Source organism: Corvus hawaiiensis, chromosome 2 (genome assembly GCF_020740725.1).
Source record: "Corvus hawaiiensis isolate bCorHaw1 chromosome 2, bCorHaw1.pri.cur, whole genome shotgun sequence".
In the NCBI taxonomy this organism is placed as follows: Eukaryota; Metazoa; Chordata; class Aves; order Passeriformes; family Corvidae; genus Corvus; species Corvus hawaiiensis.
The window spans coordinates 18078081-18221170 of NC_063214.1; the positions used below are offsets into that span (position 1 = coordinate 18078081).

Genomic DNA, 143090 nt, shown 5'->3' on the forward strand with positions numbered 1-143090 from the left:
TTCAGCAAAGGCTGAAACTAACTACCAAGCCAAGGCTAACCACCAGAGTTTCAATTTAATAGTAGTGGAATCTTGAAGCTCACTAGTGAGCAAAAGAAGTCTTAGTCTTTCAGTTTGTCACAAAACTACATCCAATAAAGGTGCCTGGTGTTGGCCACTGGGGAGAATAACAAGAACTAAGTAAGTTGGTGTGAGCAAGTTGGTGGAAAGAGAATGGAGGCAGGCTCATTCAGAGCAGTGGGAAAAGTACCTTCTTACTTCACCTGTCACATCTTATTTTAGATTTATAAAACCAAACAGAGATTTGACTTGATTTCTAATTACCTCTTTGAAAGAAAGGAAAATTCAGACACTCACATGTTATGCTGAAACATTTCACGTGCTACTTTTGCTTCAACATGCAGTGTTTCAAAGGGCACGTCTTGATGGATCAGCTTTTTGGCATCCCTTGTAAGAGAACAGAAGTTGTCCTAAAAAAAAGGACATAAAAACTGTAACCACCTTTTCACAACTGTAGTGAACAGATAAAGAACAGCAAATACTAAACATTAGTCAAAACAACAAAGATCATCTACTATAAACCCTAAATACAGCAATTTTACTGTAGGACTGTCTTGCTATTGTCATAAGAGTGCCACAGATCATCACTGTTTTAATGGACAGATTCCATGTCCAGTCAAGTCAATAGGCAATTTTCCATCGAAAACAATATATATTAATTAAACTGACCAGGTTTTCCCTACATGGTACTACACACACAGCCTTGCTACTGTTAAATACTCATCTATAGATCTTGTCTCCCACAGTGGTGTCCTCACTTACAAATAAGCTCTACTGTGATAGATGAAAGTGTAAAAAGGGTACTGAATATTTAATAAATAAGAATTGGTCCCCTTGGACCAGAATCTGAAGTTCTGCATAACTCAGATTTACTAGTAAATAAGCAATTGTTATGAGGTGAAATTACATTTATTATGTCATGTAGAAAATATTTCTAAATAAATTACTTCAGCTACAAGATCACATTGAAGAAAAATTCTGGTTCTTGGGCACAAGAACAAGAATGGGCACCAGATGGGTAAAACATTTGTGATCACAAACAGTTCTGAGATTCAGAGAATTCATATTATTAGATTAACTGCAGAGCATGAAATATAAGCAAGCTATTAAGGAGAGATGCAGCTGAATGTGCTTACAGGTTTTATTCAACAACAAACTGATTCTGCTGTAAACCACCAAAAAATATGCGCCTTATACACACTTTCATTTTCAGAGGCTCTACTCTCACAAAGATTGTGGCTGCATCTATATTACCAAACAAGAGCAGTTGAGGAGGAACAGATCTGTACAGTAACAAAGATGGCACTGAGGTCCCAACAGCCTCATCAACTGTTTCTGAAATTGTACTCCAGATTAGAATTTTCTGTAGCCCCACAAACCTAAAGCCTGCAAGCATGTGGAAGAAGCTCAAGGTTTAGTTTCATCTGAAAGGAACTCTGAGGGCACCCTGCCATAGAACCAGTGTGTGGTAAATTGAGATCAGCTCCCAAAGAGTACTCCTGATGTGTAGTAACTAAAAGGGAAAAAAGCTCTGTCCCTTCTCCTCTATTAAAAAAGAACAACTGGACAAGGACACAAGCTATACAAGTTTTTGGGCTTACGACTGAAAAGTGCTTACCTTTGCTGGTTTCCAGTCATTCAGTTTATTGTCCAAAACTACATCATAACAGAAAGCTCCAGAGATCACTGTAATTCCAATCCAAAGAAAAAATACTCATGTTTGTAACAAAGTATGTATTTCACAGTCACATTATATTCTTACACCAAAATGAATGAGAAGAAAAACAGAATTATCTTTAGAAATTCATCATAAAACAAAAGTTTTCAACTCTGATTATACTATAAAATGGCAGATTGAACTTGGGTTGTTTTAATTTCCTTTCACTTCACTGAATGAAAAAATAGTTTGAAAGGAGTTTGAATGCAATGTCAGTATAATAGAATCCCAGAAAAGAGAGGAAAAGATACACTGCTTCACAAAACTGCATCTAACACTGCTGGAAAAAACCAAAACCACTCACTTTAAAAATATTTCACAGTTTTTCCATTGTATGCTTCATGCAATAAATGCGAACTATTAAATATAAAGAGGAATTTATTCCATAGAGAAATAAGACAATATTAGAGCTGAAGTAAAATGTTTATCCATGACACAAGCATGGCACCAACTTCTGGTAAAAGCAACACAAATTTCTCTGATAGTTTTTAGAACACTCTTTTGTGTATATTCAGCTATGGCTATTTAGAAATCAAATCTATGAGAACCCAGTAAGCTCACACTATTTCTATACATACAGTATAATGATATAGCTGAGTACATCCAAGATTATTCCGAATTCTGGTAGAACTGAAATATTTACCTGTATTTATCAATCATAACAAATGCTGAAATTGCTAAAAAGAGAAGCAGATACAGCACTCCATGTGACCAGCAACCAAGCTTCTCATATATTAAAGGCATAAATATGCAGGCTTTGTTATTGAAACGACCTCCTCTCTTGTGCATTTTCTCACTTTTCTAAATCTTAAATCAGATCACAGATGAGCACAAGTCGTTACTAAGCTTGTTTGTACCTCAATAATCTTCCAATTTGGTGTAGACATTGTAATTTTTAGTAACTCAAGTGCTGGACAAGTCTATGCAGTTATTAGAACAAATTCCACAGAAACATGTCACATCACATCTAGAAACCTTGCTCATGACACTTCACAATACAGAAGTTTAGTTACTAATTTCAGCTATGAAATCCTAAGTGGTCTGAAACCCAGTGGCCACATGGACCAGTTTTCTGAACATTGATAACAAAATTGGTTTTAGCATGGTTATTATAAATTAAAGGCAACTATAATAATGTGTAATACACGTATCAATGCTAAGTACTATCAATCATTGGAAAAGGAGCCTCTGATTTTTTTCTAAGTTTGGTTACTAAACACTCACTTAAGAAGCAGCAAAAGACAATCAATACAAAACACTTTTATCACCTGGCACTTCTGGAGCTTTAACTAGGTTGACTGAGTATTCATCCTTGAACGCTCGCTTTAGCACACATGCCATGATCATGGCACAGGAACGCCAATACGCCTGCGAACAAAATTTCAGAACATGGATTTATTGCCTAGAAGCTGATTATTCCAAAAAAAACCCCCCAGAACTCAACTGGATGATGCAGAAACCTAGCTGCCAATCCAAGCATTCCACCTCTGGAAGTGTTCAAGGACAGGCTGGACAGGGCTATGAGCAACCTGGTCTAGTGGAAGGTGTCCCTGCCCATGGCAGGGGGTGGAACTGGATGAGCTTTTAATGTCCCTTCCAACCCAAGCTTTTCCATGATGCTATGATTACTGTCTTTAGTATTTAAACTTCTATCCAGAGATGATTCTCCAAACAGAATCAAATTTAAAAAATCAAAACTGCACTTAGAATGCAAGCCAGATGTAACCCTGGAGATATTTACATCTTAAATCATAGAATAATACAACAATTGAAAGGAATGCCAACAATTCACCTAGCCCACATGCTGGTCCAGCTAATGATAGCCATGATGCACCATTAAAAAGACATTAAAAATGTCTGAACTTTAATGACAACAAAGAAAGCAAGAAAGGCATGGAACTGAAAGGTGCACATAGATTCAAGTGGTCATAATCAGGGCCACCTGCAATGAGGCAAGGTACAGAGAACCAGGGTCACCTACAATGGAATAAGATAATAACTTACCTTGTTTACTTCCTCTGGATCTTCATCTTTGAAGGTAAGGAACTGAATTTCACATGATTTGGTCAAGGGTCTGTACATGTCCCAGATTTCGCCATCCACAACAGCCAGAACAGATTTCTTGCAGTGCCATTCACTTAAATCTAAAGAAAGTAAAAAAAACCCTGAAGTATTAGACAGTTATTAACCACATTTCTCAGGATCTGCAGTTCATACTGCTGCATACGTAACAACAAACTGCAAGTTTCATATTTATAAATGAATTGGAAAGATGAACTGTGAAAAAAGCCTCCAAAAATTAACTGTTTCTACTTCAATTGGCAGCACAACATTCACCATGAGGGGCTAGTTCAGGAGTCCATCCACTTACGCATGGCACAGTTGTATGGCGTAGAGAGAGCCTTGTTCATGACAAACACACTACCAGGGTGCGACTTCCCAGTGTATTTCACTTTGATTTTCTCAATCCGTGGGTGAAGAGACAATTGTCTCTCTTTCTCTTTGGTGAAGAGCTCGTTACGCATCCGAACCACCTCCTCACGTGTCAGCTGAGAGAAAGCTGGTGTGGAGATGTACCCTGGTGATAGGAGAGATACCAAGTAAGCAATATTCCTAGAGTAAGCAATCCTGGGGTGCGTCCAGCAGAGCATCCCTCTTATGAGGAAAGGCTGAGGGAGCTGGGCCTGTTCAGCCTTGAGAGATGACTGAGAGGGGAATTCATCCATATCTCTCAGTGTCTGAAGGGAGGGGTCAGAGCATGGACCAGGCTCTGCTCGGTGGTGCCCATGGGGCATGGGGCAATGGGCAGAAACAGATGGGCAGGAAGTTCTACGTGAACACGAGGAAGAACTTCTTTACTGTGCAGTGACCGAGCACTGGAACAGATTGCCCAGAGAGGGTGTGGAGTCTCTCTCACTGGAGATGTTTCAGAACCATCTGGATACAATCCTGTCCCATGTGCTCTGGGAAGATCCTACTTGAGCAGAGAGGTTGGACCAGATGACCCACTGTGGTCCCTTCCAACCTCAACCATTCTGTGATGCGTTCTGAGTTTTCAAAACCTCTCTATAAGGTGTTGGTTTCTACAACACTGCTGATCACCCACCTGTCTGTCTCAAGATATACAAGGTAGCACTTATGCAGCTCCAGCAAGTGACCATGCTGGGCCCCTCCATTGCCTGCACGAAGTGACAACAGGATACTCTGAGGCAACAAAAGAGGTCAAAAAGATTATGAGGGGTCTCGGGCATCTCTCTTATGAGGAGAGACCGCGGGAGCTGGGCCTGTTTAGTTTGCAGAAGACTGCGAGGGGATCTCATTAATGTATATAAATATCTCAAAGGCGGGTGCCAAGGGGTTGGTGCCAGACTCCTTTCAGTGGTGAACAGCAACAGAAGGAGAAACAATGACCATAAACTAAAACACAAGAAGTTTCACTTCAACATGACGAAGAACTTCTTTCCGTGGAGAGGGGCACTGCACTGGAATAAGCTGCCCTGGGAGAGTGTGGAGTCTCTCTCCCGGGAGACATTCCAAATCCACCAGGACCTGAACACCGTTCCTGTGTCACCTGCTGGTAGTGACCCTGCCCCGGCAGGGGGTTGGACTGGATGATCTCCAGAAGTCCCTTCCAACCCCAGCTACTCTGTGGTTCTATGCAAAGGTTAATGTCGCTCCCTGACTGCAGAGGCCCTTCCCTCAGACAGGCCAACTCCCCTGCGGCCTAATAACGGCACCTCAGCCCCTGAAGGCACCGCCGCAGTACGAGCCGGAGCTCGGCCCGGTCCCACACTCATGGCTCCCGCCGGCTCCCTCCCGCACTCACGGCTCCCGCCGGCTCCCTCCCGCACTCACGGCTTCCGGCCCGCAGCTCGCGAGCGGCCCACGGCCCCGCCATGTTCACACCGCCAGGGTGCCACCTCCCCAGCTCCGCCGGAAACGCCGGCAAGGGCCGCGCGGTTCCGCCGCCGCTCTGCGCGCCGCCGCCGGGCGGCAGGAGCCGCCCGGGCCTCGGCTGTCACCGCTCCCTTCAGCAGCCCCGGCACAACTCAGAGCCACAGAATGTATTCTGCGTTGGAAGAGACCCACAACGATCATCGGGAGATCTCATCCTGGTGGGTGAGAGGCTGGACATGCCCCGGCCGTGTGTACTAGGAGCCCAGAAAACCCCCGTGTGCTGGGCTGCATCCAAAGCCCCGTGGGCAGCAGGGCAGGGAGGGGATTCTGCCCCTCTGCCCCGCTCTGCTGAGACCCCACCTGCAGTGCTGCATCCAGCTCTGGGGTCCCAGCACAGGAAGGACATGGGAGCATAGGTTTAGATTAGATATAAGGAAGAAATTCTTCCCTGTGAGGGTGGTGAGGCCCTGGTACACGTTGCCCAGAGAAGCTGTGGCTGCCTCATCCCTGGAAGTGTTCAAGGCCAGATCGGATGGGGCTTGGAGCAACCTGGTCTAGTGGCAGGTGTCTCTATCCGTGGCAAGGGGTTGGAACGAGATGATCTCTAAGGTCCCTTCCAACCCAAACCATTCTGTGAATCTGTGACTGTGATTGTAGTCCAGCTCCTGACCCTGCACAGGACAACCCCAAGAATCCCACCACTGTGCGCCTGAGAAAGAGGTTGTGGAATCTGTTGCAGCGGGGATTACTGCAACAAGCATATTTCAAACCAGGAGTCCCGTGGAAACGAAGTATATATGGACAGATTCGTGGTAGATGTTTCAGAGATGTTTATTTCTCCAGCCACATGGCCGGGGCTCAGCTCAGGAACTCCCCAGTCACGGGACCCGAGGGTCCTTGGCGTTATCAGCACCAGGGAACCCAAACCAACCAATGGAGAATGAGACTGACCAGGGGCAGGGAAACCCCGTGTCTCCCCCCCCAGGGCCCATCTCCCAGGGCTCCATGGCAGGGGGGGAAGGGACCCCAACATCTCACCCATTTTATTTTAATAAAAGGAGAATGAAAACAACTGGATAAACATAACAAGAACAGTTTCAAGACAAAACAAGCCACCCTCCTGAGTTTTTAAATGTCCAAACAGATTCTGTGGAACATCTTAGGGCTGACACAAGGGAGACAGAACTCTCTGGGCATGTTTTGTGGGGAAACTGAGGCAGGAGAGGGTTTAATTTCTTCCCTCCCCCTTTTCATCCCCCCCTCGGCATCGGAGAGGAATTGTAGGGAAATGGAATTGTATAGGGAAGCCATGGGGTGAAAAACGGATTAGGAATAAACTGGGGATAGGGTAAACTTAGGAAGGGGTTCATATTGGGTATAGGGTAAAAGGGGGAAGTAGGCTGTGGGTAGGGAAATTGCTGGGATGGATATTGTTTATAATTTTGTGCATAACGGCTGCCTTTGACTGGAATACCCCCAGGCCCAGTAACATTTGCTGCTTGTAAACCCTTCTTTCCTTGCACTATATCAAATTGTACAACTTCTCCATCTCCTACACTTTGCAGGTAATTTTTAGGGTTATTCCTTTTAATGGCAGTTCTATGGATGAATAGATCTTCTCCTGTATCATCTCGTGTTATAAACCCATAGTTGTTTTTTACATTGTACCATTTCACAGTTCCTGTGACTTTCGTTGCTATAACTCTTCCTATCACATGCTTGCGTGTTCGTCGTGGGTGCCTGTCCCGCGTGGCTGCTGCCTCGCTGACTCCGACGTCTTGGCCGGGCCCCCGCGTTGCAACTGCTCCGCGCTCTCCAAGCGGCGCTGCTCCGGCGCGTGTCCGGGCTCTGCACAGCCCCACGTTGCCATCGCCGCTCGCTCCGTGGCCTGTGAGTGGTTCCGCTCTGCAAACTCCACGCTGCTTTGAGTGCGGCCCCGTTTCGGCTCGGCGCTGCGCGGCTTCTCGTGTCGCTGTGGAAACCGCCGCTTCTCCCTCTACAGAGCTCTCCGAGCCAGTCTCTCAGAGCGGCCTGCCATGCCGATCTCCGGTTCCTGGCTGCTCGTGGCCCACGGCACCCGCGGCGCCTGCGGCATCGCTCTCTCACTCGCGGTCGCGTGGCCGGGGACCCCGAGACAGGGATGGGGTCTGCGATAAGACACGGGCTCCCGAGGGGGCCGGGCGTATCCAGCGCAGGCACCTCCGCCGGCATGTGCCACAGGGATGGCGGCCGCACGGCCTCAGCCGTGGGACTATGGCCATCCTTTGCTTTAGGGGTAATAGGACCATATAAATGATCCTGAATAGCTTCACTGACTACCATGGATCCACGCAAGGGTTCAATCACTAATACATGTTCTGTTTGATCTTTCATTTCCCACAAGATCTTGTCCCAAAAACACCCCTGACAAGATCCAGGAGGTTCAATATCAAAAAGTAACTCTCGAGAAATATAGGAGAAATTTTGAAAAGCCAGTTAAAAAAAAGTTCTAGATCTCCCGGTTCCATAACTTTTTTGTTTTGTTGTTCAAGGATTCCTTTAACTTCTAGGTACATTTCTTTCTGTGGCTCAGAGAGCCCCATTTCCCACGATTCTTCCATAGTCCAGAGAGAATATCCAAACCAAGGTGAGAAGAGAGAGGTCTAGAGTGGTTATTTTACTCACGAATCTTCCTCAGGGATCGGTATCTTGCTTGCATTCCTCCACCAGTTTGTTGCAGCGGGGATTACTGCAACAAGCATATTTCAAACCAGGAGTCCCGTGGAAACGAAGTATATATGGACAGATTCGTGGTAGATGTTTCAGAGATGTTTATTTCTCCAGCCGCATGGCCGGGGCTCAGCTCAGGAACTCCCCAGTCACGGGACCCGAGGGTCCTTGGCCACACCAGGGAACACAAACCAACCAATGGGGAATGAGACTGACCAGGGGCAGGGAAACCCTGTGTCTCCCCCCCAGGGCCCATCTCCCAGGGATCCATGGCAGGGAGGAAGGGACCCCAACAGGAATCACACCATGTTTGCCCAGAGAAGTTGTGGAATCTCCCTCACTGGACATATTCCAGAACCATCTGGACACAATCATGTGCCATGTGCTCTGGGATGACCCTGCTTGAGCAGGGAGGTTGGACCAGGTAGTCCCTTCCAACCTGACCCACTCTGTGATTCTGAGAGCTTTGCCCAAACACTGTGTGAGGTATGGCAGTCTTGGTGCTGTGACCAGTGCCCTGGGGAGTAGTTCTGTGCATTACTCTGGACAGGAACATCATCCCAAAATGTTGTACCTCCACCAGTTGCCACCTGTTCCCCTTCACAAACACTTCCCACTTCCACTGGGTTTGCATGGCTAGGCTTTGGGAAGCGGGGCGGGGGGGCTATTGGGGAGCACCCCTGTATTTTTCTGTGAGAAGCTGCCAGAAGCTTTCTCGGTGTCCAACAGAGCCAATGCCAGCCGGATTTAAGGCAGACCCACTGCTGGCCAAGGCCAAGCCATCAGCGATAGTGGTAGTGCTCAGGGATAACAGATTTAAGAGGGAAAAAAGTTACTCTTCAGCAGCAATTGTAGGCAGATAAGGAAGGAGTGAGAATGTGTGAGAGAAACAGCCCTGCAGACACCAAGATCAGTGCAGCTGGAGAGGGAGAAGGTGCTCCAGGTGCCAGAGCAGAGGTTCCCCTGCCCACACTGCGAAAGTGTAAGTCCTCCTTATGAGAAGCAAGCAGCAGCAGAGACAACGTGTGACAAACTGACTGCAGCCCTCATTCCTCATCCTCCTGTGCCACTGAGGGGGGAGGAGGTAGAGAAATCAGGAGTGAAGTTGAACCCAGGAAGAAGGGAGAGATGGGGGAAGACTTGGTTTTATTTCTCACTACCCTACTCTTATTTGTCAATAAATTAAATGAACTTTCCTCAGTTTAGTCTGGTTTGCCTGTGATGGTAATTTGTGAATGATCTCTCAACCTGTGAGCCTTCCACTATATTTTCTCTTCCCTGTCCAGTTGAGGAGAGGAGTGATAGAAGTGGTTTTGGGGAGCACTTGGTGTCCAGCCAAGGCCAACCCCTCACACTTCCCAACTGTCCTTCCTCCCCAAAAGATTGAACCCAAGCAGAAACTAGCTGCTGCCCATGTAGGAAAACCATGGTTCACATTAAAACTTAATAAATTTGTGAAATAAATCATTTTGATGCTTTACAATTTAGCTGATGATGGTCTTCATTGCAATCCTCACTTGGCAATGGTGTAACAGTGGCCATCATGAGGCCAATGTCAGACAGTTACACTGAATTAGTGCCATTAAGAACTAAAGCATGTAACTAAACTCAGCATCAAAAAAATAAAAGGCATGGAATTTTCACTGTGGAAACACATCAGTGGAGCAGTGGGACAGCTGGGTCCCCTTGGTTTGGTACCTGGCACTGACTTCCCTGTTCACCTGGGCTCTCATCCAGAAAACTAGGGGTGTGAGTATGGTAGCTCTTGGTGCCTTTCATTACATTATTTGATAAGTTAAGAATTTCAGCAGGTCAATCATCCTGCTTCCTCATTTTTAAAATGAGTTAAATACAAGTTACTTAGAATGATGCTGCTAGTATTTGTGTAATTACAGTTCAACTACACCATTTCTCCTATTAACTCAAGGAATCATATGCAGTCACTGATCACATGACATAATTAGTTTGGTTTAAATGCTTGAAAAACATAAGCAAAACAACGTTACTAGTGTAGGGTATAAAACAACACTTTCATTCTATAAGTAAATAAATGCAGAATGTTCAGAGAATGAGAGACAGAAACAAACCCTGTTCTGTCACTCTGAGGGAGTATTGAATGACAGGAGTAAAATCCTATTTAATACACTTTATTATACCTATCTGTTTTAAACTGGCACTTCCTAGTCTCTAAACCTTCTTTTGTACAAGTATTTGCAACTTTTTATTCAGCTGAATCTTCAGAAAAAATGATGGTAGGATATCTGCTCCCTCCTTTTACTTGTTTGGTGTGACTCTGGAAGCACAATGTAGATTAAAAAAAAATCTGGGATTTGTAACACACTGAAGACTACTGGAGGAGCAAGGTCATCTGCCCTTTGGTTATCCTCTGCCAACAGAATGACAGTGCAAAGCTGTACCCCTCAAAGAAAATCAAAATACATCCAAAGGTGCTGGAAATTCCACACAGGGTTCATTAAGAGCTGTTGCAATTATTAAAGGATCAGGGGCATGGATCATTGATAGAATTATGGGATCAATAGAAGGACTGTACAAGCAATAGGCCTAGAAGCAAAAGGCCTGTGTGTGAGAAAAAACTCTCCATGGGAAAGTCCCTGTGTGTGAAGAAAACAAGCAGGGCTGGGAATAAAGAGGGAGTTTTGAAACGATGCAGCTGTCCTGGTAAGATGTACTGACCAGGAAGCTTGCCAATGTAAGTCCAATTATGTAGAAGTAGAAATGTGCTTTGATAAGCTTTAAGCCACTTAGGAGTTAACAAGCTGGTATACTATATAAGTGCTTTTGGATTGCTAATAAACGGAGTTTTGCGCTTATCAACCACATTGGTTTTGGACTGCATCTCTCCCCCCTGCTGGGATCCCCGGGCTCTCGTCCTTTTACAATTCCAACAGAGAGCAGCTTTGTAGAGAAGGACTTGGGGGTGATGGTTGATGAAAAACTGAACATGAGCTGGCAGTGAGTGCTCATAGCCCAGAAAGCCAACTGTGTCCTGGGCTGCATCCAAAGGAGTGTGGGCAGCCCAGCTGTTGATCCCTCAATGCCCAAAGAAAAATGCCTTCCAACTGACAAGTACTCTGGGAAGGGTTTTACTGAAGTCCAGTGGCTTTTGACATGTCACAACACTGAGCACAGAGAAGAGATGGGCAGCAGAACTGTCCAAGAATAATTACAACCTACCGGTCTTCATAAAGCCCTTTTAATTTTCAGGAAAAGCATGTCTATTATTTTATAATGGTCAGAAAATACGAGGTTGCCCTCTGAAGCAACAGGAACCCTGTAATTGCTCTTACGCCATGGTATGTGACCCAACAGGAGTGTGTAAGCATCAAACAGTGACCATTTATCACCCTCCTGGTCCCAAAGCCAGCTCTGAGCTCACTTACAGATTGCTTCAAAAGTAAAACTGGCTTAAAAATTCCTGTGCCTCCCTTTGATATTCTTGGCTGTTTCTCACTGCTCATCCTCTAGGTAAACAACTATAGCAGCATTGTACAAGGAACTGAACACAAGGTCGCTGAAGTGATACAAATTACAGGATCAGTGTCGCAGTGACCGCTACTGACCACAGCCCAAGCTAGCTCCAGCGGTGTGTGGCAGGAGTGGTGAGCAGCCGAAGGCGCGCGGCTTTAAAGCTGCTCCTCTGGGGTTCAGCTCTGCCCAGGGGAACTGAAGCTCCAGGTGCTGTGGCCGTCAGCAGCCCCGACTAGGGAGAAGATACGAAGTTGCGGGGAGGCTTGTCTGTGGACACAGTTTCAAGTTTATTGGCCAAAAGGAGTCCAAGGAGCACAAGCACCGACCAGATCTGTGCAACAACTTATAAAGGGAGGTGTTACAAGGGGGATGGCCCAACAGGGGACCAATAGGGGTCTTTGGGGGAGGGATATGAACAGGGATAGACATTCACGTGGATCAATAGTCTTAAGGGGTGGAGGGAAAGGGATCACATGCCCCAATGGGACGTCGAGGTTTCGGGGATTTCCAGAGGGGAGGTATCAGAAAGGGGCAGGATCTCAGGGGATTGACAAGGACCGTATAAGGATAAACAGGGAGGGCTTAGGTGATGGACACCGAACTTTCGGAAATAACAGGAGGAGTCTGGGTGATTGATGGGGAACAAGGGGAGGAGAACAACTATGTAGGGAGCACTGTAGGACCGGCTAGGATTTGGGGTATACCAACTGGGAATAGAGGTCAGGGGAGAGATAGGGATAAACCATGTGGGGTACAGAGAGCATACAAAAACATAATAAAACCTTACACCACTACAGATCAGTACTGCTGAAAGATGTTTTATTCACGATTCATATTATTTCTTATATTAATTTCCATGCACAAGCGAAGTGAGAACAGTAATCCATGGCCAGAAGCAACAATAAGACAATGTGCAGTGTAACAGCATCTTAAGAGGTATATTCTTCATAACACCATAGAATTACAGAATCATGGAATCATTAAAGTTAGAAAAGTCCTGCAAGACCATCAAGTCCAAACTTTAACTGAATCCCACCACATCCACTAAACCATATCACAAAGTACCACATCTACTCATTTTCTGAACACTTCCACCACTTCCCTGTGCAGCCTGTTCCAATGCTTTACAACCCTTTCTGTGAAGAAATTTTTCCTAGTATCCAACTTGAATCTCCCCTGGCACAACTCTGGCTACACCCTCCTGTCAAGTAGTTGTAGAGAATGATAAGATCTCCCCTGAACCTTCTTTTCTCCAGGCCAAACAACTCCAGCTCCCTCAGCCACACCTTATCAGATTTGAGCTCCAGACTCTTTTCCAGCTTCATTGCCCTTCTCTGGACACATTCCAGCACCTCAATGTCTTTCCTGAATTAAGGGGCCCAAAACTGAACACAAGATTCAAGGTGTGGCCTCACCAGTGCTGAGTGCAGGGGGCAGTCACTGCCCTGGTCCTGCTGGCTACACCATTTCTGACCCAAGTCATGTGCCATTGGCCTTCTTGGCTACCTGGGCATGTACTGGCTCATGTTCAGCTGCTGTAGCCAGCACTCCCAGGTCGTTTTCCAGCTTTCCAGCCACTCTGTCCCAGCCTGTAGCACTGCAGGGGGTTATTGTGACCTACAGGCAGGACCCAGTAATTTGCCTTGTTGAACCTCAAAACACTGGCCTCAGCCCACTGATCTAGCCTGTCCTGATCCCTTTGCAGAGCCTTCCTACCCTCCAGCAGATTGACATTCCCACCCAACTTGGTGTCATCTGCAACTGACTTGGGATGCACTTGATCCCCTCATCCACATTATTACAAAGATATGAAACAGGATCGTCCCCAATATTGAGCCCTGGGGATGCCACTTGTGACCAGTTGCAAACTGGATTTAACACCACTCGTGAGAACTCTCTGGGCTCTGCCATCCAGGCATATTTTTACCTAGTGAGCAGTAAAGCATTGTAAACACTGTGGCAAAATAATTCTGAATTCTCCACCAGCAGTATTGTGGCTAATGCATTGTCCACTGTTGCTTAGGTTGAATTGTGTCCCACGATGCCATCCTATGTGATGGATCTTTTTTAGAAATGTACCTTTGATTGTTACTGAGCTGCCTACTCAGTGGCAGTAATCTTGCAAGTTCAGTTGAAAAAAAAATAAGAAAAAGGCATTGATTCTGTATTTTGCAAGTCAGAGATAAAATCATACAAGACATTCCAGAAAATGAAGGTGGGGTGTAGAGGGTTTTGCTGAAATAAGCTACTGAGAACAAGTAATTTGTATTGCTCTTTACTTGTTCGGCCTTCATGTTTTGTGGCCTTCCTGGTTCAAGTTTGGCAGACCCATTAGATATGAAATACTTTAACAGTCTAATAGAGATACAGTGTTCTATCACTGCACTCTAGTCCATTGCATTACAGCCAGGCAACTAATCCATGACATGCTATGTCTTTAAATGACATCAGTGACAGCTGGGAGAAAAAAACCCCATATCTGAAAATGGATTTTTGCTTCTTTTTTCAAAACTATTCTTGCTCACAGTTTTTAGTTTCAAAGTACAAAACAAGCAGATAATCTGTCAGATAAATCCAACTTTTTTCCCCAGATGTGAGTTAAAACAATTCACATGAAGCAGCTAGAAAAAATTATAAAATGCCACAGAAGTCAAAAGGAGACAAGGCCTTCTGTCTCCAACCAGGGAGTGGACAGCCATCAAAGCAATACCCCAGGTTATTGTAAAAAACCAGGTGTGGTGATAATTAAAATTGCAAAAGAAAAAAAGTATCCCTTAAATTGGAAATATCAGCCTGTCTACACACTTACAAATGGCTGCTGATTATTCTTTACACTAAAGGCAAGGCTTTCAAGCTGATAGATTCAATGTACTGCAGGCTGGCTGTCAAAGCAGCACAAAAATACAGAGCACATCATCAATGGGTTTTAGAAAAAAGATTCGTGACACGGATTATAAAATATGCATATTGGCAATTAAACTAAATTAAATGGAATCTCTTTTAGCAATTTTATGAAATTGTTTTCCATCAACTTGTCCCATAGCTGTGCCCGGAATCACATCAGAATGGTCACTTTACAGCTGTGTGCCCTTGTATTCAGCACTTATTAGAGCAAATATATGTGACAACAATTTAGTGTGCTTAGAAAAAAGATGTGTACAGAGATTTAATGCATGGGCTATGGCACCAAATCTCAAATGGCATCCCTGATCACCTCAAACATAACATTTCTCTTTTTTTAAATATGAAAAAACCTGTTTCTTCTTTTTTAAATATGGAAAAATATTCAAAGGTGTCTTCTTGATCAAAGCCTGAACCATGTAAATGCCAATAACAGAAGCTCTCAACTGTCCATATAAAGAATTATATATGCATGCTTATGCACAGGAATGCTTTTTTCCTGTGTCTTTTATTTTCCCCCTGTCTTGGCTTGAAAGACAGGTGTCTGCTAAGGAAGGCAGAAGCCTCCCTTGGAATGGCAGATGCAACCCCCTTCCCTCCGAGTTATTATAATTTTGAAATCAAGGGGGCTTTTAGGCAAAGATGTGGGAAATAGGAATAACAGTTCTTTACTATTATATATATAACCAGTCAAACAAACAACAATAACTATGGCAGTAACAGCAAACAATCACAGACCCAGTCCCAGCCTTCTCGGCTGTCAGGCCCTTTCCCCTCGGGTGCAGTTCCGCTCGCAGCCGGCAGGGGCGCTGGCGGCTCCCGGTGAGCATGGCAGGTGCGATGGTTCCCCCGCGGCTGCAGGGGGCGCTCCGGAGCGAGCTCGGGGAGCACGCGGCACTGGTGGCCTGGGGTCCCGGGGAAGGATGGAACAAAGGCCTCACAAACCCCTGGGCAGCTGGCCCCGGTGTCTGGCCGGACCCCTGGGAACGGCAGGCTGGAACGGCAGGCTGGAATGGTAGGCTGGAACGGCAGGGACGAGCACAAATCCCAGATGGCAGATGCGATGTATCCAAACGGGGTATCCCCCGGAGGTCCAGGCAGGCAGGTCGAGCACGGCTACGACGTAGTGAAGGCTCGAAGCAGCGGTGGGGCAGGGCGGCCACGGCCCAGCTCCAAGTGGGGCAGGGAAGGTGGGCCTGGGATCCCGGTGTTGTTTCCAGCAGAAAGAAAAGCAGCCCTAGGAAACACAGCTTCCTCTCTCTCTGGACTCCAAGACCCAGCTGCCACCACACCCAGGTGAAACAAAAGAGTAGCCAGGCGTACCCCACCTTCAGTGGGTAGCTCTTTGTTTTCCTTAAGTACCCAGTGATTAGCAACAGTATGGGGGAAAATTCCTTTAACAGAAAAAAACCCCTAGAACTCTTAAAACCCCAACACTCTCTTGGTGGGTTCATATTCTACATCTTCCCCTCTGCTACTCTTATCATTATCAGGCACAGTTATCAGCAAACTTGCTGGGTTATCGTCTGTTATAGATGAACCAGGAGACACTAAAACATTTAAAGAGCAATCATGGTAGGAAAGTACAGGAAGAAAAAGTAGTGCAGAACTGTAATATTTTATGTTTTCACTAGCATTTCACTCTGCAAACACAAGAACAGCTACTCCCAGATCGTCACACATCCATACCACCTGCTTCTCAACAGGATAAAAAATATGCGCTTTCTTACATGGAATGAGGGTTGCATTATTTAATCTACTTAAATTCAATGAGTAAACTTGAGATATGCCTGAATGTGACATACTAGGGAAACATTGTCTTTCATTAAATGTTTTTCTAAAGTTATTTTTAATGGCAGTGCAAGGATGAACATTCATTATCTCTCCCGCAACTATCTTCTAGTTTGGCATGTAAAAGCCATAACAGAGAAGGGATTATATAGAAATTAGCACTCTTCAAGGTGCTAGTTAAACAGCCAGTCCTCTTCATGTACTGCACTGCCACTGCTTTTGCCCCTATTCTATGAAGGTTTTTAAGAAGAGGAATCACAGTCATCTTCCTTGCTAATCTATCTGTTATAGGTGTTTGAGTATCTATGTTGCAACAACTTTGCAACCAAATTTAGCAGTTCTAATTTGTTATACTGATTTTTTTTTGTTGTTGTTGTTATTTTACATCAAAGCTATTCTAGAAATCAGCATGCAAATTGTAGAAGAATAAATCTAGAGAGATTTTGCTCCCCCTGCAAAATAAAACATATTTTGAGTGGAGAAATAACCAAAAGGAGGTTTTTCTTAATATAGGTTATTTTCTCTTTATTCATTTTTAGCGTCCTATAGCTAGGAAAGATAAAATGTTTTCCAGGTGAAGAGTCAGAGGCTTATGGTGTTTCACAAAATTTTTACAAATTATTTTTCAAAACTGTTTTTTCTGTTAGGTAAGAAGAACAGAACTCTTTGACAGTGTGTCAGGGACTGAAATGGTTCATGCCTTTAAACATTGTTATGAAGGAGTTTTGCTCATTATAGCAAAAACTGGAAGCTACAACCACAGAAGCCCACCCCTCCTAGAAAATGCCTGACTGGAACTTTAGACTGTGAGTTAAGCTGCCAAGATAAGATAAAGGCGAAACTATTGTTCAATCATCTCAGGTCTAGGGAGAAACAAACAAGGCTGAGGGAAAGGAATGCATCCAAAAGAAAGCCAAATGCAGCAGACAATCATCCCTGGCTGGGTTTGGGGTGCAGGAGACCACAGACCTCAGAGGCCGGGTTTGCCCAGACTCCCCCTCAACTGAGGTGGGAGGAGGAGGTTTCAAATGTGTGGCTTAATCTCTGGTCAGAGGCAGTGAACACCCATCCTCCCTTACACAAACTGGCCCAGCTGTGGAACCCCCAACCCTGGGGAGGCCACATCCATGGGACATTCATGTGGGAGGCAGCTGAGGGGGAGTCATAATCCAGCAAAGACCCCCCAAAGCACTCCCCAGAGGCCTTGCACCACAGGATTGCATGTGATGCAAAATGATTGAATCATGCCACAACCGGGCCAGGAGACACTTCAGAGACAGAGTCAGAGAAGTGGGTATTTGCTTTATTCGGCGTGCCGGGTGTGTGGGGATCGCTCCTCCAAACACACACACCTGGTGCTCTCTACAACACAGTATTAAGGGTTAAATTATGAATATTCATCACATTCCTTGGGACAGGTGTGGTTATACAAATTATTTATCAGAAGTCATTAGCATATGGGCCACGCATGCGCTGTGTGTCCTGGTGGTCGCGCTGAGGAAGACCTCTCCTCTTCCTCGGGGGTCTTTCTGGTGAAGACCAGTAGTCATCCTCCCAGTGAACTTTTCACCTTTCTCCCTGGGCATGCGTAGTCCTTTGAGGAATGATTCAGCAGTCTCTGAGATGATCCTTGTCCCCTCTATCTTGACAAGATTAGGGTGAATTCGGCTTCTCAGGCTTTGTAATTAACATCTTCTGTCTGAACTAACATTTGCTGTCTCCCAATAGTTAACTTGTGCTTACATGAGTTAGTTATTAACTGCCCCTTCTTCATGATGCAACAGATCCAGAATCTGCTGCGAGAGACTGCCCCCACTCCAGGGAAGGTACCTGGGCATTCCCACCTGGCCTGGCCTGAGCATATATTAATCCATTGGATTCTATGCTTTTCAGGGGGATCCTTCACCACCAAGAAGACCAGCTGGAGAGGATCAACAGAACATCATTGGGATCCACAGAGTGGTGATATTTTCTTTAATCTGTCACTCTCTTTCTGTCCCTCCACCTATTTTCTATTTATTTTTTTCTCTCTCTCTATCTCTCGCTCCTATTTACTAGTAAAGAAACCCATGCTATTGACTTTAGCATCTTAGTTCAGGCAGAGGCATTTCTAGTAACTTTAAAAGTTGGACCGTAACAGAGTGATGGTGCAATAATAAAAGAGGTAAATTCTTATTATTAGAACAGATTATCATCAGCACTTCACATTTGCAATAGAAAGTTTCATTAAAAGGAGGAAGAATTCCATTGCAATGTCAGAATGTAGATTTATCTAAATTATTATCTAATAAAATGAGAGCAGTCTTTTGTTTTATTAATTCCTGAGATTGTTACAAAACATCCAAATCTTGAAATTGTGTTGCAATTCCACTCAATTCTTCAAGGCTTTTCTATACAAAGAACTTGACTAGAACAGCTATCACAAAGTAAGATAGCTATTCTTGACTGGCATTTTGTGTGCAGATGTTAATTATAGACTATTTTTATTATTCTAAAAAGGAGAGTCTATGGAAAGTTCTCCAAGAATAATTGTTAAACTGAGTATCTCAAACAAATTCTTCCATGTTGGGCTCTATGTGTTATTTAATGAAAACATTTCTACTACATTCAACTTTAAACAATTAAAAATATGGATAGCAGTCTTGTGCTCTTCTAACAAAGTACTTAACAGTATTTTTAAGAATACCATTGTTGAACAAAGTACATAGAGAAGAAGTGTATATATTAAATGAACTATATGCATTACAACCACTTTTCCAATAATTCTGTAAATGCCTTCAAAATACTGACATTAAATTGCTGGTGTTTCCTGCAGTTGTATAAAGCAAACAGAGAAATCATGATCTAGTAATTGCTGAAATAAAAGAAGGGAATGGAAAGAAAATATGAACCATACTAGGAGAAGTCAGAGAAATGTGGGGAAAACAATCCTGGAATTTGCTTCACTTGCAAGAGAAATGAAACAGTCAACAGAAAAAAGGAACTTTACTCTGACCTCATGCTTGTATAAAACCTTTTCATTTAAATGGATTTTCATTTAAATCTTAATAGTATAAGACCTGTGTTAATGAATTGCAGAATCACAGAAAGGTTTAGGTTGGAAGGGACCTCTCATTCCACTCCCTGCCATGAGCAGGGACACCTTTCACTAGACCAGGTCGCTCAGAGCCCCTCCAACCTAGCCTTGAATACTTCCAGGGATGAGGCAGCCACAGCTGCTCTGGGCAACCTGTGCCATCATGCTCCCTACATTTTCCCTCTTTCAGTTTGAACCCATTACTCCTTGTCCTGTTACTACCTTTTCTGATGAAGAGTCCCTCTCCTGCCTCCCTTCAGATACTGGAAAGCTGCTGTGAGGTCTCTGTGCAATCTCTTTTCCAGGCTGAACAACCGCAATTCTCTCAGCCCTGTTCTTCATAGGGGAGGTGCTCCAGCCCTCTGATCACCTTGGTGGTCTCCTCTGGACTCACTCCAACAGGTCCATGTCCTTCCTGTGCTGGGACCACAGATCTGGCTGCAAGCACTGAAGGGTGGGGTCTCACCAGAGTGGGGCAGAGGAACAGAATCCCTTCTCTCCCTCCCATGTTGCCCACAGGGCTTTGGATGCAGCCCAGCACACAGGGGGTTTCTGGGCTTCCAGCGCACACGACCAGGGCATGTTAGTTTTTCATCAACCATCAGTATTAATAACATCCTATCACCTGTCCTTTAATTTAATTCCATACTGCCGTTTCTTAAAATTCCCCATGTTTAGACCTTTTCCACCAGGCTCCTGCCATATATTTAAATGTTATATCAAGACAACATTTCTATCATTGTCTGACTTTAAATAGTAGAGCAGTCCTACTGCAATCAATGAACCTTTGTACATGCCTAAAGCTATGATGTACTGGGACACACAAAAAACTTTCCTGTTTTCAGTGGGACAGTTTTGATTTTATTAAATGCATGTCACCATACCAATAATACATACTGGACATATATACATATATATATATGAATGAGATTTTTTAAAGAAATATTACTTGTGTTCTGTATACATTTTTTCCACATGAAAAATAAACTAAGAAGACTTTGCCATGAAGAGTATCATGGCATCCTACTTCCTTGCTCTCCATTAAAATAGGTGTTAGAGAATTTATTTATAAATTATCTTTCTTTATTTTGTTGCCCTCAAACAAAATATAGCCGGCATTGCTGTTCTGATTACCAAAAAAAAAAAAAAAAACAACCTTGTAATACTTTTCTTGTTATAGGACTACTTTATATCAGTGGTAATGCATTTTTAAGATGTCACTGGAAACTACTCAGATGCACTATTAACTGTCACAATGAGTAATTTTCCTTGACTCATAAATTTAAAGGGCCATTACACCACCTGTATATTTAACCAAAAACTCTCCTAGTCTGGTATAAAATAATCATCTAAAAAGTTTTGAAGGTCGCCGTGTGACCAATCTCCTGATGTAGGTGGGATTCTGTCCAGACCAACAGTACAGACAGGCAAAAGAAATCACTGCGACTTCTTTTGCCTTAAAGCAGCGCCTCGCCCTAACATCGCTTTTTTGTTAGCCGGAATATCCCAATGTTTTTTCCGTGATTTCACCCCGTTATCCTTACTTCCAGCCTGGGTGGATTTGCCTGAGGGAAACGCACCAACAGGAACAACGCTTTTCTTCGAGAAGTTTCAGCTTTTCCTAACGAAAAGTTAATTCTGTTGCAACAAATGTCCTTGAGCTTATGAAGATATACCAGCTTAAAAATAAACAAATAAATGAACAAAACGGAGAGAAGAGCTGCTGGATACAACACAACACGGCCCCTGGGATGCGCGGGGGCATTGCGAGGGCGGTAGAGGAGAGGGATGCTCCCGGAACCGCTGCCCGCCGCGGCTCCCCGCTCTCGGGCGGGCGGGCGAGCAGCCAGGGCACATCCCCGCTTCCAGCCCTGGCTCCTGCGTTCGGAGCGGGGAGACGCCTCCTCGGACACGTTAAAAGTTTGGGGCGGCTCCGGGCTCGGAGGAGGCAGAGCACGGGCGGTGCGGCTGCTGCGTCCAGGCTATCGCAACAGCTCCGCGGGCGCTGAGCCCCCGGCCCACCGGGCACCGCCCCACGCCGCCGCCGCCGAGGGAAGATGGCGAACCGCAGCCTCCGCCTGCTGCTCTTCGCTTACGTGGGGGTCCTGAGCTGTAAGTGGCCGCGTCCCTGCCCCACGGGGCTATCGCGAACCGCCGCCTCGGGGAGCACCCCGGGCTCCCCGCCCCGCTACGGCGCTGGGTTGTGGGGGGACGGCCCCCGCGAAGTCGCTATGTGTATATTGAGGGGGAAGGCTCCTGGAGGTGTCGCTTTCCCTCCCTCATCCCGGAGAGAGAGGAGCCAAGTCGCGTCTCCAAGAGCGAAACATGAACGAGCGCGTCCCCCGCCACAGCCAGGGCGGTGTGCGCTGATTCTTTCCATGTGACTCTTCTTTTCGGGCAGATGTAACCTGTTTAAGGCCAGCCTGGTTTAAGTGCCAGTCAGCGGCCGTCTGCCACCGTGCAAACTTTAGGATGCGGGCTGCGTAGTTTGCTTTTCTGATGGCCTTTACAAGGTGAATGAGCAAAGGGCGGGACCGCGTTTTCTGCTGCCAGCACTGGGTGCTGCATTTCCAGAACAGACTTGAGTTTCCAGTATTTTTATGGTCCTAACTCCTTAAAAACAAAAGGGTAAGGTTAGAAAAAGTTGGACAAAGATTCCCCAGCCAGAAAGCACGCATAAATAATAGGAAAAAACAGATCGTCCGGACACATACCTGCACAAAACCAGTGAATTAACAGTGTTAGTAGTGCCAGTCGTGATACGGCTGTCACTTTCAGATCACATCTTACAGTGCTTCTGTTGTATGCTTCTTATGTCTTATTGGTTTTTTGAGGAAAGGGCTGTACATGGAAATAGTGTTTTGAAAAGACTTATGTAGCAGAGTCGTGCAATGAAATGCCCACCTGGGACCAGTCCAGGATGGATTCTCAGTCTGTTGTAGATGTGGAACATCCATGGTACTGATGCTGGGTATATTTTGAGGTTTACCTTTCATTCCTCCTAACAGAACATTACCTAACAGAAAGTTGTGTGTGTGTAAACTTTTTTTTGCAGAGTCCTGTAGTGGAGAGACTTGAAGTGATGCATGTCTGATAGGTCTTTTCCTCTCTTTCTGCTCCTACAAGACCTTATAGAATTGTTGGGCTGTTAGCTGAACAGCTAGTGCAGAAATCCTCCTTCACATAGTAAATAATAATAATAAATATGATTTTCTTTTTCTTTTTTTTTACTTCATTTCTTCTTAATTGCATGATATATCTGAGCAGGTGAAGCTGCTGTGGTATTTTTTGGTGACACGTTTCAGTGTGTTCAGGCTGCTCAGCCTTCTGGTTAGTTGTCTGTTGCCAGTGCTGGCTTTGACTGCTAAGGAAATGATAGAGAGTGCAATACAGTGCATCAAAGTCTGGTGCCTACATTGTTATCAGACTTGGAGGTTTCTTCTTGGTGGGTGGGGTTTTTTTCCCCTTCCTGCCCCAATTCCAAAGAAATACCAGGTGGAAAGCAAGTTTACAAGCAAGGGGCTGATAAGAAGTCTTTTCATTAAGAAAGTGACTGTAGGTGAGTGGGTGTGCAAATGCTTATTGTTTGTGGGAGCCAGAGGAAAACCAGGCAGAAATCCAGGCAACCAGGAGTCTGCTGCTGCTCCTGTGGCTGGAGTGTGTTCACATTAACAGTAAGGCTGGGTAATTCTGGTGTCCAAGTCAGGCATATGGGCTGAGCAACCTCTTATGTGGGACCCATATTCTCTGGAGATGGTGGGAAATGGGCAGAAATTACTGAGGAAAAGAAAGTAGTGGTTGATACCTTACAAGCAGCATAGGGGTCGGCCTCTTCTCCCAGGCAACCAGCAACATGGCAAGAGGATACAGCCTCAGGCTGAGTTGGGGAGGTTCAGGTTGGACATCAGGAAGAACATGGAACTTGGTTGTAAAGCACTGGAACGGGCTCTCAGGGAGGTGGTAGGGTCACCATCCCTGAAAGTGTTCAAGAAACAACTGGACATGGCACTCAGTGACCTGGTCTAGTTGTGAAGGTGGTGACTGGTCAAAGGTTGGACTCAATGGTCTTGGAGGTCTTTTCCAACCTGTGGTTATATTGTGGAGCAGGTGTAGAGAACTTTCTTGGTAGTTAAGCTGCAAAAATTAAAAGCTGTATAAATTGATCACAGGGCATCAGCATAGCCAAAGTAGATGAGGTTTGGATTGCTTTTCATTGAGAACCTGCTAAGAAATATTCATGACCTGCAGAAATTGTAGTTTCTGTGAGCTAATCTTCCCTTCCATCTTTAATTTAGGGGAAAGTAAGGGAACTGGGGGTCTTTAATGATGTTCTCTCTTGGCATGAACTTCTGAAACTGACATCTGAAAGTTGTAAAAGGTGCCACAGCACAAGACTTGTGAGCTCTGTTGACAAGACAGAATATGTACAGAAATTATTGTTATAAACCATCATGGCTTCTTGGGAGGAAATAGTATGCACTGACCAACTGGCCTTTCTGTGAAGCATCTAGGTGTGATTTTTCTGAACATTAGTGCACATTGAAATTAGACTTCAGCTGGTGATGCTAGAAACAAATGCAGTACAATGTGTCTGTGTGAGGACAATGCAGAAGCAATAAATAGTAGTCTTACATAAATATTTGGAGCTCACTGGGGTAGTTTGAGCAATAAATAAGGTGATATTTTGTTTATTTGTTTATTTTGGCTTAAGAAAACCCCACTCCTTATTCCTCAGAAATCTTTCACTCAGGTACAGAGATTCTAGACCAAAGAAGCCTTTTGTTTCTTCCCCCTCCCCCCCCCCAACAAGAAATCATAAAGCATGACTTGCATTGCTTTGAGAATTGACAGTGGAAGTGTTTAAACTATACTTTCTTGACTCTATGTGATACACAACTGATGTACTCAAATTTGAGACTATTGTCAACCCTCAGTCTTTTGTTGAACACTCTTTGTTTGTTTGTTGATTAGCTTGGTAGGAACTGATTTCTAAATTATGCCATATTTAGGTGAGATGGGATTTCTTAAATTGTAAGACTGCATCCTTCTCTAGTAATATCTGTTCAACATAATGCTATAAAGCAGACTGCCTGGTTTTGGAGCGGGAGTAGGGGAAGAGGCATCAATTGAATGTTCATTCTCTTGCTGGTTTAGGTGAGAAGCAGTATTTCTTTGCTAAAGGCTGCTCGAGGTTTAGAAACATGCACAGACTCTTAGACACTCCAACATAAGTTGTAAGAGGAGAATAAGCTGCTAATATATAAACAAACAAATGAAAACTAAGTACAAAAAAGCAATGTTTGTTTCTAGTCTTCAGCCTAACATTTTTCATTTATGACTATGGTGATGCTGCACAAGATACCCAGATGCTTCTAAAACTGATACAAATTGACATGGTGGGAAGACTATTTCTGTCTTTAAAAGGGATACAAGGTTCTGTCCAGCTTATTTTATAACCTTTGCAATTTTACTTTCTTGTTTAGATCCTCAGGGCCCAGAAGAAACTGGCTGTGAGTTACTGGCATGTCTCTCAGAAATCATGGTTTTGCTGCATTTCAGCAAGTCATGCAGTTTTCCTTAAACCTGGGCATGCTGCTTGGAAGGGCCTCTGTATTCCTGAGAAGGCTCCGCCAGAAGTGTTACTGTTCTGTCTCCCTCCTGTCTATCCCCAGCAGAGAGGAGGCAGAGAGAGCTCTTCCTTGGCTGGCCCCATGGTATCATTCTTCTAGGCTGCTGGCTCCACAGCCTATTACTGGATGTGCAGAAGAGAAAATGAGGGTGGCTGTCTTCCCTCACTGCACACAGGAGGCAAGAAACATGCCTGGAAATGTCACATCAAGACAGTTGCAATTCCTTGTCTCTTTTTAAGGTGGATGTAGGCAAGAGGAGGACTTGCCTTTGTTATTGCTTAGCCTCCGAGGTCCTGTTTTCTCAGCTTTAATGTTGCAACATTTCTTTGTTCATGTTGTAGGATACGTATTTCTGGTAATTGTTAATATCACAGGGCATCTGGCATTAATAATCAGAGTTAAAACTACCACTGTCATTAGCAGATCTAATTGAACCTGGATGAAGTCTTCCCTCCCATTAGCTATTTAACTGAATTACACAAAGATATTTTCGTGATTATTTCCTGTATTATACCTATAATTCCTGCTGCATCCTGTTTTGGTAGCTGCCAGGTTCTGCTTCAGAAACTGGCTGATGCCAGTGCAAATGATTTGGTGAGAACACAGAGGTAATTGAATTTTGACACCATCTTTTCTTTTCAGTTGATTGATTTAACAAAACACCTGGTTTCATTTTTCATGACCTAGAGCTACCAAACTTGTCTGTGTTCACTGACTAACTCCAAATGTTATTTGGGGTATGTGCAGACCTGTTTTTAAAGTGAACTAAAAATACTACAGCAGGTACTTACCCCTCCTCCAAGGGTGCCCCAGGTGCTTTTGTTTCTTCTCAAGTGCTGGTGGTCACTAGGGAGAAGTCCTCTTGTGAAGTATGGGAGAATCTTCTTGCACATCTGATATTAAGAAAATTCAGTTTCCTCATAAATTCGCATGAGTAGTAGTAATATTTCTTCACTGAAGATAGACAGTGACATGCATGTGAACCTTCTGCAGTAGCAGTAAGCAAGCTTCGTTTGTTCAAGGGGGAGTAGATTTGTGCTGGTAGTGCTTTTAGAGAGCCATGAACAGCTAGTAATTCAGTTCTGCAATTGGGATGTAAAAGTTTACATCGGGTATGATCTACTTAGAATCAATCAACACTCAAAATGTAGTCTTGGTGTTGGAGCACTTCTGAAGACACTGGCTCCCTGCACATGGTGATCCCTTTTAAGAACACTTTTCTTAAATTAAGGCTTAGTGTCATACTCTTCCTTAGAAACACTAGAGATGACTCCAGTGCAAATGCTTATGTAAAGGAAGGGTACCCAAAATGTCCACATTGCGATATAAATATCTTGTATATTAAAGCAATTGAAGCACAAGGTAGACATTTGTATTTGCCCTTGCAGACTGTTTGCCAGGGCCATATGGAATGGCTAAACACCCTTGAAGTTCACTTGAAGTTATATAATGATATCAAACAAAACAAAATTTGCATAAAATAGTGTCCTTGTGGATGAGCTGTCTTGCTGTTTTTTCTTGGTTTGCTGGGGTTTTTTTCTCCACCATGATAACTTTGTGGCAGTATTGCATATATGTGGGAAAAGAGATGGTTTACAAGTTCTTACTGGCTAGTTCAGTTCTAGTTCAGTACCATGGAGTGAGCACTTTAATGGAAACTGAGGGAAATGTTACGTGGAAGCTGTTTATTTTGTTTCAAGTAATTCCTTCTATTCTGGTTAGCTCACCCCCTCTCCCACCACTCCCACCCCAATTTTGTAAAGCTAACTTTGTTAAAGTTTTTCTTTCTGGCATGTCTTCTCCCATCCCCAGTACTTTTGAAAGAACCATCAGTTTTAGCAAAACATTTCCGCAGAAAAGCCTGTCACGTCTTCCTCAAAGCACTGTGATTGTGTTGTAATTCCACTTCAGGAAGCTTAAAGCAAATATTATGGTGCCCTGTAATCAAGACAAATTATTTGTTTCCTTCATGTAAAGGCTGGTGTTTTTTAGCGAATTGAATATGTATTTCAAAGAATGAGACAGCAGATGAGGCTGGAGAAGCATTTGGATGATTGCCGGTGCTTGCGCTCACCTGTATTTCCAAAATCACTTTTTTTCCTGGAGGACTTCAATGAGTTATGTCACCTCTGTGCTCACAATGAATCATCAAGCACTCAAGTGCTTACATAAAATTGCTTAAACTAGGCAGAAAGTAAGCTTGGCAGCAGAACATCTAGTCCTGTTTGCTTGTTGGTTTCTAACACAGTAGGAGGTGAAGGAGCTTTTGGAGAAAGAAGAAGGGGAAAATAGCAATTTCTGAACTAGAGCAAGTCATGTAACAGTTGTAGTTGTTGAACCACTAGTAAGTCTGTAAGCCTTTCTGGTTAATAGAAATTAAATCAGGCATCCATTTTCTCCCAAAGATTATTTGCAGGGGAAAACATGAAAAAAAATCTGGTAATAAACCTTTTTGAATGATAGCTTTTCAAAAGTTCAAAACTTAGCAGTTTTCAGTAAGAGATGGGAAGATCAAACTTGAATTGAAATAGCTAAAATTTGATTCTGATTGTTTAAAGAGGTATGAAATGGTCAGATTTGAGCTGGAAAGAACAGACCCTACGAGTATGAAGTTTCAATAGATATATTTCATAGCTCTTAGGTGGATTAACATCTTAAGGATTCTACATGATTTGACCCCATCCAAAGCACTGGATCAGATTCAAAGGGAAACAAAATATATTATTGTCTGGATGGAAAAATTATAGGGTTGTTTTGATACCAGATAATTTTAACAAAACAGGCTATATTTGTTGTTCACAAACTTCTAACATATTACTTGGAGGTATTAATGGAAAATTCCTGAGAAATTACATTTGCTCAAAGTAATATAATATAGAAACCAAAAAGATTGTATCTCAGCCTGCAGAAAGTGCCCAGTATGAATTGGGAGACAATCTTGGGGGTGGTTATGCTAAGGACTTATGTATGTTAGAGTTGGACAGCTGTTTGTCCTTGACGTAAAAATATGAGGAAAATACATGCAGAAAACTAGCATTTGAATGCCTATTATCTAGTCAGACAGCAGTTTGCCACTAGAATATATAGACAGTATTTATCTCTGGAGGCCCTGGCTCATAACTGAAGCCTTCTAGCTGCTGTAGTGGCAAAAATGAGTAAAAAAAATGTTGGACATTAGGATTTCTCCTTTTTTTTTTTTCTTTCTCTCAGGGAATTTTCTTCCATTTGTTGCCTAAGAGATGAGAACGACGATACTTATGAGACAAAAGATGTGGCTAGGAGGAGGAGGAGGCGGAAGGGTGCAGTTGGCTACCCTCTTAGCTGGAGGCCTTTCTCTTGGGAAGTGCAGAGATACTGCGAGATTTTGGCTGGGGACAGTCACGGGGACTGGGCTCAGCTCCTTGCTGTCTCTCATTCTCGGGACCAAAGGAGAATGGTCAGGCTGCTGCAGGGAGAATTCACTGCCTCCGTGGAGTCCAGCCCTTCACTGCTTCTCCTACCATAGGTGAGCCTTTGTTTGTAAGAGCAGCTATTGTACTGAGACCTTTTCAACACCCGATCTCACTGGAAAGGACCCTTACTATTGGTGTGACCCAGCCCACTGCGGGGCTGGGGCAGTGTGATGCCAATCAATCCCAGCCCATCCCCTGGATCGAGTTTCCCGAAGGGGCAGACTTAGAGGGTGGGTCGAGGGGAGGCTCAGAAGCCTAAGCTGCACTCCCCCGGGCAGTGCCCGGGTACAAGCCGCCTCCCCTGGTTTGGGAAAATTCTCGGTTACTCGGTTGTTCGTTGGTTCTTTGTTATAACTCCCGCCTCTTGGTTCCCCCCCCGCCCCCCAGTGGTTCTTGTTACATTGTGTCCTCCCCCTGGCTTGTAGCTCATTGGTTGTTTTCACCTTTCACCGCGGTTTTCAAATTCCCTATAAAACTGAGGACAAGCCTCAGGGGGGGGGCCTTCCCGTCTCATTCCATCCCTTCCGAGCTTGTTTGGGTTGCAAAACTTCTGACAATAAGCCTGTTAGAAGCCAGACCAGAACAGCCTCTCTCTTCCTTTGTCTCCGAGCTAACGTGAGCCAGTACCATCGGCTCCTGCCATGTTCCCTCTGCAATGAAGCCAGCTAGCTAGCTCAGCCAGCAGCCCTTTTCCTGATGCCGAAGTCGCTTCAGCGACGCGCAGAAGTAACGCAGCTGGACTCTCTCTGACCTGGGGCATGCCAGAGCTCGTGCCTCGAGCACCAAGACCACCTGCTTGGGTGCCTCAAGGGAAAACCCGGGACTCCGACCCCAATTGGAGGGAGTGTCTCCCAGCTGCCACTGCCCAGCTCCACTGTCTTCTGCCGCTGCTTCAGGCTTTTTGCTACACTTTAACCTGACAGCCCAGACACCCCGCAGCTCTGGAGTTTTTGCTACACTTTGTCACCCCAGGTGTGCTCCCCTCTGCTGTTCCAGCCTGCTGCTCTGAGGTTCCTGATACAGTCCTTTTTGCCATCCAGAGGGGCACCGGGACCCGCTGCCCCGTGTGAGTTTGCAAAGGGAGCTTCTTTTCTCTCTGTCCCACCAGCTGAGGCGCCATTAACCACGTGGAGAGGCAGCTGAGCCTACGCCACAGCGCCCCCTGCAGGCACGAGGGAACCATCGCACCCGCCCTGCCTGGCCGGGAGCCAATAGCGCCCCTGCCGGCTGTGAGTGGAACTGCACTGAAGGGGAAAGGACCCCACAGCCGAGAGAGGCTGTGGTTGGGTCTCTGGAGGGTTTTTTCTGTTTGTTGCTGCTGTTGTTGCTTGTTTGCCTTGTATTTTATATATATATATATTCCAGTAAAGAACAGTTATGCCTTTTCCCATATCTTTGCCTGAAACCTCTGTAATTTCAAAGTTATAATAATTAGGAGGGAAGGGGGTCGTATTTTCCATTCCAAGGGAAGTTCCTGCCTTCTTTGGCAGGCACCTGTCTTTCAAACCAAGACAAAAAACATCTCTAAAACAATACCTGTAGAATGCGTTGGTGTGTTTAGGTGCATGCTCTGGGTCACTTTTGTGCTCTAGTACCCTTACTGTTACGATAAAATGGCCTTAAAAGTAAATATTGATTCTTTGCTGTGCCAGTTTGGCCAAATTTAGAAATATATCTTCTGAGGGAAGACACAACCACCCCTCCCCCACCAGGTTCAGGAAAAATAAATTTTCCTCGAAGGAAAGTGAAGGAGATTAAACTATTTATTTAACAAGCACACGGGAAAAGGAAAACAATGCTAAATAATAAAATCTCTCGCTGTGGAGAAAAAAACCTGGGAAAGTGTTAGAGTCCTCCCTTTGGTATCCTTGGAGCTGGGGCTTGGCCCAGGGCCAGGCCCTCTGCGCTCGGTGGAAAGTCCTCCTGATGTGTTCTAATATTGAAGCAGTCCAGCAGAAAAGGGGGAAAATCCAAAATTCCAGGGAAGGGGAAAAAAAAATTCAACTCTCAGTCTCTCTCCGGAGAAAAAGAAGCTGAACCACTGGCCAAAAGCTGACTGGAAAGCCGCAAGCCGAGTGCCTCCTCCCTCCCCTGCCGCAGCTGGAAAAAAAATGCTATCTCTGTGTGACCTTGAACAAGCTGCAAACTGCTTTGAAAAAGTTTTGCTCAGTTTTTTTCCTTCCCCCTCTCAGCTCAGTTTAGAGGCATAGAAAGGCACAAAGTTAATTTCTGGGCATAGGACAGCGACATGGGATATAAATCATAAAGTCACCCCAAGACATTTGCATTTTAGACTATTGGGCCACTTAAAGTGATTTTTCTGCCCCTTCTCCAGTCTTTGAGGAGGTCACCCACAAAGGAGAGAAATTCTCTCTTAAACTCCTGGCTTCTTGTTTGTGTCTCTTGCTTCATGTACCCATGAGCCAGATTGACTGGGATTTTGGGAAGTGTGACAAGACTTTGATTCAGCTTTGACACTGTCCAAAGTAGTGGTGCTGAGCATTTCCAAGACTGGGATTCAAGCACGCTGACCAAGTTATTTAATAACAAAAGACAATACTTACGTATTTGGGCAGTCTGATTTCCTGCCTAAATAGAGAAAAGTCTGGGTGCAGATGAGAAGTGATGGCTTTGGTGTGGCAGGACCTAGGAGCACTGCTGGCCAGGAATCCCTGCAGTTCTTCCCTATGAGGGTGGTGAGGCCCTGGCAAGGGTTGCCCAGAGAAGCTGTGGCTGCCTCATCCCTGGAAGTATCCAAGGCCAGGTTGGATGGGGCTTGGAGCAAGCTGGTCTAGTGGAAGGTGTCTCTGCCCATGGCAGAGGGGGTGAAACAAGATTTGGAAAAAGGTATATTCTTTAGTAACTTCTACCAGACAAATACATATTGTTTAATTGCTTGAAACTTAGAAGTTTCCAGTCAGGAATTTATACTGCACATAAGCAACTCCATCTTTTTTGCAACACTTGTAGGAATGCTTAAATAGAAGAGGATTATCTCTAAACCCAAAGTATTAGAATATCAAAGGGAGACATCTCTGATATCGTCTTACCACTGTTCAGAAACAAAAATGTGTGATTAATGTTGCTGGGTTGAGTTCTTTTGCTGTGTTATTGGTTTATTGGGGGGGGGTTGTGTCCGTCCGCACCTCCTGTGCTTTTTTTTTCCCCCCAAGAGCAAACGTGTATCACAGGGTTCCCCTTGAAAGGTAGGGAAGAACTCCCTTTTTCTTTTCCTTTTTTTTTTTTCCTTTATGCGCTAATGTCCACATAAAGCCCAATTAGAAGTCCATTAACAGCAACGTTTAGATGGTGGAAGAGTTTGTGCAAAAAAGGTCTTTATCCTGCAAGAAGCCTCAGCAGCTTTCCATCTAAATGTCAGTAAATATTTTCATGTGAAAGGTAAATGTTTTATTTTTAGTCAGTGTTTGATTATTCTTTGTATCTTGCCATGAATGCTGCTGTGGCCTTCTGTTCACCAGCATAATGGTCCTCCCTGGTGTAATGTGAGTCACTGAATCATGAGACTGTCATAATCATTTGAGAAGCTTCTATAAGGAAAATCAGTATTTCAGTATTGGAATAGAGCAATACAGCACCTGAAAATGTAAAAAAGAGGAAGCATTGGGACAGACAGGTAGTAGCAAGTGCTTGTAAGATTTTGATGATGCTTGTGGAAGGTATCTTTTCAGCTTTATACCGGCTAGCGCTTGTATTTCAATGCCTTAGAAAGCCTCAAGCAGCCTTGAGAGGTAGCAAGGGCGATCTAGCACTTTAGTAGCTCTAAAATTGGTACCTGAATCAGCTGCAGAGCAAATACCATCAGCAGAAGCAAAGAGGGAGAAATATAGCTCCCTGCTCGCTCAATTCCCTACAGTTAGAAGCTTTCAAATGAGACAGACAACCAGAGATGTTCACAGGAAAGTTGCTGAGCTGAGAGAGAGGGCGTAGCCTCCCCTCGACCATCTTTTATTAGGAGAAGGGGAAAGGGGAGGACTGGGGGCGGACCCGGGGTGACCGGCCAATCAGACACTGCTAAAGAGTCTGAGTTACATTTGGCTTTGCCCGCGCTTGGAACAAAGGAGCTCGGAGCACATGGGCAGGAGCACGTGTCTTTGGGAAGGGGAGGGGAAGCTCAGAGCAGGCAGCAACAGATGCTGTTGTAGTATTGGAATGACTAGTAAAGCAAAGACATTGAGACACTCCAGATTTTCTGGTAACATCCAACCTGGTGCCTGGGAGAAGAGGTAGAGAAAAGTAGGGAGACGCATCTGTAGTGGAAGTATGCTTAGATATCAAAAAGTGGCCTTTGGGCTGAAGTAGTTTATGGTTTTGTTACTTGCCAGTCCGTGTAAGAAGCCTTCACATAATTCCACTTGTAAGTCGATTGCGTTTTTTTTTCTCCTTTCCTAAATAAGACCTACATTCCGGACATCAGCTAGTGCTGTTTGAATCACATGATACAGAGCTTTTCTGAAATGTGTTAGGCATAAAGAGTAAATGGAATTATTCTCTATGTGTTTGATGCCATGAAGATTTTTGCCTTTTCTTTTATACCCGTTATACCTTTTTACAGCTTCTGTATTCCTAGTGCTTCTTGCCTACATTCTTAGACTTGTTTGTTAAGCTAAGAGACTAAACATTTTAGAAGCTTCGTAGCTAGGGATCAGTGTGCCCCAGACCCCAAGGTCCTCTCCAGAACATATTCTCTAAACCAAGATAGAAACATCCAGGGGAAGGTTCCTTGGGGAGGGGGGGCTCATTTGAACCTCTCATTGGGGAATCTTTGATAGATATGCTAATTAGTAAAGCCTATAATGTTATACCCAATGTTGGGGGGGGGCACACAAGAGGAGAGACACAGAGACACAGGGAAAGACTCGGTGGGGTACATCTTGATGCATATGACCTGGACGTGTACACCTAAGGATCCTTAAAAATAAATACCAAGGTAAAATCCCTTTTCCCCTTCTAACCATGTATGCCTCTTGATTTTAAGAGCAGGAAAAGGCATCAGTTCAGTGAAGTGTTGTTGAAATGATGGCTCAGGGGTATTTGCAGAAGTTAATGTACTTATAGCACTTGTCTTCAGACCCTTTCAATAAATAATGTTTTGGGGGATAGAAAGTCATCTGGGGAAGCTTTGTCAGCAGGGAATCAGCAATATTTGTAGAGAGACTGACTAAAAATTTTTTCAGCTCTGCCTTTTCCCTGCCACTGAACACTGTTTTTATTTAATTTATGTTCCAGTTGTATCTTTACAACTCAAAACACGAACAATCCATGTGCAGTTACTACTTGCTTTCCAGTTGTGTTTAAATTCTTAGCCACCTTGCTGAGGGGTAAGAAAGGAAGGAAAACAGTGCTACAGAGGCTTTGTCCAGTTGCTGAAAGACAGTGGCTTTCTGACATAAGTAGCTGTTGGGAGGACTGATTTTTGTGAGACAAGAATTAAATGATGCCTCTATAAGCATTTACACATATTTAAAGTTTATTAAAAGTTTTTGAAAGCTATGTGAACAGAGAAAGAGGAGGGGGACAGCAAGTTCTTCTTGTATGTACAGACTTTCAGGTGCAGAACATATTTCCTAAGCTAACCCTATCTCAAGGCACACTAAATAGTATGTCCAGTTGTTGGGGTTTTAGGAGTTCTCCTGTTTTCTTTTTCTCTTAAAGAATTTTCCCCATGCATGCTGCCAGGGGGACAAATTACTGGGTGCTTAAGAAAAACAAAAGACCTGGCCACAGGGGGAGGGGTCCATCTGGCTACTTTCTTTCACCTGGGCTTGTGGGCTGTTAGTTCCTGGTGTTTGGATGGAGAGAGAGGCTGGAAGGAATTCGTCAGCACTGCAGGCTTCTGCTTTTTCGGCTGCCTTCCTTCTACTGGAGAGACCCTGGGATTCCCAAGCCCGCCTTTCCCTGCCCCACTGGGAGGCGGACTGCGGCCGCCCTGCCCCCGCCGTTGCTTCAAGCCTTCGCTACTCTGTAGCCCTGCACGCGCTGCCTGCCCAGACCTCCAGGGGTTCCCACTGCAGCTCCGGAGTTCTATACATCTCATCTGCCACCCAGGATTTGTGCTCATCCCTGCTGTTCCAGCCTGCCGTTCCCGAGGGTCCTGCCGGACACCGGGATCAGCTGCCCAGGGGTTTGTGAAGCCTTTCTTCCATCTCTTCCCGGGATCCCAGTGCCGCGTGCTCCCTGAGCTTGCTCCGGAGCGCCCCCTGCAGCCACGGGGGAGCCATCGCACCTGCCCTGCTCACCGGGAGCCGCCAGCGCCCCTGCTGGCTGTGAGAGGAACTGCACCCAGGGGGAAAGGGCCCGACAGCCGAGAGAGGCTGGCACGGGTTTGTGGTTCTGTTTGCTGTTACTGCCATAGTTATTATTATTTGTTTGCCTTGTTGTCCACACATACATATATAATAGTAAAGAACTGTTATTTCTATTCCTCATATCTTTGCCTGAAAGCCCCTTAATTTCAAAATTGTAATAATTCGGAGGGAAGGGGGTTGCATTTTTTTTTCATTTCAAGGGAGACTCCTGCCTTCCTTGGCAGACACCTGTCTTTCAAACCAAGACACCAGTGTAGATATGTTAGTAACTTAAACACCCTCAGTTTTGGAATGGGACTAATCAGTTTTGAAAGGGGAAAAATTTTCTACTACATTGTGTTACTCTTAAAGCTGCAATCCTGCATCTGTATGCTGTGTTTGAATCCCCCATACCTTTATGGAGCCCTGCTGAAACCTTGCATGTAAAAAACAATCTGATTATTTTAGATTGCCAGTTGTGGTGACTGAAGGGTAGACAGTTCATTCTTAAGCTGCCTCTGCCGTGGGATGGGATACATGTGCTGGGTGGACAGATAGTATCCAAGGAAGTTTTATGGCTAAATGGGACAAAAGGTTTTGCTATAAAATTAGACTGTTTAAGTAGAAGGAATGTGTAGACTTGGCTATGAAGAGTTTCATACGAAGAGTTGCGTTACACATCTGTAAATTCTGAAGTGGATAATCTTTCCCATATAAGAGTAATTAATTTTTTCCTGTAAGGAACCTATTCCGTTTCTGCCCTAAAACAACACCTGGCACTCATAAACATAAACAATAAAAACTTATGGGCTTATTTTTCAAAGGTTCTTTCAGCAAAACTATTGAACTTTGACTGAGCTGGTGATGAATTTCTCTTTGAGAAATGTTGGTAGCAATATATAATTCAACAAACCATCTTGTTCCCTTTCTTGATTTCTTGTCCACTCATAGCTCTGCTGATGCTCTGTACCATCCAGGCTCATTACAACAAATTCAGCCCTGCAACAACAGTAGGAATAAATATGTAAATTTACCTAGATCCTCTTACATAAAATTGTTCTGTGAATTTAGAGCTGAACTCTGAAGACCTTATTTTGTGTTTGGGTTCCTTGTGATTACAGTGTTTATGCTGATATGCATATGCCTGAGTAAGCTGTTCGCCAGTATAGTCGTTGGACTGTTCTTCAGCCAAAGTGGTATTATTTAGTCTTAATATAATCAGGGCCAGGGCTGTCCCCCTGTGCTGGGCACTGGTGAGGTCATACCTCGAATCCTGTGTCCAGTTCTGGACCCCTCACTGCAAGAACGACATGGAGGTGCTGAAGCATGTCCAGAGAAGGGAACTGAGCTGGGGAAGGGTCTGGAGCACAAGTGATGAGGAGTGACTGAAGGAGCTGGGAATTTTCAGCCTGGAGAAAGGGAGCCTCAGGGGGCAACTTCTCACTCTCTACAACTCCCTGACAGGAGGGTGTAGCCAGGTGAGGTCGGGCTCTTCTCCCAGGGAACAAGTGACAGAACAACAGGAAATGTGTCAGGGAATGTTCAGGTTGGACATCAGGAAGAAATTCTTCTTGAGAAGGATTGTCAAGTATTGGAATGGAATGCCCAGGGAGGTGGTGGAATCCCCATCCCTGGAGGTGTAGAAGGAATTACTGGACATGGCACTCAGTACTCTGGTCTGAGAGGCAAGGTGGGGATTGGTCACAGGTTGGACTTGATGGTCTTGGAGGTCTTTTCCAACCTTAATGATTCTGTGACTTCTAAAGGAAACTTTAAGCACTAATAGTGTCACACAAGTTTCTACAGCATCAATATGTCATGAGCAGTTGGTTTTAAAGGGCATACAGGCAGAAGTAGGCAAAGTAGATGACAAAACCCTAGTTTAAAGCAGCATATATGTTTATATGGCAGGCATGGCTTCATAAAATGTGTTGGTCTATTGACTCTAATAAGTATTCTAGAAATGTAACATATGGGTTTTGATATGTGTGCTGTAAAGGTATTGTAGACAGCCATTTTAACCACCAGACTTTTAAGCACTAAAGTTGTGCTGGAGATAGTAGTGACCCAGGAGGCAGAATCCTTAATTACATATGGTTTACTCTAAAAAAAAAAAAAAAAACATGGCTTAAAAAAAATTTTTATTGTATTTTTACAGAATTGCAGGATTGCTGACATCTTTTTTTAATTTCATTTTTGTCTCAGTTGGAGACCATTTAAAGGAGGACATTCTGGAATGAGTTGTCTCCTCTAAAGAGTTCTAACAATCCCTTTCCAGCAATAGGAAATGAATACTAATAGAGGAAAATGAAAAAAATACACAACAGTTTATTAACAAACAGAATGCCCACAAGGCAGGAAAAAAAGTAAATAACTGCTAGATATCAAACGGTTAGACTTCACCCCCCCACACACACACTGGAACAAAGACCCAAAATGCCAGAGATTTCCTGTTCTCAATACGCAATACAAGACGGCGTCGGCTTCCCTCTCGGGAAGGCAGGAGCTTTCACAGAGCAGTTCCAGCAGCAGACGAAGATCCGGCGGCTCATCTGGCATCAACCTTCTCCCCACCGCAAGTGCAGCAGATCACGGCAGGTAAAGCAGCTGGGCTGGAGCCTCTCAGTGTGTTTTCTTCCCAGCTTGGCGTGATTTACTGCGGCTTGGGTCGGAGCGGGGCAGCTCTGCTCCTGCTGGCACAATGTCCCTGGTCTCTGACAAGCAGCTGCTCAGTTCGCCTTAAGGCAGCCCAAAGATTGCTACTGCAGCTTCTCCAAGCCAAGGAAAGGAAAAGCTTTTTGCCTGGGCCAAAAACCAAGCCAGCCCAGCAAAACCCATGCCACAGAGAACTGCAAAAAACCTGGGTGGGGAGTTTTTAAAAATGCTCGAACAAAAGCAAAACTCTTCATCCCCCTGGTCCCCCACACACCAGGTCTTGGGCTACAGGATCTTAAAGATACAATACCCATTTTTGTGCACAGAGCAGAGGATCATGGAATACACTATCATAATAAATCACTCCAAGACAATTTTTGTGACAGTGAAACAGCTTAGTGTAAGCACCTGCAGACAAGATCACCTAATCCCATTACATGAAGGAGCAAACCACTTAATTGTGAATATTGGCTCATGTACTGAGCTTTGCCTTCTTCTGATGCAAAGCTGCAAAGTGTTTCATCAGGGAAATACTCTCGAGGATGTGCCTTCTAAAATGTCTCTCCTGTGGAAAGCTATGATGATCACCACGTTAAAATTTATGCTTGATTTAAAAATAGATAAGGAAGGCATAGAATTTGTTTGTTCCTGTTTCCTGTGTAACTTTCCAGTGTTCTAATGTTTTCTAATCTGAATATCCATATGTTGCTTTGCTTGTGTAGCTTTTACTGTGATGAAGACTGTAGTGTTTTGTAGTTGTGTTTTTTAATTTTCTTCGTCTCCTTTAAGGAAAACTTAGCACCTCTGATTCTGTGACCTATTGTTCCCAGCTCTACCTTCCGGAGGATTTCTTCTAATCAACCTTCTCCTTTGAGTGTGAAAAACATCTTCTCTTTGTTCTAGCTTCTCTTGGCATGTGTTAGCCTTAATGGAATTAGAGTGGCTTCAGTCTTGTTCAAATGTGCCAGAAGATGTTTCTATAAAAACTGGTATTAAACAACTAAATTATCTATTAAAGATAGATTGAAGAATTAAGGTTAAAAATATATATTCATACTGTAAACTACAATGTTGATTGAACGTACTAGTCACCAAACATCACTGTTAGTTGCTTCTGCCAGGAAGGGACTATTGAGCAACCTTGGTAATATAAAAAATCATGTGTGAATGAAAATGGGATGAGCTAATTTGGCCATTGCATTTGGATTGTTTTAACCATGAGAAGTGGTCATCATGTTTCCTGCTCATGAAGAACCTGGTCTTTAGTCTGGAAGACAAAAAGCTTAAAAACTAAGTTCAGTGCTGTTCTATCTCTCAATAAGATGCAGTCCTAAAATTCAGGGTTCAAGTGACATTTACACAAGTGAAACTACCATCCCCACCCCCAGTTACTGGAAACATCTCCTCAGAAATCCTAAATTCACAAAGCATTGCACAAGACTCTTGCTGAATATTTAAAGAGCATCCTACCAGTGTTGGAAGGACAATTTTTTTTTTTTAATGGGCATGCTAAATAAAATGAAGCCATGGTAGTGTGTCCCAAAGTCATCAAAATTTGTATGAGAAAAACCATATGTGAAGCCCTTTTTAAAGACTCACCACAAGGAGTTACACACATTGCATACAGAAGTATATTCTAGGTCAATGTTTGCTTCAGAAAGAATGGGTTTTTAAAAAAAAATTAAAGAATTTCAGATGTTCTATCTCCTTCGGGGGGGGGGGGGGGGGGGGAAGTAGTGGAATATAAGGTGGCAATGCTGACTTGGTTTTGGTCACTATACTTTGCTCCAAATGAGACATTTTTCTGTAGTTGGCCAAATTAGCTATCCTGCCTGCCATCTGAGATCTGTTTGCTGTGCACAATTCTGGTTAGTCAGCAACTCCTATACCTTTAGAAGCCAGAACTTAATACAGTGTTGTATGTACTCATCGTCAGCAGTGGAAGTGTTTTGTAGAATTATTGAGATTAATCAAAAAAGTGTTGAGAAGATCCACTAGAGCAAAACTGCTATGAACTTGAAAGGGACTGAGGATGGCAGATGGGTTGAAACTGGATGATCTTTACGTTTTTTTCAATCCAAATAATTATATGATTCTGTGATGCACAGGAAAATTGGTTCCAGCTTAAATTAATAGGACTAACTATAGGATGAGACACCTCTTCACTATACCAACATATTTACTTGCAACAGTTTTAAATTATAGTGTCAAGGTGTTCTTCCTAAACATCTGGAAACATGCTCCAACAGTAAGGGAATTTGTTTGACTTCACTGGTTCTGAATGAGTAAGGACTCCTGTTCCATATGGTGTTTACTGGAATTGGAACTAATACTGGTTAGTACCATTTGAAAGTAAACTAAATCTGTTTTCAGGATTTTTAAGATAAATAATGGGTGTATTTATAGGTTTATAAATGAGGTGACTTCATGAAAGTGTTTATTCTTTCCAAATTGTTTGGCAATTCCAGCAAAAGTCACTTAAAGGTTGTAGGAAACTTCAGAGATCTTTATCTCAAATTGTGGGCCAGAATGGTTGTGTTCATTTGGGGAGTAGTGAGGGTGTTGTTTGTTTCTTCTGGTTTCCCAACCCTCTTGTGTTTCAGAGCTGATTTTACAGTGTAAATCAGTCTTGGTACTGTTGAATTCAGAGGAACATGCCAGTTTGAACTGGGTACTGAGCTTTGTTTTGCAGATTTAGTAACATGCAGTTTCCCTAGGTGTTTGCACAGGCAAGCATTTCTATTGGATTGTTATCCCTAGTAGCGCAAAGGGAAATCTATTTGTTCGGCTCTGAACTGTGTGATACGAGGCGAGTGGGACAGCAGTGGCAAGGGGCTTCTTCACCAATGGACTATTTACATGTTCTTTTGAAACATGATGGCACTAAACACATGTCCTCAGCATCTTGATGCATATTAAAATAAGCAACAGCTGAAACAGCTGTAGGCTCTCACTGCATTTGCAGGCTGTCTTTGAGCCGCTGATGAGTTGCTGTGGAAACCACTGCTGAGAAGGGCCAGGAGATGTCTGGAAAATAGGCTTTTTTTGAGAGCCTGACTAGTTTAAACCCCCATCCCCCATTTGCAGAAGCTCCCTCTGAATTGCCACGGAGACAAGAGGAGTACTGAAATTTTAAGACTTGTAAAAGTGCGAGCTATAAATATTTATTTGGCTAACAGCATATGCTTTCTGTGATGTCTCTCTGTTGGAATAAACTCCATGGTACATTGAACCTTTGCAGGTTGTGCATTCTGTGCATTCAAATCCTTCCTCTCTTCTGTGTGAGTAGAAAAAAAGGAGGCAATATAAACTTTGAAGGTAATTAAATGTTACATTTTGATTATTAATTATAAAACATTAAATTATATTTTTTCTTCAGTATTTCCCCGTCTCATGCAGTAATCTTTCAGTGTTGGGGACTACTGAAAGCACTTAGGAGGCTGCTGAGTTTATCTAAAATTGTTGTACTTTTGTGTTCAGTTTCTTCAGAAAGGCTGACGTAAAGAATCTCTTGCTTTCTTGACCTGTGCCACTTGATTTTTTTTCCTGTCCACTTTCTCCTCTACAAGCACTTCAAGTTTTGTGTATCCAGAGCCAGCTTAGGGCTCTGAAATGAAATGAATCATTAACATGACCTTAAATTCCTAGGAGTCCTACTGATAACTTTAGATAATTGGCTCTGAAAACTTCAGTCTTTTGCTACTTTTACTTTCAAGTTGGTTTTTGGGGTGGTTTTTTTTTTTGGTTTTTTTTTTTTTTTTTTTGCTTCACTTGAAAGTTCAGAATAAAAGCACCATGACTGCTGTGCTGGCTTTCCAGATTTCACTAAACAGTGCCCACAAAGCTGTGGATTAAGTCATTCTTAGGTTGACATTATAAATAAAAATCTCTTGCTTGGTCTGATCCGATCTGAAGCATTTAACTTCTTTTTCCTGTGAGACTGTGTTCCTCAAATCATCCAACATCAGCTTTTACTACAGGTAGAAATCTTTTCCTTAGTCTCTTTCTGGAAATGCTTCTCTTCCCTGTTTAAATAACTCCTGGCTGAATGAAAATGCTGTTCTGCATTCTGTTTCTCATGTGATTTCCACTAAAAAGACAGTTATTGAAGCTGCTTTAAACCTGCTTTCTGTAAAGATGAGTGGGAAGGATTGGGTTTGGGTTTATGCTACATCTAAGTAAAAGAATACTTTTTGTATTAGGCTCTGGAACTCTGGATATGTAATTAGTAAATCCACATGTAGTTCCTATTCATTTTCCTGTTGCGTCCAGATTCTTAGCAGCTTTTTGTAGGGGGGAGAAGTGAGGGAAAACAGTTCAACAAAAGCTTTACCCAGTTGTCAAAGAGTGCAGTGGCTTTCTAACATAAATAACTGTTGTGAGAATGCACTGATTTTTTGAGAAAATAATAAAGTGATGTCTCTAGAAGCATTTAAATATATTTAAAGTTTGTTCAAAGCTTTTGAAAGCTATGTGAACAGAGAAAGAGGAGGGGGCAGACAGTTCTTGCATATACAGACTTTCAGGTGCAGAATATTTTTCCTAAGTTAACCCTATTTCCAGGCATGCTATTTAAAATAGTATGTCCAGTATAGATATATTAGTAACTTAAACACCTTCAGTTTTGGAATGGGACTAATAATCTGAAAACGGGAAAAATTATCTACTGCATCATGCTGCAATAGAGAAAATCTATTTGAAACTGGGCAGCCATTTAAAATCTGTAACTTTAGGTTAAGTTTTGATTGGTTGTGGCTGGGGGTTTTGGTTGTTAGTTGGTTTGCTTTGGGGTTTTGATTTCTTTTTCCTTTGAAACAACTTAGTACTTGTCAGGGAAGGAACCTCCCGAAAGTGCATTTTAGGGTGGCACCTTGCTCTCTTGCAGTAGAAGACCTGCAGGCAGGAGACCTTGAAACTTGACAGGTTTGTCTTACTTGAGTATCTGTAGATATATTTTTTAATAATTTGACTGCTTTTGTTCTTGAGGTCTTTTATTAAAGAAAGGTGAAGAGTGTCTGCTGGCTTCCCAGCAAAACATTTAATGTCTGTGTCATATACGTAACTGACCTACCATCTAGATGCTGGCCTTGTTGTCAGCCTCAAATGTGTATCTCTGCTCAGGAGAGCAGCTGGAGTGGAGGATTAGACAGGGCAGAAAGTTGGGCAGAGAGGAACCTAATGAGGTTCAAAAAAGGCAAGTGTAGAGTCCCACATACCAGTAGAGGTTGATCTGCTGGGAAGCAGCTGTGTGGAAAGGCGCTGGGGGTCCTGGTGGACAACAAGCTGTTCCTGACCCAGCAGTGCCCTTGTGGCCAACAAGGTGTTACGTTCCAGAGGACAGGAACTGCAGAGGGATTCTTTTTAACATTCTTTTTCGGATGAAATATTTCTCTGATTGTAATAAAGCGCAATCGCAGCAAATATCATATCTGAGAACTGTTTATTGAAGGATAAGTGTTCCTACCGAACAGGGATAGAAAAGAGAGCAGAGAGAAGAAATGAGAGAGAGAGAAACAGAAGGCAGTTACTAGAACCCCGGGGCGCCCTGTCGGCGGATGCTCGACAGATGGAGCGTGTGCTGCAAGCCGCGGCGAGCCTGTGCGGCTCTTGTGACCGGCTGGGCGCGACTTCCAGCCGGCGAAGGGCGGCATGTCTCCCGCGTCGGCGAACGACGGCTGCGGGCTGGCTGCTGCTGGGTGCTGGGCAACGTGAGAAAGGCGGCGGGTAGGCTGTGAGGGGCGGGAAAACGGCGGAGCAGGCTGTCGCAGCGATGGGCTGTCTCGGGGAAGCAGCAAAGCAGGGCACACGGAGAGGTGTGGACAGGAAAAACAGGCAGGGAAGAAGCAGGACCGCAGGGAGAAAAGGCGAGCGGGGGAGGGGGAGGGGGGGCGCCGAATGAGCTGAACCTCCAGGTGAGCCCCCGCTCCCTTCAACAAGCCAAAACGACAAGAACGCGGTTATGGCGCAGTTAACGGCTTCTATGGGGATTTTTTCCCGGGCAGCAGGGTTCTTGCAGCCCAGTGGTGAAAGTTTTCTCTGCCGTGATTGGCTGTCAGGCGAAGTCCCCCCAGAGGCAGAACTCCCCTCCATTCTCTAAAGGGGTTGTCCCTTAGAGACTGTATGTCAGCGGTCTCCGCCCCCCCCCCCCAGGTGTCCGAGCTGTCCCCTGCACGTGGCACGTGTTGAGGCTCCCCGCACATGTACAGCCCCGACAGTAATTTTCCATCCCGTGTCAGAAAATGGATTTATAGCATACAACCTGGACAATGTTGAGGCATAAATAAAAATTAAATTGGTTCCTCACAGAAGGTCAATGGGTTCCTGGGGTGTATTAGGAAGAGCATTGCCAGCAGGTGAAGGGAGGTAATCCTGCCCCACTATTCAGCCCTGGTAAGGCACATCTGGACTGCTGTGTCCAGTTTTGGGCGTCTCAGGGCAAGAGAGACATGGAGCTCCTGGAGCGGCTTCAGTAGAAGTTACAGAGATGATGAAGGGATGGAGCAGCTCTTATGAGGAAAGGCTGAGGGAGCTGAGGCTCCCTCAAGAAGAGATGACTGAGAGGGGCCCTCATCCATGTCTGTTGCTGCTTGCAGGGAGGGGTCAGAGAATGGACCAAGCTCTTCTCAGTGGTGCCCAGCAGTAGGACAAGAAGCAAGGGGCAGAAATGGATGCACAGGAAGTTTCTCCTGAACATGAGGAAGAACTTTCCTGTGCAGTGACTACACACTGGAACAGATTGCCCAGAGAGGGTGTGTAGTCTCCCTCTCTGGAGACGTTCCAGAACTATCTGGACGCAATCCTGTGCCATGTGCTCTGAGATGACCCTGCCTGAGCAGGGAGGTGGGACCAGGTGATCCACCGTGGTCTTTTCCATCCTGACCCATTCTGGGATTCTGTGAATGCATGCAAATATACAAATATCTTTAAAGGGTATGTGTCAAGCGCATGGGACTCTTTTCAGTGGTGTTCAGCAACAAGACAAAGGACAGTGGGCACAAACTGAAAAACAGGGCGCTCCATCTGAATGAGGAAAAACTTGTTTACTGTGAAGGTGATAGAACACTAGAACAGAGTGGGAACAATAAGCCCATCTAAAGCCAGATGTGAGGAGCGAGTTTAACAACCATGGTGTACTGCATAAAGGATGATAGCCTAAGAAAGAAGGCACATTTTCTGGCTGGACAGATAAAGGGGTCTAAACCACAAAAGGAGCTTGAAGAGCTTCTCAGCCACACCATCACTTATGTGAGAGAATGTGGTGTCTCCTTCTCTGGAGATATTCCAGACTCCGCAATCTGCTCTAGGTGACTGAGATAGCAGGGGAGTTGGACTAGATGATCTCCAGATGTCCCCAGTTGTCAGGAAAATTCCACAAATGCCAGAGATTTACATACAGAAAGGAGACAGAGGAGTCCTTCAACACTATTCTAATAAAGGGAGAGAGTCCACCAGGGCACACGCCTGCGGGATTTTCTCTCTCAAGGTTTCAGAGGGCACAGCCTCCTTTTGTCCTTTTTGTACCTCTTTTTGGCAGAGGTACTGGGAAGGCACAGCCTTCCCAAACCACTTATTCCCCCCTTGAACCTGTTATTTTACCCCCAAGTTCAGAAGTTCATGCTTGTGCAGACCCACATGTCTTTCAAGAGCCAAGCTGTCTGGTCTCTGCAACCAACCTGCTGCCCCAAGTTAGTAGAGACATTAAGACCCATTGCAAAGATGTAACACCCATACCTTCACCCATCAAATTGTTTGCGAAGATATTTGCTTTCCTCTCACTTCCAATCCCAACCATTCTATGATTTACTCCATTCTGTATGGTTCTGAGCCTGGGCTAGAAGTAGGGAAAATGCTTTTGGGGAATTTCGTTTAGTTTTGCTGGGGATGGAGGAAGGTCAGTTTTGTGTGTGTCAGATACTCAGCTGTAAAGATGGAATTTTAATTTTGTAATAGCTGCTCTTCCAAAAGAGAAGCCAAAGCAAATACTGGATTTAACTGTTTGCATCATTCTGCTCCTACTCTTTCCTTCTTCCAAAAACTTAGTCCATTTCACCATGAATAAAGGAATCTGACAGGAATTAGGTGAGTGTTTGTATAAACAAAAGGGGAGAGAAAGCTAGCAAAACTTGCTGTGTTTAAGTCATACAGTTTCCAAAACATGACTGCTGACAGCTATCACATAAGTGATGGTGTGGCTGAGAAGCTCTTCAAGCTCCTTTTGTGGTTTAGACCCCTTTATCTGTCCAGCCAGAAAATGTGCCTTCTTTCTTAGGCTATCATCCTTTATGCAGTACACCATGGTTGTTAAACTCGCTCCTCACATCTGGCTTTAGATGGGCTTATTGTTCCCACCCTGCAGACCCTCCATTCAGACTCCTCCTTTATTTGTTTTCTGTGGCTGAAGATATGCAAGGGTTTTATTCGTGAATCAGGTAACCTCTAACCAAAGTAAATCTTGTTCTATTACTATTCTTTAAGATTCAAGAAATTTTGTAACTTGAGGTAACTGAGTGACTGAAATTGAGTTTCTTTTGCCTATTTTTCCCCCCAGCGATGTGGGATAGCTTCCTCTAGCTCTTGTTCAAAATTTGAGGTCTTCACACCGTGTTTCTGTTGTTTACTTAATCACAGAATGGGTCACAGAATGGTTTGGATTGATGCGACCTTGTTGGAGACTGAAATGTTATGTTTCATGGCTTAAACGTCTTCATGAAGGACTTTTGCCTATTATAGCAAAGGTGTATAATGACGCTGCACCACCGAAGCCCACCCTGGATGGGCCTCCTCATTGAAACCCTGAGCTGAGTTAAACCACCCAAGGAATAGAGATAAGAAAAGTGACACTATTGTTCAAAGCATCTGGAAGAGCATCCACAGCAGGGCCCAGCCCAGCACCATTGGGGTGGAAGCCACAGCCCCAGGTTTTTCTGTTGCCAGGCTCACACAGATCCCTACACCAAAGCGGGGAGGAGGAGAGGTTTTGGGTGTGTGGCATAGCCTCTGGCCAGATGCAGTGAATGCCATCATCTGCTGGGCAGACTGGCCCAGCTGTGGGGCCTCCCACCCCGGGAAGGCCACATCTATGGGACAGCAGAGGGGGTGTCATGGCCGATCAAAGGCCCCCCCCAAAGGGGTCCTCAGACTCTGCACCAGAGCACTGCACGTGATACTACATGATACAACAGATACAGAGTCTTGCGAGGGACAGTGCCAAACTTGCCCCTCCCCCTCAGGGAGGTACCTGTGTGTTCCCACCTGCCCAAATGGGTATTAATCCATTGGATTCTATACTTTTCAGCGGGAGACTCCCACCACCAAGAAGACCAGATGGAGGGAAGCAATGAGACATTGTTGGGTCCCAAGAAGTGGTTATATGTTCCTACTTAATCTCTGTCATTCTCTCTGTCCCTCCCCTCCCTACCTTCCTCCCTTATTCTCTGCCTCCCTCCCTCCCTCTCTCTCTTCCTCCCTCTTTACTATTAAATAAAATATATCACTTTTTTGGTATCATTATCATTTGGTATCATTATTCATTTTGTTTTAATCACACTCTTTGGGTATATTCAAACCTTTCAGTGTTTGATCAGTTTTATTCACAGAGAGTTAGTTCCCTTTGCTCTTCTCTGCTTAGAGTGGATTGCAACAGACCTTAAAGCTCATCTAGTTCAAATCCCTTTGCCATGGGCAGGGACATCTTCCACTAGACTAGGTTGCTCAGAGCTTCATCCAGCCTTAAACACTTCCAGGGATGGGGCATCCAAAACTTATTTGGACAACCTGTTCCAGTGCCTCAACACCCTCACAGGGAAGAATTTCTTCCCAATATCTAATTTAAACCCGCCCTCTTTCAGTTTAGAGGCACTCCTCCTTGTCCTGTCACTCCATACCCTTGTAAAATATCCCTCTCCAGGGGTCTTGTAGCCCCTTTAGGTACTGAAAGGCTGCAATAAGGCTCTTTTCCAGGCTGAATAATCCTAATTCTCTCAGACATTCCTCATAGCAGAGGTGTTCCATCCCTCTGATCAACTTGGTGGCCTCCTCAGGTCTTGTAGCCCCTTTAGGTACTGAAAGGCTGCAATAAGGCTCTTTTCCAGGCTGAATAATCCTAATTCTCTCAGACATTCCTCATAGCAGAGGTGTTCCATCCCTCTGATCAACTTGGTGGCCTCCTCAGGTCTTGTAGCCCCTTTAGGTACTGAAAGGCTGCAATAAGGCTCTTTTCCAGGCTGAATAATCCTAATTCTCTCAGACATTCCTCATAGCAGAGGTGTTCCATCCCTCTGATCAACTTGGTGGCCTCCTCAGGACTGGCTCCAACAGAAGGTCCATCTCCTTCCCATGCTGGGGACCCCAGAGCTTAAAGCAGCTCTGCAGGCGCAGTCTCACCAGAGTACGGCAGAGGACCAGAATTCCCTCCCTCCCCTGCTGCCCACAGGACATGGTTGGCCATACTGACATGTGGCTGACTTCACACAATGAAGCTGAGTTTATTCCAGTTATTTCAGGTTATGTTTTGATGCCTAAATCGCCAGGTTTTTTGGGTAGCTCAGGAGACTCCAGCAGAGGCTGTGAATACTCCCAGTGTCTCTCCAGCATGCCTGCTGGAGGTTGGTGTTCACCAAGCAGAACTAAAGGAAGGGGAAGGCTACTTAACACGGACCCTGACAGGAGTGTGGGTGGGAAGAGTGATGGGTCTGAGCCCTGGGTGCCTGTCAACAGCTGTCAGAGTTAACATGGTCCAGCCTGCTGATGCCACTTTAAGCAGGGTTGTAGCAGCCACATACATCTTGGACTACTAAGAAGAATGGGAGGTACTAGTTTGGGTGGATTTTGGTAATTCATAACAAATCCTGTCCAAAGGTAGGCAGCTTTTCCTTCCCCTTCCCCATTTATGGACTATTTAAAAAAAAAAAAAAATGCCCTAGGGTATATTACCGTGTCCCGCAGCCGTAGGGAGGAGGAAAGAAGATCCAGCAGGCAGAAATTGTGCAGCAAGATTTATTTAATTATTTTACAAACTCTTTTATAGACTTTTTTCTTCATAGTCTAATTGGACAAGGATCAGCCACCCCTTGGGGGTGATTGGCTAGAATCCTAAAATATCCATTATCAAAATATTTTTCTACTATAATATAAACAAGACTTTTCAAGGTTGCAGGTGTTTGGTTGTTTACATACTCTACTCCCTCTTCTGTGAGAGAGAAAAGTCTCTCACGGACTGAGAAAATAGCAAGAAAATCCTTGCTAGCAGCATTTTTATATCTACAATGGGCAATGTAGTCTGTGGACTACTTCTGCTAGGAAGTATGGCAAAAAGGGAGCCAAAACAGATGTGTTTAAATGATGTGACAGCGGCAAAACTCCAAGTATCGAGTGCCTCGTGGTAGGTAGTTCCATGGTTGAGAAGTTTGCATCAGCACCTAATCGTATCACTGAGGCTTTACCCTGAAGTGGTCACGTCTGAAGGATGCTAACACCAAACAGATGCCTAGTTTCCTATTCTTTTTAAGGGATTTCAGTAAGAGAATTGGCTTTATTCCTGAGATGTTTTACTTCCTAAACTTACAGTATCCTCAGAAACCCTTTGTTAAGCTTTGCTTTAGACCACCTGTTGTTTAGAACGTGACAAAACAAATGCAAGACTGCTTTTTCTCTTGTACTTATAACTTTGTTTTGATTCTGTTCTCATGTAATTTCCTCCAGGCACACTGTTTCCTTTGTTTTGATTTGACTAATATGTTTTTCCTTAATGATTCCTCCAGCTAGTGGTTTCAGTTTACAGCTATGAGTGTTTATCCACTGGAAAGTGTAGGTTTTTGGAGTTTAGTTCTAAACAAGTATAGTTACTGACATGTAAAAGCAGCTTTTTTTTTTTTTTTTCCCCCTGGTCTTTAAAAAGCAGCCTGAATAAAAGGTTTACTGGTACAGTAATATGTCATCTTTTCACTATTGCTCTTTATATGGTGAATTAAAATCCAAAACTGAAGACTTGGATTCTGGATATTTGGCAGAGGTCCTTCTTGAAGGACATCTAAAGGAAGATATGCTCTAGCTTCAAGGACCTTTCCTATCTTTCTGCTTGATCAGAGTATATAATGGTTTTAATTTTGTCAGCTGTCCCTGCACCACCTTATGTTACTGTTTGGACTCTACAGCTTCTTGACAAGGGTCATGTATATGTGTGGTTTGTGTGTGTGAGGAAGAGGGCTGTGTGTATGTTGAACTTCTTTCCCTTTCTCCCCCTCTTTCTCATATTTTCTACTTAATTGTATTGCATAATAGAATCTTCATGTATTCTATTAATCCCTTGATGTAAGGGTAAATATAGAGACTTCATGCAATTGCAAGCTCCCAATACAAAGCTTGCAAAGTAATTCTGTAATGACTTCCGTAGTGAAAAGTACATACCATAGTCCTGCTCCAGAAGTCATAAAATGTGTTTTTCCTTTTGTGGTTTCATATTCTGTGAATATTTGATCATGACAGTGAGCTGCATGACATCTGTATTAATGAGAAGGAGAGAAATTTCCAGGCTCATGAAACAGTGAATGTAATACATTGGTGAATTGCATGTACTTGAGCTGTTTTGTGTCCAGGCAGAAGATGTTGATGTGCCAATAATTTATAAATGGTTTTATCCACATATTGGAGACCTAGAAAGGCTTTCTTTTGAAATGTTAACAGGTGTTAGCTGCTGTCAGTCTCAGAATAAAATGCTCCTCCCCATCATGGAGGAAGATGTTATTTCAATAGATAAATGTGATTTGATAACTATTGGCATCTAGAATATGGGGGAAGAGGGGGGAAGAGGAGTATTGTTCTAGAAACAGGGTTTGGGTAAAAGTTAGCGGTAATTTTTTTCCCATAAATCTAAATAGGACCTAATAGGTTAAAAAGAAAATTACTGACTTAAGGCTATTCTAGACCAAGCCTGAACAAAACCAAGGAGCTGGAGTCTATATGGACTTGCAGGAATTGCTTTGGGAAGGGCTGGAGAAATGGTTCCCTCCTCTCATTTCAACAGGGTATGAGGGGGGCTTATAAACAGGATTTTTTTTCTTTTTTTCTTTAAAGTTCAGTAGGAAAGTTTTCTTTCTTGGAGGGGTGGAAAAAATTTCCAAGTGCTATTTGTAGTGCAAATATTTTTTTGCTGCTTCAGTATGCTAGGAGTACCTAAATGTCATTGCTAGAATTCTTCATGTCTTATTTATTTTCATATTATAAAGTTCTGATGTATAACTCTTTTTGGGGTAACAAAGTTGATGATAAAATATATTACGGACAGGATAGTTACACATGATTTGGATCGTTTGGTAATGTGCACACATGAAAATTCACTTTACGCTGTCAGGTGTGAGGCTGTGTTCTTTTAGACACAAGAATTGTTGGACGTATTTGGAAGGGGACGTGAGACAGCTGGAAAGCAGCATGGAGAATCCATGTTGGAACAGGCTCCTGTCAGTAACTGTGACCTATAGAGAGCAGCCCATGCTGGAGCAGGGGAGAGCATGCAGAGGAAGGAGCAGCAGAGATGAGCTCATTTCCACAACTACTGCATGTATTCTATTTTAAACCACAGTAAACTTAATTATTTTTTCCTAAATTGAGTCTGTTTTGCCTGTGATGGTAACTGCTAACTAAACTCTCTCTCTTTCTCTTGACCCATGAGCTTTTTACTTATTTTCTCCCTGGTCATGTTGAGGAGGATGAGTGAAAGAGCAGCTGTGTGGGTGTCCAGCAGCCACCCAAGGTCAACCCACCACAGTATACAGTGAATGAATAACTGAACTCTTGCTACAGTGCCAGGGTCTCAGATAGCAATTCTGAGTGTTGCTCCATGACTCAGAGGCAGTGGTTATAGATACCAGTACAACTGCAATTCATATTTTTAAAGGATACTGAAAAAAACCCTAGAAAATTAAGGAGGAAAAAAGCCATAGGAGCAGAATGAATGAAGAATTCCCTCTGTTGTGCCAGACTTAAACCATAAGGAATTATCTTTAATTGAGAAGAAAACTGTGATAGGGTACTATGGTGTATGGGATCAGTGTTGTTTAATGTCTTCATTAATGACATTGACAAAGGGATTGAACGCACCCTCAGCAGATTTGCAGATGACACCAAGCTGAGTGGTGCTGTTGCCACCCTTGAAGGATGGGATGTCATTTAGAAGGGCCTGGACTAGCTCAAGAAGTGTCCCAGGGGAATGTCATGAGGTTTAAAAAGACTGAGTTCAAGGTGCTGCACCTGGGTCAGGCCAGCCCCTCATACCAATCCAAGCTGGGGGATGAACAGATCCAGAGGAGCCCTGCAAGAAGGACTTGGGGATGCTGGTTGATGAGAGGCTGGACATGCCACAGCCGTGTGCTCTGGAAGCCCAGAAACCCCCTGTGTGCTGGGCTGCATCCAAAGCCCCATGGGCAGCAGGGCAGGGAGGGGATTCTGCCCCTCTGCTCCGCTCTGCTGAGGCCCCACCTGCAGTGCTGCATCCAGCTGTGGTGTCCCAGCACAGGAAGGAGAGGGACCTGTTGAGGCAAGTCCAGAGGGCCACCAAAACGATCATGGGGATGTGACACCTCTCCTATGAAAACAGTCTGAGAGAGTTGGGGTTGTTCACCCTGTGAAGAGAAGGCTCTGAGAAGACCTTATTGCAGCCTTTCAGTACTTAAAAGGGACTTACAAAAAAGATGGGGACAAACTTTTTAGGGCCTGTTGTGTATTAGGACAAGGGGTAATGGCTTAAACTAAAAGAGGATTGATTCAGAATAGATACGAAAAAGAAAGTTTTTACCGTGAGAGTGGTGAAACATGGCACACATTACCCAAAGAGATAGTGGATGCCCCATCCCTGGAAACATTCAGGGTCAGGCTGGATGGGGCTCTGAACAACCTACTCATGTTGAAGATGTTCCTGCTCATTGCAGGGAGCTTGAACTAGATGACCTTTAAAGATCCCTTCCAACACAAACCTTTCTAAGATTCTATGATGGTACCTTCAAACAAAGAAAACAGCATGTTAACTTTGATCACTGAGAACCCATAGCTGAAAGCCCAAATGGGTTAAATCAAGGCAGAAGTGAGGCACTAACTTCAACAGAAGTAATCAACTGTTAAAAGAAAGCCATATGAAGCAAGATATTGTTAATTTGTTTGTGTTTTCAGGTCAAGACTAGATATCCATCTGCTAGAATGTGTGCAACTCTTCCCCCATTAAGCAGGGGAAAGGAAAATTATTTCTTTAGAGATGGATGAAGGAGGTTTTGTGTGGTTAAGAAAGTCTAATCTTGCTACTTACCTAGTTTCTATCAGTGAAAAGAAGATTGTTTTTAACCAAGTCAAGTTTTTAAACATTGATGCAAAGAGATTCTCAGTTCTTGTCAGTACCCCCTATAGCAATTGTTCAGTTGGCTGATGCAGACGGAGGAAATGGACTGCATTAGAAGTGTCCGTGCTGTCTTCAAAACTAGTCCTAAACCAAGGGAACTTGAGATGCTTTTGGGGAAAAAAAATAGTGTGTAAAGAACTGTGTAAAAAAACTGTGTAAAGAACTGTGTTCAGCTGTTGTTAAGCACTTGCTAGCCTGACGTGTAGTAATCGTAATACCTGTGACCAACTTCTGATAGCTGGGTGGGGGGTTGATGTAGATCTAGTGGTTATTTCACTTGTTCTTTCTGGAATTTCAGTGTTCCCAGTACATGAGTGTGAGGAGCCGAGGAGCCAATTTAATTTTGAGTTCTGTCTCAACATTGTTTGAAATTACCAGAGGTATGTGGGGGAGGGGCTGCACAAGTGCTACTTGCAGAAGGCAGCTAGGAGAAGATGGAAAGCCCTGTCTCTCGGGAGATTTCGCCTAGCCATCTCACATCTCAGGTGTAACAGGCAGTCAGTAGGAGACCACCAATGACACTGACCTCCAGAGAGGTTCTCCAATCAGATGGCAAATGGTCTTCACCGATGGGCTGCAGCGGAATGTTGGACTGGGCCAATGGTCTACTGTCAGCATTGCAGACCTTGGGAGGAGCCAGGGGGTGTAAAAGTAACTGTGTCACAAGCTTCAGAGCTTTTTGTCATTTTGCTATGAGTAGCTGGTTCTTTTGCCCCCGTTTTTGCCTTCGCTGGCCCTTGCTAGCCCTCGCTTGCTCGCTCTCCCTCTCACTGGCTGGACACCTGCTGACCACCTCCTGTGTCATGCCCTACCACTTCATGTCCCTCACCTGCTCCAGCTGTTGCCTGTTCTGCCTCCCTGCGTTCCTGCCCGATGCCCTACCTGCTTCAGCCCTGCCTGCCTTGTTCCTGCCTGAGCCACTGTTTCCAACCCTGCATCACTGATCTAGCCTGTCACCACGAAACCCACCATGACCCTGTCCAGGGTTCTGTACATCCTGCCCAAGTGCCCACTCACCTCGTGTCTGGCCTCCCATCGATGCAGGAACTGCACTTTTGCTCTGAGAGATGCACAGGTTCCCCCCACCAGGAAACATGCATGCACAACCTGCCAGTTGGACGTTGACAGCACACTCTGAAATTCTGGTGGTAACTCCCATTTTTTCTTTCCGTTGCCCCCCTTTCTCTTTCTCTCCCCATTCTTTTTCCTTCTCCTTCTTCCTTTTCTGTCTTTTCCATTCTTCTTTAGTAGGGCAGCATCCTTTTCACTACCAGTTAATGGTTCTCAGATACAATACTTGCCTCGTTTTGCTTAATTCCATCCTAGATCATCTGTTTTAAAAGAACTCCCTGAAGTTCCCCCTCAGTGGAATGTGACAATGAGATATCCAAGAATGTGTGGGGATTTTTTCTCTCTTTGAGTTAAAACTAGATGAATCTTGATTAATGTTTTCTTTCCCATTTCAACAAGAATTTGAGGTAATTGCCAACTACTGTATGTATCTGTTACCCTGTAGAAGCTGTAAGTGGTATTTTTCAGCAAACATGCATGCCTTGTAGTAAGAATATAATGGAAAATACACTTAGGGATTAATAGACGTCTCCCAGTTAAAAACAGACTGAAACATTATCGCAGTATAAAACATTTACTGTTTATATAGAACTTCTTATATGTAAATATCATTATGCGATTGTAAAAAAAAATTGCTTATTTTTTACAGATGCCAGAGCCTGGAGAAAAAAGATTAATTGTTCAAGGCCAGTCCTGGTCTAGCTCTTAGTTTGTACTCTTTCTAGTAGGCAATTTCTAACTTGTACAGTGTGGGAAAGTCTCAAAAATACTGTTTGTAGCTGCTAAACCATGACACTGCTGAAGGACATATGAAATCACAATGTTTATTGCTGAATTTTTTTTTTTTTTTGCTGTCCCCTTGCAGATCCTGATGTGTCTGGAATCTCCATTGAAACAGATAACAAAAACGTAAAAGCAGAGGAGTTTAAGGGTACGGTATGGGCATTGGTGTGATAATTTTTAACATATACACAATACATGTAAACTATGTATACAGAGGCTGTGCCAGTATTGAGGTTGTCTTCCTCTTTCCTGAGGGGTCTTGTGCCTGCTCTCTCCACTGACTCTGTGTTATCTTTGTCTTGTCCCCATTTTCTCTTACTCAAGGTGGGGTTGAACTAGGTGCTTCCCAGAGATCCTTTTCAACCTCACCTGTTCTATGGTTCTATGACTTGTTTGTCAGTTCTGTAACTTCTGCCTAGTTTCCTTCCGCACAAAATTATGGGAGCTGATGGAAAGGAGAAATACCATTATATTAAATATCTTACAAGAGAGAAAAGTGAGGGACTAGAGAGAATAGTTAAAAGTTAGCTAATTACAAGTAACAACAATTTAATGTCTGTTTTTACTTGTCAGTAGCTATAATGGCTATTTACATAATTATATATGTATGTATCATATATAAAATAGCAAATTACTTCAAATAATGGGGTAGAGAACTTACAGAGGCAAAGAAAAAAACCTGTTTGACAGGTAGATGAGAAAGGGGTGTAGTGTAGTGTGAGGTTTGTGGGTTATGTGGGTTTGTTTTTTGAATTTGGTTGGAGTGGAGAGAGGTGGGAATTTGGGATTGAAAAAACTGTTCTCTGAGCTTTAAACCTTACTCAGCTTCTTGAGGTAATAATCAAATATTTTAACGGTCTCTAAAGCTGTCATCTGGACTTCTGTTAAGTATTCTTCTCTTGACAGAATACATTTAGAGCTCAAGGCAGGCAAAAGCAGAGAGAAACGCTTCAGGTAATATTAAAGCTTGATTAGGTTCTGTCTTTTTATATGGTAAATGGCTTGCATTTTGTTCTTTTGTTATTTGTACATTGAATGAAATCAGTTTAGCACAGCCCAGATGCCAAGCCAAGTTCTCCATGTGTAGCAGCACTAAGGGATGGTAGGGCTGATAGACATAGTTATTCCACTGAGTGCAGCATTTTCCTTTTCCCCTCTAATTCCTGTTACTGTAGAGGAGGATGGTCAGGCACTGGGACAGGCTGCCCAGGGAAGTGGTCATGGCACCAAACCTGACAGAGCTCAAGGAGCATCTAGGTGACACTCCCAGTCATGGTTTAGTTTTAGGTAGTTCTGCAAGGAGCAGGAAGTCAGGCTCGCTGATCCTTAGGGTTCCTTCCAACTTGAGATATTCTATAATTTTATCACCAATGATAGCCTCCAGATCAGATATAAATCCAAATTAAACATTGTGCAGATCTCTCCAAAATTCCAGAGGTCTTTTGCAGGCCTAGCAGTACCAGTGCTGATGCACAGCATCCTGTGGGCCTACCTTAATGCAAGTCAAGTACACCTGCTCTGGAAAATACCTCTCCCTGACTCCATTACTATAGGAAAAAGTGGGAGAGGGGAGCTATAACTAAGGAGGATTTTATTATGTTGTCTGTTCTGTGCACGCTCCCTTTCTTCCATCTATTCCTTTTCTCCGAATAAGATTAGTGGGTGGGCATCAGTGCTTGGGTTTTTTCTGAAACAAAAACACATGGCATGCAAGAAAGGGGCAGCTCATTCGAGACGTGTTCAGCTGAGAACACTTCAGCTGAGCTGTCTCTGTGTCAGCTAATAGACACCAGCTCATTAGACCAGCCAACTGTCACAAGGCCAGTAGCAAAAGTAAGCTGAGCTTGAATGATGTTCTTTCTTTGTTAGAAGGATACAAAAACAAAATGGAAAGGAAACTAGCAAATCTTAAGACTCAGGAAGCCTCCACCCATCCACTCAACCTGAAGTCAGGAACCTCAGACTTCCTGAGTGCACAGCATGTTTTTTGAAGTGGCCAGTGCATGTGTAACATGTTTCTGGCAAGGAATGCCCTCCTGCCTCTTTTTCTTCCAAGTCTGGACATTTTTTCCCCCTGTGAGATATCACCAAGGCTACCAGCCTGGCTTTTTGTTTCTTTTCAGAGCAGACCTAGGAAATCAGACTCTGAAGGGCAAGTGAGTAGATCTGTCAGTAGCTCTTAATTGCCTTCCAGCCTCATTTGCTGAGACTGTAAAGGGGGATGATGGTTGATTATGTTTTAGCAGTGCATGTTTGTGTCATGAAAGCTAGACAGGCCTTGCCAAAACTATAAAGGCTTTTGCTCTTTGATACTGTGGCCTGTATTGGAAAATTAGTAGCTTACAGGTAGCAAGGTCTATATTGTGCTTGTTTCTTTAGCCATCTTACTAGAATGTTTTCCATTCCAGTCCAATTAAGTTATACATTAAAACATAAAAACTAGTGATACTGAATTCAGAATGGTAATTCACAAAATATTGTTAATAACAGGGTCGGGGTCCCTTTTTAAGGGGTGCTCAAAAATGTTTAAACTAAAATGAGGGTAGTAATAAAGAAGGTAATTGATGAACTAGATATTCCCATGTTGGATGGGGAAAGTGATAAACCCTATCCAGCATGGGGATATCTAGTCCCCAGCATCTGAAGTTTGATCCAAAGGCCACTTAAGTATAGGAAAATTACTGGTTTCTTTTTCCCCACTGTGTTTGTGTAAATCTGGAGAAGCATCACTTTGAGAAGTAGATCTGGCCATTGCTGACTGCACAAGTTCTTTTGAAGGGGGAACATGAATTTCATGGAGCCTGAATGTGTACCAACACAATACTAAAATCTCTAATTTTGTCTTTTGTCTTTATTTTTTTCCTCCCTCTAGAGGCTATTCTTAGTTGCAAACACAAATTTTCAAAAGGGATGAGTTTAAGAATAGAGTGGAAGAAAATCCAGTCTCAAGGAGTCTCATTTGTCTACTACAATAGTGAATTTACAGGTACAGTACTACAAGCAGATGGATGGCTTAACATGTCATTCTCTAGCGTAGCTATTGACTTTTTCTTGGGGAACAACACCAGGAAAATGACTGAAGAAGGCTCTTGACTGTTCATATAGAAGACCTATCTTTTTGAGAAGAAGAATTCTTCTCTGGGGAAAAAAAGGCATTTCTTTAGAAAATCGTCGATTATGAGTTACCTTTTTAATGAAGTTAAATATAATAAAACTCAAGACTAAGAAAAATCGCACTGCAGATTCCTTGGGATTTTTCAACAATGAAATTGCATGCAGATGTAAACTCCCCTAAACTACTGCAGGCTCTGCACTCCTACCCTAAAAAGAGGTTTCTGAAGCCTCCTGTAAAGCAGGAGGCTTAGATATGAATAATGCAGCATTTTTTATATACATAAAATATAAACTCAGCTGTATATTTTAAATTATTTGTATTCTTTTCAGAAGTAGAATTTCTCTTTGTATGTTCTGAAAAGGACTTAGCTTTGTATGTTAAAGAAAATATGGGTCTCTGTTACACTGTACACAATAAATGAAGGTTGAGAAGTGAAATAAAAGCACAGAAATTTTGTTAGTTTGTAGAACTTGCAGATGTGCTGACCTTGTTGATGAACTTGTTTTTTTTCTGCATACATTTAATACAGAGAAACACTGGAACTCATGGTTCTGTGTGTGCATGTAACTTGAATTTCATTATAAGCTGTAGAATAAAAAAACCCCCAAATTTATTGTAAGAAGTCTGATGGCACCTTGCTAAATCCATTAAGTTTTTCTTGCCAAGTTAAAGTGTCAAATACTCTGCTGTGGTCTCACTCACAACTTTTTCTTTAAGGTAATTAAGTTAGTGATTGCCATGTCTCCAGTGGAAAGTGATGTCTTTCATTCACCTCACTATTGCTACACATATTTTCTTGAAATACCTGCAGAAAAGTGCATTCCATCTTCCAACTGGATAATGTATGGCAGATGGAGGTTTTTTAATTGAGGGTGATTATTTGGAGTAAATGGAAGGTTCATACTGTCTTGGGAAAGGGATTACATATTGCTATTTGCTGATAGGTAACTAACACTGAACAAATGAGCAATAGTTTAATGTACAATATGACCTAAGTAAATTAAATTTATAATAATTTAATTATTATATTAAATTATTGTATTAAATATTACATAAATAAATTGTATGTGATTTCAGAATAAGCCAACGAGCCATAGATATTTGCTTTCAGACTGAAAGAGGGGAAATCTAGGTTAGATTTACAGAGGAAATATACACAGGAAATTCTTCCCTGTGAGGGTGATGAGGCACTTGCACAGGTTGCCCAGAGGAACTGTGGCTGCCCCATCCCTGGAAGTGTTCCACACTAGGTTGGATGGGGCTTGGAACAACCTGGTCTAGTGGAAAGTATCCTTGCCCATGGCAGTGGGGGTGGAATGAGATGATCTTAAGGTCCCTTCCACTCCAAACCATTCTGTCATTCTATGATTCTATAAACAAAGAGCAAAAACCTCTCTGACTGTTCTCCCTAAAGGTGATCTTCGAGGCCGAGCAGAGATGCTGAATACAGGAATCCGAATTAGGAATGTGACTAGAAGGGATTCTGGGACCTACCGCTGTGAAATCAGTGCCAAGAGTGAAGAAGGACAACGCCTGGGAGAGGCTACTATTACTCTCACAGTATTGGGTACAAGCTTTATTACTTAGGCTTCTTCAAAGAAACTGGATGATGGGGTGTTGGGGTGTTGAAGGTAGGGTTGTCCACACAGTGTGTGGCTTCTAGGCTTTTGGGTCTTCTTCGGGATGGGTTTATAAACACACTTGCACATGAACATTCTACAACATCACAAAATAGCTTGGCAAAAGTCACGCTTGCATTAGAAAGGGACATAACTAGGGTTTTGTTACATAAAAGTAAGTTTCAGTTCTCAAAACTGAAATTGCTCAGTGACTGAGAATCTGGATAAGATGATCACAGTGTTTGGCACTGGAAAGTCAGCATCTGTCAACACTTATCAAATATTTATAAGCAGAAGTTCATTCCAGTATGCTACAGTTTCCTCCTGGTTTTGGAAGGAGAGAGTCTTTGTGCAATGACAGCCAGACAGCTGGCAATCTGTGGACTTTATTTACAGGAGAGATGGTGGTGCCTGCTGGAGGGCAGTTGTTCTTTGTTGGTCTTTGTCTTCTTAGCCAGTTAGGGAACAGATGGAAAAGTGAATACTGAGCACATTGTTCTCACATTGGGTTAGGTATTTGTCCCACTGGATGAGTGGTAGAGGCCAATAGTTTTCCTTTTTCACTACAAGGGGCAAAAGAAAATACTTGCTTTTGTAGATTCTATATTTGGCCTATTAAAAATAATAGATCTTTTAAAATTGTGTATAAAGTCTCTTAAGTTCTTCATAAAAGATGATAAATGCATGAACTTCTGATTAACACCAACGAGGTAACCCCACTTAATCCTTTTTTCTTCTACTTTCTCAACAGCTTTCCTGTTTTAAATGTGGCTTCTCAATTTAAAGTTGAAATCTTCAGGGCCAAAGGAGAAAGGGAAATGTGTTGTTTACAAACCTTTTTGAAAGTTAATGTGAATTAGTGTTGCACTTGGTTTTCTTTATTTCTGCTTTTTGTCTTAAAATCAACCAAGAAAAAACTATCAATACTTGTTAAGGTGTCAGTGGTTCTTTTAATGTTCCATGGATGCCTTCACACCATTATTTGTCTTCTACATAATGTTAAGTACCAAAAAATAAAAAATTAAGTTTCTTTTCTGTTCGCATATTAAAAATCAAAAAAGAGACGTTCATCTTGATAGGAGAAGGAACAAACAGTTCTCCTGCATCTCTGTGGGGGAATGTTTGTTTTTAATTTAAACTGGAATGTAGTAACCCATTGGTTTTGGTCATCAGACTGGGGTTTACAAAGTGCTTATGATGACTGCCAGTCAGTTAATCTGACAATCACTTCTCAAAAGTCGACTCCTTTTAATACAAAAACTCTTTTTCCTCTTCCTCCCTTCAGTTTTTAAATACTAGGGCAGGGAAGGAGGCAATTGCTGGACTACAGATTCCCTGAGCTATCCCATCTCTGTCTGTGAACAAGAGGTTCCATACAAGAAACAAAGTGAAACGAACTCTCTGGGGTTGGATGAAAGTGCACAGATTGGAGACAGGATGACACAGCATATGGTGGGGGGAGGCTGGCAGTAAGCACCTCTTCCATTTTTAGCAACTCATACATTTTACTGTGCTCTCAGGAGCACGATTCTGCCTTCTAACCCTTCTCCTGCACCTCATTTCTATGATGTGGTAGTTATCAAATGTGCACAAGTGCTCACCTCCTCACTATGACTGTCAGCCTGTTGTCATGTGGACAGTACATGTATATATGTAAAAGTGCATGTGTAACAAGTGCAATTTCACTGTCCAGTTGCTCCGACTACTCCAATGTGTGACGTACCCAGCTCCGCAATGACGGGAACAGTCGTGCAGCTGAGCTGTAAGGAAACGGAGGGCTCCCCTCCGTCTGAGTACCAGTGGTACAAGAATGGTGTTGCCTTGCTGGAGAAGACAGGAACAGGCAGTGCTAGAGCAGCAAACATAACTTACACCATGAATAAAAAGTCTGGCACTCTGGTAAGTATAATAACCAACTCTGTCTTAGATAGCTATCAAGGAGACCAAATTTACTGTTCAGTGCAATGATGCACAGGGGTCTTAATCCAAAAACTCACAAGGTCTTTGTTGGAGGTCAGTGTCATGCCGAAATATGTGCTGAGAAATGTAGAAGGTAGTTTCTGCCTCAAACCAGTGACAAGCCACTGACACTGAGTGATCCACACAAATTGGGTGAGGTGCAAGGCTGCAGTAGTGGTAACTGAGAATCTAGAAATACATGACAAATTTTACCTTGTCAGTTGGTAAACTAGTGCCAGGTAAGCATGAGGTCTTGGCATGGAAACGGAGCTATATGTAACGGAACCTTAAAATTTGGAATAGTACCTTCACACACTTCAGGGGGAGTGCACCACTCAGGGCAGTACAGAATCTCTGCAATCCAATGCAATTTATAAGTTCCCATCCAGGACCTGTGAAGTCAGTGGGAATGAGTTGGGACTATAAGTAAGCTTAGTAGGTTCTTTGTTTTAGTTGTAGTTTGCTTAGTGGGCTGTGGTGTTGGGTTTTTTTACTTCAGAATTGGCTGTCTCTCTCTCATTCTTCCCCCACTAGCTGATCCTTCGAAAAAACTTGATGCTACTTACAGTGCTGAGATTTTTCAGAAGCAAAGAGTTGTTCTAAGACTACCCTACTCTTGTGCAAAATCGGATGTGGAAACTGAAGTATGACTAAGCATTCAGATGTTCTGAGGATCCTTCAGCACACCATGGAAATCAGGTGGACTACTCAAACTTACTAATCATTTCTGAAAATATTGATTAATGGCATACATTAAAAAGAACAGGTAACAAGTCTAATGATTTAAAAAATAGAGACAAACACTGGAATTTACATGAGGTCAGTCTCTGTCATCTCTTTGTTATGGATCAAGTGAGAGCTTTAGAAAAGCCCTGCCTTAGGCTTAGATTTTTGGCAGTAGCTCTACTTAGGTGACCTGCACTTAAATCGCTCTGGCTCACAGGTTCTTAAGAATGGACAATTAGGTCTATTATAAAATTAATTACTTATTGAATAGACAGAAGGTAACAGACAAGAGGCCTTAGACAGTTACTTATTACACAGTATAAAACAAAAGAACTACTAGTAGATTACATAAAACAGTGCATGACATTAAGGTATCTATATTATAGCTAGAAAAGAAAGAGTACAGATTAGGAGTCAATGTAACTTAACACCAAGTTGCCAGTAGTGTACACAGAGTCCTTCCACTCAACCCCTGAGAGAGTAACCACAAAGCAGCATCCTGACTTTGGGGAGAAGACCCCATACATTTCCAGGGAATGTGCAGAGGATTTCTGCTTTGTGAAAATACAGTGTAGCTTTTATAATTTGTAAAGTGAGGTGTCTGTCAGTCAGAAATTCCAGCTTGTCTTTCCACATCTGCTTCCACAGCAAGATGTTTACTGTCAGCTGAAAGCATCAATGCCATGGCGATGAAATAATTCACTACAAGGCAAACTGTCCTGACTGAGTTACTTCACCAAGGCTCATGTGAGGCTCATGTGAGAGCAAGATGCCCTGAGTTATTGCACCAGCTAACAAGCAACAGATAAGCTCTTCTGTGGCAGGAGGAGATGTCCTGCTACAGTCTCACTTCCTCATTTTCATTTTTACAGTAGTAGTAGTATTTGATAGTGTGGTTTAGCATTCCTCTGCTGGAAGAAGACATAAAGTGCGTTTTTGAAGGGTTGAGAACCACTCAAACAACTCTTTACTTCTGAAAAATTTCAGCCGACAATGCGTCATAAGTAGTATGTGTCAAGTTTTTTGAAGGATCAATTAATGGGGTTGTTGTTTTGATAAAATGAACTAACTGTTTGATTTCAGGTATTCTGAAATTAGAGCATATCTAAAAAAGTGGATATTATTGGAAAGTTCTGATTCACTGAAAAAGAATTTCCTTGTAGATACACTCCACTTAATTAAATGTCCATCTAAAGGAACCTCTTAGGCAACAAGCAGAAGTTGAAGGACCAGGGAATGTGACTAGAGAGCTGTTACAAGGTTGAGATGGACCAGAATTTCTTACTTGCCTTCAGGGTTTTTTTGGGTTTTATTTGTTTAAAACTACAAATTCACACACTGACATGTCAAAATTTCTATCCTACAGGATTTTTTTCCTGTTCTGATAATGGTTTTGGACTCTTTCTTAACAGCTGTTTAATACAGTTACAAAGAATGACACTGGAGAGTATTTCTGTGAAGCCTCCAATGGGATTGGATTATCTCAGAAATGCTCAGTGAAGCGAATGCAAGTTGGTATGTGTTAAAGAAAATAAGGGTGGAAAATAGTCTTGCAGTAGGATTTATGTAATTGCATGGTGCAACTGAGAAGCTAAGACCAGATTGAATTAAATCTTTTTATTTGGCTATGGCATTTGGGGGGAGGAGAAATAATAAGTTCCTTATCACAGTAATTAGCTTTTAGATTGCCAAACACTAACTTCACAGAAAAGCATCAGCCATATGAGAACATTAATATTTCCAAATGCTTTTTTTGTGGAAGGCTTACAGGAAGAGTGTGCCAGTCCACTGGGGTGTTTCCTTTATATAAAGCCTCCCTTTTGGGATTCTTTCATGGGAGAACTTAATTGGAACAGTCTGTAATATCCCAAAATGCATGAAGGTTTTTGCAAAATATACAGCTGGTTCTTGAAAATATTATAGAAAAGCAAATGGTAACAAATCCTAATAATTACTGCAGAGAAGATCCTGTCCAAGTGTTCTGTAAAGCAGTACATGGAACTGCAAAGTTTCATATGGTGCTTTCTTGGAACTTAGCTGAAAATCAGTGTCATGGCTTTTAATGCATTCCTGGTGGATTATGAGCAATTGTTCCTCAAGCTACTGAGATAGAAGCGCTCTGTGAAAATACACACTGAGTCCTAAATTACTATCAGCCTAAATTGTACAAAAATTGATATGTTTTGGGGTAAAAATCTCAACCATATCTTAACATATGCCTAAAGTTGGAATCCAAATAAGTAATTGGAAACATAACAAAAACCTATGAAAATGTTTCTGCTTGTTGATGTTTTTGGTTTTCCTAAAATGGATGATTGTCTGAAGCTCTTAGTGATTTTATGAGGATATGGGCATGGTCTTTGTCATGGTTGAACTCAAGCCATCACCTTCAAAATAAAAATGGATGTTTCAGTAGCCTGGTGTAGAGTTTAACTTCAGGCAACTCTGCTTTATTGTGTTGTATTTTAAAAGCCTTGTTATTTAAAAACTAAAAGTAATTCTGTTTTAAACAACTCATTTGAAGAGTTCTTTAGAAGCGGAACCCAACCGTCATCAGCTGTTTCAGTTGTGTTAAGCAAATTAACTATATGAAAAAACTTGCTTTAAGACTTATAAAGATTTCAAGGTATTTTCCCTCAGAGAGATATGACTTGGGTAATACTTACCTGGGGTAGATATGATGAGGAGTATGTATCCCTTGATCCTTCTTACTCTTTCCTTACTTTTGACCCAAACTAAGCAGTTGATATGTACCAAGCACTTCTGTTAAAGTGGCTGTGACGCAGTAGTGCTTTTTTACTGATTAAATACATCTAAGTATTACTAATTAACTTACGCATCTTGGGCCAAAGACCACCTATAGATACAAAAGATGTCTGTGGTAATTAGGGAAAAGTCCAGCCAGTGGAAATTTTTACAATTTAGAACATTTGACTTCTGTTTTATAATTACAGATGACCTTAACGTAAGTGGTATCATTGCGGCTGTAGTATTTGTGGCTCTGGTGATGGTACTGTGTGGCCTTGGAGTATTCTATGCCCAAAAAAAGGGCTACTTTGCAAGTAAGTAGAATAAAATCACTCCTTCCTTGTGTCAAAAACTGTCTGTGTTTAGCAGAGTTTCCATGACACACACTCTTGCCTAGAGAAGCTGTAGATGCCCTGTCCCGGAAGTGTTCAAGGACAGGTTGGAGGGAGTCCTGAACAACCTGATCTAGTGGAAGGTGTCCCTGCTTACGCAGGGAGTTGGAACTAGATGATCTTTAAGGTCCCTTCCAACCCAAACCACTCCATAATTTTATGATTCTGATGACATGTCCTCTTTTCCATGAAGGTTCTAACTCTGTGGTACTAAAGCTGGAGAGCATTAAAATAGCAGCGTTTTGTGCAGACATTTTTATTCTGCTAACATCTACTGCAAAAGGTACTTTGAAAATGACATGGAGATGTTTGTGCAGTTGCTTAAGGCTACCAAACAACCACCTCGAGAAAGCAACGAGCCAGACTCTAGTTCCTGGAACCTTTCCACCCTAGTTTTGATAAGGAATGCCTAAGAAAGGCAACATAAAAATACGCCAGTTTTAGTCTACAACACCTGACCAGCTGAGGTCTGATGAAAGGGAAACTAAATTAACTGTTTTCTCCTCTGGGTCATGGAAAATGTTTGCTTTTAGGGATTACTGCAAAAAGCTTGACACCCAGCAACCCTCTCTGTAGCCTTTACATCGGTACCTGTAGGGTTGAGCACAGCAACAATGAATGCCAAACATCAGGGTCTGAAAAGGTCAGCTGCCTGAAAGTATCAGAGGCTACAGAGCTGCACGTTAGAGTTGGAGCTTCATTTACCCTTGAAAGCAACCTAATCTTTCTTCTTCTTAAACTCACTAGACCAAAAAGAGACAATTGGTTCAGAAACTCCTTCTAGAAACTGAAGAGCTGAATACTCTAGGAATAACTATTTCAAAGAACTTTAAATCAGCTAAGGAAACTGTTCTTGTACTAATTCTTTTTTCTTTCTTTTTCAGAGGAAAGCTCTTCCCAGTAAGTATCTTGATGCAAGTAGTACATAAATCACTGCAAACTTCATTTACATTTCAGATGATTTAGTAACCGTAATGATTTTTACAGCCTTTCTAACATGATTCTTGTGCAATAGCTTTCTTGACACTGAGATAAACCTGATCCTACACAACAGCTGTTTTCCTTATTAGAAACCAGTGTCCTGGTCAGAAAGTGAATCATTACATTACTGTGGTAAATATGCAGAGATGTGTCTTTTTACATAGTTACAGCTTACACTTCTAACTCAGCTATAGGTATTCATGTGTCTCCTCTTCAAACTAGACAAAAGACAATCCGAACCAAATTGAACTGCTCTCATATCCATATCTACAGGTTATTTCAGGAAGTGTTTTGTAAAAATATGACTGGTGCAAACTTTCTGACAATGCCTGGTCTACTCCTTTGATATGGATTTATTTCGCTCAAATTTCTTAGTAGCAAGTCAGAGTTCCTCAAGCTGTTTTAGTTCTGGCCATGAACTAGACAAAAAGTGTAACTGGACGACTTGAAAAGACAAGCTAAAGAAGGTGATTGGCAGTGGTTTATAAGATAATGACTGATACCTAAAAGCATTCAATGGATTTATTATTGTAACTTTTTTCTAAGAGGTGGGGGGAAAAACACTGGAGGATTGCTGGAAATCTGGAAAAATGCATTCATATATAAGGTTCCCAAAGTGATAAACCCAACACCAGAAAAGTCACTATTTAACCTGTATTCCTTTCCTGCTTTGTTAACAGAAAGAAGACGAACTATCAATCTACAAGTGAAAAGGCAAGTCTTTTGTGTTCAGTAGTATGTTTTAAAAGCTTTAGATATCTTCAGATATCCTTAAATATTCTTAGATGTGTAATGTCTTTGCACACATACACAATTCCTCACTCCTGCCATGCTGTACCTGTCACCAGTACCTGGAGATACTTTATCTCTGTCTGCATTTACAGCTTCCTGTTGCACAGTCTCAAGTGCCACACAACTACAGCACTTTGCTCCATACTTTGCATCTTCTTGTACATATTGATTAACTAACTGAGACACAGTCCAAGACAGCAGTGAGAGAAAGATTGGCCCTAACTCTTCTAAGAATAATGTGTGTCAAAAGACTTGACTAAATATGGAAGCTGAATTTACTGCTTCCACCCCCACTTCCTTGAGTGGGCCCAAGGGCTTTAACTACACATACATTGTTCCAGCTTTTCAGATTGGTGCAAAAGGAATGGAGCTCTAAGTAAAACTTCAACTAGGACTGACTTAATATTACTCTCTACAGTTAAAGGACATTAGGAGTTTAAGTAGCGTTAGTAATACTAATGTAACCTTAAAAGATCCCTGAACACCACCCATTTCCTTAATTGAAACAAAACATACTAAATTGCATGAGCTTATTCCTTGACCTAGTATGTATATAAGAAACTTACTGAGACCAACTATCTGTTTGCTCTGAGTGAGAAGGATAAAGCTTTGAAGAGCTATGGTATCTATTTATTGGTGTTAATGAACTTAAAAATCAGATTCTGAACAGAGATGTTTGATACTTGTCTTTATGAATAGGTTACTACTTCTGTGTAGAGTGCATTTTGTAGACCTCCCATCCCAGAAAAGAATAAACATTAACTAATAGTGCATCGGACACATTTCTTGTCAATCTCGATGCCTTCGTTTCTTCTGAAATGTACACTAAATATTAACCTGATTAAAATCTTTGAATTATTATTTATGTAACCTTGTTTGTTTCATTTAGGATTTCAAGCATACCAAGTCCTTTGTTATTTAGAAGATTTCAGCCTCTGTGAGGGATATCAAATGACTACTTGTTATACAAAAGTATCAAAGTGTCCTGGTTTCAGCTGGGATAATTTTCTTCATAGTAGCTGTGTTTTGGATTTAACATGAGAATAAAGTTGATAACACACTGATGTTTTAGTTGCTGCTGAGTAGTGCTTATTCCAAGTCAAGGAATCCTCAGATTCCCATGGTCTTCCAGTGAGGAGGTGCAAAAGAAGCAGGGACAGAGCACAGCTGGGACAGCTGATCTGAGCTGTTCAAACAGATATTCATAGAATCATAGAATAAGCTGAGTTGGAAGGGACCCATCAGGATCATGAAGTCCAACTCCTGGCCCTGCATAGGACACCCCAAGAATCCCACCATGTGCCCGAGAACGTTGTCTAAACCCTTCTTGAACCCAAACAGGCTTGGTGCTTGGTGACCACCTCCACACCAGAACATCATGCCCAGTATTTAAACTGGGGAAATTGGCCAGGGGAAGCCGACTGCTGCTGGGGGACAGGCTGAGCAGTGGTCAGTGGGTGGTGAGAAACTGTTGTGCTGTTGACTTTCTTGGGCTTTACTCCTCTCTCTCCTTTTCATTACAATTAATATTAATTGTTGTTGTTATTATTATCATTAGTATTATTAGTATTCTATTTTACTTTGTTTCAATTATTAAACTATTGTTCTCTCAACCCACCAGTTTTACTTTATTTTCCCAGTTCTCCCACTGGGGCTGAGACAGGGGCAGTGAGCAAGCAGCCACGTGGGCCTGAGCTGCTGGCTGAGGTTAAACCCCAACAGTCCTCTTTGGCACCCAACATGGGACTCAAAAGGTTGCGATAAAACCAGATCTGACTAGAGCATATTAAAAAAAATTTGTTATAAGCCTTCGTTGTATTGGTTTAATGGTTGCTGGTCACCATATTGATTCATTTGCTCTAGGCCTGTGTTGTTCTCTGTTGTACTGGCTTGTGATATGATAGAATGGCTGGTCATAAGCCTGCATGGGGTGTCCCTGCCGTCCTTTGGGAGCCACCTGGTGGAAACAATCCACAGTTACATCTACTGCCTTTTACCCTCAGAGAGCCAACCCACGGGAAAAACACCTTCCTTCTCCTCCAGGATGATTACAGTAGCATTTGAGAATTTTAAGGACTTTGCATATCTTGTCACTACCCTTGAAACCAACCTGGTCCTTTCGGTAGCAACCAGTATGTTGTTGCGTATGGTTCAGGCCTTCTTTAGATTGAAGAAATGATCTGTGGCTGCCAAAACCCCATCAACATGTACTGTGCCTACACAAACTTCAGGGACAGGCCAACAAGAGGCAACCACTCAATCCTTACTCCTGAGTGAGCTGAGGGATATACATAAATATTTCAGCTGCTGTCCTGATGAGCACATTACCACCTAGTTGCTCTGATGCTGGGATTAACAGGGCTAGTGGATTGGAATTAGAAGGTAGGAATCACTTTCTAGGAAAGCAGGCATTGACAAGGTGATTGCATAAGGGATGCAAGTCCTCAGCCTCTGGAAGTGACTCCTGTCAAGCATGAAGGAAAGGTATCCTTACAAGAAAGATGTTACATGTCACCATGCAAGTGGAAAGATATCCAAAGCCTGAGAGAATTAGCTGTGCTAGAGATTATTTATTTTGACCTGGACAATACACGGTTTCCCACAGATCCAGACCAATTCCTCTGCACACGACCCATGTGGTGGAAGTTTGTAAAGTGTACCAAGAGCACACACCAACCCACTGGCAACATTAATCTGGAAAGACACCACACCACCATCTGTGGATGCAGTGGATTGCCATCTCCAGGTATATGAAGACAACCTCTTTTCCTCTCTCATCTCATCTGTGGAGAAACTATCAGATAAACTGTCCCAGGCGTTTCAGTGGTTCAAAGAGGGTATGTCCATCTGTATGGACCCACCTCTATGGACTCATGCTAATGACAGTAAGCATTGGCTCAAGAAAGAGGATATGGAAGGTACACACTATGGGATACCCTGGGGGTTTAGCTGGGAGACCACAGAGGGGCCATGAAGAATTGGGATGGCAGACGTACCTTGACCCTAGAGACATGGGTACATGGATTGTGAGGAAAACAGTCCCAAGTGGGGGTTCTTCCAGGAGAGCTGCTACTCCCATCTCCAGTGGATGGTTTCCCAGGCAGAGTGGAAGGGCTGAATTTACTCCTGATCCTATAGAAATAAATTCTAATCCATTTCTTCAAAAAGTAAGCTCTCTTAGATGCAGTGGGTTTTTAGAGAATGCATATTCCAAACTACAGTCTGATTGTAAGCCCTCTTTATCAAGTCACTCAGAAGAATGATTTCACATGGGGCCCTGAGCAACACCAAGCCTTTGAACAAATTAAGCTAGAAATACTTGGAAAACACTCACAGATGCTTGGGCAAAAGAACGTGGCATTAAGTGGGTATATTGTATCATGCACCAGCTGAGAAAACCAAATGATCCAATGGACTGTTAGACTACACTGAGAGCAATGGGCAGGGGGACCTTCAAACATTGGGATGCACATTGGCAAAGGCCACCTGGTGAGTCAGCACTGGAAGATCTGCCAAGTGGGCTGGCCCTGCCCAATCAAAACTTTTACTGTAGAAGGGAATAAAGTTCCTCTAGTGCACATGAAAAATGTGCTGCAGAAAACAGTTGGGATTATTCCTGCCTTGGGCAAAGGCAAACTCATCTGTAGTACTGTTTTTGCTCAAGGACCTGGGCACACTTGGTAAGGCGGGAGGATGGGCAAGTCTGCTTTGTGCGTTGAGTGGATTTGATTGAATAGCCAGTGAATTGTGTGATGTTAATTGCTGTATAATGCTGTATATTAGCACTTCTATGTCAGCTGCATGACCACCACCGTACTGGGCACCTCATGCCTGTCTCCACCCCTCCAGCTTTGGGGATCTGAACCCAACTTCCCTTAAACTGCCACGCTGAGAATGAACTTTGATGTAACCAGGCAAACAGAACAGTGATGGAATTAGAACTGGCTTCAACATGCAACAGTCCAACACCAAACACCCTCTTTCCTGCCCTGAAAGACTGTTTATGACATTCTTAAGTCATGGACTAAATGAACTCAGTAGACTTCTATAGGGATTGTCTATAGATTAAGGAACTCTGTGTGCGTCCATAAAAAGACGGGAAAAGTGGTGGTGTATTGGAAAGCGTGGGACCTGGCATGACATAAATGGTATGGAATAAGCAGCTGATCGATACTTTTCTGGTTTCAGCTGGGAGTTAATTTTCTTCCTAGTAGCTGGTACAGAGCTGTTTTTCTGAATTAGTATGAAAATAATGTAACACACTGATGTTTCAGTTGTTGTTCAGCAGTCCTTACTCTGAGTCAAAGATTTTTCAGTGTGCAATGCTCTACCAGTGAGGTGCTCAAGCCATGAGGGAACAGGGCCAGGACCCTGACCTGAACTGGCCAGAGAGATATAGAACATCATGCCCAGTATATAAACTGGGGGGAAGTTGGCTGGGGGACCGGCTGGGCATCAGTCAGCAAGTGGTGATGAGCACTTGTGCCATGCATCACTTATGCTTCTCAGGTTTTCTCTCTCTCTTTTTCCCTTATTACTACTTTGGTTCAATTATTTAACTGCTTTATCTCAACCAGTGAGTTTTGTTTCCAATTCCCTTCCCTACAGTAGGGGGAGGAGACAGGGAGTGAGCCAGTGGCTGGCTTAGTTGCCAGCTGGGATTAAACCACAACACCAAGGGATCTTTTGACCTCTGCTCTGTAAATATTGTTTCCATGTATTACATGCTGAAAGTGCCAATATTTAGTCAACCTAGCTGTGATGGAATTTCAAAAAAAACATAAACCCCAAAAAAATTAACTTGCATATTCAATTTAGTTCTGTGTGAAGGCTTCTCATTTTGTTCATATGTACATGCAGCAATACAAAATTCACTCTTGCAGCTTGGAACAATCTATTCAAATAACTTTCATAGATGACCTCACTACTTGTGTCTCAACCATTGTCAAGAGCTCAATTTCTCCTGCAATTCTGATTTACTAGGACTTTGAAATTGTGTTAGATTTGCCAAAATCGCCTCTAAGTGTGTAGCTGTGCAGAAGTAAACTCACTATGCTGACAAAATAAATCTTCCTGTAACTAAAACTCAAGCAGTGTTTTAGTGTCTAATGTGGAAGTCCCTCTCTCTGTAGGCTGCATATGTAATTTCATTCTGAAGAAAAATCATGCCAGTACAATTCAAACGGTAGTATGTAGGCTCTTAACTGTTGATGTGTTTATGTAATTTTTCAGGTAATAATTATTACAAATAAATAGGTCCTCAGAAGCTGAAGTGTTCGTGTCAATAGTTCAGTCACAGAGATTCACACCTTACAACCTCATTAGCAGATTTCAGTTTCTTCTGGAAGATTAACACTTCATCACCTTTGTGTTCATTGATGCAGTGTAGAATTAAGGCATTTGTGCCTATGCTTTTGGCTGTGCAGCTCCATCACTACTGTAGGGCTTTGCTACAGACTTAAGGTTCATGGTGGTTTTTTTCTGCAGAAGCTTTTTGGATAAACTCAACAGAACAAGTAGTTGCTTCCTGGTGTATCATTATGAGTGTTAGAATATCTCAGCATTAAAACATAGCTCACAAAGGAGTTTTGCAGTTAACATTGAGCAGAACTACTCAGCTCCCGCTGTCATGTAAGAGTTGATGATCACAGCTAGGTATGCTCACCATGCAGTTAAGAGCTTCTTCACACCACTGAAATCAAACTGAAGCACTACATTTATTAAATTACAACTGATGCCATATTCAGCAACTCCATGGCTGTACACTGCTGTTCGGTGTACAAGCTGCAGAGATCACTTTGGAGTCTCCTCAAACTTGGGCTCTACAGGAAAAATGGGAAAAAGAGAAAATTCCTATTAGTCTCTTTTTATTCCATCCTCAAACACCACAATTAATTTGTAATTTGAAGAAAGCTAACCATTATGTTGGCAAGCTAAAGCAGTACGTTGCAGTCTACATCCCCACTTACTGATTAAATGTGGGCAGCAGTAAAGAGTAGCTATGCTGGAGGCAGGTCTTTTCCACCTTGCAAGAGTTATGTATGAAGGCTAAGCCTCAGTAACATTCTGCCACAACAGCTTTTAACAACATCTGGGATAGGGGAGAAGACAGCAGGGAAACTGAAGAAGTCAACCAGAATGCTACTGGACGAGTATTTCCAACATAGCTCTGATACAAGAACAAGTAACCAAGCTCTTCTCTCCCTTTGATTAGTGTATTCTCCATGTACATTAACAGAGAGGAGCATACAATTTCAACTCCAGTCAGCAAGATACTCTCTCAAGATACATGCAAACACTGACCAAGGAGTTCTTGATGTCAAAGGTACAGGATCACAAAGGTTAGGGTTTTGGGCACCTGGGCTACTAATGCCTGCTCTCTTTAATACAAAGTCTAAGGGGCAAGGGTCAGCTTATAGTAAGCATCACTAAGGTAAAAAAATTTAACTTCCTACCATATAATTACTCAGATTTGAAACCTTATTTAAATTAGATCAAGGACAGACAACAATGGTAAAAGAACATAGTTGTGCCTGTCTTTGTTCTGTTCCCATGGTCACACAAATCCTTTTTCCTTACAAAAACAAGTGGAATTTTAATATGCATAGTTTCACATATGACACAGAAATAAAACTGAATATAGAGAAACTACATCCCTAAAATTGTAGAAAAATAAAAAAGAAAAACCATGGATTCATAGATTCTAATTTACAGGTACTCTGTTTTATCTGCACCAGTAAAAACTTGACACCAACTTTACCGAACTGAAATACTACCAAAACCCAAAACGTTTTCGGGTGTGTTCCTAGTCTAAATTAGAAGTCCCAGACAGTCTGGTCAGAATCACAAGTCACTGACTATGGTGGCTTGGCCTTGGATGGCTGCCAGACACCCACCAAGCCTTATGCTGTCTGCCTTTTCCCTTCCATGCAAAAACAAACTTAGACCACTTAAACAGAAGTCATACCTAAATAGCTGAAGAAAAAGGTTTAATATAATTTAGCCACAAAATATTTTTAAGTAAGAAAGTTAAGTCCTATGTTCATTTTCTGAAATCAGTGGCTTTCTGGAGGAGCCTACAAAATCAAAGAAGTCACAGTTTGGATGATGTAAGACTAACTGATATTCACATTATAGTCTGCTGATCTTTATGACAAGATGAGAAAAATACAGGCCCTAGGCTATTTCTATTTGAGCTCTTTCTTTAGGGTCTCTGAAGGACAATTAACATAGCCTGACCTGACTGCAAGTTTTGTTAATCATCAGTGTAAGGAAGACCACGTCTCTGCTAGAAAAGGCAAATAATCAAAATAGGAGGCACAGGGAATCAGATGTGAACTGTGCAAAAGCGTAAGATTCCCAGAGGGCATTTTACATTAAATTAATGGTACAAATAGAAACTAAAGGGGAATTAAGAAAACCTGTGAGTGAACATGTATCTACTTGCAATTGGAATTCAGTAAGATTGTTAACTCACCCTCAAATTTGAATTCTGGAAACTTGGTGAGATCTCCCTCACCATACGCCCGTTGGAGTCTTGCAAGGGATTCATTCATGTCTTTTTGAAAGTCGGGTCCTGCATCAACAGGCCCTCCAGCTTGCCTACAAAACATTAAAAATTGTGATTAACAACTCACTTCTAACATTTCACATGGAAAATTCGACATTTTCAAGCCCACTTATGCATTAAAACCTTTTCAACAACGAACCAAAGGAAATAATTTAAAATATTTCCAAACTCAAGCTATGACACCTTAGGGCCTCCTTACCTTACAAATAAACAAGATTCTCAGAGTAAAGTAAAGGTTTTCTGCTATCAGCAATGAAGATCCAACTATCAGGGATGAAAATCCAAGCCTTTTGTGACAAAAGGTGCTCTTATGAAGCAATAAAACTACAGTGATGAACATGTAGGCTCTCAGGGCTTTTAGTTTTGTTTGCTCCAGGTGTGAATTCCTAACAAAATTGTGATTTGCACCTCTTCTATCTCTGAAATAGTTATCTCAGTTAGTAAAGCTTAATTGTTCTTACCAATAGAACATGTTTTGAAAGCTAAAGAAGCAAAAAACCCCCACCACAACCAGAACTTCTTGGGATACAAATATCAGATAACTAAAGTAGTAACTCTTTAGATTGCCAGCACTTAGTTGTACCAGCACATGATCCATGCTTGTAACTGGTAAAACCAGCAAATATCTGCCTCCCTACACAGATGGGTTCCTAAGTAAGGATACACATATCTTCCACCAGTAGAGCTAAGAAGTGTCTTAATTCCTTCCCAGGAATAGTTCCCAAGAATAAATTACACAGAATTACTATAGTTCTATGTAGTTACTATATAGAACTATAGTTTCAGTTTCCTGGTCAGTAGTTCATTCAAACATTACAAGAATCTAAGATTCCAATTGAAGGAACTGCGTATTAACTGCAGATGAACCATCCTGATAATTCCATTAATTCTCGATTACTTTTGAAGGCTATTTCCATTCAGCTTCTGGAAACAAGACTACAGAGTAACTGTTTTCCCCAACAAAAAAGCCAACAAAAAAGAAAAATAGGGTTTGTTTAGCTTTTTCCCCCCATTTATGGAGCGTGTAGGTGGGTAAAAATTAACATACCAATACATTCATGCAGTGTGCAAGAGACCTTAACTGAGTGCCTTAATTGCCCAAGAAGAATGACATCATATTTTTTCTTTTTTAAGGGAAAAAAATTGGTATTTTCTATTAGATATGCTAGAACAAGCCTTCACACTAGTGAAACCATCACCAAGTGTTGCAGGAAAACGCACCTTAAATATTTAGAGACCAGCCTACAAAACTATCAAATTGTCAAAAATCAAACACTCATGTTTGATACTTTTATGTCAAAATCAACAGGTTTTCCCCCTTTTGCCATCAGCTCCCTCCTTAAGACAATTTCCTTTACTTACTTGCTCTTTGTGTTATACTCTCTGATCTTGTCCAAGAAGAGCTTCTGAACCGGGTCGAGCTCTTTTGTCTTGTTGAAGACAATCGCAGAGAGCCCAATGTTCCTGCGCAGGTGAACAGACACAGCGGAGTGGAAAAGGGAGGAAAGCCGCAAGATCTGCCGCAGGATCATGATGGCACTGCTGCTTTAACCATTAAAAAAACCACCAAAACAGGAATAAAGAATTAGTCACAGGGATATAAATGCATTTTAAAAGCACGAAAAAATAGCTTGGAGCAGAAACCAGAAAAGTATTCAAAGGATATTTTCTATATTAAGACATTATTAAAATAAATGCATGAAGAAGAAAGAAAAATGTACTTTGGACTTGAACTTTAAAGCAGAAAGGTATTCAAAGGTTATTTAAAACAGCATGGGGCGATGGGGAGGAATTCCAGTAGCCACTGAACCCGAGGACACCCTGACCCCACGGGCACAGCTCCGCAACCCGTTCGGTACGGAACCGCGACCGAACAACCCAGACAAACCTGGAATTCCGCTCTCCGCGTTGTTTAAGTAGAAAAAACGTGAGACTTTCAAACCAGCAAAGCTCCCCAGTCACCTTGGCCGAACCACCGCCTCCGCTCGACCCCACCCACCGTCCTCGCGGTGCACACCGGGAACCAACCCCCACCCCCGCTCACACCCGGGGTTCTCCCATCCCCATCCCCATCCCCGCACACCGCCTGGCCCCGCTCGGCGCCCACCGGGACCTGGGGTAGCGCGGGGAGAGCCCCAGGAGAGCCCAGAACGCACTGTGCCCGCACAGAGCCACTTCAAAGTAACGGGAAGGGGCTCGGGGCCTTCCGGAGCCGCGTGAGCCGCTGGGAGCTGTAGTTCCCACGCGGGGGCCGCCGGGAACTGTAGTTCCCGCGCGGGGCTCGCCGGGAGCCGTAGTTCGCGCGGGGGTGCGGCGGTGTCGCGCGTTTTCCCTGCGGTGGGCCCGCGCGCCGCCCCGATTCTGGCGCAGCTCGCTCCCGGACCCGCTCCCGAAGCCGGTCCTGGACCCGGAGCCGCGGGACTTCCCGGACGCGGACGGACGGCGGGACGTGCCGGTGCGGTGGGCGGACGAACGGACGGACGGACAGTGGCGGCGGGTGAGCGCGGCCCGGCCCGGCCCGTGTTTTGTTTCCGTTTCTTCCCCGGCGGCTCCGCGATCCCATTTCCGTTTCGGGTTCAAACAACGACACGGAGGCGCCGCGGGAAGCGGGGCCCATGGGGAGGTGGCGCCTCGGCGGTCGCGGGGAAGGGCCCTCGGGCTCAAGGACCGAGTGCTCCCACCGCGGGGCTCGCGAGGCCTCCTCGGTGCCTGAAAACTTATTCCCGCTCGTAAAAACCTTGTTTTGGATGAAAATGTAACAGGATGTGGCGTCTTGTGGTTCTCCCCTTGCACTGGTGAGAAGCCCGTCGAGTGATGTGTCCAGTTCTGGGCCCCTCTCTCCGAGAAGGACATAGAGGGGCTGGAGCGAGTCGACAGAAAGGCAGCGGAGCTGCTGGGAAAGGGTCTGGAGCACAAGTCTGATGAGGAGGAGCTGGGGGACTCATCCTGGGGAAGAGGAGGCCCGGGGGGCGGGGGAGAATCCTATTGCTGTTTACAATTCCCTGATAGAAGGTTGCAGCCAGGTGAGGGTCGGCTCTGCTCCTCGACAAACCAGTAAAAAGAGTCTTAACCTGTGCCGGGGAGGTTTAGGTTGGACACTAAGAGGAATTTATGCACTGGAGGGTGATTAGACATTGGAACAAGCAGAACAGGCCGCCCAGGGAGGTGGTGGGATCACCATCCCTAGAGATGTTAAAGGAAATAGTGGATGTGGCACTTAGTGCCATGGTCTAGTTGACATGGTGGTGTTCAGTCATGATGATCTCAAAAGTCTTTTCCAACCTAATTCATTCCATGATCTTGCATTGTTTCTTTCTAATGTTCAGCCAGGCACATGCTGCACAGCCACAGCTCCCAGTTTGCCTTTATTTTCTCCCTTCTGGCTGTTGATAAGGAAGTTAAACATACCAAATCTGGTGTGATTTTCCCCCACCCTGTTCAGTGCTCCACTATCTCCGTCGTAAAACTGAACTGGCTGATGAGTTGTAAAAGCTGATCTGTAAAGGACAGGCTGTTTGCTTTGTTACCTGCTTTGTAATTTGGATAATTTGGATTTGCTTTATAATTTGGATAATACGGATGGATGAGAACCATGTGCTGCACACAGCAGAGCTTCTCTGGGGCACAGATAACTCCAGTGACTGGACTTCAGCATCAGCTGATAAGGTGTATGGGTTCCAGAACTGGACCCCATTTCACAATTACCTGGTGGGATAGCAAACATAATTCTATTCAGAGAGTTTGTGCCCATATCACGGTGGGCTCATTCCTCACTTAACTCCTTGTGTTCTAGGAAAATGATAGATCTTAAACAGAACAAAGGGACTTTTACAGTCTCCTGATTGTAAAAGATGCTGGAGTAGCACTGGGCTGTCATACAAGGGAGAAAGGCTCTGCTGACAGATGCCTTCTCATATGTTAGTGGAGGTCAGATTTCTTCTTGGCTAACAGGTAAATCTTAGGGCTTGTTAGGTTGAAGGAAAAAGTGGAAACAAGCAGAAATCAGTAGGCTGAACCTTCCAGGAATCGACCACAGTTTTATATGCTCCTTTGAACAAATGCTGCTGTTGTAGTGTTCCTGCCACATGAGCCCTCCAGGCAAGCCAGGCCTTCTTGTCTCTCAGTAGCCTTCAGGGAAGGGTCAGGCAGCTCAGTCCCATCTGAACCTATGTTCACTTTCAAACTCTGCATCATCCTGTAGCAACAAGCTGCCAGACTTCATGTGAAATGTTTAAATCGAGAGGAATCTCTTTATGCTAGCATAGGAAAGACTGAATAATTTTCCCCTTTAGGCTTCTATGAACTTTAACGAGTTTATGTGTTTTCATCATGTTGTTATTCTTTATACCCATCTCCCTTCCTTGTATCTGTGCGTAGTGGAACCATCTTTCTTCCTCTTTTTGTACCTGCTCTTTATGCCTGGGTATTACCACAGGCCTGGTTGCTACAGTATATCACCGTGTCCCGCAGCCATAGGGAGGAGGAGGAGAGAAGATCCAGCAGGCAGGAATTGTGCAGCAAGATTGATTGATTTAATTATTTTACGAACTCTTTTATAGACTTTTTTCTTCATAGTCTAATTGGACAAAGGACCAGCCACCCCTTGGGGGTGATTGGCTAAAATCCTAAAACATCCATTGTCAAAATATTTTTCTACTATACCATAAACAAGACTTTTCAAGGTTGCAGGTGGCTTGGTTGTTTACATTCCCTGCTACCCCTTCTGTGAGAGAGAAAAGTCTCTCATGGACTTAGAAAATAGCAAGAAAATCCTCGCTAACAGCATTTTTGTACCCACACCTGGGTTCCTCTTTCCTGCCCCTCCAGGGATCCGAAAATATAGCAGAGCCTGTGAGATTCAACCATGAATTGCCTTTGAAGAGGGAGTGAACAGTTACTACTCCAGCTGCCAGTTTGGAGTCAAATCCACTGGGACTTCTAAATGCCTTACCTAATTCTGTACTGTTACTGTGGGCAGTAATATTTTCTCACTGCATCACTCTGCATTTAGCTGTATTGAATATTTTCTGCCAGAAATCTATCAAGATGGTGAGTTCTTTCTGTAAGTTTGCACTGTTTTCTCGGTAAATAACATACAGATATGTCAAGGAACAGAAATCCCGGCCTAACCCCTTTGTGACCTTACTGGTAATCTCCCTTCATCACCAAAAAAAAAGATAATTTACCTTTGTTTTGTGTTTTTAATTTGACCGCTAATACAGAAAAGACATTTGCCCCTCTTTTATCATACCAGTTTACTTCTTTGGGAGTTTTCAGTAAGAGACATTGCTCAAACCTTGGTTTTGAAATATTTTTTAATAGTCTGACAGATCACCTGTAACCATGCAGGTGTCGGCGCATTCAGATATTTAAGCCTGTCTGCATTCTTCAGAAGTTGAGTTTCTGTCTTTCCCACTTATCTTGAGAATGATACACAAGATTAAGATAAAGGAATTGGACTCCTGGGGCCCTGTTCAGTGGACATTATGCTGGCCCTTTGGAGACTTTCACACAGCCAGATCTGTGAACGGGTTCTGGATTTGCTTCTAGAGTTGAGATATTGATAAAGTGATCTTTCACTTCCTAACCTTGGTAGCTTCTTACAGAATGAACCACATGCAGCACTTGATTTCTTCACAACTGATCTTACAAAATAGTTTTTGAAGGAGATGATGAGTCGTTTGAATTTCTTTAGACAGTTTACATAGAAGCTGTAAACCATAGTTGGTTACTATTACTTTTGAGAAGTTTTAAAGATTAATATATATCCTTATTATCTTGTCTTCAGTAGATACTCTTGCTAATAGTTGGGTTTGGGATAGAGTAGTCCTGGGGAAAGGATGATTCCAGGATGGAACTTGGTGATCTCTTCTGGTTTGGATATTTAAATAGTAGTCATGTTTTGCTTTTTCTCCAATGGTTTTTTCTTCTTCTGTACTTCTACTTCCTGCTCCTTTTGCTATGAGTTCATGGTGTTATTTATTGTAAACTGTTAATATAATTTGGCCTGGTTTATTATCGTGTGTATTTCGTAGTTATGGTATATGTGCAGGTTAGTGAAAGATAAAAATACTAGACAAACTATGTCTTTACAGACCAAATGCTGTAGTTCTTTGTTTCCCACTTATGTTCCCAACAGACTCCAGTGTTCTACAGGGCATGAAAATCTGCAGTGTTAGTGAGAATGTCATCACAGAATAGCTTTGCCTTTCATTACTAACATCCTGCTTTAGTTTGGGACTTCACAAGATAGGTTCATTGTGCTCATGTCATCAACTGTTCACCTGTGGGAGGCATGGGTGGAAAGATGAGATAGTCAACAAACACTTGTTGTTGACTTTACTTGCCTATGAAGAAATCACAGATCTTCTCCCTAACTTCCTCCTGCAGCATTTAATGTAAAATGCTGCTTAAATTTATAAGCATCTTTCAGCCATGCTGGGAAGGTAGTTTGAATTTTCAGATGTGCTTTGCTGTAGGTGGCCCGTAGCAACAACAAAAAAATCCATAAATTTGGGTGCCTCCAAGAGAATCAGGCTTTGGGCTCTGTGCAAATGTCTTAACAGTCCCATGTTTGCTTCTAGAACATTTGTTTGAGGACAGGCATAACAATATATTTTATGAAATCTATATTAGCTTTTGGATTTATTTTTTAGATGAATTCTTGGCTTTAAAAGGCTATTCTGGTATTTGGATTAAAAAATGTGTGATAGGACACAAAACATTGTCTAGTCTTGTTGGTCTGTGACTTACACAAAAAATTCTTTTCTGTTCATAGCTCTGTTCTTAAGTCATTGCAGCCATGACTAAGAGAGAAGCAGAAGAGCTGATAGAAATTGAAATTGATGGAACTGAGAAACAGGAATGCACTGAAGAAAGGTATGCACTTTCTTTGTTTTTTGGGATCCTTAGGCAGCAATTAACTAATTAGTTTTTCTGTTTCTTACCTAATTAAATGGTGGTCTTCTAGAAGTTGAAATGTAGCCAGTATAGGAAATCAGTATAGTGCTGTCATGTTCCTCGATCTTATTTAATTCCCAAACTGTTTTGGTTGTCCTTTCTATGTTATTAGGACTTTACTTTTCCTATTTTCATGTCTGTAGTAGTATGTCTTTGTGTGTGTCCTGCAAACCTTTCAGCGTCAGTGTATCCTTCTGTAATTGAGATGAGCCTTTCTATTTCTCCAGTCCTTTGCTTTACTGTTATACAGGATTTATACAGGACGATTTGTTTTTAACAGAGCAGAAATGATGCTCAGTATCAACTATACTGTTGTTAGGGCCATTGAAACTGTACATACTGAAGTAGAATACCCTCTGACCTAATTACCTCAACCTGGATTTTTAGTTTCCAATGCTTCTCTCCTAATTTTCACTTCTGTGTTTGGAAGCTCAGAGCGTCAGTTGATGTGTAGGGTAGTGTTGCAATCTGGTCTAAGCACAGAAGAGTAAAGAAAACTAAGTCGCTGTGAGTAAAACAGATTGAACCCAGAAAGGTACAAAATATACCCCAAAATTTGATTAAAACCAGTCGAGGTTAGATGTTGGTGCCAAAAAAAAATGCTATATTTTAGTTAATACTAAAAGAGCTAGAAAGACAGACAGAAAGAAAAGAAATAGAAAAAGAGGTGTGGGGAGGGGGTCAGGGAGAGTGACAGAGATTAAGTAGAAGCTTATCATCCCTTCTTGGGTCCCAGCAATGTCCCATTGCTCCCCTCCATCTAGTCTTCTTGGTGGTGAGAGTCCCCCACCGAAAAGTCTACAATCCAATGGATTAATATATGTTTGGGCAGGTGGGAACCTCTCTGGGTGGGGGGCAAGTTTGGCACTGTCCCTCGCAAGACTCTGTATCTGTTGTATCATGTAGTATCACGTGCAGTGCTCTGGTGCAGAGTCTGAGGACCCCTTTGGGGGGGGCCTTTGATCGGCCATGACACCCCCTCTGCTGTCCCATAGATGTGGCCTTCCCGGGGTGGGAGGCCCCACAGCTGGGCCAGTCTGCCCAGCAGATGATGGCATTCACTGCATCTGGCCAGAGGCTATGCCACACACCCAAAACCTCTCCTCCTCCCCGCTTTGGTGTAGGGATCTGTGTGAGCCTGGCAACAGAAAAACCTGGGGCTGTGGCTTCCACCCCAATGGTGCTGGGCTGGGCCCTGCTGTGGATGCTCTTCCAGATGCTTTGAACAATAGTGTCACTTTTCTTATCTCTATTCCTTGGGTGGTTTAACTCAGCTCAGGGTTTCAATGAGGAGGCCCATCCAGGGTGGGCTTCGGTGGTGCAGCGTCATTATACACCTTTGCTATAATAGGCAAAAGTCCTTCATGAAGACGTTTAAGCCATGAAACATAACATTTCAGTCTCCGACAGGTAGAAAGAACTGAGGCTGGTTAGGTTAACTACTCTTTAAGAACCTGTTCTGGAGAACTGATTCAAAGCCACTTACTAGTTTCGTATTATTCTGAGCTCCTTGTGTATTTTTACTACTTACAGACTATATCTGTGTACATTCTGGTTTCCTTCTGTGTAAATGAAGAGAGCCCAACTCATGTTGGAGTCCTATAACAATGACATTTCCAAATGCCTGTGCCAATACTGTCATTGTTGTAGTGCAGGACAACCATGACACGCGACTCATAGTTCCTTCAAGGCTCCATGCTGCTGTAATTCCTTCTGGTTGTTCCTTGTATGTGTTAAACTTATTATTCTTGTGCTGGTGAAAAGACATGGCAAGTTGCTATGTATGAGTGTGAGCATTTTTTTGTCCTATTTTCCATGTCTGTTAAGTTTCTGTGTTTGCTTTTAACTTGAGTCTCTTGTAAATACAGTCCAGGCAAAGCAAATAAAATTAGTTTACTCTACATGCAAATTAACAATATATAATATGCTAACCATGGCTTACTCTCTCTCAAAAAGGTGATCTGAATCTTGGTATTTAACCAAGCTTTTTAGTGGTGACAGGGTGAAAGAAGAGTTACATAACCGTAAAATTAATGAGACCAAATTTAGTAATTCACTCTCTACTCAAATGAAGAGTACTCAGACTAATACTGCATGATATTAAGATTTCAGAGTCAGTATTACCTTTTATCTAGTTTACTTCTAACTTTTATTAAGCTTTCCTATACCTGCTCTGTTAACATGTAGGTAATGATTTGTTATATTAATTTGCTATTTAAGCATTGTCGAGCAAACCTACACCACCGCAGAATTTGTGAGTCAGGCTATTGACATCAGTGAACCCATTGGAAATCTTAAGAAGTTGCTGGAACCCAGATTGCAGTGTTCCTTGGATGCACATGAAATTTGTCTGCAAGATATCCAGGTAAATTGAAAGGTTGTGAAAGATTTAAACCTCTTAATGGAGAAGTGTTTTACATACTTTTTCCCTTTTTTCCATTGTCTGTGGAATTCATGCTTCATGTGGAATATTAATTACAATTATGAATTTAATTTCATGGCAGGTTCATTATCATCAGACCATTTAATATATACACACTGGTTCAGTGTGAATACAATCAAAATATTTTTGGAGTTCCTGGTGCAAGGTTAAGAAACCAGCATGAAAGTGAAAGAAGAATGAGGGCAATGACCATACTATTTTTTCTTGAGGTAGCCCACGTCATTTGTTGCTGCCTGAACTTCCATGAGTCCAATCTTGTTTTGAATCTAAACAAGAAGGTTTCTATATTATTCAGGTATAGAGGTAGCAAAGCATTACTCAAGAAATCCCCGCCTGTTTTTACCATTGCCACATGTTAGACAGTGTAACTGTTTTGCAGTTTGTTTAGCTACATGTTTTATTTGAAGTTACAATCAGACATCTGTGGCTTTTCCAGAAACCATGGGAGAATACTGTTGTAAAGACAAGAATTTTTATGAAGGTGTTAAAAACTCAGAAAAGGAACTGCAGATAGTTTTCAGGTAGTGAAGGTACCTCCCCATATTGCATTGCTTCTTTTAGGTCAAAAAATGTTCCTATTAGCAAGGATACCTTAAACAGAACAGTGGCAAATTTCAAATACGATCAAATTTTTTCTGTTATGTACTATGTCTACACAGTACTAAAAATATTTGCACACTTCTTCAGAAAATCTGCTGCAGGCACCAAGTGTTTCTAAAATTTAAAGGAGAATAAATTTATTGTAACTGTGAAACTAATACATATTTTAATTTTTTTAATTTTTAATGATTTTATCAAGCTGGACCCAGATCGAAGCCTTTTTGATCAAGGAGTGAAAACAGATGGAACAGTGCAACTCAGTGTGCAAGTAATATCTAGGCAAGGTAAGCAGTGACATTTATCCATTGTACAAACTAATATTGCAGGATTACTAAGCTCCTCCTATTCCTAGCTTTGAAATTGAGAAAATCAATGAATGGCCACAGTGCTTCAGAATGTATTTTTCACTGTGTACTGTAGTTCTAAGTAGTAAAATTAAAATAAATGTCATGGACTAATGCTATTTGAAATGTTTTTTAAAGGAATTTTGTATCTTTTTCATAAGTAACAAAATCAAACACAAATCCAGAACCCAGACAACTCTGTCAAGTAGTGAGTTACAGTATGAGGTTTTCCTCAAGGTTGAGTAGTTACTCGTACCAGACTAAATACTGAAGCAGGCAAAAGATTTTTGTGTAGGTGACAGTTTCATCCCTGTGAGATGAGTGAGCTTGTGTGCTTTAGGAACAATTACATTATGAAAGTAAATGTAGCTAACTGAAAATCCTTATCAAGGTCCAGGATCACTATTGTCTGTTTTCTCTGGATGAGAAAAAACCATTGTGTCAGAGGAACATTAACCAGGTGGGTACAGATTTGTTGAGGCATAGTTTTTATTTGTATTACCTGATATGATAGGATTTCCCCTTGTAAAATCCTCAGGAACTAGCAGCTTCATTGTTTTGCTTTTTGTCCTACTTTTCTGCTTTGCCCCTTCCATATGTCTTGAGTGGAAGGACAGCCACCACTCCTTAAAGGCAATGTTCATATTGGGCTGTGGGAACAGCTACAGGTGTTTATTTCCGTATTTTTAAACAGGAACAAGTTCTTCAGGAGTAGATTAGTTATCTATTTTGAATTACATCAGCAAAGCAAGTGAGCAAAATTTGGGGAGCACTTTTTGTTTACTTGTGGCTTTGTTGTAGATTAAACAGAAGAAAACTTTCTTGCCTTGTATTAACTGTTCAGCAAGACACAATTTGCATTTAATGCTGAGTGTCAGGTGACTAGTGCTAGGGTGAGTCCTCAGTTCCCCATATGTAATGGGAAGTGTACTACCTTTCTGCTTTTAAAATAGGATAGAAATATCCTTCAGGGAACTAGAATAACTGCTCTTAATTCATGCCCAGTAACTTCTAGTATTCAATGCTCAGACTTCCATTTTCAAAAGGATGTGAGTGATAAATATTTTTGCTATCATCTTCCACCTTCTTCCTGTGTTTCGTTATTTTCCCTTTAATGTAAAACTGGAGTTCATGATCGTAGAGTACAAGGAGCTTCTTGCTCCCTGCCCCCATCACGCCTTCCCTCTCTCCCTGTCCCTCCCCCTCCCATCTTAAAAGAAACACTTGAATATTAAGTACTTCTGTGTCACTTTGGAACACTCCTCAGTGTTGTTTTTCAGCCCTTGATACTTAAGTAACTCCTAAGAAATCTGTCTGTTGAAAGCATGTAAAATATGGCAGGGCAGAAATCAGAAGACAAATAGCATGCATATAAACAAAAGGAAGATATTTGGATCACTAACAGGAAAATGGACTTGTTACTCTTGACTACAGTACCCCTTTGAGACAGAAGGGAAAAAACAGCTTCTTTAAGCCATCCTCATTTTTCACTTCCATGAATGAGGTTTTGAGAGATTCTCAGTTCACTTATGCTTATTTTTCCCTAACTTGTGTAATGTATAGAATTCAACTAGGAGTAATTGGTGATGCTAATCCTTGTGGTGGATTGGACTCTCTTATTTCTTGAAAGAAAAGCTGCTATGTCAGTTCAAATGTTCGATCAAATTTTGATCGGCTGGCTTTAAATTCAAAGACAACAGGTGAAATATAGTTCTTCTCTAGTTGAACTTGAGTGTAGTTTTTTTATAGCATTTCATTCTACAGCAGGTAAAATACCATTCCTATTTTTTCATTTTACTAGAAAGACTCTTCTGGCACTCTGCCTTGCCCTAACTCATTTCCTCTGGTTGGAGGAATGGCAGTGTGTGTGGTTTTCCTGCCATTCAGAGACCAGCAACTTTGAGTGCAGCCCTGTTCTCTACTGCTCTGAACTGGGGCCTCTTGCATGTCTGTGGAACTCTGAGTAACTGTGTTCCATTGTATGTCAAAGAATTTGAAAAAAGCTTTCATTTTGAAGGCCTACACAGGAAAATACTGTGGGTTTTTTTTCTGTAATAATTTCTGAAACAAGTAGGCTTTTGTTATTTTAGTATGTAAAGGAACAAATCATAAGTGTAATGACACTTATTTAGATTAAAGATGCTGTTTGAGTAATGTCCTGTCTCTGGGTGTGGTTAATACTAGACATTTCAGGGTGGGTAAAACCAAGCAGGCTGCCTGTAGGCCAGTCATCACCCCAGTATATTCTCTACCTTCAGGCAGTTGGCAGTACTGTCAACATCTGCATGTGTCTTGGTAGCTCCTGTCCTGAAGCCTTGCACTGCTTGTACCAGTTTATACTTGTGGGGTGTGTGGCATTGTGTTCCACAATTTGGGTGCTGTCCAAGGAAGACTGGTCATCTCTTATGTGGTACGTAAAGGGAGAAGAGATGTGAGGAGAGATGCAGACAAACCCAGGGAATTAATGTTGATCTAGTGTTGCAGTAAGTTAGATGGCAGACTGTTAATTCACATTTTTACTTACAAGCTGTTTCCTCTACAGAGACTCATTGCTTTGATCTCCATGTTTGTATTGTGGATAAAGCATGAAGTTCTTTTGACATGTAATTTTATGACGCAGTGAATTATTTTGTTGAGGAATAATGAACTGTACCTCTCTAGATGCTTTTTTCTTTACTTTCTTTTTTGAAGATCAAAAATAGAATCTTAAGCCTTAGTGGCTTCCCTTAGCCATTTTCGTATGATTTTTAAAGAAGCCAGTGTTGTGCATGTTAATTTTAGATGGCCTAGATAAAACACTCTCCTAAATAAGATATTTGTTTGCTTTTTCTTCATGTTTGCTCCTTCATCTAATCAACCACTTACTGGTTGTCTACATCTATTTTCATGTCCTTGATTTCACATTGCTGAGGTTTTTACTCTGTGGTCTTTGTACTGTTTGTCCCCTTTTTAATATCTTTTTCAAGCTCAATGCCTTTTAAAATCCAGATAAATACTTGTCTTAAAAATACTTGTTTTTTCTTACTTGTAATACAGGTACATACTCCATTTGTTTTCCCTTATAAACTATGACTGGACTGTGGATTTAGCTTTTAAGGGTGTTACCTGCAAAACCGTCTCATGTTGAGCTTTAATACAGATGAGACAGGAAGAACAAAAAGCAATATCTTTATGGTACAAGATACTGAAGTTACTCTGGCCATGTAATGTTCTGTGAATCCTACTTCATCAGCCTAACCATAGTCAAGGTTTTCCAACTCAAGATAAAATGGAATTGTAAAGATTTTTTTTTAATGTGAAAATATGTTTGATAAAAATCTCTTAAAGTAAGTGTGGTTGTTGGTATTATAATGAAAATTGTGAGTCACAAAAATTAAAACAATCTTGAAAAATCTTCTGTACAATGTCAGAAATTTGGTGAGGCACCAGCTGGATAAAACACCTCAGAAGACAACAGAGAAAGTGTTGATACAAAGCATTAGTGAATGTGTTCTGACTTGCTGCAGAATTGATGCAGACATATCTTGTAGCTCCATGATCTAATATCTGAAATGACAGACATAAAGCCAAAACATGAATAGCTGATTAAGCTGAAAATGTGAAGAATTTTCTGATTTTCTTTTAACTTGCTGTTTAACACACTGCCTACTGCAGAGTATTGAAAGAAAATGTTAACTGCTTTATGTAGACCCCAGAGATATCGGGGAAGTATTGTAAAGCCTGAAAGAAATGCCTCATGGTTGGAGTAAAGCTGGATACTTGTCCTCTTGGAGGTTGCTTTTTCTGATTGTTTTGAGGCGCTTTTTTTGGTATATTTCTTACAGACTAAAATACTTGTACTTTATGCTCACATGCTGAACATTCTGTTCAAGATCTGTGAAACAGATCACTTAAATAGAACAGGAAGCTATAATACTGGGGGATGAAAGAGGGATAGCTTTGTTATTCACCTTAATAAAGTATATGCTGTATAATAGAGTGTCATTCTAATTTCGGACACTCGCAGGACACTCTTGTGTCCTGCTTCTTTCCTGAGTTTGCTAACCCTACTAATCAGAAGCCTTTAAAACAATGTTTTTGTCATATTTGCATTACTGTCTTTAAGTTTTGTGTTGTTTCCATACTTAGGGATAGAGCCCAAGTTGAACATCCTGGAAATCGTGAAGCCTGTGGAGACCGTGGAGGTTGTGATTGATCCAGATGCTCATCATGCAGAGGCTGAAGCTCACCTTGTTGAGGAAGCTCAAGTGATAACCTTGGATGGGACAAAACATATTGCAACAATTTCAGATGAAACGTCTGAGCAAGTGACACGATGGGCTGCAGCACTGGAAGGCTATCGGAAGGAGCAGGAGCGCCTTGGAATACCTTATGGTAATAGTGCACGGCTATGAGTGAATTCATCTGGGGGCTGGGCTCTTCTGTTCTGTGTGGGGTTGGTGCTCAAGGACCTCAGAGAAGGAAACCTGTGGTATGGGTTAGTATAATGCAAATAATCTGCATAAGGGAATTGTAGAATCATGGAATGGGTTTGGCTGGAAGGGACCTTAAAGACCATCTTGTTCCAATCCCCTGCCATTGGCAGGGACACCTTCCACTAGATCATTAGGTTGCTCCAAGCACCATCTAGCTTGGCCTTGAACACATCCAGGGATAGGGCAGCCAGAGTTCCTCTGGGCACTGTGCCAGTGCCTCACCACCCTCACAGGGAAGAATTTTTTCCTAGTACCTAATCTAAGAACCAAGGAGAAGTAAAATGAATGCTCATAATAGTTTCATTAAGTGAGTGCTTTCATGCCATAACTACCTTGTCAATGCAGTTTTTAGAAAGCACTTTTCTTCCTGCCCTCCTTAAAAATGTCTGTGTTAGTGATAAAGCTCTTCAGGTGTGTGTAGAATTGAACAGACTCAGTACTTGGTATTGGGACATTGCCTATAAAATTGCTGAAACAAATCGTTCATGGACTGGAGGATGCTGAATATTCTGTTAAATCAGATTTTGTATGAAAAGCTGTGCTGGACTTCATCATACTGGAGGAAGATGATTCAGAACTGAAAATAAATATTCTTCTAGATGATCATCTTTTTTGAGTTAATGTTGTTACTTAGCAGGTTGCTCTTTTAATGTTAGCTTAAAAAAAATCTCTGTCTGTTTAAGATTGAACTGGAACTGTGGGATTTAGACCTATATCATGTTTTGGAGTCACAAGAAGCTGAATTGCTTCTTGCGACTGGCAGAAGTGTACTGTCAAGGCATATTCAGGAAGCTGTTATATATGAGCAGACCTGTAAAACTGGAATATATTTGGCAAGGGGGATACTTGGAAGAGTTTAAGAATTTCAGTCAAGTCACAGGTCTTTGCAGTACATGTAGCTTGCCAATATTTTGAGCGTATTTTTGATAACTAAAGCAATGGCTTTTTCATGGCTTTTTAGTTTTCTCCTTGGTAAGCACTTCAAAAATATTTTCATCATGTTATGTCTGTTGATAATCAGGGATTTGATGCAGAATGTTTGAAAAAAAAAAGAGGGATTATCAGAAGCAGACTAATACTTTTCATCATACTCTCACATTAATATCAGAAGAAAATTACTTAAACCAGTGTTGTTATGTTGAATAATATTTTTAATAAACTTTAATAATGTTGACGCTTTAAGAAAACCCTATAACACACAACTGTGGCTTTAAATGTTTAATGACTTTTGGAGCATAGAAGTGCAGATTTTTCAGGAAAATCATACTAGTTCATTATGACAGAGATCTGTGGATTACGAATAATAGTGTTCTCTTGATACCAGAAAAATGTGCTAAATTACACTCCTAGAAAGAATAACATCTTAAATATTTTCTGAGTAGACATTGCAGAGACTTGGGCTGAAATAAGGTGCCCCTAGGTTCTACAGTATAATCCAAAATTATTTCCTGGATCTTTTCAGAAGACAGGGTGTGTTGATGTTAAGAGTCAAGTCCAGTCAATAAATAATCATCCAGAAAAGTAGTGGTTCGATGTCTTCATCCTTACAGGCTTCTCTGCTTTGCTGCAAAGGGAAAACCAGCTTTTAGCAGGTCTTTAAAATGTTGTGGCTTTTTCTTTAATGTTATGTTTTGGGTTGGTTTTATTAGGGATTATAAATCTTTTTCTGTTAAAAGTATTTCTGCTATTAGAATCCAAATATTTGGTACCTAGAAGGAAGGAAAATATTAATTGTTATGAGAAATAAATGCAGAAAACAGAGCAGCAGAAAGCTTGGAAAACACAGAAGTGGTTAGAGAAAGTAATAATTTATGTTTCCTTGCAGACTATGTTCTGTCAATGAGAACGGATTAGCAGCTTTCTGATAAAAGTTGACTGCTGCTGATGTTTGGTAGATCAACTCCCTTGAGGTGTGTCTTTTGCCACAGGATTATATTGCATTGTTTTAGGTAGCATTAGTGAAAAATGATGCCATGTAACTGTCCTTTGTTAAGCAAAATGAAATTTGTAGCTCCTAGATAAATGTGTACAGACTTAGAAAACTTTAATTTTTCTTAATGCCTATTTTACATCTTAAAATAAAAACTTTTCAAGGTGACATCTGCTTGGGATATCGGAATTTAAAAATACATAATCACTCTGCTCCAGTGAAAAGTAGATATCCCTACTTTAGTTTCTAGTTCTTACCTGTTGACATATTTTAATATATTATATACAACATTAGCATCCCAAAACTTGATGCTCTGGCTGAAAAAGTCATGCAGAAGCAATCACCCACCTCCAGCAGGCCAGTGCTCAGCCAAGCCCTATGCAAGGGGCTACTTCAAAAAAACTAGTCCTTAGTTTTATTGCTCAGTATTCCCTTGTAGTGTGAAATATCCCTTTGGTCAGTTGGGGTCAGCTGTCCCTCATCAGTTTGATGTGCACCCCCAGGCTACTCAGTGGGGTGGCTGAATGAGAAACAGAGAAGGCCTTGCATTGGAGTCCAATAGTCTGACCAGGTTCTTTTAGATATTCCATGTGTGGAGGGTGTAATATTGAATATCAAATTTACTTGAAAATCATTGATATACATGGAATTTCTGGTTTAGCAGAGTGATACAAGTTACATTAAAAACACAGCACAAAGGTAAGATACACTTAGATGAATACAGCAATTGCAGAACATCGCACAGTCCCAATCCCAACAGGGTTCCTGGTACAGGTGTCTATAACATACTCACCATCACAAGATTGGATTTCCCTAATAGCCAAGAAGGAGAACATGGGTTGCAGCCAGCTCAACCCCATTGTTTTCTTCGAAATTCTCTTGCTAGTTGTGTGGTTTATGTTCTCTGTGTTGGGCTGAGCCACATCTTCGTGGCCTCTGCAAGCACTGCTCAGCAGTAGCCAAAACATCTCAATGTGTTATTACCACTGGTTTGGTCACCAGCCTAAAGTACAACACAATAGGGGTTTCTGGGAAGAAAATTAATCCATCCCAGATATACCCAGTGGTGTTTTTTGTCAGCAGAAACTGAGGTTATGTGAATGAGTTTAGAATATAATATTTTGTCATAAATCACAATTTGATCAACATTTCTGAAGAAGAGTATCCTTCTGTGAGAGAGAGTACTCTTTTTTTGAAGCTAAAGACCTGTGGAAGAAGAAAAATTCTTTATTTGTGTTTGAGATATGTCAGGCATAGTTCTGATGTAAAAACTTTCTCTAAAGAAAATCCCTCTTTCGCCCTTTCATCACTCCACCAACCCATGTAATTCCATCACCATTTTAAGAGCAGTCACCAACTTACGTGGCAGATTTGGTCTCAGTAACTCTGCTTCTTGATGTTATTCATTTACTCTTACGGAAGTTATTACATAATCGAGGAGGAATCTTGCAGTATATAATTTACAGTGTCATCCATCTTTTCCAGACCCAGTTCAGTGGTCGACAGACCAGGTGCTCCATTGGGTGGTATGGGTGATGAAGGAGTTCAGCATGACTGACATCGACCTCAACGCACTCAGCATTCCTGGGCGGGAGCTCTGCAACCTCAGCCAAGAAGATTTCTTCCAGCGTGTCCCACGGGGAGAAATTCTCTGGAGCCACCTGGAGCTTCTTCGAAAGTGTATGGCAGATTTTTCTGTAACTGATTTTACTTATTCCACTTCCCTGCTTTTCTCTCTCTCTTTTTTTTTTTTAAACTTTTTTTTGGAATATGAAACCAGTTATGAGCAGTCATTTTTCCTTTGCTTAATATTGGGGCTAAAAATGAGGGTATCAATACAGGATAACAGGAGGTATTAGAATGTCTGCTGCCATGAAGCATGTCTGCATACTAAAGACTGCCTGTCTTTCAACCTTATAACTAGTAGAAGGTAGTGAATTATTATTCCTCCTTTGTTTTTTATAAAGCTTCATAGTTTATGCATCTACTGAATTTGTTAGTTCTATAATTAAATATTGCTCAAGAGTTATTAAATGTACATTTCTGTGTCATATAGAAGTGGAGATTATTAAGCATAGACAGTGAAATCCTTAGATGGTACACAACATATATGGCTGCTAAGCAATGCATTGTATGTGCATAAGACAGTAACATATATGTGCATTTCAGATTTACTATGCTTGGATGTAACTTGCCAGACAAATAACTATTTCCATTTTCATTTACATAACATAGCTGAAGGTTTTTGGGGATGGAGAATGCAGAAGATAGTGGAGATTTGCCATGTACACCCCTCTAAAAATTGAATGACAGATGTTAAATGTCTCCACTTCTAAGACCATGAACTGTCATGTCTCTTGCAGACTGATACCAAATTTTTATTTATTTTCCTCTATGAAATATGAAAGTTTTTGCTCTTCAGGTGACTTGAGATTTGTGCGTTAAATATAAACCTGCTGGGTTTTTTTTCCAATTTGTAGATGTGTTGGCTAGCCAAGAACACTCTGGAGAAATAGCAACTGTTACTATTGATCAGCGTAAGTACTTCTGTCAGCATTAATTCACACAATTCATTGTTTGTAGGTTTAGCACTGTACTGTGGTTCAGCACTATGATAGTACAACATTTAGAAAATCACTTGCGAGAGTATTTTTCCTTGGGGAAGGGAGGAGGACATACTTTAAACTTCAAAACATAACGTTGAGTTTCTGTATATTTTGTTATTGGGTGAAAAGTAGTGTTTGACCTGAACTACAGGAGTTTATAACTTTTGTTTTGGATGGTAGATTTTCCACTTTCTTGAAATAAGCTGTCTAGGATACATATTTGAGGTTCTTAGTTGTTTCAGGGCTTTAGGTTATATATTGCATAAATGAATGGATCTATTAAAGTACTAATTTCAAATAAAAAAGTGTTTCCAAAAACTTGAAGGGGTCTGTGGAAGAGATGACTTGCTTAGAAACTAATATTAGAAATAATACATTAAAGTAACTTTCCAGTTATTAGAAGCTCATTCTTTCAGCTAAGCAGTGTCATCAATTATTAAAATGAATCCATTTTTAGAAGACTTACAAGCATCTTATATGCTAAATAAACAGACTGTTTATTACATCCTGTGGTTGTGTCTAGTTAAAGCCAGCTTGAATGGGGCATCTGCATCCTCCTACACCATTGCAATAGAAGGTGTTTGCTGTTTGAGTATCAGGTATGGAGGTTGTGCAGTGACTGTAGAGAAAAGGGCATTAGAGTACATCGTGTGGGAACAGCATGAAGATGAAAACAAAGGCATGAGAGAGTTTGGGTTCTTTTTGTGGAAGCATGTAATACACATGATAATAAACTAAAGCTGGTGTTTTATCTGTAATGTGATACTTCTGCAATGAGTCTAAAACTAGAATTTTCATATAAGAGGTAAAAAGGTCTTTAAATTTTACTGAGTATTGTGACTTAATGCAGTGTGCCTTTTTAGCAAAAGAAAAACCAGGTTCTAGATGTTATAATACAGGTAATAAATAAAATATGTGTATTTCTGTGCCAGCAATTTATAATTGATGTTCTGCAACATTCTCTGCTCTACAGCTGTGCAGATTATACCAGCATCTGTACAGCCTGCTACCCCAACTACCATCAAAGTGATAAACAGCAGTGCAAAGGCAGCTAAAGTACAGAGAGCTCCAAGGATCTCCGGGGAAGATAGGAGTTCCCCTGGGAACAGAACAGGTATTGTCTCCATTATTTTTACATGGCAATGCACTGAACACTGACCCATTAATATGAATTACACTTTGGTGAAACACATCTTTGTAGCTCCAAATGTGAGGTTTGTAGGAGTCCATGTGGTGTGAAGGGAGCCATAGGTACAAAAATCCATGGCAAGCACAGGCAGCCCTGGCAGGTTGGTCAGCTCACACAAGCACCATGTCAACATGATGCTGCAGTTTTTCCATCCTGCAGCAAAATAAAATGGATAAATTTCCCCATCACTTAACAGTCTGTCCTCTCAAACCACTGCATAGCATTTATTCAAGCTTTTAACTTCTTTTCTATTTGCAGAAAGGGAAGAAAATAAAATCCATGTTGTAAAATGTAGCTTAGCTTCTACTTGCACTGTCTGTTGCCCTCCTCCTCTGTTCCCCCCAATCTAGTGATTTATAAAGTTTCATATTTCTTTTTTAGTTAAATGAATGCATGTGTGGAAAACTGCACACTAAATTTGCAGTTTAATTTTGGAATTACTGTTATTTGTACATACTCTTTTGATTAATTTATTTTTTCTTGCTGTCATTTTTGTTTTGCTTCTCTTTACTATTGTGAATTTTAAATCCTTTCTTCTCTTCCTCCTTGAGTTTTTATTTGTTTCAGACTCTGCAAAGGCCTCTAATGATGTCATTCAGAATTTTAAGGCCAAGGTTTTATTGGCTGACATTAGTGAGGAATACTCTGTGTTTCTCTCTTTAGTAATCAGGTCTGCTGTCTGGATCTCATTGAGAATTTAGGAGTTTAACTGCAGGTACTTGAGTTAGAAAGAAATCGTAATGATTGGACATGAAAGACGCTGCATTGATGTAAGCTGAAGTGTTGGGGTTTCTTTTGTGTTTCTTGTATTTCATGTTGAAAATTGGAGACCAAATTTTTTTTAAAAAAACCAGCTTCTCTTATACGTGTCTGTGTGTGAAGAGGAATAAGCAGCTCTTGCTACATCTGTTTTATTTTAAAGATAGATATGCATCTAAATGATTATGTTGGGGGAGTGGGTTTTTTTAAGTTCTAGGGAAAAATTTATGCTAAATCTTGATAATTTTTTTCCTGCATTCATCTTTTTTTAATAAATATGGGTACTGATGACTTTGAAGGGAAATGTTTGCAAAAGAATAATTAGAAGGGATTAATTAAGTGCAAGTTTTCCTTCCATCGTATATACTATGTTGGTCTGCTTTAATATGGTGGTTGAAAATTTTTAGCCATGAGGGGAACATAAAAAGGACAAGTTGAAGTGGAACTTACTGTTTCTATTTTAACAGGGAACAATGGTCAGATCCAGCTGTGGCAGTTTTTATTAGAACTTCTTACTGACAAAGATGCTCGGGACTGTATTTCTTGGGTTGGTGATGAAGGAGAGTTTAAATTGAATCAGCCTGAACTGGTTGCACAGAAATGGGGACAGCGCAAGAACAAGCCCACAATGAACTATGAGAAGCTTAGTCGGGCTTTGAGGTAAGAAACTTCAGGAATTCATCGGGTATGATTTGCTTTCATTTGGCTACCTCATTTTTAATTATCATAATGAAAAACTTGCAGCTTTTTTAGTAAAGGTATAACCAAATCTTCTGAAGCTGGTCCTTACAATGAGATATGCTAGTCTTAGGGGTGAGGTATTTGCTGGGTGTTTTGCCTTTTGTCATTTTGAAAGAAGCTAGTAGAATAACTTCTTGAAAATAGATCTTCTTTTTTCAAGATTGTTAATTTGGGTCGCTCACTTCCAGAAACATACCTCTTTTTTATTTATCTTCAATATTTATGCTTTTAGAAACATGCCAAACAATATTGATTGTTGGTGAAAGATACAGAAATATGTGAATTATTAACTTATTTTTATGTTTTACTGTCCATGTTCTTCTTGCTCTTGTTATGGAATAAAGCAGATACTTCTCTGTAATTGTTAGTGCTTTTCTGTATGTAAGAACCATTTCTAACTTCCAATATTCATTGATCCATTTAATTGTTCTTATTGTGTGGATCTTAAATTGAAAAATACAGTTTACAGCTAAGTTTCAACAGTTGCAATTCCAGCATCACAGTGATCTGAAGAAATGGAAGTGTTTCAGTGTCTTTATTTCACTCTGATTTTGTCGTTTGACATTAGTAAAAGGGACTTGTATTACCGAATCGCTGTGGGTGAGGTACTTGAGGAGGGGGGAAGAATGCCAGTGCCTGAATTTTAGACTACTTTTCCCTGATTATTTTAGTCTCTGGAATAATTTGAAAATTCACCCATGTTCTTTGGAATCATTGAGAGTGAACTTCTGGTTTCTAATTCTGATATTGTTAAATATATTTCTCTTGATTTGTTTTCAAGAAAGATGTTTTTTGCCTACTCCTGCAAATTATTTGAGCAGGTTTAGAAATTCTTTTTGTATGAGCGAAGTTGCATTTTGATTGAGGTCTGTGTTTTACTTACTAGCATTTTCACTTTTGGCTACATGTTGTTTGGTTGGGTTTTTTTTAAAGTAAACTCCTCTAGCATTGTTTAAAAATATCAACTTCTATTTGAAAATACCTCTGTAAGAAATGGTGGTAAAATATCATATTCTGGCTTTCTTTGCCCTTTTAGGAAGGATTTAATTAGCATTTGACAGGCACAAGATACACAGCTTAACTATATCCTTTTGTTTGTCTTGTAAATTCTTTAGGCACAGTATTGTGCCAGAATTATTTTATCCTTGACAGACAAGTGGAAAAATAAATATTTTGAATGATATTAGGTATTGAAAGATGCAACTTCTAAGAGGTCCTGAGCCTCAGGTCATTAAAAGCAAGGAAGAGCATTGGTAGATGCTTACTCTCATGCTTTTCCTTAGGTATTATGTTTCAGTCTGTTCCTGTTCTAGATGCATCTTTAGTCTGGTCTGGTATGGTTTTTCTTGCATTATTTATATATTAAATTAGAATGTTAATTTTTTTCATAGAATCACAGACACTCTTGAGTTGGAGGGGCTGCAGGAGATTTCTGGTCGAACATCCTGCCCAAAGCAGGACCTTTCCAGTACAGCTCTTCCCCAGCCTGTATTGTTCCAGTACTATTCCCATGTTTCCAACCTGTGTATCTGTGAGTCTGTGTACTAAAGGCATACGTGAAAACCTTCTGAAACACAAAAATTATGTAAGCCATGCTAATGTTTCCATGTTTTGTCAACAAATTTCACAGAAGATATCAAAGGCACCTGAAGAACTTTGGAATAATGTTATCAGTGGGATATTAAAGAGCATGAATCACTATTAGAAAAGTTTTGCATTTATATTTTAGTCACAGAATTACAGAAATCACATTCCTCAAAGTGGTGTCATTTTGGCAGCTGCATCAGCAACATTGACATGTTTTCTAACAATTTAATGTCTGAAGGGGTATTTAATGCCTCTTGCTACTCCTGTGATAAGCACTGTTGCCAAGCGAAAGTTTAATAAATGATGACGTGTCTTGTTTACTAATGTGTTGGAATCACTGTGTCAATTATTCATTAATACAGGAAATTATGTTGGTATTATGGAGAAATATACTGGCTCTTCTGCCCAGCTATAAGAAAAGCAGGCAGAGGGGCAGAAAGGGAATAAGAGCTTTTTTTTGTTATGCATATCTTGGTAAATGTTCTAAAAATGCAGATCTGTTTAGTTATCCAGTAGGGAGGTGAGACTTAAAGAAAAATAATTCATCTCCTGTATTCTTTTGAAAAAAAGTTTCCATGTGTCTTGGAATGTTCTGGTTACTTTTTGAACTTGCATGGATATTAATTATATTTATTTTTAGCTTTCTATATTTTTGAATAGGCAAATACTGTAATCAGAAATGCATTCAATGTAATATTGAAAATATCCTCTTGCCACATTGACTGATTTTAACTTGAGTGTTTTGAGCATGAGATGTGGGAATCTAGCATGTTTTGGGCCTTCGCATAAACATGATCTAGTTTCTTGTGGTCCTTTTCCTTTCTGATCGTGTCAGTAATGTGCACTAAATAATTCAAAGTATATTCAGTTTTTTAAAGCATTTTTCTACAGCATTTTTTGAGACAGGAATGATTATATGGGATTGTACAATAAATTAAAGGCTTGTACGGAGTTAAGTAACTTAAAAAAATGATGACCACTGCCACTTGACATTTTCTATGGCCACATTTACAAATGTTGTTTTTCTGCAGGTGCTTCATATTGCCCCAAGTGAGCAGAGCTCAGTTTTTCTATGTCCTCTACCCTATTTAACGTGAGAGTCTGCCCAGTGTTCCCACACACTATTTCACATACAAGGGACACACCAGATTATTGCTCATCCTCCCCTAATTCTGCCCAGTACCATCCTCATGGTTCATCATCCTCCCATCCTGCCATCCTCCCATCCTGCCTCATCATCCCACCCTCATGGTTCATCCAACCCACCGCAACTAAATCTCAGTAAGAGACTGAAAGTGCTGGACACAATTCCACAACAGTTCCTTAGCTGGTGCTGAGATGTTTTGGAGGACAGGGCTGGCATGGAGAATTGCTGGGTGGAAGCTGTTGTGGCAGCCAACAAGTGTAGAGATGCAGAGAAGGAAACAGAGGAGTTGAGGGAGGCAGGTGGTAGTTTGAGAGGTAGAGTGAGGAGAAGGACTGAAAAGGAAGCTTTTTTATAACTGTATGTCATTTAGGAGGAAGCTGAAGGAGAACTTTAGCAAACAAACCACACTGTCTTTACCCACAGAGCAGTAATAAGCTACTCTGACGCTTCCTGTACTCCATGACAGACCTCTGTGGCTTCTCACGTGATCTCAGTAACCAACAGGTTTACCAACATTGTTTTCTGCATAGCTTGTCTCTCATCTGTCTTTGGTACTGCTGCTTAGGCCCTTGCCCTCAAAAGTAAGAAATTAAAAGGCTTTTTTTTCCTAGAACTTGAGACGTCTGAAGAATTTGCTTGGATTCTTAGTAACTTACCTCTTTTCCACTAGAGCTGCAAGTCAGAAGTTCATCTTTTAATTGACTTAATTTTGCTAGTGAACAAGAATCATCTTTGCTTTATGAACATGTCACTCAGGATAGAGTTTTAGATAGTCAAGAAATCTGTGTTCATTTGTGCTACATTTGGGTGATGGTTTTGAGGAAATTATATTGTGTGATTTGTGTTGGTTGAGTTTTTACTATTTTCCAAATTTATCACAAACTCGTTAAGCTCATCAAATCCAAGTTACATCCCGGTCACTTAAGTTTGCTTAATGAGAAATGTGACACACATTCTATTAAAGCTTGCAGTGAGAGAAGAACAGCAACAAAACTGCAAAATTCTAACTTTTGTTTTATTGGTGTGACCTAAGGTTTTGTAACTGTCTCTGGAGTGGCAGGGTCATGTAGACCTTGTTGTCTCACTACATTTCTGCCCAATCTGATAATTCTTTCGTCACACAATATAAAAGGTATTTATATTTCGAGAACTCACTTTTAGTTGTAAATAAAGGCAAAGACGTAGTTTTGACAGCATATGAACTATAACAAGAAAAAAAAAGCCCAACAAAAACAAACAAACCAAACCAAACCAAACTGACAAAACCCCACAAATCTAACCCATGCCTTTATAGTTTTATTTCCATCTTTGAAGACAGTGTGGAGAGAATAGCTGTTTTCATATCGCAGAAACTGCTTGGTAATTTTCAACCTGTTCCCAGCATTAATTTTTTTCTTCAGAAAGGCAAAGCAAGGGACAATAGTAAGGGGAAAGACAATATTTTCTTATTAAGGCAAATCACTATATATAAGACATCTTCCCTGCCAAGCTGATTTTAAACTGCTCTAAAACTTATTCCTGAACTGGTGCTTCCAATGGCCTGTAAAATAATTACTGTGTTTTCTTTCTCCTTGATATACCAAGGTACAGAGATAATTTTCAACATTTCCCTTTTCTTGTATAACAAAATGCCTAAACAGTATCTTGGTATACGAAATTATGAGAATCTCAATGAGAAAAAGAGTAATATTTTACCATCTGGTGACCTTAAGTAAGTAATGGATGCATATGAAAATTACAGATGCTACAATTGTCCATTGCTGATTTCTTTTCCATTTTGCAGGTATTACTATGATGGAGACATGATCTGCAAAGTGCAAGGCAAGAGGTTTGTGTACAAATTTGTGTGTGACCTGAAGACTCTGATTGGGTACAGCGCAGCGGAGCTGAACCGCTTGGTCACAGAGTGCGAGCAGAAGAAACTGGCCAAGATGCAGCTCCATGGCATTGCACAGCCAGTTACAGCAGTGGCCCTGGCTACAGCATCCCTGCAAGCAGAGAAAGATAATTAAGCACTAGGACCTGTAAGTGGGAACCTGAGGCCTTTCCTCTATTACCACAGCAGTTGGTGCTCTTTCTTTTATCAGAATTGGAAAATTCTTTTGTTTCTTGACCGTACAATATAGAGCATGAATTTCTATAAAGAACTCAGACTTGCATAAATTTGGATCTTTTAACAGCATATATGTTAATGTAAGTTAAGGGATCACCCCAACTTCTGCAGCTAGTGAGAGGTGGAACCACTCCGTGCTGTGACCATGGCTGTGCAAAGTCATTTCTGCAACAAAATTTTAACAAAAATGAAGTCCCTATAGTCCACAGGCAGTTGTGTGAATGCAGCCTTCTCCAGTCTCTTGTTCTCTGCTGAACTACCAAATGGCGTTTGATGCTTTCAAATATGTTCATTATTCTGTTAATCAAGTGGAGCTGAAAGACATGTTAAATGTTACAAAGCATCAAGTTCTTAAAATAACTTCTCTGTTTAAAAGCAAAGGAAACTAAGACTAGACTTAACTGGAGATCAGTGCTGAAAGAGATCCAGGTTTAGATATGGCTTAGGTGAAAAGCCAATTATGAGTGTTTCATTGTAATATACACATAATATGCATATATGAGGGCAAATAACCTGTTTTTAAATACGTACTTGACGTTAACCATTTCACAGAAAGCAAGGATGAACTTCTTCCCCCACTGCCATCCCCCATCAGGTAATTAAAAAACTTGAACAAACAGCCTCACCCAAAGAGTAGATTGTATTGGTGGGGAGTATTAATGCTGTGTTTTGCAAGATGCTTATACCTGCATGGTAGTCAGCCTTAGTACCCGAAGACTTAAGTTAATCACAGTCAGTAGTCCCTGGTTAGGAACAAAAAGCAAACTGAAAATAGTTTTACAGAGAACTGAAGTTTAATTTCCCAATCATTGTACAGTCTAATGTATATTAACCAGAAAGAGGTATTTTTAATTTAAAATTAAATTCTCTTTGAACTTCAAGTGATATTTTTGAAGCTTCTTAAGCCAAATGCATGGTCCAGAGTTGGGTGCAATTTGAAGTCTGATGAGTCAGAAATAGTTGGGATGTATCCTGAATTCTGAGCTACTCAAGAGTGCTTCTTGCAAATTTACATATGCAGTAAAAAGTAGGCTTCAGCTTTTGAGTTTCCGTACTTTTGCTTGTTAGACTGCTTCTTTTGATATCTGAGAACGGTGTGATTTGGGGGTGGCTTTTGCCCTTTATGTTAATAAACAGCATAATTATTATGTGACCATTGATGTTCACCAACTTTTTATAAATTAAACCCCCTCTGATAACACTTAAAGAAAAGGGAAGACCTTTAATTCTGTAAGGGATCGAGTTACTCTTAAACCTTAAACCAAAAGTCCTTGAACAGTGAGGTTCCGAACATAACATGTTTGTGCTCAGCAGTGAGAGCACTGGGTTGCTGCTCTTGAGCAGAGCAGGAATGGTTACACTTGCAAGCAGAAGGCAGAGAATGTAGACTTGTGTGTATCCTAAAGATGTGTTGAGGACAAGGCTTTTTGTAGGTGGATGCTCATCTGCAGATAGTTTTTGCTTGACTAGAAGTCTTGCATATAGTTCTGACTTCGTGTTTTTTCATCATTGACATGATTAAAAATCAAAGGTTTTTTGCTGGATTCTTTTGGTAATTCTTACTGTTGTTTTCATCCTTGAGCTCTTACAGCACTCCATCGGCTGAGCATGCTGGTGCCATTTTGCTTTTAAAAAAATTTTAAGCCCTGAGGAAAAAATGTAAATGTTACCTGTCACGAAAGGTCAGCATCACTCCTTTTCTTGCTGTTAGAGTTGATGTCACTGATTGGCAAGTTTTGGAGATAACTTGTGCAGGAGATGCAAGTTAGCTTACCAAGAATTATGTGAAGTTGATATTTGAGGGCAGCAGCTCTGCATGTAACAACACTCCATGACTAAACACAAGTCCAGTACGAGTCACTAGTTCTAGTTAGCAGAGTTCTTGAGAGGCCTTTTTAGTTAAAATACAGTATAAAAAGAAAAGAAGCTTACAATACCAGCCTTCTAGATCAAACCAGACTGTGGGAGGATAAACACACAGCAAAATTGAAAAGTAGCATCAATACTTCATTCCCCTGCCTCTTCTTGTTACATGATAAGCCCTATGGTGGAAACTTCTGCTCCCGCTCTTTGTTTGTAATTACATCCTGTTGTTGCTTTCAGCCTTTCAGTAGAAGTACTGGTCCTTGGGGTTCTTTGTTGTGGCTCCATCTGCTTTTCCACCATGTTCTAATTAGTAAGGAAAGAACCTTTCAAGTGGTATAAAATTATTATCAGACTCTCTGTAGCTGAGGAAGAAATCTGTGACTAACTTGATGTCTTCAGTAAAACAAAAGATGTAGAATATATTGTCAAAGGATTTTCTTTCCTTCTTTCCAGAAGGAAAACATAGAATATTCCCAATTTTTGTAAAACAGAAGGGTTTTTGCATACTTTTTACTCTTTAAATAAAGACACTTATACTCTGCTAATAATTACGTATTTCTTTTGTGTTTTGCTTTTTTTTTTGTAATTTTACATAAACCAATTATTTTCTATTTTTACTCTGATAAAGTATTTGTGCATAAAATGTCAATATATAGTAAAATAAGTATTACACGGCTAATTTGCCTTCTTAATTTTTCAGACATTTGTAATGTCTTTCAGGGACAAGCAGTCCAAAGATTAATACCTGCCCTTTATTCTGTTTTCTCTTAAAGTCTGAAGTTCAGTACAGAAAGAAGGCAATCTCTGCTTATACTCTGAAGATGCATCTTCTTTGACTCAGTATTTGGCTACGTGTTTCTACTTTTAAACTGTAACTCGGTGTCCTTTATTTCTGTAGCAGCTTTCTTTAATATCTTAATTGTAAATCTCAGAGTGGTGCTTTGATTAAACAAATGATGAAAACTCAATAGTAGGACAGAATGGAGCCCTGTGAAATGATTCAGTTTATGCTTTTAGCAGTGTTTAAATCAGAAAGATTCATGTTGACCTGTAAACTTGGGGTTTTTTTATTCCTGCAGATGGCCCTATTTACTTCATGTGTCCCTGCTAACAAAACTGTTAGTACTGTCCATGTTAGAAACAAGATAAAATTCTGATTATACTGCTCTTACCTTGTTTCTACTGAGACACAATTTAAAAATACTCTCATTATACCTCTGAACTCCTCCATCTGGACTGCCAAATTCAAGACTGAAGTATTTTGTCATCTTTAAACCTACCACATCACTTGATTTCAAAATGTTTATATTTAGCTTAGTAGCAACAACATGAAATGGACTGAAAATACTGGTTTTCACACCTTTCAGTAACATGTTGGACTTGATGATCTTAGAAGTCTTTTCCAACCTAAATTAAGGTACAATTTTAAAGTTCACTTACAAGTGTTCCGATATCATATTAATGGAGGACCTTTTATCTGGGTTTATAGCTAATAGTATATTTATCCAGTGTAAATTTCTTTTGGGATTCCTATAATACAAAAATTGTTATTGAAACAGTGTAGGGAATTAAAACTAACAGCCTGCAATTTCCTTCTTAATCAAGATAAGCTGCTGTGGGACTCTACTGCCTGATCAAGAAACTGTTATAAGGTCCATTAACACAAGTTTATGGGGAATATTTTTACTGACTGGACTGGGGTGTTTTGTTCTTCAAGATCATACATATTCTTAAAGGTTGTAGGTTTAATATTGCTATATCAGGGCTGCTAAAATACATTTGGGTTGATACTGTTCAATTTTTTTCCTTTGGAAAAGTAATTCTTAATATGAATGATGCCAAACAAGAAATTAATTAAAGGAAAGGAATTAATGATTGATTCTTGCTGACTTCGGCGAGGGAAGACATGCAGACAATCAGTGTGATTGATAAAGCAAGCTTCGTTTATTGGCAATACAGAGGCACTTATCTAGTATGAGTATACATGCTTGTCAGTTCTTGATTGGTTTAAACTTATGAAAGCGCATTCTTGTTTCTACATAATTGGGTTAGATAAAAGACTACATTGGCAAGCTTCTACTATTTATGTTTTAACTTGGGAAATCAAAGTTCTTCCTCCCCTCTCATGGTCAGTACATCTTATCAGCACGGCACTGTACCTCCTTAAAACTCCCTTTTGGTTCTCAGGCTTGTGTCTCACGCAGGCATTTTCTCATGCAGGCATTTGCTTGTACAGCTCTTTTATTGATCTGTACCCTACAGCTCTGTCAATGATCCATGTCCCTGATCCTCTAACCATTCTTCAACAATTGACTGGTTTTGAGGGTTGTAATGTGGAACCCCATGTGTTAGATACATTATTACTCCATTACATTTTGCATCATTATTTCAGGATTGGAGCCCACAAAATCTAATCACGCACCAAACTGCAATTTTACCATCTTGTAATTTTAGAGTATTGACATCTTACCCATTAATAACTTGAAGGTTAAAAAATGATGAGGAGGGAGAAACAAATATTGAGGGTCTGATATTAATTAAAATTGTCTTTTACTTGTAAAACTGGGCTTCTGAAAACCAAAATGAAATGGTGCTAGTGGCAGTTGTATCAGAAGATGGGTCTGGAAGCCACAGAACAGTTTGCATGTACTTTGAAAAGACAGAGGAACCAGTTGTTGTGTTTGTGGTTTGTGGCACACAATGTCCACGTGGCTTCTTTTTGTAGGTGGTGTCACTGTAACCTGTAGCTGTGATGGGAAAGAAAGAATCCAAAGAAGTAATTGATCATAGTTTTAAGCTACTTACTTGTGCAGCTACTTAATAAAAATGAAGTCAGTTTAAAAGAGAAGACAACTATCAAGAAACAGTTGGAATCCTCATGTAAATAGTACTTACCAGAAAAAGCTAAAACTCCCTGCAGAGCATTAGTTTTTTGTAGTCCAGCAGTTCTTGACTTATAAAATGTAATGCTAGACAGCAGCAAGGAGTCCCCAGGCAGGTGCAAAGGAGGACTTTTATTTACAAAAACCCGGCCTTTTAATGCCCTTAGTCGGTTGTTAGCTTACATGGTTTTAAGGCACAACAAACCAAATTTAACAAACCACCATACACCACGGTGCGGGCACGAGGCATTCACACAGCAAGCCTCACTTTGTCTATTCTCCCACAGCCCTCTTCTACTTAGGCTAAGTAACAGGCTGGAGCTGTGATTTTACCAGGCCTTCCCTTTACAAAGCTTTACCTATCGGTCACAATAAAACAACTACTGGACATCAGATAGAAAAAGAAATCAGTTTGTAGTAATTTTCATGTTGCAGGAGTTGAAGTAGTTGTTCAGAAAGAGCAGAGAAAATGCTTGTTTAGTTTAGCACAACTCTGAGGAGTGTGAAAACTTGTAGAAGTGTTTCATTTTGTATATTGAATTGCTTTAAGTATTTGTTACTAATGATCTAAATGAGCTGGTAGTAAAAAGCCCACACTGTCCATCCATAATAGATCTGAAATCTTAAGACACTTTTTTTTTCTTACCTCTTCGAACTGCCTTTTAACCCAAATGTGTGAAATTAGCATTTAGGAGCCATCTTTCTAGTCCTATGGGACCTACCTCTTAGAATTCACTAATCAAGGTAGGATACCCCCATCTCAGTAGACAAAATGAAAATTATATTAATTATATATGAGTATAATCAATTTCTGATTATAATGGAAGCAAACATGGATGGCACTAAAAACCTGTTTCTTAGAAGGTTTGTTGTTTATTTGAAATTCCTCCCAGTTAGGGAAAAGTAATTTAGGATGAAATAATGTGAGTTAGCTGCTTCCCCCTTCATCCTGGTGAGCTTTGGTTTTTCAATATTCTCATTTTCAAGGACTCTGCAGGAGCTGCTTCATAGGAACTGGTTTGCATAAACCTTCAGCTACATAAGGCAATGAGAAACCAGTGTGTTTTATACAAATCTTTTCAGGGTGAAAGCTGGAAACTGCATGGAAAAAATGAGTCTGGACGAATGAGAATGCAAGAGCTGAGACTTAATGAGATTAACCACACATTAATTAGACACCTGCAGGGTGCAGTTCTTTAAACTTCAGGGTTAGGATAGAAAATATACTAATTTTTTTCCTCCATGAAAGCAATGTTTTAGTCCAGAATCTCAAAGCTGTGTTATTCCCACATCCTACATGCGGCATGCCAGCCTGTTGGGCTTCACAGAAAGTGCCCCATGTCAAAATCTGTAATACCCACTTTGATGTCCCCACTGAGAGCAGTGAGGGGAGGTTAGGGACAGTCAGGATGCAAAACTCACTGTGAAACTCGAGTCGTTCCTGGCCCTTGTCCTGTGAAAAGAGCTGAGGAAGGCAGAACCAATGGGAAGCAGTTTGGCTAACAACCATAAATTAGTAAGATGACCTGAACTGTACCCAGAAAGGAACTAGAAGCTGTAACAGGAGCTTGAACTTGTCCTCAGGCATAATTCACCAAGCCTAAAGTGAGATTTGTACAAATGAAAAGAAAAAAATTACCTGGGGGATAGCTACAGAGTAGGTGAGTTTTTATGGAGAAATTTGTGTCTTTCTTGCTCAGCCAATGGGTCAGTTACCTCTAAAGAGTTATGAGCACTTAACACAAGTTTTGTGAAACTGAAGAGCTGGGCCAGTGCAACCATGCCCAAATTAGTGTGGCCAGCTAGGAAAACAAAGCATAATTCAACGTTTTTGCAGTGCACAGCATGACTGTGCTCAGATGCAGAAGCAAGAAAAAAACAAGGAGCTGTTATTCCTGGGCCTGCTTGGGTCAGGATGGAAAAGCCTCAATTATTTTAGAAAACAGGTTTCAACAATTAGTTTAATGGTTACTCCTCTAATATTTTCTCAAAAGGAGGGTAGTTCTTCAAGGAGAGGCAGTAACCAGCCAGAGCACAGTACTGTACCCATAGCTGGTTTAGGATACTAAACCGGCATTAAACCAGAAACAGCGATATGAATTCATTTTATAAAAACCAGACAGGTGGCAATAGAGTTTTGCCTCAGACCAGAAGGCAAACTAGACCATATTGGTAGGTACAAAGAGGATAGATGACCTTTGCCTGAGCGTTGTGCCAAGGTAATCAAGGGACTTTGTCCAAAGACTGGTTTGTGTTGAAGGACTGAACATGTCCCAACAGAAAAATGCTGTTGTAATTTAAAAGTATACATAAATACATATATATACAGGGCAAGGGGTGTCCCTCCAAGTTTTCTTGGTCAGATAGTATTGTGTGCTTTGGACTTCACCATGCAGTAGAGAAAGCTGAAATGGGTGAATGCTTTAATTTTTTATTTATTCTTAAGACAGACCTGGCTGAAGAGAGCAAATGGAGGGAAAAAATAAAAACTGCAAGATGCAAAGCTACTCAGAAATGTCACCTGTCAGGGCTGGAGGAGTTATTAAATAGACCGCATATAAATGCAGGTAGAGCACTGACATTGGCTGAACGTGCAGGCAAGCCAGAGGGAATGGAAACAGAGCCATCACTGAGAACAAAAATGCAGGGAAGCAAAGAATCTCCTGACTCAGCCAAAGTAGCTCTGAGAAAAGCTCAGTGAGAGCTGGAGCTGCAGGTTGGGAGCAGCCTGGTGTGCCAAGGGACTGTGTCCTCTTGGCTCCCTCTCTCCCAGAGCCTCTCTAAACTAAACCAGATGGTGTCAGGGTAGTTCTTGGTTTTATCCTCACCAGCTGCTGACTGAAGCAACTGGCATTGATTATCCCCTTGGGCCGGGAAGTAAATAGATAAGTTTTTCCTCTTATAATTTTCAACAGTGCACACCTAGAAACACGTTATCTCTTATTTTCTGGGTTTCAGTGAAGGGTTCTGAAAAACCTACCCTGTTTAAACTTTGGGCATCCTATGCAGAATTGTTTCAGCTATCAGCTGAATATCAGCTAACAGGTACGTCTTGTGAGCAGTGATCCTGGGGACCAGCTTCCAATAGGCTGTTGTATTACAGTGTTATTCAATGAAGCATTTTAAATGACCCATTTAAGGATTTTGATCTTGAAACCTCTGCCTGCGGGGGAATCTTGTATTTCATTTTTTTAACTGTATTTGGCCTCGTGATGACATAGGAGCTCTCACTAGAAATGTATACTGTAATGCTCTACAATTTTCCGTTGCTTGAGCTACTGATGACAATTTTATTTCAAACAGGAACAAAATAAAAGTTTGTTCACTGCAGAGAAACTCACATACCAGCTCAATATGACTTTCACTAATAATTTGGGAATTACTGGAGCTATTTACTCCAGTAAGCACTTTGTTCCTTCCCTTTACTTATATCACCTTTGAAAGTCTTCAATGAAGTGGAAGTACTGCAGGCAAAAGTGTTCCTTTTTCCTGACAGTGGTCCCAGGGAGTGTGCTAGCTCAGCACCTGCCTTTTTGCCAAAGGGCACTGGTGCCAAAGTAAGTCCAGGAGTCACTTTCTCCTGGGAAGCTTGGCTTTTTCCTTTCTTCCAAAAGACATGCTGTGTGTGCAGACTGGTTTTCAGGGGATATTTTAATCATCTTTTAAATTAGCTTGTGTCTTGAAAATGCATTTTTTCCCTATGACCTTCAGGACAATCAGTTTTCTGTATGGAAAAGAGGCAACTTCCCTTTGCAAGGCTTAACTTAGACAATGAAAAAATGCCTGTCACTTGCTGTAACTGCAAATCTTTAGTCATTAAACAAAATCTTAATTGAAACCCTGCTTGTAGTGGTTCAGCAAACCAGTAATAGGTGTAAGGGAAGCAAACATAGGTATTACCAAGTAAGATCTCATACAGCTTCTTTCCCAAAAGATGAGCTCAGCTGTACCTATAGAGATCTTTGGCTAAAAAAACTTAACAAATAGTCTCCTGCCCCAAGAAACCTTTTTTCACTGCTGCTATGAGTCTCTGACAATTTATTTTCCTATCTTCCTCTTTGAGAAGGATTTCTCCACCCACACCTATCACACATTCAGAAATACAATATGCATTCTTTCTTATAAAAAAAGAAATCTTGATATATTTCCTGCTCATCTGTGTATTCTAGAATTGTCCATGGTGCTCTACAGCAATTCTTGATATATTTCAGAAAGAAATACAATTGTGCTTTATGCCTTGATCATATGAAACACATTAGGTTTTTGCGTAGTAATACATGTTGGCAGCCTGTGACAACAATTATTATAAACATGTATTGACTCAGTGTTGTGTTGCAACTGCTTTGCCTTTTAATGAGGAGCCTCAATAGTAGTAATAGTAAATTAAAATACAGTTACTATCACCAGAAGGACTAGGAAAAAAACATTCCCAGCAGCCAGCCCTTCAATATGACAGTTTTCACCTCCAGCCCCCACAAGAGCTAATGCTGAAGCTTCATTTCTGTATGACTAAAAGAGAAAACTCCACTGTGCTGAGCTCTGTCCCTCAGCTGCACTGCTGTGGTCCACTTCACTCTTGCTCATTTCATCTATGAAGAATTTACAGTGACAAGAAATAACTAAAATACAACTTCATTGGGTATTAATCTCAGTCATGCTCTTGAAGAGGGAGGTTTGTTGGGGAGGATGAAAGTTTGGTAAGGAAGTTTCACAGATATGTAGGCTTGGCACAAAGATCTCTGAATGTAGAAACTGAAGATGAGATAGAAATGAAAGCAAGTTTTGATATAGAGTAAAAGATGTTTTGCTGAAACACTGATCACTGAATAACTGAAAAGGCAAAGGTTGGAGATGAGTTGGAAGGAGATTTTTATGATTAGGACAAGGGTATGTGACTACAAACGAAGACATGTTTTTCACCAAGTAAATAAGTCTCAAGAAGAGCAGACGTAAATAGAAAACATGTTTTTACCAAAAAGAGAGATATCGCAGGCAAACAAGAAATGTCAATGTAGGAAGAAGAAGAGAGATCTGAGAATTTTCCATTGTAAGCTTAAATTGTAACTTACTTACTCTTGTGATTGGATAATAATGACTATAATATGGTAATGGTAGTTATGATAGGCTATAGGCAAATGTAAAGGTATTGTGTATGATGCTTATTGGTTGTTATGTATTAAGATACTCTGCAAAGAAAAGTATATAATGCTTTGTAACTTGAACAGAAAGGGGCTTCGGGTATGCCTACAAGCTGTAGCTGACAGCTGTAGGGCTGGCTCTGGATACCCACTCCCTGAAATGCTGTAACTTTGCCTATGCAATAAACAGCTTTCAAGAGAGCCGCCTGAAGTGCAGACATCCTTCGTGAACCTTTCTCCTAGAGAGGTCATTGCTTGCTTTCAGATTATGGAAAGTTTTAATTTTCTTAGGATTTTTAGATTTCAGAAGAACTGAGGTGATTTTCTATGCACCGTAGGGAGCACTTACTTTTGGGTGGAAAGAAGCTTCTTAAAAATAAGTCCTGCTCCACTACTAGCATTTCCCAGCAGATGTCACTTTGACAATAGATTCAAGCACACCAGAGATCACCAGCACTCTATAAAATCCAGTGATGCTCCTGAACAGAGACAAGGTCTCAGGGTTGCAGGAGGGAGATGCATTAACATACACAGCAGAGCTGAAGGCTGAGCATAGGCACCACTGGGCAGATGAGCCCCCCCTGGGAGGGGGCAGAACTGGTGTGGGGAGGGGGCTGGTGCAAGGACATGTGCCAACAGCCTGACAGCCCAGCCTTTCTGCAAGAAACAGGAGGCCTGGGGTTGCCGTGGGGATTTGGCACCTCTGTAGGGGAAGCTTCTTGTTGTCCAGTTCTCAGTAGAACCACCAGGCATTTGCATCCCAAGTATATTACTGCCAGCCAAGAAACACATGAATATAATGCTGTAAAGGGTGTGGAGGAAATTAAGTCCAGAATAGAGGTAATTGTGAATATGCTCCAAGGTTTTGCATGTAACTTGGTTGTTTTCCACACCAGAACAAGGCCCAGAAAAATCTAAGATAACATGCAAATGCACAAAGAACCATTAAAAAAAACTGACAAGGAAGTGAAAAGTATTTATAAAGTCAAAAGAAAAGAAGCAATTAAGAATGGGTAGGCTTAGCATGTGAGGGATGCGTAACAGAAGACTGCCAAGTAATGACTAGTCTCAAGATATTAAAAAACGGGAAAATCCTCTTCATAGTCTGTAACTCTTGTCAAAACTCCCTCTTATGTTACCAAAATGAGACCATGCCACATGGCAAAGTTCCCTGTTGAAGAAAGGCCCCTTGGGTTTTTTTCCTGTGAGAAAGATATGTGTTGGTTAACTGCTTAACTGGGTGCCTACAAAGTGACAAGGAGCTGGGGACCACAGTGACAAAGCGCTCTCAGGACCCCCAGTCTGAATTTGCAGGGAGTCTGGCACAACTGTGCTGAGAAATATCAATAGCTCATTTGTTTTTACTGGATTTTTTTTAGTACCACTTCACGCTGTTTTGTCCCAAAGCCCAGCACAGAACTTCCCATTTGCTACTGCTACACCTTCACTCCTCCAAAGCTGCCTGGTTGGGTTACACCTTTCTGGGCAGATGAACATCTCTCCTCCTCCTTTCCATCGCCTCCAGCTGCTGGCTTTGAGCACAGAGCTTTTGTCTTCCTTGCTGCAGGCAAGATGTGTCTCATTACCTGTGCAGCAGGTAGTGAATTCAATTCACCAGTTGAAAATGGTTATTTTCAACCCAAGATTTTTCCAAGTATATGAAAATTACTCCTGTCCTTCCCAAACAAGCCACTTTGGTTGCCTGCTATGACACACTCTGGAAATGGTTTGTCATGGTTTCTGAGCTTTGAGCTGAATTAGAGTAAGATGGTCATCTGAAGTAAGACTAAAATTATCACTCTCCTCTTTTCCTTTGGGGAAAAGTGTCAGGCTGTAGCATTCTGTTATGGTTTGACATTGGTTGAAAGGCACCCACAAAAATAGTTCACTCACTCTCCTTTGCTCTAGTTGGGCAGAGGAGGGGACAAAAACGAAGGGCTCATGAGTTGAGATAAGGACTGGGAGAAAACACTTGAAGAGCAAAACAGGTTCAAATTTAAAGGTATAAAGTAAATTTATTAATAACAGAGTCAGACTAGGATAATGAGGAGTAAAATAAACCTTTAAAACACCTTTTTACCCTCAGCCCTTCCCTCCTTCCCACTGACAGTGCAGGGAGACAGGGCGTGGGTATTTTGGTCAGTTTGTTACCCAAGATCTTCTTCAGTTCATTCAGGGAGAGGTGTCTTTTCTCTGCTATGCCGTGAGTCCCTCCCACAGGCAAAACAATTTTCCTAGAACTGCTGTGGCATGGGTCCTTCATTCACGAGGTACAGTTTTTTAAGAATAGGCTACTCTAGTTTGGAAGCAAGGGTTCTGTATCTCTGGAAGCAGGGGCCTTCTCTCTCTTTTCAGATCTCTCACTCGATTACAGCTTTTTCTGGCCTCCACTCATTCTGGCGTGGGCACTTTTCCTACCAGCTGCAAGTGGATTTCTGCACTCCCCGTGGACTTCATGGATTACAGGGAGATAGTTTGTTTCACCATAGTCCTCATCAAGGCTTGCAGAGGAATTTCGATTCCGATGTTTGGAGCACCTCCTCCTCCTCTTTCTTTTCACTGACCTTGGTGGGGCCATATTGCCTTTCTCCACATGTTCTCACTTCCTCTTCTTTCTCCAACTAGAAGAAAAATTGCTGCTCGTAGGTATTGTCAACAGGTTTCACTAATTCAAAGATTCTTGTAGCATCTTGCAGCGCTGAGAGGTTGATCTTGTCTAGGTTCCATGTCAGGGAATTGCTCACCATGTTTCTGCTGCTGGCCACGTGGCCCCCGCCTCCATTGCACCGGTGGTCATGGCTGCCACGCCGGCGCCATTCAATGCCTGTCTTCATGCGGGGCGCTGAGAAGGGGAAGCTGCCACTGCTGCTCCTGCCTTTCCGTCTGCAGCATGGCTGTCTAGGGGTGGCCAGACAGGCAAAGCTCACCATGAGCCACGCTGCAATGGCAGCAGCCATGGCAGCCACATCGCCACGCATAGTGCCAGGATGCCTCCTGGTGGTGGCGCCTCACCACCCCTGGGAAAAAACTTCCCTCATGCTGTTTTGATTTCCTTCTTAAATGTGTCATCATAGAGGCGTTACCAACCTCTTTAATTGGGCCAGCAGCATGTCCATCTTCAGAGCTGCCAGAGATTGGCTCTGCCAGACATGGTGGAAGCTTCCAGCAGCTTCTCTCCCCCCTACTAAAATCTGCCCGAATCAGCTACATTCGTAGCAGCAAAACCTCAGCAGACAGGACTGCTCTCCCTGGCTTCCCATATGATACAGCAGTGCATCAACAGCACCCTCCTCTCCATGATACTGATTTGTTCTCTGGCATTTTCAGTGGTGTGACTGAAGCACTTCCACTGAATTAATGTGGGGGGAAAGGGGAGGCGGGGGGGGGAAGCTATGAAGCTATAGGGGCTGTGTGCCTCCTGTGTCACAGAACTCTGTTCTCATGTATTTGCTGGAGAAGTACTCAGAATTCCCTGTCACTGTGGGTGTTTCTGCAGCTTTCTCTCTACCAACTTTGGGCTCTGTCAGTCTCTTGCTGGTAAAACCCTGGGTGCATGTGCCTGACAAGATAGATGAAGGGTATATGTTCTCTTAAGTGCATATACAAGTAAGAGGGAAATTAATGGAAGATTGCAGTATCAATAATTTGAATGAAAAATTGAAACATCATCTTTAAAATTCCTACTCGTGCATAATTCCAGCTAATGAGCTATGTCTAAAGATTTATGATCTTTTTACCTCCTCAAAAGTGGGACATTTTTATTAAAAAACCCATTCCCGTTATGTTATAGGACAACTTGATGTTTTAGTGAATGGGGGGAGCGGGGGAACCCCTTGGGCTGCAGCTCTCACAGCAGCAGAGATGTCCTGGCCTGGCTGGGCTGCAGCTCCACTGGGGCTGCAGCTTCTCCTGAGCGAGGCCAGATACCTGCCAAGGGCACAACCCTGCTACCTTCAGTGGTTCTGTTTTGGGGAGGCTGAGAAGGAACCACTTCCTGCTTTGCCCCTCTGCCTGCAGCCACGGAGCTGAGCAGGAGCACAAGCACCACCGGGTTTCACAGGGAGTATCCCCACACCCTGTGCATCCCCATCACCAGGTCCCACACCAGCCAGCAGCACTGACTCAAATGCTGACACCATTCTCAACACCGGGGTTTTGTGCTTGCCTGGGAAGAGAAATTATGTATCCTGGCTAGTGGGCTGTGCACTTGTGAGGCAGCAGGACCCAGCCTGGAGTCCCAGGAGGAAAACAGTGCCAGAGGACAATCAGAACTAGCAACAGTACATCACAGAGTCTTTGGAAAATATGAGTGTGTTAAATATGCTGTGTTTCACAGGAATGTTAGCTATGGCAATAAACTCATCTGGGTTATAAATGACAAGTTTTGATGTTGGGGCAGATATAGCAAAAAAATAAAGATTTCCATTTAGGAAAACATGCATCGCAATTATATATATAAACATAATATATGATTACATTTTTTTAATATTTGCCTAGAATAGATTAATTGTTTAAAACAATCCTCACAGTATGTTTTGATATGTTTATTTTCAGGATCAATTCAGTGTTGTGTCCCCATGAACTGCTTTACAAACTCAGCAGAGAAGATTGCATGGGGACAGAAATATGCATCTGCATGTGACAAACCCTTCTCAGCTTGGGTTTGCCACCAGCAGCAATGTCCCTGGGATCAGTGCCTGAGAGGTGGCTCAGGGCTGCAGCCTTGTGGCACTCTTAGCTCTGATCCCTAAAACGTTCCTTTCTCAGTTTACTGGAAGTGCAATTTATAAGGAAAAATGAAGGATCAGCCAACACCACTGAGTGTCATTAGTATGTCACAACTGCCCACATCTCTGGAATGCCAGCAGCTTCTACAATTATACTTGAACTCCAGCAACTGGACCAGTGGTGCTGCTTGACAACTGGAGGAAAGCCTTCTCACCTCCAGTTTCATGAGAAGTGGTAGGTGGCTTGTCCCAGTGTGCTGGCACCAAGTCCTGCTCTCACACTGCATTGGAGTGTGCCATGCTGTCACATGTACAGTAATTGGAAGGAAAAAACATCCTTCTCTCCTCAGATGCTTTCTCCAGTGTGAGCAGTAGCCCACATAGCCGAGGAGAAAGTGTCAATAGACACGTGCACATATTTCAGCCGACCAAATTCTGGGATGTGAGTTACATCCGTTTGCCAAATCTGCAAGGCTTTTAGCCCTCTGGGGTTTACCCCCGGTGGCAAAGGCGCAGCGAGTCCATGACAGCACAAGCGCTGACAATGTCGCGCGCCTCGGTTGATGTTAAATGAAACTGCTTCTGCAGGGTATGTGCACTTTGATGGAAGAAACCGTGCGATGCCTTGGCTTGTGCAATTTTGTGAGGCTGAGGCCCTACCCACGCAGGGTTGGCCAGCATGTCAGCCCTGGTATTGCCTTCTGTTAGAAACCCTGGTAAATTGGTGTGGCTTTGAATGTGCAGAATGTAATATGGATGCACTCGAGCCTGAATTGCAGACCACGAGGTTTGCAACAGCGAAAACAGAGCCGCATTGTTCACCTCCTTCAGAAGTGAACAATCTAAGCGTTGGGTGATATCTTCTACATAGCAGAGTCAGTAACCAAATTCAAAGGTTCCTGTGAGAATCGCTGAAAAGCCATGGTAACAGCCCTTAATTCAACTAACTGAGCAGAGTCTGACTTGGATTGGTGTGTTAATCAGCCACTGCAAAGGTAGTGTAGGATACTGTGCGCCCTTACACACAGTGACCCCTGCTAAAAATTTGTCCCAATCTGTACGCCCCAAGCTGCCAACACATCCCGTCTCCAAAGGTTACGGGAAGTGGTAGCAACATAAGGCCTAATCATAGCTGGGTGCCCCTCTGAATCCTTCACCACCACAAGCTGTTCGCTCAAATAGCTCTGTGTGGATCCTCCTAATCCTGCGATGGCCGATCCCACCGGGGCTAAAGGCCATGAGGGAGGCCATGCAGAGAAGGAGATGATGGTTACATCTGCACCCATATCAATCAAACCTCAAAGCTGAATCCGGGGTGGTTGGGTGTTCGGCAGGACCAGAGTACATATCATCTGTGGCCAGAGATGTCTGCAGTCCAGAAGGCCTGCGGAAGTCCCGTAGATCCACTGCCGTTATCTTTGTGAGTTTGTCGTTCTATCCTGGGGACACAAGACTTAAAAGGCACTAATTTGGCAAGGCAGGTCTTTTCAGGAATAGTTACAGGGGGTTTTTGCGTGGAGACCATAGCGCAAATCTGACCTTTAAAGTCAGCATCAATAACTCCTGAGTGCACTAAGATTCCCTGATGGGCAACATCAGGTTTTCCCACCAGCATTGCACTGGATCCCTGGGCTAAGGGTCCATATGCATCCAAGGGAACCTTATAAATACCGCTAGAGTCTAAGACGACTGCGGCTGCAGTGTGGAAGGCAAAACTGTCTGATCCCTGGGTGCCGTCTGATCCCTGGGTGCCGTCTCTAGGGTGGCTGGGTAGGCCTGTGCCTGTACCTGTGCCACTCTCTGGGGGAGCGACTCCATCGGAGAGCAATTCCCCCTCCTTGCACCCTGGCGGAAGTTTCCCAGCAATGGCCGACCATTGGCATGAGTCTGGGATCTACAGTAGTCCGAGCAATGCCCTGGCCTGCCACACCTCTTGCACTGGGGGATTGGTGTGTTTTCTTTTTGTCTCAGCTTAGGCCGCTTCCGTTTCTTCACCTGTTTTGGTTGCTTTGGTTCATGACCAGAAGATGCGTGAACAAGCTGCAGGAACGCAGCCAAAGCAGACCTTCTCTGGTTCCCAGATCCCACCTTAGCGCAGGCTTCGACCATGTCTGTTACCTCAGGATCCCCTGGTAAGGCATCTATGATTTTTCTGCACTCCTCGTTTGCGTTATCTCTCACTAACTGCCGTAACAACAACTGTCTTAACCCGTCATCCTCAACCTGCTTCTCGAGAGAAGCAGAGACTTTCTCTACAAAAGAGAGGAATGACTCTGATTTCCCTTGAACTATTTCAGTATATCGCTTTCTGGGTGCTGACAACTCTATGGTTTTCAACAGTGCAGCCATGCCGACCTGTTGTGCTTGCTGCAGGATGCTAGAGGACAAAGCACCCTGTAGACTGGGATCAGAGAAGGGACCAGTCCCCATCAAAGCATCCATTCCTGCTGTCTGTCTAGGATTGTCAGCAGGGAGCTGCATATGACATAATGCAGCCTTGTTGGCCAGCTTTCTCCAGGTTTTCTCAGAAACTGTAAATTGTACAGGTTGAAATAGAATTTGACCTAAGTGTCTGATATCAAATGGAGAAAGCAAATCTGTATTTATCACCCTTATTATCTGCATAACCTCAGCAGAACCTAGCCCATATTGTGCAACCTTGGATTGGAGGACCTGGGCAACTTTCCAAGCAATTACCTCATGCTTATCATGCTTGCCTGAATTTGGGAGAGCCTTATACACTGGGAAAGCTTGGATCTCTCCTTTTGGGGAATCATTACTCATCCTGAACTACTGGCACAGCCTGCGGATGAAGTGTAACAGCTCCCCAGTTACCTCCAGAATCCTCAGATCTATTTGGCATTCCAAATGTTTCCAATAACCCCCAGTCACCCTCCTCCAATGCTCGCATCTTAACTGACTCTAAGAAGCGATTGTAATGGGTCGGACGCACTGTTATCGTGCAGTCCTGAAAGGTCCAGGGGTGAGACCGGCGCAGCCATTTTCTTCGCCGTGCAGCTACAGCCGCCTGACGACCTGGGGCCAGAACCTCATCTGCCTCACTGCCTGACGATGAGTCATCAGGCAAAGGCAACTCAGAGATGCTGGGAGTGAACAGAAATGGACGGGGAGGAGGGGCACTTTGGCTAAGTTCGCCAGAGCCAGAACAGACAGGACAGACTGCAGCTGGCTGCGCTGCAGTTTGAACAGCAGCTTCTTTACGAGATGCCGTCTCGGCCAGTCCCGATCGAACCGGTACTGGAGCTGCTGCCGCAATCTCTGGGGCTACAGTTATGCTCGGTGCCGTGCCCATCTCTTGCTCCGCGGCCACGTTCGGTGCGGTCGCTGGCCCTTGCTCCACGGCCGCGTTCAGCGTGGTTGCTGCTGAAACCGCTGCTGTTTCTTGCTCCCCGGCCGCCGCCCTTGGCTGCCGCTCCGCAGCTGCTGCCGCTTCCAGGTTTTCCCGCGGCAGCACTACTTCCGGGTTCACTGCCAGCTGCGCTGCTTCCTGGTTCAGAGCCGCAGCTCCTGCGGGCGGCACGGGCGGTGCTGGCGGCGTGGGCTCGGTGCGCCCTGCATGGCAGGGTGGCTCTGGCATCAGTAGCAGCCACTCTAGCAAGCTGAACAGGTCCTCCAACCTTCGGGATAGGTTCGGTAACTCTGTCAGCAAAGGCGGATGCTGTATTAAAAGATCAATGGCTCGGTTCTGCGACTGCGCAGAAGAGTCCAGCGCCAAGGAGGGCAGCAGACCACACCCAGGCAGTCTCGGTGCACTCACGCCCGGCACTACGCCGGCTAAGAAGTTAGATCCAGGTGCATACGCAACCGGGCTAGGAGCCACTCTGGAGGTCCAATTTGCTAAGCCGCTGATTTGCAGCCCTGGATAAGCCATGGCTGCTGCCAAGCTGAGCGGTAAGGCAGGCTGTGCGCCCTCCCGCTGCCCCGACCCCTCTACCTCTGCCGGCGCGGAGTCCCTGGGGGCCGTGGAGTCCTGCGATTGCACAGGGTGAGGCGGTGCAGGCTCTGCCTGTGGAGCCAGGGGGGTTTTTCCGAATCCACCATCATTTGTCCCGGAAGCCCAGTCAGCGGGGTCCCCCCCGGACATTCCTCCATCACTCATCAGTGAAATAGGCGATCCAGCACTGCTGCTACAGTCAAGGTCTGTCAGCAGAAAAAATAACGCCAGGTTTTGTATAATTCTAACGCTGCTGGGTCCCCAGACGGGAGCTCGTGTCGGACAGCACAGCCGAGTTCCTGCCATAAGGCAAAGTCCGGGGCAGTATCTCAGTCCATGGAAATCCCTTTTAAGGTAGCCCAGTCTAATAATTCCCGAACTGAGTTTTCAGGAATGGAGGTGTGCATTATACTAAACACACCTTTCCAGACCAGTACCACAGTGTCGGTTTGTGAGCCACTGTTTGCCATTTCTCAGTCCTGTCGGACTTCCCAGTCCCGGGGGGGAAGGGGGACAGCGTACCTCTAGAGAAATTCGGCTTGGCTCGCAACAGCAGGACACGTCAGAGAGTGCAGATCACGTCGGGCAGCACCAAATATTACCGCAGGCCTGGGCCCTAGGGTATATCACCGTGTCTCGCAGCCATAGGGAGGAGGAGGAGAGAAGATCCAGCAGGCAGGAATTGTGCAGCAAGATTGATTTATTTAATTATTTTACGAACTCTTTTATAGACTTTTTTCTTCACAGTCTAATTGGACAAAGGATCAGCCACCCCTTGGGGGTGATTGGCCAAAATCCTAAAACATCCATTGTCAAAATATTTTTCTACTATACCGTAAACAAGACTTTTCAAGGTTGCAGGTGGCTTGGTTGTTTACATTCCCTGCTACCCCTTCTGTGTGAGAGAAAAGTCTCTCACGGACTTAGAAAATAACAAGAAAATTCTTGCTAGCAGCATTTTTGTATCTACACTTTGTGTGGTATTAGACTGGGCTGTCCTAGATGGCGTCTCCCTGAATGCAGACACCGCCCTGGATTTTGTGCTGTGGCAGGACATAGGCTGTCCTATACGACGTGAGCTCCCATATGGGGATCCGGCAGTGCTAGAATTATTACGCACTTGGCGGTCTATGTTCATTCTGCTGATAGACCTTGACTGTAGCAGTAAAGCTGGCTAACCTGCCTCAGTGGAATGTGAAGGAGAGAGATCCGAAAAACCCCCCCGGCTCCACAGGCGGGGGATGCCATGGAGCCTGCATCAGGTCATCCTGCGCAGTCACAGGACTCCGCGCCCCCCAAGGACCCCGTGCTGGCAGAGAAACTGGTGGGGGTGTCAGAGCAGCGGGAGGGCACGCAGCCTGCCTTGTCGTTTGGCTCAGCAGTGGCCACTGCTTTTTCAGGGCCAAGGTTCGGGGGTCTCGTGTCCTGGACCCCCATGCGGCTCCTAGCCTGTTTGCGCAGGCACCTGCCACGCCAAGAATGCCCAGATGGACCTTTTTGGCCAGCATAGCTCAGGACAGTGCTGCGCATGGGCCTGCCGCACTGAGAATGCCTGGGTGCGGCTTGCCCCCCTCTGCAGCACCGGACGGTGCTGTGGAAAAGCAGATTCAAGGAATCGACCTTCTAATACAGCATCTGCCTTTGCTGACAGAGCTGGCGAACATATCACAGCAGCTATCGGAACTGCTCAGCTTGCAAAAGCAGCTGTTGCAGTGGCCAGAGGTGCCCCTCCACACAGGGTGCGCAGCACCTGTGCCTTCCGCACCGCCCGCGCCCCCCGCGACAGAAGCGGCGAACCAGGAAATGGCGCGGCCAGCAGCTCCAAACCCGGAACCCACGGCGGTGGTGGCAGCACTCTTGGCGTTATCCGCTGGCACAGCGCCAGTGCTCCAACTGTCAGTGAAGCCGAGAGCAGTGACAGAAGCGGCGGATGTGGTGGCTGCGCCTTGGCTGGTGGCAGCACCGGGCGCTGCCGCAGCACAGAAGACGGCCGCAGCTCTGGGCACGGCTGCAGCACCAGAGATGGCCGCAACAGCTTCAGCGCCAGATCGGTTGAAACCGGCCAAGGTCGCGTCCCGGAAAGAGGCTGCAGTTCAAACCACAGCACAGCCAACTGCAGCTTGTGCTGTCAGTTTCTCTTCTGGTCAGTCCAATCCTCCTCGCCCACCTTTGTTGGTTCATGGCACCTCAAAGTTGCTCATAACCGATGATTCATCGCCGGGCAGTGAGGCAGAGGAGGCTTTGGCCCCAGGTCATAAAGTGGCTGTAGCCAGGAGGCAAAAGAAAAGGCTGGTCCAGTCTTGCCCCTGGACCTTCCCAGACTGCACTGTGACACTGCATCTGAGACACTACAACCGTTTCTGGGAGTCACTTAAGATGCGGGCTCTGGAGGAAGGTGATTGGGATTTATTGGAAACACTGAGGATGCCAAGCAGAGTTGAGGATCCTGAGAGTACTCGGGAAGCTGTTACACTTCATCCACAGGCTGTGCCAGTAGTTCAGGATGGTAATGACTCCCTCAAAGGGGAGATCCAAGCTTTCCCAGTGTATAAGGCTCTCCCAAATTCAGGCAAGCATGATAAGCATGAGGTAATTGCTTGGAAAGTTGCCCAGGTCCTCCAATCCAAGGTTGCACAATATGGGCTAGGTTCTGCTGAGGTTATGCAGATAATAAGGGTGATAAATACAGATTTGCTTTCTCCATTTGATATCAAACACTTAGGTCAAATCATATTTCAACCCGTACAGTGTGCACTTTTCAAGAATACCTGGAGAAAGCTGGCTGACAAGGCTGCATTAGGGAATATGCAGCTCCCTGCTGACGATCCTAGACATGCAGTGGGAACGGATGCTCTTACGGGAACTGGTCCCTTCTCTGATCCCAGTATCTAGGGTACCTTTCCCTCTAGCATCCTGCAGCAAGCACAACAGGTCGGCATGGCTGCCCTGTTGAAAACCATAGAGCTGTCTGCTCCTAGAAAGCAATATACTGAAATAATTCAAGGGAGATCAGAGTCATTCCTTTCTTTTGTAGAGAAAGTCACTGCTTCTCTCAAGAAGCAGGTTGACGATAACGGATTAAGGCTCTTGTTGTTAAGGCAGTTAGTGAGAGATAACGCGAACGAGGAGTGCAGAAAAATCATAGATGCTTTGCCAGGAGAACCTGAGGCAACAGACATGGTCGAGGCCTGCTCTAAGGTGGGATCTGGGAACCAGAAAAGGTCTGCTTTGGCTGCGTTTCTGCAGCCTGTTCGTGCATCTTCTGGCTGTGAACCAAAGCAACCAAAACAGGTGAAGAAACAGAAACAGCCTAAGCCGAGACAAAAAGAGAACACACCAATCCCCCAGTGCAAGAGGTGTGGCAGACCAGGGTATTGCTCGGACTATTGTAGATGTCTGACTCATGCCGATGGTTGGCCTTTGTCAGGAAATTTCCACCGGGGTGCAAGGAGGGGGAATTGCTCTCTGAGCAGTCGCTCCCCCAGAGAGTGGCACAGGTACAGGCACAGGTCTACTCAGCCACCCTAGAGAAGGCAATGCCAGGGCTGACAGGCTGGCCAACCCTGCAAGGGTAGGGTCTCAGCCTGACAAAATTGCACAAGTCAAGGCATCACACGGTTTCTTCCATCAAAGTGCACATACCCTGCAGAAGCAGTTTCATTTAATGCCAACTGAAGCACATGACATTGTCAGCGCTTGTGCTGACTGTCACGGACTTGCTGCGCCTTTGCCACCAGGGGTAAACCCCAGAGGGCTAAAAGCCTTGCAGATTTGGCAAAGAGATATAACACACATCCCTGAATTTGGTCAGCTTAAATATGTGCGTGTGTCTATTGACACTTTCTCCTCAGCTGTGTGGGCTTCTGCTCACACTGGAGAGAAGGGCCGTGATGTCATTGCCCATTGGAAATTGGCTTTCTCGGTCCTGGGCATGCCAGCTATTGTGAAGACCGTTAATGGTCCTGCCTACGCCTCCGAGAAGATACGGCAGTTCTTGCACCTCTGGGGTGTAGACCATACCTTTGGTATCCCACATTATCCTACTGGCCAAGCCATTGTGGAACACGTTCATGGTACTTTGAAGCGTGTTTTGGAAAAACAAAAAGGGGGAATGCACGGAGCTTCATATACAATCAATCACCTTACAGTACCACAAAATTCAAATAATCTTGCTATTCTGAATCATTTTCTCTCATTGCAGTCCTCAGGTGAGACACAACTGCCCCAGGCAAAAGTCTGGGTATGGAATTTACTTACTAACCAGTGGGAAGGCTCGCATGAGCTTATCGTTTGGGGTCGTGGGTATGCTTGCATTTCCACACCCACTGGGGTAGGATGGCTACCTGCAAAATGTATTCGCCCTGACCTGCACCAGAGGTAGAACAGGCAACCTCCAAATGATGACCAGAACGCCAACCATCCAAATGGCGACCAGAATGTAGATCATCAGCCTAATGATTCTTCTGATGATGACCAGGATGTCAACCATCAGGCAGATGGTCCTTCCACAAGCAGAGACTGAACTGTAAATTTCTTGTTATGGAGTCAGATAGTTAAAGCCTTAAGGACATATTTAGAATGAATAACTGATGTAAATTTCTATTTAGGATTAATAGTAGAATTGTTATCTTATAAAACAAAAAGGGGGAATTGTGAATACAATATTGCTGCTAGCAAGAATTTTTCTTGCTTCTTTCTAAGCCCGTGAGATGCTTTTCTCTCTCATGAAGAGATTAGCAGAGTTCTATGAACTATGAACACCTGCAAACTTGCAGAGCTTTGTTTATGGTACAGTAGAAAAATATTTTGACAATGGATGTTTTAGGATTCTAGACAATCACCCCACGGGGGTGGCTGATCCTTTGTCCAATTAGACTATGAAGAAAAAAGTCTATAAAAGAGTTTGTAAAATAATGAAATCAATCAATCTTGCTGCACAATTCCTGCCTGCTGGATCTTCTCTCCTCTCCTCCCTACGGCTGTGGGATATAGTAATAAATGAGAGGCTTGAATGACACGCCCGCCCCCCCCCCCCCCCCCCTCCCCCCAGAACCTTCCCCTGGATGGTTCTATCTTAGTTTACAGAACGTGTTCTGGAGAGGACCTTGTGGTCTGGGGCACACTAACCCCTACCTACAAAGCTTCTAAAATGTTTAGTTTCTTAGCTGGACAAACAAGTCTAAGAATGTAGGCAAGAAGCACTAAGAATACAGAAGTTGTAAAAAGGTATAACAGGGGTGTAAAAGAAAAGGCAAAAAATCATTATGGCATCAGTACAAGGCAAAATTGTGGATCATCAGTTAGCTGGGACGTCTTGGGAACTGCAAATCAGCCTCAGTGTTTTCTTCTACACTTCTGTCATTCTCTACAAAGCTGCAGTCAGGGCTCCCTGGGAGGGAGAACGACCTTTCCTGGCATTTCCAGCAGCACACTGATAGTCAGCTTGAAACCTCAGATTTTGGTTTAATTGCCTTTAATTGCCTCCTGCCTTAACATTTGATACCTTTACACCATCTTGCAGCTATTCTGCCAGTACTTCTTTTTCTGCATTTCTAAAATACAGCTGCTACTTAGTAACAAAGGAGTTAGTTCAGAGTGACCCAGAGCCTGTGGTGCACTGTACTTTCAGAGACTTTTTCTGCTTGGGAAAGGTTTGCATCCAATATCCTCTGTGGCACAGAACCCTGACTGGGACACACACACATTGGAGCCTGTCTTCCCTGACTCAGCCTGGAAACGCTGTCTCCTTGCCCATGGAGCAAGCATAAGACAGCCAGCCTGCTGACTCACACCCCAGACCTTGTGTATACCAGCTCCCCTCCCATGTGATGAGTACCATCCACACACCAGCTGTCTAATTAATTGCTTGTAGGCATAGAGGTGAAGGTGGTGTCTTACAGCCAGAATGGGAAAGAGGCAAACCCTGCAGCTTTGCACCAATAAATGTCTATTGCTGAGTGAAGAAGCTTTCTGAGGTAGCCATTGAAAGCTTTAAAAATGTCCTCACTGTCCAACTATTTTGAGCAAAAGGTTTAAACTGGTGCCTGTAGGAATTCTTGATGTTTTTTACCCGTGAACTGGGCTTCTCTGATTTACAAAGCCTCTAAATTTTTGTTAGCTACATGCTCTGATTTGGCGCTCTTGCTCCCAGTTTTCAACCAGAGTCCTTGTTGTAGAGCTAGCAGCCTCTTCAGCTGGATCCTTTGTTGCTCCACTGTATCTTGCCTCACTGTAATTCTCTATCATGTAGCATGCAATTCCTGTGAAAAAATGAATAAATTTTGGGTTGGATGACTCATTTTAGATGACTGTAATGCACAGTCTAAAAGCATAGAAGCATTGACAAACTGCATGGCCTGGACTCACATGACCAGGATAGTAACAAAACCTAATGCAGCTTTTGCTTTCTTGTAGTGTATCTGGTGAATTAAGAGGTTGGTCCTGTACCCTCGTTAGATGGAGAAAGTAGATGGAGAAAGTTATCATGAGCAAACTCAGGGCAGTCCAAAGGGTAAAAAAAAAAAAAAAAATCTCTAATTATTTGTCAGGCAAAAGCAAGTCTATGTTCCTGCTGAGTCAGCTTAGGTTCAATTACTTTTAGCTTGTAGATTCAAGATGGGAACTACTGGAAAATCACTTGGCATTTTTAGGGTAGTGCTAACATTTCTTACTGAATGGGGAGGAGGGATGGAACAAGAGGAAAGAAGGACAGGAAAGACTGATTGTGTTTCACACCTGAAAAAGAGACACTGTTGACTCTTAATGGTTTGGTTAGTATCTGCGGGGCGGGGGGGGGGGAGGGGGGGTGGAGCCTCCATGTCCTCTATTGACATATTTGTTTCTCAGAGGGATTTTGGTGTATGTAAGATAGATCCCTTTCGTGTAAAGGTATCTTTTCAGCTTTATACCGGCTAGCGCTTGTATTTCAATGCCTTAGAAAGCCTCGAGCAGCCTTGAGAGGTAGCACGGGCGATCTAGCACTTTAGTAGCTCTAAAATCGGTACCTGAATCAGCTGCAGAGCAAATACCATCAGCAGAAGCAAAGAGGGAGAAATATAGCTCCCTGCTCGCTCAATTCCCTGCAGTTAGAAGCCTTCAAATGAGACAGACGACCAGAGATGTTTACAGGAAGGTAGCTGAGCTGAGAGAGAGCCTTTGCCTCCCCTCGACCATCTTTTTATTCGGAGAAGGGGCAAGGGGATGACTGGGGGCGGACCCGGGGTGAGCGGCCAATCAGACACTGCTGAAGAGTCTGAGTTACATTTGGCTTTGCCCGCGCTTGGAACAAAGGAACTCGGAGCACATGTCTTTGGGAGGGGGGATGGGAAGCTCAAAACAGGCAGCAACACTTTCGGAGGACAAGAACCTGCAAGGTCTATTTCAAAGGTGCATAGGTGCCTGATGGAGATGTAAGAGCCCAAACCACCAAGCGCCAGGGGAGCAGTAACCCAAGTAACTGCTTGCTCCAAGCTTGTAGATTGAGTATTACTCAGGAGTAAGAGAGGAGAGTAGGCAAATCTTAGAGGAGGGTGTAGGAAGTCCTCTGAGGAAAGGGAGAAGAGAAAGATGACAGAAAGAAGCATTTGGATTTTTTTGTATTGACAGTACATTTACTACAATTACAAAAGCATCAGTCGCTAACCGATGCAGTCCACTCCTGGTGACCAGTGTGTTTGTGGCCCTCATCAATGACAGCCATGCGCTCCATATGCCAGATGTCAGCGGAAGACTGGCTCCACTTCCAGCTAGAAACATCCATTTGACTTCCACCATGAACGTGGTGAGGACTTGAAAAGAAATATAACTGACAAAGATATGGAATCCAAGGCTGGGACCAGATGCCCTGAGTGACAAAAGTTCCTCTGCAGAGATGTTCATAACTATAATACGAGGGTCCACGAAAGCCCATAAATGGCTGGGCAGCTTTGGCAGTCAGTGCAGTCAGAGACTTCCTGAACTAAGCTTGGGATGGGAAGGTGAGCACAGCCAGCAGCTCCAATAAAGGAAGAGAGCCTGGAGGACTATCTGACAAACTCTGGGCACCACCTTACTCTGTCAGTCTTGCCCACCCCGAACTGGGTAATGGCTGGCTGGCAGGACTGGCATGGTGAGTTGCCCCAGGCAATAGCCTCAGGGCACCAGATCTTCTGATCCCAGAGATAAGCTCCCAAAAATTGACGTGGAGCACCAGAGCCTACTCACAGCTGATGGCCTTGACTGTGGCCACTCACACTGAGAAGCTGTATGATTGCCAGGCACACCGGGGGGACGAGGCTGCACATGTCCCTGAGGCCCTGGTCACTCTCACACAAGGCATGGTGACCACTCAGGAAGAAATCCTGCCATCCTCATCTGTAGATGCTAAAAAGCAGGAGCAGAGGAACTTTCCAGCTGCTGAAGCATTTGTGAAGTTTTCCTTTCTCATGCTTTAGCTGAGAAACAGTGAAAGACGGTTTTGTAAACTAAGTCTCTATCTTGCACCTACACAGTCTTGTTTTGGTTTACTGAAGAAAATATTTTGAAATAAGCATCTTAGCATTCAGCCAATCACTCTGGGAGGTGTATGGTCAAGCAGCCAATAATGCCATTTCTCTATTGCGAACCAAGTTATATAAACGAGGTGATAATTAATTAAATAATCCCATTTTATCCTGGGCTTGAATTCCGTGTGGTGATTATCGCCGTCCCTCGGGACAACAGCGACATCTGGTGACCACACGATGTGTATTGCAACCGCAGCCTCTAAGAAGGTACGTGCCAGACCGCGACCGGCCCCCTCTGGGGCCACGCAGAACTATAGACTGGGACATGGAGCATAAATCCTCCAAAGAAAGCAAGGTATTTTCTGCCTTCAAGTCTGTGATACAGACCGCAGGAACTAATATAAGTGATGGGGATTTTTTGGCTCAGGGGAGGACGCAGCAGTGGCCATGCTTCCTGATATCAGACTCTCAGGGAACAGATCTTGGCAGTTTTGCATAAGATACTGCAACGGCTCGATGTGCAGCAGGAAGTGTTGCAACAGTTTGTAGCGGCTGGATCCCAGCCAGAGCCGGGACCAGTCGAGTCGCTGGTGCCGGGCTCGTCTGTGGAGCTACGGGCAGCACCGGCCATTCTGGCCGCACATCAGACTGCAGAGCCAGGCACAGGGCTGGCGGCTTCGGAGCCCATGCGAAATTCTGCGCCCACCTGAAATCCGGCGCCAATGCGACCCGCCACATTTCAGGTGCCGGGTGCGGCAGCAGCCGCCGCCTCAGCCCCCACAGTTTCACCCACTGCTGCCCGGGCCGCCGCTTCAGCTCCAGCGACCCTGCCCCCGAGGCCCTGGTTGCCACTGTTCCAGCTTCCACTGCTCCACCCTCCGCGGCCTTAGCTGCCGTTCCAGCCTCCGCTGCTCCACCCTCTGCAGCCCTAGCCGCTGATGTCACTGCTCCACCCGCTGGCTCAGAGTCGGTACACCAGTCTCCTGGGAGATCATCCAGCGCACCCTTGGATGATGATGGAAGTAGCGTGGCCATGGAAACGCCTGCTCCGCGGCGGGAATCCGGGGCGGCGCTCAGGCACAAGCAGTGTTTAACATGCTGAGTTTGCAATTGTCCTTGGACCCTCCCAGACTGTAAAGTAACTGTCCATCCTAGAGATCTGAAATGGTTCTGGGAACAGGTTAAAAACTGTGCATTGCAGGAGGGACACTGGGAGTTGCTAGAAAGAACTGGGATGCCTGGTGGGCAAAAGGCATCTGAGCAACCTGCTACCTTGTCCCAGAGTAGCGTGCAGGCAGATCAAAGTGATGTAACAATGCAGCAAAGTAGTGATGATACAGATGGAATTTTCCAGGCTTTTCCGGTGCAGAAAGCTCTGCCTAACTCTGGTCAGACTGACAAACACGAGTGTTTCGCTTGGAAGGTGATTCAGGATTTGCAAACTAAGGTTGCTCAGTATGGATTAAGTTCTCCTGAGGTCATTAGAGTGCTGAATACTGATCTGCTCTCTCCATATGATATTAAGCATTTAGGTCAGTCGTTATTTCAACCTGTACAATATTCAGTTTTTGAAGCTAATTGCAGAAGGATGGCTGAGAAGGCTGTAGCTGGGAATATGGAATTGCCTCAAACTGGCATCTAGTTCCTGTGGATGCTTTTATGGGACTCAATAATTATTGAGGCCCTGATGTTCAGGCTACCTGGCATCCTCAAATCCTGGAACAGATTGAAAAGGTTGGCATGGCAGCTCTTATAAAGAGCTTAGACACAGCTGCTCCTAAAACAAGATATGTAAAAGTATCTCAGGGGCAGAAAGATAACTTTTTATCTTTTGTGGAAAAGATTGCTGTAGCCTTGGAAAAGCAGGTTGAAGATGAGACCGTGAGGCAGCTGTTGTGCAGACAGCTAGCAAGAGATAATGCTAATGATGAGTGCAGAAGGATCATAGATGCTTTGCCTGAAGAACCCACAATAACACAAATGGTTGATGCCTGTGCTAAGGTGGGATCTGGAGAGCATAAATCTGCTTTAGCAGCAGTTCTAAGAACTCTTCAATTAAATTCTGGTAGATCAAAAAAGAGACCTAAGCTTGAGAGCATGCAGAAATAGCTTAAACGAAGGAAGAGAAACAAGGAGAATAGGCGAGTTGTTCAATGCAAAAGATGTGGTAGGCCAGGTCATTCTTCAGACTACTGCCAGTCTATCTATCATGCCGATGGTTGACCTCTGATACATTTAGGGAACTTGACCAGGAATGCAAAGGGGAGTCAAATATTTCCTCAGGGCATAGCTCCTCTGAGACAAGCCTACTCAGCCAGCTTAGAGCTGGCACCCAGGGATCAGCCAGTGTGGATGTGCATGCTGTAGCAACAGTCAACTTAGAACATTGAAAAAGAAAAAGGAGGGAAGAATCTGAATGGCAGGTGCTGGAAGGCCATGAGGCAAGCTCAGCCCAGCTGGTTGAACTAAGGGCTGTTGCCATGGCTTTTCAGCGGTTTTCTCAGGTTCCTTTGGTCACTAATTCTGCCTACGTAGCAGACATAACTCAGTGCTTAGATTGTTCACTTTGAAGGAAGTGAATAATGCGGCTTTGTTTTCACTATTGAAAGCCTTGTGGTGTGCAATTCAAGCTCGAGTGCATCCATATTACATTTTGGATATTCAAAGCCACACTAATTTGCCAGATTTCATGATAGAAGGCAATGCTAGGGCCAACAGGCTAGCTAACCCTGTGTGGGTAGCGCCTCAGCCTGACAAAATTGCACAAGCTAAAGCATCACACAATTTCTTTCATCAAAGTGCGCATACCCTGCAGAAGCAGTTTCATTTGACGCCAGCTGGGGCTCAGGACATTGTCAGTGCTTGTGCTGACTGTCACGGATTCGCTGCACCTTTGCCATCAGGGGTAAACCCTAAAGGCCTACAGGCCTTGCAGCTTTGGCAGATGGATATAACACACATTCCTGAATTTGGCAGATTTAAGTATGTGCATGTGTCTATTGACACGTTCTCCTCAGCTATGTGGGCGTTTGCTCATACTGGGGAGAAAGGCTGTGATGTCATCGCCCATTGGAAATTGGCTTTCACCATTTTGGGCGTACCTTCTGTGAAAACTGATAATGGTCCTGCCTATGTCTCTCAGAAGATGCGGCAGTTTCTGCACCTATGGGGTGTAGCTCATACTGCATTCTCCTACTGGCCAAGCCATTGTTGAACGCACTCATGGTACTTTGAAGTGTGTTCTGGAGAAACAAAAAGGGGGAATGCATGGAGAAACCCCACAGAGCTGACTAGAAAAAGCTTTATATACAATTAATCATCTTACAGTGCCACCAAATTCAAACAATCCTGTTATTTTGAATCATTTTCTCTCATTGCAGTCTTCAGGCGAGACGCACCTGCCTCGAGTGAAAGTCTGGGTACAGGACCTCCTCACTAAGAAGTGGGAAGGCCCTCATGAGCTCATTGCTTGGGGTCGTGGGTGTGCTTGCATTTCCACAGATACTGGGGTAGGATGGCTACCTGCGAGATGCGTTTGCCCTGACCTGCAGTACCAGAAGCAGAACAGGCAACCTCCAAGGCAACCTTCAAATGATGACCAGAATGCAGATCATTCATTGAATTATCCCTCTGATGATGACCAAGATGTTCACCATCAGCCTGGTCCTTCTACAAGCAGAGACTGAATTTCAGAGACTGAATTTCAAGTTTCTTATGTTATGGAGTCAGAATGTTATGCCGAATATTAGAGCTACTAAAGCTATTCAGAATTAGTAACTGATGTAGAGCCCTTAAGGCTATTCAGAATTAATGACTGGATGTATAGCTGGATTCGCTAGATGTATCTCCCATGGTATTGCTGGAGAATCTCTCTGCCTGCTTTAAATTGGTGTCTGATTTAGATTCCGTTTGGTAACTGGCCACTACCAAACAGACCCCTTATGCTGTGTTTGTTCTCCTTGCTGCAAGGGATCCCACAGAAGATTACAAACATGACCTTTTTGGTCTCAAACAAAAAGGGGGAATTGTGGGTGCTAAAAAGCAGGAGCAGAGGAATTTTCCAGCTGCTGAAGCATTTTGTGAAGTTTTCCTTTCTCATGCTTTAGCTGAGAAACAGTGAAAGACGGTTTTGTAAACTAAGTCTCTATCTTGCACCTACACAGTCTTGTTTTGGTTTACTGAAGAAAATATTTTGAAATAGGCATCTTAGCATTCAGCCAATCACTCTGGGAGGTGTATGGTCAAGCAGCCAATAATGCCATTTCTCTATTGCGAACCAAGTTATATAAACAAGGTGATAATTAATTAAATAATCCCATTTTATTCTGGGCTTGAATTCCGTGTGGTGATTATTGCCATCCCTCGGGACAACAGTGACACTCATCCTCTTAGAAAAGACAGCCTAGGACAACAGATATCAGGTATCTTCCCACCTTCAGGATTCATCTCCCATCCCGGGCCCACAGCCCCTTGGAGTTCACTCTGTCCACACATGAACATGGTGAATGGATAAGCCAGATTTGTGGCCCCCCTCAGGAGCCACACCAGGAAAAACAAAAATAGATATTTTTCTGGCATTAAGCCTTAAAAGGAATGATGATGTGTGTATGAACTGATGTGAGCAGCAACACAGTGACAGAGACAGAGGAAAAGACACTGCAATACTTTCTAGAAGGGGTGATGTGTGAGTGAGACAGGGTTTGATGGGGTCACTTGGCTCATGAAAGTGCCAGACCGTATGTGCAGTCAAATTGTTTAGCCCTGAAGCCTGGATTATAGGTACTCTGAAGTAAACACGTTGAGTTTCGGTTGTAATGAGGACGTGAGATGCCTCAGGACCAAGTGCTTTTATCAGCAGATCCACACTTATTACATTGCATTAATTGCTAAGATAGGCTGAGCCAGATGTCACACCAGGCTTCTCTTCATCAAAAGCAGCAGCAGCATGAAGTTTCCAATGCATCTCAGCACTCATTCCCATGCAGAACAGCTTTTATATTTTATGGTTTCCCTGCTCCCCTGCTCTCTTTTCCAGCTGATTGAAGAGCTCTGTCTAATTCAGTCTGGAAAGAACTTGCTTTTTTTTTCAAAATTGAAACCCATGCATTTCCAAATTTCATGAAGTCCTGAGCTGGAAGCAAAACAAATGAAAAATTAAAAAAAAAAGTCTGATTTCAAACTAATGAAGACCTTTGCTCACAGGTAAGAAAAGGCTACCAATGCTTATTGAGGTCTAATTATTTATTGTTGGAGAAGATCTGATTTTGGACCAGAGCTTCCTTCAGCTAAGTGCCATCACAGTAGATTAAAAAAAAAGCTGCTTTGGAAGAGTTTGCAGTTGACATGGTCTGCAGCCAGGCTGGAGGAACATAACCACAGCAGACTTATTAAAAAATGCATGGGTTTGTGTTAATGAAGCCAGAGTTTGTTCTTGAGTTGTGTAGTAGTCTGCAACACTATAAAACTGAATGAAACATTCATTACACACTAGCAAAATGTTGAGGACTTTATTGTGTACATTACAAAATAGTTTAGTCAAAAACATACGGAGCCATTTAAAATGCCATTTGGCTAACACTGACTTACCTATATTGTGCATATATTTAGTGTCTATTATAATTTTAGAGTGAGACACTTTTTTTATGAGGTTGGCTGTGAGATACAGGCTTATTTTTATTATGGCCTTTGACTTCCAACATTTCTTGAGTTGTGTAATTAAATTTGCATTTTAAAGTTCAAATTAATCAGAATTTTGTGTATTTTGTAAAGCTCTGTGGAGCTGAAGACCTCAAAGAGCTCCTAATTATTTCAAAATAGAAATAATAGCATTTTCCATCTTTCTTCACAAAAAGCAAGAGAAAATTGTTTGATTAGGTATTAGCTGTGTTTGCGTTTTTACATACTGTGGGGCTAAGAAAGGGAATTTACTGAGGAAAAAGTTAATCTCTGATGGTTTCTGAGTCTAAAACCCTGACTCCTGTTGTCTTATCTGCCCACAGACGCTGAATTTTGAACAAGTATGTATTTTAGGTATGCTAACATGGTAAGGTTTGCTGACACAGAAACAAGTGTGCTATGAAAGTGGCTTGGGATTTTTAAAGTGCAATTTTATAATCAGAAAAGGGCAATATGATCTTTTGCTCTGTGTCAGCCACAGCAACATTAGGGATTTCATTTGTGCTGCTGATAGACTGGACTAATCTGACCAGTGCCTGCCTGACCACAGAATCACAAGCAGGCTTTATCCATGTGACTGAAGCTGAGCACATGAAAGTGAGATGTGAGTGGACTTTCAAGGTCTTGAAATAGAGGCAGATAAGAACGCATAATATATTAAAGTCTCAGGATCTTGCATTGCTCAAGCACGTATTTTGAATGCATAGGAGTGTGAAAGCCACAGAATGCTCCTTCTTTCAGCTAAACTTGCTACAGCTCTCACACAGAGCTATCAAGGCCGTGTGCCAAGGCTCACAATTTTAGGCAGATCAATGGAAGACTGATGTACATTAAAGCTGTGGATTGGGTTTGTTTTTAATATGTTTGCCTCCCAAGCCTCAGATGGGGTCTTACAGTCAGGATAATGATTGGAAAGTCCTTTAGAACAAACCAGTAAGAAAAACAGAGGATGTGAGTGTTTATTCCATATCCTCAGGGCTTCAGAGCTCTGTCTCTGCTTCCTCAGAGTAGGGCAATAAATCCTTTCCAGAAAGTAAGACTGTATGTCTCCTCCTTCCAAAAAAGGTGCAAAGTTTACTTTTCTGCTCATAAAATACAGTTAAGGTTTTTGCACATTGTTTATGACTACCTTAAAGGAAGCCCTCATGACTAGCTTACAAAAACCTTCTTAGGATCTTTCTTCCTCCCAGGCTCGGTTAACTTTAGGCCATGAGATGGCACAAGCTGAGCAGAAACCACCCCCCCCCGCTTCCCCGTGCTGAAGAGTCATCTCTCTGTATAGGCACCTCTCCTGTTCCCTTCTGCAATAAATCCTGGCAGGTCAGCGTGTGATCTCACATGCATGACATAGAATGGTTGCTTTCGGTGGGAGATCAGCTGAATCAATTTTGAAAGCAAGTTATGAATTTTTGGGTTTGCAACCTCCTTTAGTATGGCTCTTTCTGCCCTGGAAACTACACCTGCTACATAGGCCGAATCAGTTATCAAACTAAATGGTTCACTGACCCGCTCAAATGCTCTGACCACGGCTGCAAGTTCTGCCATTTGTGGGGATCCTTCAACTACCTGCACATCAGACTCCCAGTTTTGAATGCGGGGATCCTTCCATATGATGACAGACTTGCGGGAACTTCTGGAGCCATCTGAAAAGATAGTCAAGGCATTTAATGGTTTTCTGCTTTGAATTTCTTTTGGAATCAGTTGGAAGACTGAAGTAAACAGTCTGTGTTTTGGGTGGTGTATAGAAATTTGGCCTGTGTAGCTGTCCAGGGCGAATTGGAGGTGCACGTTGTTTTGAAGGAGATTATCAAGTGTATCGGTTGCCAATGGTAGGTAGATGCATGTAAAGTCAGACCCTGCAAGGGAGGCGGGATCTAGCTTTCATCACCATCTGAGCCATGAGCTCCTGTGGCGTTGTGATACTTTTGGACGGCTGGTGTGAGAGGAAAACCCACTTGATGATTAACAGGGGATCACTCCGCACCTCGTCCCATTGAAGTATCAGCCCGTGAAGGTATGGCATTTCCTTAACACAATAAATTGAAAAGGCAGAGCTGGGGCGCAGCAGTGTGCCTGCCAGGACAACAGCGCTTCCCGTACCTTACAGATGGACTGTCTCGCCTCCTCTGTTAGATGCCTAGGTGATGTGAGGTCATCTTTCCCTTGCAGGAGGTTGAACAGAGGAGCGAGATCTTCTGTCATCAGCCCTAGGAGTGGCCTCACCCAATTTATGGACCTGCAGAGCTGATGGAGTTCCTGCAAGGTCTTAGGGTTATCATTAATTTTGACTTGTTGGGGAACCACAGTCTGTTCATGGATTTTCAGTCCAAGGTATTTAAATGGAGAGGTTTTCTGGACCTTTCAGCCTGGATTTCAAATCCATTTGCCTCTAAGGCCTCGATTACCTTCCCTAACGTCCAGTCTAAATAGGATTGGTTACGAGCACACACCAAAACATCGTCTATATAGTGGAGCACTATTGCCTTTGCTGCCAACTTTCTGATAGGGGACAGAATGCGAGCCACATACCACTGGCAGATGGTGGGTGAGCTTTTCATGCTTGCGGCAGAACTCGCCACTGGTAGCACTGCATGGGAGCCTCTCGGATGATGGAAGGTACCGAGAAAGCAAACCGGGGAGCATCGTCTGAGTGCAGTGGGATCTGAAAGAAGCAGTCTTTAGTATCAATGACTGCTACCTTCCACTGCCTAGGGAGCATGGAGGGTGAAGGCATTCTGGACTGCAGGGGTCCCATGTCCTCAATGACTGCATTTATTTTCCGCAGGTCCTGTAGGAGGTGCTACTTATCTTTCCCTGGCTTTCTTTATTGCAAATACCGGGGAATTCCAAGGGCTATTTGAGGGTTCGATATTTCCTTTTATCAATTGCTCCTCCACAAGTGCGGTGAGCGCCTTTAATTTGTCTTTTTTTAAAGGCCACTGATCCATCCAGATATGTTTGTCAGAGATCCAATTTAATTTCTGGAAGGGGCACACCACAGTGGCCTTTGTTGAAAATTCTGGGGTTGGGATGGAATTTCAACTCGAGCCCCCCACTGGGACATGAGATCTCTGCCCCACAATGTAAATCCAGAGTCAATTACAAAAGGACAGACTGATGCTATCTGCCCCTCTGGACCCTCAATTTAGACAACTGCCTTGCTTCTCTGGGCAGATATAGATCCCTCCACACCCGTCACAAGACCTTCTGCCAGCTGCAGCTCCCAGTGTGACAGCCAATTGTGGGAAGAAATGACTGTCACATCTGCTCCCGTGTCCATTATTCCTGCCAGGCTGATGTCCGAGCCTTGGCAAGACAGTTTGCAGTTAAGCATGGGTTTGTTGTTCCCAACTACCTCAGCCCAGAAGACAGAGGGGTTGTAGTCCTGTCACGGACTACTGGGCACAAGAATAGCCTGGGAAACAACCTGGTTAGCAGCTAGAAAATAGGGAGGGTTAACACACTGAATATTGACAGTAAAGAACCCTTGTGGTTCCACTTGAACAATTTCTGGTGTAACACAAATATCAGCTGGTGAATGTACATCTTTTAACACAAACAATATGCAGTCGCTCACATTCTCGCAACTCACGATGATTCTCTGGGGTGTCACCGAGTCCATTTGAGTTGCAGTGGTCGTGGTAACCATTTTTCTGGTGGCAGTTTCTTGATTCATTCCCCCATGTGGCCCTGCCAATTGACATGGTCTTGTCAGTTTTTTGGCTGCATCCCATCGGCTGCATCCCATTGGCGATTACATTTGCCCTGGGGAGACAGCTCAGGAACCCTGATTAATTGGAGCCGGAGCTCTGCGGTTTCGGGCCAAGTGCCCTGGTTTGCCACACCTGTGACAGACCCAATTAGCATTTCTTTTGTCCTGGGATGCTGTTGCATCAGCAGTGGCTGCAGTTCCTATTAAATTCCCCCCCGTTTTTAAATTTGGCTGATTAATAGGCACTAAAGTCGTGCAAGCACGATTAATTTGACTTAGGGTCGGTGGAGGTTCGAATGGAAGACCCAAAATCACTCTTTTACAAGCATCATTGGCATTAGTCTTTGCAATTTGCATTATGATATGCTCTCTTGTTTTCGGATCTTCCACTTGTCTTTCCACTACAAGCCTCAGTTTATCCACAAAATCAATAAATGGCTCATTTTGCAGTTGCTGAATCTCAGTATAATTCGATTGAGGTAGTAATTTAGGGGGCATCATTAAGAACGCTTGCTGTGCTGCTTGCTTTACAGCATTCAGGACCGGCTCTGATGTATTTTGAGCCTGGTTCTGGAGCTTGGCTAATAACCCCTCACCGGTAAGGTGATCCATAGAAATTCCCACATTGTTTGGATCCTGCAGTAAAATAGGGAGGACCTCTCCCAGTTGCTTTCTCCAACCTTCTTCCCACATTTGAAACTCGGATGGGGAAAGCAAGCAGGAGAAAATGCTTTTGAGGTCACGTGGCTCAAGAACTGTACTGGTGAGAGTTATCCTAAGAAGGTTCTTAAAATACTGACTCTCCCTCCCAAATTCTTTCTGGGCTTTGCAAAGCTCTTTCAGCCCTGCAGAATCAAAAGGTTTCCATGTGGGATTATTGCCAGTTCGATCATATGTTACAGGAGCAGCAAAGGGATAGGATGGGGCTGAGGGGACTGCCAGACCTGATTTCAAGATGGCGTTGGTTCCAGTTTCTGCCTCATAGGAACTGGAAGAGGGGGCGTCGGAACCAGGAAGTCCTCCACAGGGGGCGGGGTTGGAAGACCAAGAGGCATGGTCACAGGATGGGCAGGGATTCCCAATGCAGGGGGCAGTACCCGACGTGTGGGAGGAACCTGGTAATGTCACATCTGGGGGAGGGGATAGGAAAGGGCTGGGAGCAGGAGGGTGAAAGGGACTGTGGGAAGAAGAAGCGGAGGGAGGGGTGAACTGTGCCATGTGGTCAGTGCCATTGTTCAGACATGTGGAGTGGGGGGGGGGATAATGGTGGACAGCATTTAGAACAGTTTTCTGGGCCTACAACTGGGGAAGAGGGCAAGGCATCTGGAGTTTGGGAAGGAGTTGAGGCAGCCTGGCCAGGGCTACCCCGACAGGGTGGCTGAAAAGACTGAGAGGGGTCAGAGAGAAGGTAGCAACTCTGTGCTTCTGGGCATATCACCCCATTCGGTTTTTCCAACAAAGAGGAAGTGGGATGAGGAGCAGGAGGGGAGGAAGGACGGATACAGGAAGAACGGTGAGGGGATTTGTGCTTTTCTTTTACTTTCTGATCCATTTTATGCAAGTCCCGAAGGACTAGAACTAGAGGAAAGAAATTTTTCTCCGGAGGAGTCCCCTTTTCACTTTAAATCAGTAATCTTATCCCCCACAGCCTGCCAGAAGGCAGGAGATTTTAAATTTGCAGGAGACACTTGAGGAAGGTAAAAGAAATCCAGCGAACAAACTGTTTTAACAGACCCTCTGAAAATTTAAACTCATTAACTGAAAGGAATTTCACAACTTGGAGAAAAACCTCTCTTTGGGGCTGAGAGAGATTTGATCCCATCTCTCTCTCAGCACTTCTTCCACCCGCCACTCGCAAAATGAAAAAAGAAACAAAATATCAGGGACCGGGGATACTCATATAAGTTTCAGAAATCAGTTAAAAGGTGTCCGGTCCTGAACTAAAAAGCACAGGTGGGGTTCTCCGAGGCCTGACTACCCTCCAAAGTCAGTTCAGTGCAAAATCAGTGGGAGTTAGCAGCCTTCTGTCAGGGCACCACTCCTAAAACAGAGCGTACTGCACCGAGGGGCGTTGGTAAGTCCAAAGTCGCTTCTTCCCGCTGTCCACCGACAGCCACGACGTCGCAGGGATCCACTCGCGTGAGCCCCATGCTTGGGGCACCAACCTAAGGCAGTTCTTGTGCTCGAGGCACAAGCTCTGGCGTGCCCCAGGTCAGAGAGAGTCCAACTGCCTTCTTCTGTGCATCACTGAAGTGACTTCACCGTCAGGAAAAGGTGCTGCTGGCTGAGCTAACTAGGTGGCTTCATTGCAGAGAGAACACAGCAGGAACAATGGTATCGGCTCATGTTAGCTTGGAGATAAAGGAAGAGGGAGGCTGTTCTGGTCTGGCTTCTAACATATTGTTAGAAGTTTTGCAACCTGAACAAGCTGGGAAGGGATGGAATGAGATGGGAAGTTCCCCCGAGGCTTGTCCTCAGTTTTATAGGGAATTTGAAAACTGCAGTGAAAGGGGAAAACAACCTATGTCGCAATAACCGCTACTGACCACTGTCCAGGCTAGCTCCAGCGGTGTGCGGCAGGAGTGGGGAGCAGCCGAAGGCTCTCAGCTTTAAAGCTGCTCCTCAGGAGCTCAGCTCTGTGCAGAGGAGCTGAAGCTCCAGGCACAGTAACAGTCAGCAGTCAGGACGAGGGAGAGGATAAAAAGTAGCAAGGAGGCTTGCCACAGCAGGTAATCCAAGTTTATTGGATGAAACTCACAGGGGACAAGCCCTGAACAGCTCCAGGGAACCTCTTATAAAGGGAGGTGTTACAATGGGGATGGCTTAACAGGGGACCAATAGAAATCCCTAGGGGAGAGATAGGGACAAGGATAGACATTTCCTTGGGCCAATAGCCTCAAGGGGAGGAGGGAAAGGGATCACGTGCCCCAATGGGGCATTGAGGTTTAGGGGATTTCCAAAGGGGGAGGTATCTAGAGGGGTAGGGTCTCGGGGGATTGACAAGGACCATATAAGGTTAAACTGGGAGGTTTCAGGTGATGGACACAACCTTCGGGAGCAACAGGAGGGGTTTGGGTGATAGGGAAAGAGCTAGAACAAGAGGAGGAGAACAACCATGTAGGGACCACTAGGGGAGCGGCTTGGGTCTGGGGCAAGCCAACTGGGAATAGGAGTGGGGAAGGTAGGGATGAACCCTTGGGGTACAGATAACATAAGAATATACAATAAAAAATCTTGCATCACCACAAACCTATGAGTTACAAGCCAGGGGGAGGATACAATTTAACAAGAGGCGGGAGTTATAACAAAGAACCAATGAAAACCGAGAAATTTCCTGAACCAGGGGAGGCAGCTTGTACCCGGGCGCCACCTGGGGGGGTGCAGCTTAGGCTTCTGAGCCGCCCCTCGACCCACCCTCTGAGTCTGCCTCTTCGGGAAACTCGATCCAGGGGATGGCTGGGATTGATGGGCATCTCGCTGCCCCAGCCCCGCACTGGGATGGGTCACAGCAACACCAGCTAACATACACTCAGTCACAGAAACACAGAATTGCTGAGGTTGGAAAACACTTCTGAGATCACTGAGTCCAACTGTGCCCCTCAGCACTGTCTAACCCATGTTCCCAGCTGCCACATCTATACAGCTGTTAAATCCCTCTAGGGATGGGTGTGGGAGTGTGTTGGTTCAGTCCGGGTCTCCCCTTTGGGTTTCGTGTTACTGTACCATCCCAGTTTATACCCTCCTGGTTTCGTGTTCATAACCCTGCTTTCTTTATTTGTCTCCTCCCAGACCCCTGCCAATCACTCTGGCACCCCTCCCAAGCTTCTAGAAAGTTCTGGCAGGGGCGTCGAGTGACTGGTCTTGGGGGGAGGATCCCTCCCTTCCTTTCCCAAGATAGGTTCCCTTGTGTGTCCTTCATCCTGCAGACCCGTCCTTCTCCTTCCCTGATTCGATGCCTTTGTCATCCCTCCCCTGTCACCACCTCCCCATAAAACCCCTGGCAGGCGCGTTCAGGGTTGCTCATTGCTGGACACCCCCGGGGGGTGAGGTCCCCTGTTCGGAGACACAATAAACCTTCTGGACTTCATCCACAATTGAGCCTGCCTCCTTCTTCCACCACCTGCCTCTATTGCCGTGGTCCTGTGGAAGGACCCACGAGCCAGACCTCTGGTCTCCCGGATTCCGGAGGCTGGCCCCTGCAGCCTGCTGCGTCCAGAGCTGACCGGGCAAAGTGGGAACTGCTCCAAAAAGGACGCAGAGGCAGATGGGGATTCCACCACTGCCCTGGGGAGCCTGTGCCAGGTCTTGGCAACCCTTCCAGTGAAGAAATTTTTCCTAAATTCAATCTAAATGTCCCATGGTACAACTTGAGGCAATTTCCTCTTGTTGCTTGGGAAAAGAGACCAACTCCTCACTACATTCTTAGGCAGAAACCTCTTACACCCTTCCCCAGCTTTCCATTTTTGGTCACCATGGGAAGCAGGATGCTGGGCTTAGGTGAATCTTTGCTTTGACAGTCTATATCCATCTGCTATTCCATGTTTCTTTAGGTTGGTCATGCCAGTACTAAGCAGAAATGCACTGTCAATCAGAATTTTCTCTCTTTACTTTGCAACTCTGTGGTGATGCGATACCTTTATTGTATTTTTAGATAAGTTTTTTGTACCCCAATGGTTCATCCCTACCTTCCCCACTCCTATTCCCAGTTGGTTTGCCCCAGACCCAAGCCGCTCCCCTAGTGGTCCCTACATGGTTGTTCTCCTCCTCTTGTTCTAGCTCTTTCCCTATCAATCACCCAAACCCCTCCTGTTGTTCCCAAAGGTTCAGTGTCCATCACCTGAAACCTCCCAGTTTACCCTTATATGGTCCTTGTCAATCCCCCGAGACCCTACCCCTCTAGATACCTCCCCCTTTGGAAATCCCCTAAACCTTGATGC

General features: G+C 43.1%; 4 protein-coding genes across 16 annotated transcripts in view; 2 read left to right on the plus strand and 2 right to left on the minus strand.

The window, feature by feature from the left end:
• MRPL39 (mitochondrial ribosomal protein L39) overlaps nt 1-5707 on the minus strand; it is a 10193-nt gene extending 4486 nt beyond the window's left edge. The window contains exons 1-6 of the mRNA XM_048295228.1: nt 5633-5707; nt 4149-4355; nt 3782-3921; nt 3046-3145; nt 1679-1746; nt 358-470 (exon numbers count right to left, since the gene is read on the minus strand). Of these exons, the coding sequence (XP_048151185.1) occupies nt 358-470; nt 1679-1746; nt 3046-3145; nt 3782-3921; nt 4149-4355; nt 5633-5675 (671 nt within the window). The 5' untranslated portion in view covers nt 5676-5707. The remainder of the gene's footprint in view (nt 1-357; nt 471-1678; nt 1747-3045; nt 3146-3781; nt 3922-4148; nt 4356-5632) is intronic.
• Nucleotides 5708-21466: 15759 nt separating this feature from the next.
• On the plus strand, nt 21467-72516 carry JAM2 (junctional adhesion molecule 2). Of its 6 annotated transcripts, none has more exons than XM_048293599.1 (10): nt 21477-21752; nt 55001-55066; nt 57791-57904; nt 59448-59600; nt 61346-61551; nt 63750-63852; nt 65292-65399; nt 66362-66377; nt 67139-67172; nt 69856-72516. In XM_048293599.1, the coding sequence occupies exons 1-10, from the start codon at nt 21698-21700 to the stop codon at nt 69901-69903; spliced, it is 903 nt and encodes a 300-aa protein (XP_048149556.1). In that variant the 5' UTR covers nt 21477-21697; the 3' UTR covers nt 69904-72516. The 6 variants fall into 6 exon arrangements, with proteins under 6 accessions (XP_048149554.1, XP_048149552.1, XP_048149556.1 ...); XM_048293600.1 differs by having other exon boundaries at nt 21478-21752; nt 68140-72516; XM_048293595.1 differs by lacking the exon at nt 69856-72516 and having other exon boundaries at nt 21472-21752; nt 67139-68111.
• A 432-nt stretch (nt 72517-72948) lies between these two features.
• ATP5PF (ATP synthase peripheral stalk subunit F6) lies at nt 72949-77078 on the minus strand. 5 transcript variants are annotated; one of them, XM_048293602.1, is made up of 4 exons: nt 76928-77078; nt 76183-76362; nt 74728-74852; nt 72949-73072 (listed from the first exon to the last, which is right to left on the minus strand). In XM_048293602.1, the coding sequence occupies exons 2-4, from the start codon at nt 76350-76352 to the stop codon at nt 73044-73046; spliced, it is 324 nt and encodes a 107-aa protein (XP_048149559.1). In that variant the 5' UTR covers nt 76353-76362; nt 76928-77078; the 3' UTR covers nt 72949-73043. The 5 variants fall into 5 exon arrangements, with proteins under 5 accessions (XP_048149559.1, XP_048149560.1, XP_048149563.1 ...); XM_048293603.1 differs by having other exon boundaries at nt 76934-77034; XM_048293606.1 differs by having other exon boundaries at nt 76977-76995.
• Nucleotides 77079-77124: 46 nt separating this feature from the next.
• Nucleotides 77125-110831, plus strand: GABPA (GA binding protein transcription factor subunit alpha). 4 transcript variants are annotated; one of them, XM_048293592.1, is made up of 11 exons: nt 77128-77317; nt 81599-81699; nt 84001-84145; nt 85023-85107; nt 89296-89541; nt 93058-93252; nt 94053-94109; nt 95152-95292; nt 96594-96786; nt 101385-101625; nt 104354-110831. In XM_048293592.1, exons 2-10 carry the CDS (start codon nt 81623-81625, stop codon nt 101611-101613), a joined length of 1368 nt encoding a protein of 455 aa, XP_048149549.1. In that variant the 5' UTR covers nt 77128-77317; nt 81599-81622; the 3' UTR covers nt 101614-101625; nt 104354-110831. The 4 variants fall into 4 exon arrangements, with proteins under 4 accessions (XP_048149551.1, XP_048149549.1, XP_048149548.1 ...); XM_048293594.1 differs by lacking the exons at nt 101385-101625; nt 104354-110831 and adding an exon at nt 98259-98778 and having other exon boundaries at nt 77125-77317; XM_048293591.1 differs by lacking the exon at nt 104354-110831 and having other exon boundaries at nt 101385-104128.
• The last annotated feature ends 32259 nt before the right edge of the window (nt 110832-143090 follow it).

Bases quoted from the DNA above. Each gene is read 5' to 3' on its own strand.
- ATP5PF (XM_048293602.1), bottom strand. From the start codon at position 76,352: ATGATCCTGCGGCAGATCTTGCGGCTTTCCTCCCTTTTCCACTCCGCT. The intron at 74,853-76,182 runs GTAAGTAAAGGA...AATGTTTTGTAG, and splicing joins GAGTATAACACAAAGAGCAA to GCAAGCTGGAGGGCCTGTTG. The intron at 73,073-74,727 runs GTGAGTTAACAA...TTTTTCCTGTAG, and splicing joins TCCAGAATTCAAATTTGAGG to AGCCCAAGTTTGAGGAGACT.
- GABPA (XM_048293592.1), top strand. From the start codon at position 81,623: ATGACTAAGAGAGAAGCAGAAGAGCTGATAGAAATTGAAATTGATGGA. The intron at 81,700-84,000 runs GTATGCACTTTC...TTGCTATTTAAG, and splicing joins CAGGAATGCACTGAAGAAAG to CATTGTCGAGCAAACCTACA. The intron at 85,108-89,295 runs GTAAGCAGTGAC...TTCCATACTTAG, and splicing joins GCAAGTAATATCTAGGCAAG to GGATAGAGCCCAAGTTGAAC.
- JAM2 (XM_048293595.1), top strand. From the start codon at position 21,698: ATGGCGAACCGCAGCCTCCGCCTGCTGCTCTTCGCTTACGTGGGGGTC. The intron at 21,753-55,000 runs GTAAGTGGCCGC...GTCCCCTTGCAG, and splicing joins TTACGTGGGGGTCCTGAGCT to ATCCTGATGTGTCTGGAATC. The intron at 61,552-63,749 runs GTAAGTATAATA...CTTTCTTAACAG, and splicing joins ATAAAAAGTCTGGCACTCTG to CTGTTTAATACAGTTACAAA.